Source organism: Paroedura picta, chromosome 4 (assembly GCF_049243985.1).
Source record: "Paroedura picta isolate Pp20150507F chromosome 4, Ppicta_v3.0, whole genome shotgun sequence".
Lineage (NCBI taxonomy): Eukaryota > Metazoa > Chordata > Lepidosauria > Squamata > Gekkonidae > Paroedura > Paroedura picta.
The window spans coordinates 56,410,796-56,554,974 of NC_135372.1; the positions used below are offsets into that span (position 1 = coordinate 56,410,796).

General features: G+C 42.3%; 1 long non-coding RNA gene across 1 annotated transcript; it reads left to right on the forward strand.

The window, feature by feature from the left end:
- Nucleotides 1-457: 457 nt before the first annotated feature.
- LOC143836791 (uncharacterized) lies at nucleotides 458-77,753 on the forward strand. The gene is made up of 3 exons (XR_013230737.1): nucleotides 458-581; nucleotides 5,386-5,487; nucleotides 77,511-77,753. It is a non-coding gene; the product is annotated as an uncharacterized LOC143836791 (long non-coding RNA).
- Nucleotides 77,754-144,179: the final 66,426 nt, after the last annotated feature.

The window sequence follows — 144,179 nt, forward strand, 5'->3', positions numbered from 1 at the left end:
AGAAGGCCCACAAAGACAGGGGAGGGAGCATTCTCCCCCCCCCTCATTTTCTTCTATTTTCTCTTTCTTTCCTGGTAGCCCTTAGATCTTCTCCCCATCCCCTTTTTCTTTCTCTTCTTCCCACCCTCCTCCTGTTATCTGCCCCCAACTTCAGCTATATATCTTTACTTAATTAATACTTTGCCTTTCTCTCCATTCCTTTTTTATCCTCATGACAGCCCTGTGATGTAGGCTAGGCTGATTTCATGCGACTAGCTCAAAGTCATGCAGTGCAATTCTAAGGCAGCATGGAGATTTGAATCTGGGACTCTAGTCTGAACCTTAACTACAGCACCACACTGGCTTTCATGTGGTGGATGCTATTGAATAATAGAAAACAGCTGGACTTTCCAGTGATTGTTACCAGGCCCAGCCAGCCTCATTAAGTCCTCCCTCAAAAGTCAGAAGAACTCTGGAAGGAAATCTGACCCTGATCCTTGCCTTTTACTGACAGAAACCTTGAAGTCTGGCAATTCTATTGTGGTTGCCTATCAGCTCCCAAAATGGCCACAGCAGGGGGCATTTGTTTCTTGAAAATATAGGTGCTGTTTTTATTATTTGAAAAGGCTTTAACTCCCAATGTTTTTTTCTGTTTTTATGGGGGTTTATGTTTTTAAATTTCAGATTTATCAGTGAACCTAGGGCTTGTCTCACATTTGTAGAAAGATCTCTCTTGTTTGTTCATTGCTCCAATCTTTGGATTTAAGTATCCATAGATGGAGCCATGTTGAGAATTAGATATATGATTGCTTTACAATTGTTAATAAAGGATGTGTGAGGGCTTACATTTAGCTATGGTGGACTACATATCCTTTGAAGGTTCCTTATTGGAAGGGATATGCTCAAAAAGATTGATGGGGTAGCAAGATATTGACATGCTGGTAAAAAAAATAAATGTTAAAGTAGATGCAGGATGTGCCATGTCAGGAGGATACCTGAGCTGATCATCTTAATTGACTTATTGCTTCTGTAAGAAAGAAAGAAAAAACATTTTAAAATTTCAAAACTAGTTAAGTTCAACACTTGTCAGCGATTGTATACTTGCAGATGCTGGGCAAATACAGAATTTTTTGAAGATAAAGGGAAGTTATACATACATACTTTTATAAATACTCCAATGGTGTTGTTATGTCGGAGAAGTTCCTCTGGTGAAATACCTTTCCCATTTGCAGAGGAGGAGAGGGAAATTCTGCCTCTACACTATTTCTTTGGACTACCACCCAAAATGATTGGGGGAGGAGGGAGGCTACTGTGGAATTGGGGAGGCAGGAAACTTGGCCTTCCTCTTCCTCTTACAGCTCCATTTTGTCTGACACATCTGTGAAGGAAAATCATACTGGGAGATCTTATGGGGAAGGATAGGCAGGCGGGGGCCAAGGCTTGGTGTGACTTCAATCATCAGAAAGGTCAAAGCTGAGAGTGAGCTAAGATTGGCCAGGGAAGCCCATTGTAACAAGAAAAGATTTTTCAGTTATGTGAGGAGCAAACGTAAAGTAAAGGAGGCAATAGGCCCACTGTTGGGTGCGGATGGACAAACTCTAACGAAAGATGCAGAGAAAGCAGAAAGGCTTAGTGCCTATTTTACATCTGTTTTTCCCCACAGGTCAAAGTGTTTAGGCACATCTAGAGATGGCCGTAGCCAAAGGATAGTGTCTTAGTGGCAGGTTAACATGGATAGAGAGGTTGTCGAGAGGCATTTAGCTGCACTGGATGAGTTCAAATCCCCTGGTCCGGATGAAATGCACCCGAGAGTACTCAAAGAACTTTCCAGAGAACTTGCACAGCCCTTGTCCATCATCTTCGGAACCTCTTTAAGGACTGGAGATGTCCCGGAGGACTGGAAAAGAGCAAACGTTATTCCGATCTTCAAAAAAGGGAGGAAGGATGACCCAGGAAACTACAGACCAGTGAGTCTGACCTCTGTTGTGGGGAAGATAATGGAGCAGATATTAAAGGGAGTGATCTGCAAACATCTGGAGGACAATTTGGTGATCCAAGGAAGTCAGCATGGATTTGTCTCCAACAGGTCCTGCCAGACCAACCTGGTTTCCTTTTTTGACCAAGTAACAGGTTTGCTGGATCGGGGAAATTCGGTTGATGTCATTTACTTGGATTTTAGTAAAGCTTTTGACAAGGTTCCCCATGATGTTCTGATGGATAAGTTGAAGGACTGCAATCTGGATTTTCAGATAGTTAGGTGGATAGGGAATTGGTTAGAGAACCACACTCAAAGAGTTGTTGTCAATGGTGTTTCATCAGACTGGAGAGAGGTGAGTAGCGGGGTACCTCAGGGCTCAGTGCTCGGCCTGGTATTTTTTAACATATTTATTAATGATCTAGATGAGGGGGTGGAGGGACTACTCATCAAGTTTGCAGATGACACCAAATTGGGAGGACTGGCAAATATTCCAGAAGATAGAGACAGAGTTCAACGAGATCTGAACACAATGGAAAAATGGGCAAATGAGAACAAGATGCAATTTAATAAAGATAAGTGTAAAGTTCTGCATCTGGGTCAGAAAAATGCAAAGCATGCCTACTGGATGGGGGATACGCTTCTAGGTAGCACTGTGTGTGAACGAGACCTTGGGGTACTTGTGGATTGTAAACTAAACATGAGCAGGCAGTGTGATGCAGCGGTAAAAAAGGCAAATGCCATTTTGGGCTGTATCAACAGAGGCATCACATCAAAATCACAAGATGTCATAGTCCCATTGTATACGGCACTGGTCAGACCACACCTGGAGTACTGTGTGCAGTTCTGGAGGCCTCACTTCAAGAAGGACGTCGATAAAATTGAAAGGGTACAGAGGAGAGTGACGAAGATGATCTGGGGCCAAGGGACCAAGCCCTATGAAGATAGGTTGAGGGACTTGGGAATGTTCAGCCTGGAGAAAAGGAGATTGAGAGGGGACATGATAGCCCTCTTTAAGTATTTGAAAGGTTGTCACTTGGAGGAGGGCAGGATGCTGTTTCTGTTGGCTGCAGAGGAGAGGACACGCAGTAATGGGTTTAAACTTCAAGTACAACGATATAGGCTAGATATCAGGAAAAAGTTTTTCACAGTCAGAGTAGTTCAGCAGTGGAATAGGCTGCCTAAGGAGGTGGTGAGCTCCCCCTCACTGGTAGTCTTCAAGCAAAGGTTGGATACACACTTTTCTTGGATGCTTTAGGATGCTTAGGGCTAATCCTGCGTTGAGCAGGGGGTTGGACTAGATGGCCTGTATGACCCCTTCCAACTCTATGATTCTATGATTCTATGATTCTATGACTTACACCACAAGTTTAAGACGGAAAGGAAGGAGTTGATGTGAAAGATTAGGAGTGGGTCCTGTCATAAATGATCAGAACTGGCAGCTGCACATACTGGATGGTGAGGGATCTCAGAGGGTTAACCCTAAGTGTAGCTTTTAGATGCCCAACAATGTCTAGCCTTCCCCATAAGTTCTCCCAGTATGATTTTCCTTCACGGATGTGTCTGACAAAATGGAGCTGTGACTCATAAAAGCTCATTTTGAAATATATGTCTTTACAGTGCCACAGAACTTTTATTATGTGAAACCATGTGAATGTGTGCTGTTGGTCATCTAAGCAGTTCAATGGTTAAGGAAGGCCATCCACTGCAGATTGCATTATAGTAGATTGTAACGAAACCTGCAAGATTTCTCATAGTTATTGCTGTTCACCAAGAACCTGATTTATTTTTGAATCTACAGCTTTTTATTTGTTCTGACTATTTTACTAGAAAGTGTACAGAGCCAGTCTTAAAATTGCAGGGTATATAATGTGAAAAACGGATCAATTGCCTTGGTATACTCAAAGGCTTTATTCTTTGGTCTCTATGTGCTATCCTTTTTCTTTTTTTAAAGATAGACTGCAGAATTATGAGAACTGAGGCTTGTTCTGATTCAGTTTTCTTCAGAACTGTGAGAAAATGCAAGGCACTGCTTCATGTTATTAGGTGGCCTATCTCTAGCCTGCTTTGTGATTATGGGTATTTTCCATTGCCTCATAACTTTCTGTCATAATGGAAATAATATGGAAGAGATGAAGGAAGCAACCAGCCACCCGAATATGATGAAATGGCATTAAAATACTGTAGGTCAGAGGAAAAAAAGTTCAAGCATCATGCCCTTCTTAGCAGAAATCTCCATTATTCGGCAACACATTGGAAAAGGAACAGAATGTGCAAGTGAGCTGTTAACCTTTTGCAGTCGCCTATGCACAGATTTGAAAGCTGATATGGTGAAGACAGTACTTTGTGTTAAAAGAAAATACTGAATTTATAAAGCTTTACTTGTGTGGTAAGGTGTAATTATGTTATTGGACAGTTTGTGTGAGGGAAAATCACAGCAGGCTTTGTGTTTTAATGTTTTGGCTGTTCAAAGATATTCTAGATGTTTTTTTTTCAGAAGATAAAAAGGAGGCTTGATAATTAATTAAGGCTTCATGTGCTCAGGGTAAACAATGCATGAAAATGTTGATGCTTCAAGGGCTGTGGAAATATGGCCCAACAATAATCTTGGGGTGACATAATTTTTAGATTACCTCAGAAACTAGATTTCTTTGTTTGTAATGCATTTTTGCACAATCGTCTTGTGTTTTCCATATTCACTAACGTTCAGACATATTATGATTCACCTGAAGGACTAGCAAATCAGAACCTCAGTGCAACTATAAGCAACTAAGCTTATAGTTAGGGTTTCCAGGTTCCCCCTGGCCCCTGGTGGGAGATGGGGAGTAGCGTTGCCAGATCCAGACTGGGAAACCCCAGGAGACTTGGGTATGAAGCCTGAGGAGGACAGGAACCTCATTGGGATACAATGCCATGGACTCCAACCTCCAAAGCATCCATTTTCCCCCAGGGAAACTAATCTTTATTGTCTAGAGATGAGCTGTAATTCCAGGGTATCCTAAAGTTCTGCCTGGAGGGTGGCATCACTTTTAGTGGCCATTCTTAGGACAAGGGATAATCTCATCTTCCATTTTTGTTTCTATTGGCAGGGTCCTCTTGGCTTTCTTTAGATCAAGAAAAGCAGGCTGCCTCATATCACAAAAACTGAAGGAGCACTATATTAATACATTAGTGTAATTTAATTCTTCTTTAAGAGCATCGTCACGCACATAGTAACAACTTACTTTGATCACTCCTAAATGCTTCTGTAATCATGATTAAAAAATAAAAATGTGGCTGTACCTTCTAATGATGAGTGAATAATACGGAAATACATTTAAATTAACCACATTGATTCAATTAATCAATTAAAAGGCAAACATTAATCAACTAAAACTATTTAACTGACATCCCACGAAGTATAACATATCTCTTCTTTTTATTTTTCATAGGGGATACTGTACCTATTATTATAGCACAAGAACCTGGCACGGTGGACAGATGACTGAAAGAACAGACTTCAAACAGGATGAAAAGGCATTGGAATGCTGAAGGTCAGAAATAAAAACGTTGATGCATCATGTTCTCCTTAAGATAGATTTCTCCACTATTCAGCGATATACACAATAAAGAGTAAAATAAGTGAGAGAGCTGTTAACCTTTTGCAGTAAATCAGCCCTGGACCAGTTGAATGTTTTGGTGCCATACAAAGGTATTACAACAATTAAGCACCATGCATGAAGTGATGGAGGTAATTTTAATGCCCATAGTAGATGCCAATTAAACAGTTTTAGTTGATGGCTGCTTATGGTGTTTTTATAGTACTTTATTGACAAATGCACAAGTTGGAGGCATATGTGATGCCTATAGGATAGAGATATCCTGCACGCTTTGGCCAACTTGCAGCACTGTCTATCTGCTTCTTTCTCTGTCTCTTCCAGCATCTAAAACTATTTTCTCACAGATACCCATCATTTTTCTCTTTTCATCTGGGCAGATGGCAACAGCCATCTTCTGACATGTAAAGTCCATTCCAAAACAGCCTACAATAATTAAGAAATACTATCATTCTTTTGCTGTGTAGCAGGACAGATCCACAGTAATCAGAATGCAAGGTCATAACAACAGAAACATCCTGGAATCAAAATATTCACAAAAGCCCCTCACTGGTTATTGAACTATAGAGCCAGTTGATTCATCTGTTGTTGAAATACATTAAATATGAAATCCTAAATAAATGTATTTGTGACATGTAAATTCATCTGAGTAAACATGCAGAGATCAGGCTACATGGAATGCTGCACTAAAGAACAGTGGCACAAGATATGTTCTTCTGTTTCTGAATACTGTGATCTAGAGTCATCATAAGGAAAACTTAGTTGAGTATTCATATGAATTTTAACTAAATAATGAATGAGAAGGGACGGGGATCCAGGAGGCAAGTAGTTGGCCTCAACAAAGTTAGCAACCTATCCACTTCGGTTTGTGTTGTGGATGGTTATTAATCGTGTTAGAACACCACTGATCAAAAAAAGGAATTTGGAGGAAAGTGGGGGATGCCGCATGGTTGGGGATGCAGAGGAAATGGTGGCTCACACTGCAGGAATTGTGAATTTGAGGGTGTTGGGAGACAATATGGCAATGGCTGACATTTTGAATTATGTCATTGTGTGATTGCATTGTTATATGTGCACAATTAATGTTTTTTAAAATGGGGGGGGGGACATAATGGGAGGCAGCAGTGCCTACCTTTTCAAAGAAAATGCAAAAGACATGCGGTGCTTTCAGTCCTGGATTAAAATGGAAGAAAGCCCCTGATGCAGTACATCAACTGCAAATTTGGATTGTCACATTGGAATTCAACATGGACGGGGAGGGGGGGAGAGGAAATTTTGTACCGCAGAAAAGGTCATAGAGTGGCCTTAGGTCAGTCACTTTTCCCAGATTAAACTACCTTGAGGGATTGTTGTGGGTGTTAAATGGAGGAGGGGAGAACTTTCCTGGAGGAAGGGTGGAATGAAAATGCAGTCAGTAGAATTAATTTTACAACAATCACTGTCATGGTATAGGACTTAAAATAAGATTTTTGATCACTTTTAAAATCAATTAACCATGAACTTTCCTCTAATTGTGAACTAGTGATCATGTTTGCTCTTATAGACCTTCATAAAAACTATGGAGCTGACTAAATTCTAGCAGTCTGGAGAAGACTTCGAAGAGCTATTTAGTCAATTACCAGCGATAACTCTTCCTACCAAGAACCTAGGGTATGGCAGTGAGGCTGCCAAATAACTGAAGAATCTTCCAAAGCTTTCTGGAAATCATATGAATCCATGAATATCTGTGACTGGACCAGCCTACCATGTCAACCATCACTGCAGAGATCAGTACACACTAAGGCAACCTTATCTAGGTAGATTTGAGTCCAGTTGCACCTTAGAGAAAAACAAGATATTCAAAGTACAAACTTCTGAGAGTCGAAGCTCGCTTTGTCAGAGATTTGGCTCTTGAAAGCTTATGCTTCCCAACATCTTGTTGGGCTCTAGGGTGCTCCTGGATTCAAATCTAGGGGCCATTCCACACAACTTAAATGTAGCAGAAGTCTTACCTTTGGTAAATGCTATTAATTCAACGTTCCGCATGACGTCGTACACAATCTGCAACACTCCCGCAAAAATCGCTTCGTTGTAGCACTTTTCGGGAAATCCAGAAAAGTAGATTCTCCCTAGAAAAACTGCTAGAATCATGAGAACAACCTGCAACACATCCGAAAAAGACATGTGCATTCTCAACGTAGCGGTAGAAAGAATGTCCCTCCCTCGCTCTCGCCCCCGAGCTTCCGGAGACGCGATTGCCATTTTTTCCCCCTTAGACCGGCTAAAGCTACGAACGAGCGAGGCTTCTCTGGCTAAAGTCCCTCCACAGAAGTGATTTACAGTAAAACAAAGCTCCCTACTAGTGCCTTTAAAGTTCCCAAGCACAATACAGCCCCCTGTTCGACACTGGCCGTAATTTTGGCCACAAATCGCGCCCATGGGGGGGATTTTTTTTAACTTGAAGAGCGTATAAACGATTAAGCGCCAGCGCCTATGCCAGCAAAAAATTTCTTTTTGAGACAATGAATGAACACATATTCGTTGCTACTGGTGTTTTCAGCTTTAAAAAAAAACAGTTTTTAAAGGGAAAGGGGCTTTTTGGGAGCACGAACACAACAGTTCATTGGCTGTTCTGTTGGATTGACGGCCAGGGGTGGGAAGATGCATGGAAAAATATTGCTTCCTTTGTTGCGATTCCAGTGAGAACGGAAACCTGTGGGGAATGAATACAACACTACTGGGACTTCAATATTCCACTAAAATTAAAGATATGCAAAATGACAAAATTCCACTATTTAATATAGCGTTTCTGCATACTGAAAACATTCAGCAAAATTGGTCCTTGTGCGGAAAGTCCCTAGCTGTTCATCTGCAAACCAACACAGCCACCCTCTGAAATCATTTTCCCTAGACAGTGATCTGGCCATAACAATGAGAACAATAATATTTTAATTTTTCTTGGAGCACACACCATTTGCCCAGAACAAAAGGACTGATTTAGAGGTACCATCTTCAACGTGGATGGGACCAAACAAACATTATGATAGGTCCACAGGTGCCAGGCAAGAATTCTTGAACGGCTGTATCTTAGACCTTCAGACCATCTGTACCCCTACAACGTAATGAGTGACTTTTAAGAAGTGCCAAGGAAAGCACTGTTTCTTCAGCCACGCTCAAAGTACTCCCCGAGCCACAGTGAATAACACAGAGGAAACATAGAAGTCAGTTTCCCCCCCATATTTTTCATTGCATAATGAAACAGGCAGAAGGGGCTCAGATGTGAAGCCCTGTTCTCTCCTTATATGCCTTTGACGTTGGCCACTTCTGCTCTGATGCCAGGAGTATAATGCCAGTATGCTGTAGTGTTGGCATATCCCTGTGTCGTGATTTTATGCCACCGTAGTGTGCAGTTGGTATCCAAAGACATTCAGAGATAGGGTTTAGGACTGTGCTGTATTAATCTTGTTTCAGAGTATTACAGTGGCAGCAGACAATATTTTGCTTCACTACTAAATGTTCCCTGTAATACACAGTTGTAGGAGCAAGGGCTGAGTGTGTTTTAGGGTGTGTTCAGTTGTCAGTAGAGTAATAACAGTGGGCACCCAAGAACGTGTCCCAGAATTTTCTCCAAAGTATGCATGAAAATGTTCCATGGCAAACAAGTCAATGCTGAATGTAGGTACACAAATACTGGAGTACAGCATGAAAGAGAGGCAAGAGGAGAAGAATTTCTTCAGAGGACAAAAGAAATGTTGAAGTATTTATATAAGGAAAGATTTGTGTAACAGGAAATAAATAACCCAAGATTTAGTGAGTCTTGGAATTTTCTGAGCAGGCATTACATCTTAAATTACTAAACAATGGCATGATTTCTAGGAGGCTGAGGATAATATCTGTCATTGTGGATTCTGTAAAAACTGGAATTATGTCTACATAGTTAAATTTCCATGGCAACGCCTGCAACACGGGTTTTGCCCTTTTAATCTGATTTCTTGTAGCGCCACAGATCTGAATAGGAATACACATTTAGGAACAAATATACTATTACTATGCAAATATCATTTCTGTAGATTTTAAAAATAAAATAAAATATGAGCATTGGTTTCCACAGAGTTTTTGATGGAATCTGTGTGCCTCTCAGCCAAGTTGCAACAGTCAGCCATCACTACAGGCTCCACTGGAGCTGCTGCCACCAATGTACTTGGGAGAGCAGGCTGTGTATGTTGGCATTTGCTGTGGGAAGCCCATGCCTATAGTGCACCCACATCTCTTAGTATTTTCATATAAACATGCTTCTCATGTTTGGCAGATTCGAGGTGCCAAGTGTTTACAGCAACAGTTCTTCTGCCATCCTTTGCAAATGTTCAGAAGCTTTAAAATGGCTCACCATGAACTATGGTTAAAATATTGCTCAAGGAAAATGCATGGCAAAGAAGTCAAAAATGCTTTAGGCAGCTGGACAGAAGTAATAACCAAGTCAAGAATCTTAAAAGAGTTAGAACAGTGCAGCGTTCAGTTTGAAAATCAGACAGATAAGTTGTTTGGAGGCTGACCATCAAAGAGACTCAAGAGTAGACAGGCAACATCACAAACCCATTTTGAGCAGTGACAGAAAAATGCCCTTCATTTATCATCTTTAAAATGTCCAGCTACAAAACACAAACTAATTCCAAAGAGACAGCAAAAGAGACAGCTGCCACATCAAAACTGAGTAACCACAGCATTTTATAAACTCCCTCCTCCATCAGTGGTGCCTTTGTTCCAATATCCTGCTTCTGCCTAAGGAAAGTGGTGGCTCTAGGGGACATAATTTAGGGGTGACAATCCTATAACACCTACTAAATGTTGAAAGGAAAGGGCTAGTTGAAAGTGTTGGCTGACTACACCTGCACAATCCACTTATACGAATGTTTACTTGTGAGGATGTCCCACAAAACTTAATGGTACTTGCCCACAAACCTGAAGTGCTCAGTTTGCTGACTCGAGTCTTATTTTCTTTAGGTGTGGCTTTCTTAAAGCAGCTTTAGTTTTTCATCTTGGCGCTTCAGGGCTTATTGAACTTTATCTGAGATCTTATTATTTGATAGCCTTGGGATCTGGAATCGTGAACAAAAATAAAGCCTATATAATAAAGAGTACTCTCTCATGCACCAAACCTGCCCCATCCCAATAAGTACATGAAAAAAGGAATCTTGATGACAGGCAAATAATGGAAGATCCTCCCCCCACCACACACACACACAAAGCTGCTTACCTCATGAGTGAGATCAACTGATATTTATCATTACTTAATTATTAAGCAAGTCTATAACATGGCTTTTGAATGCAATGATTTTAAAGATAGGGAACCATGTAATGCAATGCCAGTGGAGCTAATTCCAGGGGAAAAAAGATTAACTAAACAACATCGTATTCAGTAGAATCAATGGGAAGAAAAAGAATATTTGAAATGCAGAAGTCCTGTAGAAAGAAAAATGCCTTCAGAGCCCACTGAAAGGGTCTAAGATCCTGAATCTGTTGAATTTTAAATGAAAGTTGATTCTCTTAGTTATTTCAGCATTGGCCGTCAATTTAATATACTGGGAAGAGTGGCTTAAAAGGCTATCAGAGCTCAGTGTGAAAGAGCAGAATGGCTATCAAATAATATGGTTTCATAGAGGTTCTTTAAGAATAATTATTCACATTTTCGATATAATTTGAAAACATACAGGTAATTCTTGGAACTTGTAAAAACTGTAGTGCAATTTTCTCTAATATCAGAAATCAGTCTTGCAGCTGCGATCTAAACCAAATGAACTGAAGAAACTTCATGAGGCAGACCCATGTATTATATGTCACAGTAGTCCAAGAGAAAACCATAAGAGGAGTATAAAAGGTGGTAGACTCAAGGCATTTTACTCACATTGGATCAGAATTCAATACAACAGATACAGTGTTAAAACTCACCAGGGAAACCTGTACTGTACTGGGAAAATCTGCGAGGTTGAAGGGATATAAAGTGAGAGCTATAACGGAAAACGTTTTGAAATATGTATGAAAAGATCTCTGGATCATTAAAATACTAGCAATGGTTATACAGTATCCAGGCATTCCAGAGATCTCTTTAGGTATGCTAAAAGTTCTCTAAGAGTTAGTGCTGTTACATATTTTTACAATATTTTCTCTTCAACTTTATTATTAGGTGAACCAGAAAACAAAAATAAGCTGAAAAACCAAAGTCAAGAAGGGGAAAAAAGTTACATGGGAGGTGTGTAAACAATAATAAAATGAAGGTTTTTACAGTGATTCATCATCAAATTATACATACATTGGTATTGAAAACCAGAAGGTGTATGTCCTCAGTCTTCACTGACAAACCCCCATGTTAATCAAGACTACCCATTTCTACCTTTGCTGCCTTTCAGTGGTCAGTATTATCTGAGATTCCTCCAAATATAAGAAATATAGTCTACAAAAAATATGATTGTTTCATAATGCATCAGCAGTACTGCACTGCTACATGTTCATCTCCAGGTGCCAGATGATATGTGGACAGGAAATTAATAGACATCAATGTAGAATCCAAATCGCAGAATGTTCATAAAATTTTGTCTACTCCTGGACAAATGACAGACATGTGATTAATTTAGATAGAAAAGAGAAACCAGCTTTTTGAAAATACGGTGATATCCTTAGAAACCTGGAATTAAAAACAGGTTCATTTTTTAAAAAGTCATTCCGATTTTTTTTTCATATCAGAGATGAGCTGATTGTTTTTGAGGAGGTATGACCTTTATGGGGGAAAGCATGGCTAGTTACACCAGTGGTGCTGGAGATGGATTTGATGAAAATTAATTCTGTATCCCAGCAGGGATTGGAGGTTGCCTAGAAGGGCACAGAGATGTATTTGCTGGCTGGGAAAAGAAAAGAGTTTGGGGAATTCAAGATGCCTTGTGACATATGTCATTCCTAGAAAAATGAGCCATAGAAGGGAGGAGTTAATTTCCCCTAGTGTGGCCAAAAGCTCTCTGTTATTAGTAGCAATGATGGAAGGAGAATGCAACCAGCAAAAGCTTAAAAATATAAAAGCTGTCATCAGAAAAGCACTGGGATGACAGCTACATTTTTATCAGCCTGTAGGAACTGGACTAACTTAAAGAGAGTCTAATTACACAAGGAAAGCAGAATTCTAAGACTTGATCTATGAGAGTTGAAAATGAATAGTCAGCTGCTGAGTCTGGATCAATAGTAAAAAGTGAACTGTTTATGTTGTGAATTACTAATACTATTTCCCACTATAGTCTAGTGTTTAACATTTTGAAGTACTGGGTTTAAAGTATAGAAAAAATTATTCTTCACACTGTAGGCTTCCTTCTACCATCCTATCCTGCTCAAAAAATATCCATGAGTTCCTGGTGATTGAATTTCAGTGGGGGCTGCCTGATCCTTCCTCCTTTTGTGAGATCTGCCTAGAGCTACTGTTTTTTTTTTTTTTTGAAAGCTAGAGGCAGAATGGTAGGACTCAAAGGGTGGTAGAATGTGAATTTCATTAAGGGCCTCTCTCTCTCTACCCTTCCACTCATTATTTGAGATTGTTCCTCTCCCCACAGCAGAAGTCATCTGTGTTCAATGCCTAACCTTTGTAGTCATCTATTACTTTTCTATTTCCTCTCCTGTTCACCAACAGAAGGTTTTTGTTTGCTCATTGTAAAATAAATTGGTGTCCCTAAACCTTTGCCATAGTTTTCACAAACAGCAGTGTCTGAAGTAGTCAAACTGATTTGAGAGTACCACTTAAGATAGTAGGTGGAGATGCTCCTCCATATGAACAAAATAAAAAAAAAACCTCCCTACATATAAAAAGGCACACCAGAGGGAAGACTAGAGGATACTACTCATTGGGTTTTCCACTTGGAGAAAATTGTTTTGCGTGGAGAAGTATTCAATCATCTAAGTCCTCACTGGGGTTGCCAGGTTTCTGATGGTGGGATACCTTCCCCACTAGCTCTTCTTGCCACCACTCAGTTGGGTCTTGAGATAAATATGGGAGGGTGATCACTGGGCTCTTGATGCACATGCTCAATTCCAGCATAACAAAGTTTGAATCCAGGGTTACCCACCTAAATCCATTTCCAGCACATTGCTGGACACATGGTTGATGCTGTAATGTCATTTATGGCTAACCACCAGGAAGTAGCCACTTGCCCTATGATGCTATGGGAATTTTCCAAATATAAGGTAAATGTCATAGAGACTAAATCAGTTTCTGGAGCATTGTGTGTGTGGGAGGGTTGTGATATCACTGATCGCTGATCACCTGAAAATGATGTCAGCATCAGTAACATGGTTTCCCCTCCCAATTTGTTTAGCTGCTCACTGGATTGAAAGTACACAATGGATGATAGGGGAGTTTATCCACAACTGAGGGCCATCGGGCCACTCTAATAAAGGTCCTGCAGGGTCCCGATCTCTTTTAGCAGAGCTTTCCACCAAGCTGAGGGCCAAGGCCAAAAAGGCCCTGGCCGAGGCCAGTCTCACCTCTTTGGGGCTGGAGTTCCTAAGCAGGTTTTGGTCTAATGATTTCAACATTCTTTGGAAGCGTAGTGGAAAAGGCAGTCCTGCAAATATGCTGGTCCCAGACTGTTTAAGGCTGTGAAGGTTAATACCAAAACCTTGGACCTGATTTGGAGCCAATGCAGCTGGGAGACTACTGGTGTCATATGTACTCTCCACTGGGTCCCTGGAAGGACCTGAACTGCTGCATTCTGAATCAGTTGGAGTTTCCAGAGCAGTTTCAAGGGAAGCCCTGCATATTGTGCATTGCAGAAATCCGATCTAGAGGTGCCCATTGCATTGATCACTCTGGCTAGGTCTGATGGTGAGAGATATGGCATAAGTTTTGTGTTTGGTGAAGATGGAGAAATACCAGCCAGGTGATGTTCATGATCTGGGCCTCCATTGAAATGAAGGTGTCCAGAATCATGGCCAGGCTCCTGATAGAATCATAGAATAGAATCATAGAGTTGGAAGGGGCAATACAGGCCATCTAGTCCAACCCCCTGCTCAACACAGGATCAGCCCTAAGCATCCTAAAGCATCCAAGAAATGTGTGTATCCAACTTTTGCTTGAAGACTGCCAGTGAGGGGAAGTTCACCACCTCCTTAGGCAGCCTATTCCACTGCTGAACTACTCTGACTGTGAAATATTTTTCCTGATATCTAGCCTATATCGTACTTGAAGTTTAAACCCATTACCGTGTGTCCTTTCCTCTGCAGCCAACGGAAACAGCATCCTGCCCTCCTCCAAGTGACAACCTTTTAAATACTTAAAAAGGACTATCGCGTCCCCTCTCAACCTCCTTTTCTCCAGGCTGAACATTCCCAAGTCCCTCAACCTATCTTCATAGGGCTTGGTCCCTTGGCCCCAGATCATCTTTGTCGCTCTCCTCTGTACCCTTTCAATTTTATCTACGTCCTTCTTGAACGTCCTTCTGATGGAAGGTACTGGTGTCAGTTGGGTTCAATCAAGGGTTGGAAGCTGCATCAACTGTTTCTCTACATGCCGACTCAGTCAGCATGCCCATGTCAGAGGCAGAAGAAGCTAACAAACTAGTGATTCACACATGCAGAGTCACCTCTACCCTCCAGCTCTGTTTCAGCATCTGAAAGCCAGTAGCCTGTTTCCAGCCCTCCAGAGTGTAGTCTGCATGGGGCTTTTTACTCATGGCCAGCTCAAATAAATCCCTGCTGTCTACACTGAATTCCATTTCCACTTTGATTTTGGGCACTTAAATTTTCCCTCTGCAACATGCATCCGGAGTGACCCTGCCTTTCCTCTGCGATATCCAGAAGTGGATATAACCCTAGATATTTCAAAAATTGGCATCAGTAAATGTGCAGATCTCTGGGGGTTTTTACCAATTAACGTGCTGCATCATGCCTCCAATGCTGCAGCAAAGCAGTCTCCCCTTATTGGCCATGGAGTCAGTTCAAAGATTTCCTGGTTTGTGGCTGCAAGGCTTGTCTTAAAGTGACTGCGCTCCAGAAGCCCTCTGCAGAGATTTGCCTCTTGGATTTATTCCCCCTCCTTTGCTGTCTCAAATCCTCTCCCCCCATTAAAGAAAAGAAAGAGACTTGTTCTGCTCTTGACTCCCCTCCCCGCTCTGAGCTTTCCCAGTCAAGCACAGAACACTTTTTCTTTTAATGGGGGGGGGGAATAGAAGAAGATCCGAGTTCAAATCATTCTGAATTCAGTAGGATCCACAATGGGAAAAAAATTAAGTGCAGAATCAACCCTGGTTTACCTGCACCAATAGAGAGGCAAGGTGCCGGCTTAGAGAAGAGCTGCAGGATAAAAGCAGAAGTGCTTAGATGATGGCTCAATGTCAGTTACCTGCTGAAGATATTGATGAGTTGTTGCAGGATTAAGTCTGAGCATTTAACTATGAAGTCTCTTGAAGGACTTTGTGGGGTGTGGACACAATGTAAGCTATATGCTGACAACTTGCTTGAATCCTGAAAGCACTTGACTTCTTGCAGCTGGCTATCATGCTTGCCTGACCTCTGGAATCCTGAAGCTCCAACAAAAGCTCCAACTTACCACCTTTCAGCCCATTTATACTTACTCTCTGTTTCCTCTTAATTAACCAGTTTTTAAACCACAAGAGGACTTGTCCTCTTAGCCCATGTCTGCTGAGTTTACCTAGGAGCCTTTGCTGAGTATTAGTTAGGGTGTGGGACTAGGATATGAGACACTTGGGTTCGAATCCTTCTGCTATAAAGTTTGCTGCATGACCATCAGCCAGTCACTCTTTTTCAGGTTAACCTACTTTTCAGGGCTGCTGTGAGGCTAATACAAGGAGAGGAGAACCCTTTACACCACTCAGAGCGCTTTGGAAGAAAAGTAGCATAAAAGTGATATGTACATGAAAAACCTTTTGAAATGGTCAGTTTGAAAAGCATGTCCCCCTAAAGTGTAACAATATAGTTTCAATGTGTTGGTAGAGTCAATACATAAAAGGCAATTGAAAAGGCAGAAGGAACTTACAGAAAATTTATCAGGCCTGTATAAAGAATTCAAGTATATACAATATTATTGATGCTTCAGTGAAGCATGGCACAATCCAAGAAGTATACCAGTATTCCTTGTGGATGCATCACTTGAATGCTAGTGTATATGTATATGTATATGTATATGTATATGTGTATGTGTATGTGTATGTGTATGTGTATGTGTATGTGTATGTATATGTATATCAGAACTGAGCTGAATTTTTGATAATGGAATATAGCTCAAGAAGTGACTTTATATGATTCTGAAGCAGAATGAGTGCACAAGGAGTTATCATACACATTCTGACATTCTTTGTCTTGTATCGAAAATGTTTATCTAATGATTTACCAGCTAGACAAATAAATTTTTCCTAATAGTGTTTTGGGGAAATGTCTCCTTTTAGAGCCAGCTTCATGTGGTGGTTAAGAGTAGCAGCATCTAATCTGTGGTGCCAAGTTCGATTCCCTGCTTCCCCACATGCAGCCAGCTGGGTGACCTTGGGCTCCTTACAGCCCTGATGGTGCTGTCCTCACAGAGGAGTCTCTCTCAGCCTCACCTACTACACAAGATGCCTACTATGGGAAGATGAAGGGAAGGCGATTGTAAGCCACTTTGAGCCTCCTTCAGGTAGTGAAGAGCTGGAACTTTTTACTACCCGAAGAAGTCACGGCTTCAGGTAGTGAAAAGCAGGGTATAAAAACCAACCTTCTTTGATGAAGCACCAAACTGCACTAAATCTGCATGTACACAGACATGCACAGAGTAACAAAATAGTGATAACAATAACAGTCAACATGCCTGATACTTTTTTTTTAAAATCTTTGGTAGTTTAACATGGCTTTGCATGAAGCATATGGTTTGGGGTTCAGGTTTTGTAATGGAGCGCGGGTGCCTGATTTTGAATTGTGTTTCACCAAATGCTCAGCTGAAAGAAAATATATATGGGTGATTGAATCAATGCTATCACAATATAGTAGAAAAGTATTGTAAAGGCTGGATAGCAGTTGAGCTCTTCCCCAGGAGAACCAGTAGCATCTTGAAAATTTATAAGCTGGTTCAACTCCTATCAGATCAAAACTGAAACTAGAAGTTAAATTGCTTCATTTTTATTATCATCTCGATGCTCTATGGCTAAAGGCTGCAGAGATTCAGGAAGAGCCGTGTATACATCACTTTACAAAGAAACTTCCCTATAGAAATACCCGTGGACCCTACTATGATATTTTGGGCATTAATCTCTTTCTAATCAGTATTGCTTTTATTAAATACTCACAATTCTTGCCTAGGATCTTTTTAAAAAATCACATTTATTTTCCTCTGAATACAGAGGTAATCAGAATTCAGTCAAGTGGGCTGAGTCTCCGAGTCCTGACATCAAAGGGCAGTACAATTTGATTGATATCACTCAGATGGCAATATTGTTTGAAGAAATGTAGTCAGAAGACGGGCAATTTAAAGGCTGTAAAAAGTTACAGGAGTGCAGTGTTCCATACTGATTTTCAGTGTACAAGGCTATGTATTACAGGACTGGCAGTAACATGGCAATCTTGGCTCTTACGTGTGTTCATTCTTTGAAAGGACAGCAAGAAAGAAAATCAAGCTGCCTGTTTCCAAGGATGGGGCATTAAAAATACAATAGTAAATTATTCCTTTAGCATTATGTTCTGTGATACATAGAATTTGGTGGCATGACGTGCAACAAACACACACACACACACACACACAGAGTATACGAATTTTTGAACTTGTTTTAAAAACAATGATTTTTTTTCTGATTATCAAGAGTTTTTCTGATTATCAAGGGCATTGTGATTCTTCCTACTGAGTCAGGAGGCAGGATCTTTCTTTGACTTCCTGTTTTCACTGGTGAGCGTCACCTAGCTCCCCAGTTCATTTCTTGCCTAGGAAAGCAGCACAAACCTTCCCCCTCAAATCCTTCCTCCTACCACCATACATATTTTCCTTCATTTCCATTTCCTCTTTCATTCATCTTCATAAAAAAGAAAAATCCACAAAACTACTTAGTTCCTCCCGTTAATCATGGGCCTTTCACTTTAGCCAACACAATGGAATAGCATGCTGTCAGAATGGATATCACCCATGGATATTTGTCTCCTATGGAAGAAGAGTTGTCTCCCTAGGGCTGATTCTGCATTTACTTTGTTTATTCCATTGCCAATCCTGTTGAATTCAGATTGATTTGAACTCGGGTCTTCTCCCCTTCTCCCCTTCCCTATTGAAACAGAAACCCAAAATCAAAATGGAAATCGCATTCTGTGTAGACGGCAGGGACTGAATCGACCTGGGATTGGAATAAAAGCTCTGTGCAGTTTACACCTAGGATGGGGGAAGGGGGAGCTAATAGGTTCTCCCAGAGTCCAAGACAGGGAACACAGGCTGAGGGAGAAGAAACCTTTCTGCCTTAGAGATCAAGTTTCAGCATGGAGTCACAGGTGGAGAAGATTTTGGAAGGGAGATTTATCTCTGATCAAATAAAGGATTTCTGCCCCCCAGGACCAGACAGAACTTCTGTTCCCAGAAAGTGTCATAAGGACACAGGAGGAATCTAGGCAGCCTGCACTAGGTCTCCCAGAAGTCACAGTCCGGTTGAGGAGATTAGTAGCTTGGGAATTGATATTTTGCAAGCAGATAAACCATAACCAGCCACTGGAGAGCGTCCATTACTTAGAGCTCCCTCTCCTCCTCCCTTCTTCCCTTACAAGTGCAGGACTCGATAGGAATACTAGAAGAAATGTAGGTGACAACTGCACATTGGCCCAATTCCTACCTGCAGGCTGACATCATCATTGAATTTGGCATTGGTGTTCAAGATATGCACTCTTATGCCTAGTCTGTAAGTCCCACCTGGACTTTTTCCTGTGATGCTCCAAGGACTCTGGCAACCCTACAGAAGTGAGAACAGCTGGCTGGCCTTTGGCTGCTAGATTACAGCTGGAAGGCTGAGAGGGCTCTGAATCCACTCTCAGTTGCAAGTTGGAGAACAGCTGATTTTCCCCTGCCTTTTTGCCTCCATAGGGCTACCACAGTAGCTATCAAATTGAAATATACCACCCAAAATCTCATTGAAACCAACACAAAAAGGATAATTAATACAAATTGAAAACTGACTTGTACAAAAGATAAAAAGCAAGAGTTAAAATTGGGTTGTACCTAAATTGTTGCAGTTGATCCCAGCTAAGAGTAAGGGAAAGCACCTTTGGGACCGTTTGGGACCACTGGGAACTTTACTGCCCCAGTTCCTGTGCAGGAGCACAAATTGGGGGCGGATGAAGTGCACCAGGCCATATGCTCCCCCACGTGGGTACAGGAAGAGGTGGGGCAACCTGCCACAACTGAAACTCCAGCATGTAGCCCAGCATGAAACCTCCAGTGTGTAAACGGTCTACGCTATTCCAGAAAAAATTCTTCAGAAGCCAGCCTGAATGTATTAAGGTTTTCCTCTTCATTGATGTCTTTAGCTGCTGTGACCAGACATAATCTATGGTTAAATGCATGTGTTGTGGACATGCATTCCAAGGTGAACCTGGCTTTCTCATTGAGGGAAATTATTTGGAGATAATCTCAGTGGCATATTAGCTGAAACTAATGTAAAAAAGCTAAGCCCATCTCTAGTAAGAGGGAAATCCACCGCCGGAGGAGATATTATCTTCACTCCTTTTGCACACAACTTATTCTGCCTTGCTTCAGACCCAATGCCTGAAGGCAGACATGGCTCAACCATAACTGAAATACAGCATTAAAATTTATGTTTCTATCAGGGAAGCAGCGGACGCTTCAAGTTCCAACAACAGCAGCATAACCGCTAACCCCTAGGGTTAGAAGGGGGGGGGGAGGCTACAGGAGTTCCATAAAGTTGAAGTAAAGGACACCATAATGAATGTCTAATGGCAGAAAGCAAAGAGGAACTAAAGAGCCTCTTGATGCAGGTGAAGGAGGAGAGTGGAAAAGTTGGCTTGAAACTCAACATCAAGAAAACTAAGATCATGGCAACCGGCCCTCTCAATTCCTGGCAAATAGATGGGGAGGAAATGGAGGTAGTGACAGATTTTATTTTCCTGGGCTCCAAGATCATTGTAGATGGGGACTGCAGCAAAGAAATTAAAAGACGCTCCTGGGGAGGAAAGCTATGGCAAATCTAGACAGCATCCTAAAAAGCGGAGACATCACCCTGCCAACAAAAGTGCATCTAGTCAAGGCTATGGTCTTCCCAGTTGCAATGTATGGCTGTGAAAGTTGGACCATAAGAAAGGCCGAGCATCAAAGAATTGAGGCTTTTGAACTGTGATGCTGGAGAAGACTCTTGTGAGTCCCTTAGACTGCAAGGCGAACAAACCGGCCAGTCCTAGAGGTGATCAGCCTTGACTGCTCCTTAGAAGGTCAGATCCTGAAGATGAAACTCAAATACTTTGGCCACCTCATGAGAAGGAAGGACTCCCTGGAGAAGAGCCTAATGCTGGGAGCGATTGAGGAAAAAAGAACAAGGGGACGACACAGAATGAGGTGGCTGGATGGAGTCACTGAAGCAGTCGGTGAGAACTTATATGGACTCCGGGGAATGGTAGAGGACAGGAAGGCCTGGAAGATCATTGTTCATGGGTCACAATGGGCTGGACATGACTTTGCACCTAACAACAATGAATGGCTGCTGTATAAAATTCATCTAACCCCCCCCCCTTCATAATAAGTTTATGGGCTCCTTTTTCTTGATGGCTAGAGAAACATCTCAATTTGCTTAACCATCTTGTCAACAATTATGCAATGAAGCCAATACCATATTGGCCTTTTTCATTACGAGACAAAAAAAAATTCTCAACATCAAGCATAAACTGATGGGGTCTGGAGTTGTTGAGACTAAGGAGAATGATCTTGGGGTTGTAGTGGATGGCTCAATGAAAGTGTCAACCCAGTGAGCTACAACAGTGAGAAAGGCAAACTCTGTGTTAGGGTTTATTAGAAAAGGCATTGAACATAAAATGGCTGATCTTATAATGTCCTGTGCAGATCTATAGTGTGGCCTCATTTGGACTAGTCCTATACAGCTCTAGTCACCGTATCTCAAAAATGACATTGCAGAGCCGAAGAAAATACAGAAGAGGGTAACCGAAAATAGACCACCCGCCCTGTGTAGAAAGGGTGAAGAGTCTGGGACTTTTCAGGTTAGATAACAGATGACTAAGAGCGACCATGATAGAGGTTTATAAAATTATGCCTAGTTGGAAAGAGTTAACAAAGAGAAAGTTTTCTCCATCTCCACAAATACTAGAACTAAAGGGCATCCAATGAAGCTGATGGGCAGTAGATTCAGGACAGACAAAAGAAAACATGTCTTTACACAAGCAATGATTAATATATTGAATTTGCTGCCAGAAGATGTGATGATGGCCACAAGAATAGACAGCTTTAAAAGGGGATTAGATAGATTCATTTAGCATATGTTTATCTATGACTACCAGCCATGGCAACTTAGGCACTCCATGTTCAGAGAGAGTCAACCTCTGAATTCCAGAGCCAGGAGGTAACATCAGGGGAAGGTCTCAGTCTGTTTTGCTATTGTGTGAGATTGGATGCTGGACTAGATGGACCACTGGTCTGATCCAGCAGGGCTCTTCTTATGAAGATGAGCGGGTTCCTGAATAGATGAGGGGGGGTCCCACCTTGGAAATTTTTGGGAGGGTCTGCAAAGCCTTCCTGTTTCCCAGGGCTTCTGAGGTTGTGTGAATTGGCAGGGATATTTTAAGGGGGGGGGGAGACATTTGTTGTTTTGTTTTTGATTTTAAACAGGAAATGCTTTTAACTAGTATTGTTAGCTGCCTTGAACCAAAAGGAAAGGTTGGGGAGTTGGTAGATAATATTAGAACTGAAATTCTTGATCAGTTCCTAAAGTGTTGGCATTTACCAATAGAAATGCCAGTATTCAGAGCAGAGGCCTTGAAGTGTTTCAGTTATGTAGCCTTTATCAAACTAACCATGGTCTGTCTTCACATTTCAATCTTTCCTCCCCACAGGAAGTTTCTCTAACTTTCTTTTCTGGAGAACCATTTTCAGTTCAGAGCCTCTTTGACGATATCACTGTTCCAGGAACAACTGTAGAGAGACATACTTATTTCTGCAGTGAAGAAATGAGTCCTCTCTCTAACGCAATACCTTCAGTGTCTTGGAGAGATAACAGACTTAACTCAGAACAAGTTCTTCCTAAGAAAGAAAAAGATGCAAAAGATTAATCTTTCCCAAAAGGTTTACCTTACACCTTCCCCTCCACGCCTTGTTTCCCCCAAGGGAAAAAAAAATCCTGGCATAGTCTAGAGCTACACAGAACCCTGACAATTACATATGTAGAACAGCTGCCTTTAGGAAATCAGATTATCTGTTTGTATTATTCCATCCCCCAGTGATGGGAAAGAGAATCTACGTCTACCTTGAACAGATGGCTGAAACACTGCATATAATCCAGGTTTATCATAGCCAGAAATTACCTGTCCCTCAGGGGATAATTGCACATTCAATTTGCAGCATAGCAGATGTCAGTTGAAGACCTCAGCAAGGCAGTACATGGGCATCAACACTGACCTTCATTTGACCTTACAAGGTGGACTCTCCTGCCTCAGCAAAGCAGAGGGTGGTTAAAGAATACTGCAACCTATGATGGAAACTGCTTGACCATGACAGCTATGCCCACTCAACTAAGGAAATAACACTTTGGACAACCCACACTAACATGCCCTTCCCCACAGAGTGAGAAAAGACCATTGAGCTAAACTGTACAGTTCCTTCAATCTGAAATATGGAGGGCATTTTATCCCATCCATACCCAAGGTGGGACATTAAAGATGGTTGTCAGGAGTGCTTTTTTGGCTTCTATTCTACTACTGAGCTTACCTTATTGTGATTTCAAGGACTTTACTCCCTTTAAATTAGAAGTTTCTGTAGCCTCCTTCTACTTGTGATGCGCAATTATTAAGTAATTAATTAACTAAATTTATTGACCACCACTGCCGGGCCCAGCTGGCTTGTGGCAGTTTACAAGGTCTGATAAAACAACAATAACAGCAATAGACTCGGGCAGCCTAGTCCCATCTAATTCTCTCCCACTTACCAACCTGTGCCCAAAACACAATGCACACCATACTTGGAGAGGACATCTCCTGCCCCAGATGGTTGAGCATCTTGGGGGCCTCTGAGGAAGGGACCTGATCTTCCATGGCCTGGCCTCAACCAAATGCCTGGTGGAAGAGCTCTGTCTTGCAGGCCCTGCAGAACTGTGATAGCTCCGTCACGGCACTCAGCTCTTCTAGGAGCTCATTCCACCAGGCCATGGAATTAAGGGAATTTCTAAAGTGCTGGTAGATCCTGAACAGAGGAATCAATCACCCCCCATATTATTAATTAATTAATTAATCAATCAATTAATTTAATACTTATACTTATTGGATTTCTAACACGCCGCTTCCCTGAGGCTCGCGGCGGGTGACAACATGTAAAAACCCCATAAAACCCCTAATACATAAAAACACCTAAAAACAATCCCCCCCCCAACCCACTCCACTTGATGGCAGTGGAACTATCTGGGAAACCAGGGGTCACTGCTGATGTGGGGAGGGCGATCTAAAAAGGGGAGGCCTGGCCTCAACCATAAGCCTGGCGGAAGAGCTCCGTTTTGCAGGCCCTGCAGAAGGATGGCAAATCCTGCAGGGCCCGCAGCTCCTCCTTATGGGGACAGGAAGTTAAAGAAACATTCTGCCTCCTGGCCAGATGGGAGGCAACACCAATGATAAGATGCCCTCCCTACCTCACATTAGAAAAACCCGTACAATAAGTCCAATGTCTCTGTGCCACTGTGTGGTCTAGCTTCCCCTGCTCCAAAATCTCCAGAACCTCCTTGACCAAAGGCAATGATACAAGCACTGAGCAAATCAACTACATGCAACAATGGCTCCATTAGCACACCATTAGCTCTCTTAGAAAATGCCTGTGAGTCAGATGTGATGTGGCCCTCACTTTCAAGCTCAGGGCTGGCCCAGCCTGTTCTGCCACCCCAAGCAATCCAGTGGCAGCAGTTAAGAGTGCGGAAGAGCTCCCCCCCTGCTGGCCTAGTATAAAAGAGAGCGGATCTTGCTTTAATAGCTAAAGGAATGTATGTGAGAAGGACCCTGAACCCTTTTACTCCCATGTCTTTCTTCCTTGCAATTAGTTGCTCCCATCGTTTCTCCCATCTTCGGGACTGGAAGGGAGTGGCCAAAAGTGACTGGAGCAGCAGACAGAGCCAGTGAGGGAAGGTACAGGACAACCTTCTCCTGCATGATCCTTCTCCTGCGTTGTTGAGCTAAGTTTCCTTTCTTTTTATATATGGACGGAATGGACTACTTTGAGATATGTTTTCCGGCATCATCATACTTAATAATATATAATCCTGATACATAGGAATTTTAAAATTCATAATTTTCCCCAAAACATTATGAATTTTTATCCAAAATTTTCTAATGATCTTACAGTTCCACCACATATGATAAAAGGAGCCAACCTTGTCCTTACTGATACATTAACACTTTGATGCATTATGCTCACAAAACAGAGTCGCTGATGCTTCTGCTATTCAGTCAGGTTTTAAAAGCAACGCACAAACACCTAACAAAGTATTATAAAAAGAGGCAAAGGAGGACACAGGGAAAAGAGTTGGTAAGTGCATGAAACTCTGTGATGTTTATTACTGGTGAAAAGCACAAGTCATACAGGGACATAATGCCCCCCTCCCAAGATTAAGTTTTATTAATGGGACACAATCTCATAAAAGTTACCAGGTCAAAGCATTGCCATATAGCAGGTATGGAACACCAGGGAAAAGAGTAAATGATTATTAAAAAAAAATGTAGGGGTTGCTGCTACATGAAGAAGGAATGTAAATCTAAAATGCGGACTGCGAATGCTGACTTTAATAGTACAGATTCAGCAAGCAGCAGAACAGCAATTACGGAAGGAATTCACATTTCAAGGGGTTCTTGCTACTTAAATAATGAAGATAGCTAATAAAAGCATGGCACTGAGGTAGTTTAACAAAGAAAGAGACTTGGTTAATAAGCTTCCGTCTCGTTGGCCTCATCTCTCTCCCTGTAATTATATATATTTGATAACAGCATGTAACTGTCTATTTTACCAGTAGGGCTGCTAGGAAGTCTAATGGATTCTTAATCCCAAAAACCCTAGCCAGAAATATGTTTAGTTTTATTTTCTTTAATAATTGTATATGTGTATATTGCTACAGGAAATTTTTTCCCCCCAAGGGACCACTTTTTTCCTTGATGTACAGAGTTCCAAATCTTTCTCATTCAAGGTACAACCTGTATTTTTAAAAAAGTTGTATGGACTCTGCTCCCATGCAATTTTTTTTGTCATCCCAATGGAAATAGGGTTGCCAGGTTTGGAAACTGGTGACAGTATTGCATTGGAGTGAAGCTCTAGCACTCACTCCAAACCCATTACACAAGTGTATTTGAATATCGGACCAACCCAAGAGGGGTTGAAACACATTTGTTTTTTTGTAACAGGTCATTTATCCATATGTCAATATGCTCTGGATTTGTATAAGAATGTGAGACTAATGCTGATGTTTTTCAATTTTTAAATGTGCACATGAATGATAATGAAGAAGAAGCGTTGGTTCTTATATGCCGCTTTTCTCTGCCCAAAGGAGGCTCAAAGCGGCTTACAGTCGCCTTCCCTTTCCTCTCCCCACAACAGACACCCTGTGAGGTGGGTGAGGCTGAGAGAGCCCTGATATCACTGCCCGGTCAGAACAGTTTTATCAGTGCCGTGGCAAGCCCAAGGTCACCCAGCTGGCTGCATGTGGGGGAATGCAGAATCGAACCAACTCGCCAGATTAGAAGTCCGCACTCCTAACCACTACACCAGACTGGCTCTCAACACCAAGCTGGCTCTTATTTGTATTTTAATATTTAGCATAAATAAAATTTATTTTATTTATTCAATTTATAGACCACCCTCCTGGCTCAAGAAAGTGTAACACATATAGTCAATAACAAAAATATAATGAAAAAGTTCATAACATAATATAATAAAACCATTTAAAACATCATCTACTGCACAGACACAGAGAGTGATAGAGACAGTGGGATAGTTTATTTAACATATTTAGAAGCCCATTCCCCACTTTTGTGCCAGAGGCAGGTAACAATCTGTCACAAATCCAAATATGACAAAGAATTTCAAAATAAAATCCAACTGAGATCACTGACTATCAGAATAGCCACAGAGCGATCGTCTTGCAAAGTCAAAGGCTCTTAAAAGTACTGTTTTCTTAGTCCTCTGAAAGTGTAAGAGATACAGAGTTTCTGACTTCCTTAGGGAGGCTATTCAACCACAGCCCTGAAGTGGTCACAGCAAAAGCCTGCCAGTGACCGGAATCAGAACAGACCCACATGTGGGTTGAAATGACCACAAGGCATTGCTTTGCTGTGCTGAGAGATGCTTCTCTACAGGTTCATATCGACAGAGAAGGTTCTCAAGGCATGTCGGAGCCCAGTGGTGAAGGGTTTTAAGGGAAAACACCCACACCCTGACTTGGCCTCTGACAACAGAGAGCCTGGAGTCAAGTATACACACAGTGGATGGCTTGTTTGTGAAATTCAGTTCTTCTGGCTAATCACTGTTGTCGGTAGAATGCTTGGGCTTCTGGTCTTACCAAGCAGCTCCGTATTTGTTCTATTTCTGTTTTTGGCAAAATGACTGTCACCTCCGTACAGAGATTAATGAATGTGCACAAAACCTATTAGCGTGGAATCTGATTAGAGCTTTCATTCAGCGCCAATTAAATGCTGGTAAACTTGTTAACCTGAAGTATATGTATAGGTTTCTTTTTTGTTTGGTTTGGATTTGTTTGAATTGGATTTTGAGAAGTAGAGTTTGGAAACTCCTCCAAGTGAGTGTTTTATTGCCCACAAACTAGGAGAGAGGCTAACATACAGCTTGTTTCTAATAGCACACACACTGTTCCTTTATTTAGAGCTTTTCAAACCAGTATCAATTAAACCTCAGTTAAATCTGACACATCTTAACCTTGCGTTGGATCCAATTCACTGCTCCAGCAGAACCCATATGGCACAGAGACAGTTTCAGGCATCAATTCATGGCTTATGTAGAGTCGCTGGCTAAACGCCAAGCAGTAATCACTGCTTTTCTGTTAACAGACATGTTTGCTTTGCAGTCGTTTCTATACTCAGGGCTCTAGATTAATTAGAGCAAAATCTGTCATCCAGTTAAGGAATAACTTCAACTCTTTTTCTCTGCTTCAAAACTAAGGGAGGATTTTTTTTTTCAAAACAACAAGAAGTTGGCCATAATGGGGCTTTTTTTTCTTTCTGTCATAGCCTACATTCCCTTTGTTTGCAAACGTATGCCAAAGTTGCTTAGTTTTAATATGTGACTAATATAGATTAAAGGGCACTAAATGGGTGGAATCTCAGGTTTCTGACTTGAAGGGGCACAGCTTTCCGCATAGTCAATGAATCTGAATATGAGAGCAGCAAGGTATGGAAAACCTGTGTGATGTAGTGGTTAGAGTGTCAGACAAGGATCGGAGGGACCCCACTCTGCCAAGGAAGCCTTTTGGTTGACTTTGTGATAGTCTAACCTCAGCCTAACCTCCCTCACATGATTGAAATGAGAACAACATGAAGGAGAGGAGAACAATGTAAGTCACTCTAGGTCTTCATTAGGATGAATGGTGGTGTACAAATGAAGCAAATTAATGCTTGTCATGATGCAGTATGAGCATTGACAAAGGGACAGTCTGTTACAGATTTATTGGTTTGGGGTCTATGTGTGGATATGGTAGGCCATTTAGAGTTATCGGTGGTAAGAAGCTTTCACCTCCATTTTGGGGTTGCCAGGCAGAGCAGAATTCCAAGGAGGAGACAGGAGATGAGTAGGTTTGCCATTGTGATAGCATGACATCACAAGTCAAACATCAAACCTTTTAAACCTTTTTATCACCGGGGACCGCTCAACACCGGGGACCACTCATCGCCTTTTACTGAGGCCCGGTGGTTGGGGTAGTTTACTCCTCTACTCTCAACCACTGCCCTAACGCTCTCTGATCACTAAGGTAATGTTTAAACTTCCCTTCAAAATAAGATACAGAGACGCCACAACAATGAAGTGTGTTGTAAAGGGCTGGGAGGGATGAAGTAAAGGGCCAGGGGGGAGAAGGCGTCCTTCGGGGCCCACCTCCAATTAGTCGAAGGACCACATGTGGTCCGCAGCCCCCAGGTTGGGGATTGTTATTTTAAAGAATCTAATTCATTGTGTGGTAAAACTAGAGTTTCCAGTGATTCCTAGAGGGAAGTGACATCACTTCTGGAAAATCCAGAAGCTGTCACCCAGTTGGCAGGAGCTGCCATAGCAAGTGGTCTGGGAACCCTACGGTCAACTTACATAGGAGAAAATAGGTAGGGGGAATTGCTGTTAGTGCGAGTCTAGTTGCTTTTTGTGTTGAGACCAAAACAAATCCATACAATGATATTGCCTTCTGAGACTACAGTGCATAGGAGCAAGAAACTTCATTTTAATACACAAGCACACAACCTGGCTCCAGTACTTTGTGCTGCTTCAGAAGGAATTTTGGAAAGACTGAGAAACCTTCTGATGCATCAAAGGGAGCTGCTGATGGGAAAAGAGAATCAGCAGGTTCAGGTTTTGTAGACTAGCCCTTGTTCATGCCAGAAGCAGTACTTGGCTTTGTAACTGTTATGTAAAGCAACGGCTTCTTCTTTTGTTCATGGTAAAGTCTCCTAAAGGATGCTGAAAATAATCAGTAATGATCAATGAATCACCTCAAGGGTCCTTAAAATGGTGTTATCTTTCACTATCAGAAATGCATAGTGATAAGTGCATTTTCATAGAATCATAGTGTTGTTCTCTCAGTCACCATGGGTTGCGGTTGGAGGAACAAAATATAGAAAAAGAGGACCACCTTTCCCCCACTGCAAAAGGTTCCACTCCTAGCACAGTTTGAGAGAGTGCAGTATATGCTTTACGTTATATTCTTGAGATGCAGCTTTAATGAGACACAGGAACACTGAGAGAGGCTTAAAAGAAAATAAAGTTTACTTGCTCATATACATCAATAGAGCATGTTCTTTGATTTGGCCAGCCTAACCAAATCAAAAGAGCCTCTTGTGGTGCAGAGTGGTAAGGCAGCGACATGCTGTCTGAAGCTGTCTGCCCATGAGATTGGGAGTTCGATCCCAGCAGCCGGCTCAAGGTTGACTCAACCTTCCATCCTTCCGAGGTCGGTAAAATGAGTACCCAGCTTGCTGGGGGGTAAACGGTAATGACTGGGGAAGGGAATGGCAAACCATCCCGTATTGAGTCTGCCATGAAAATGCCAGAGGGCGTCACTCCAAGGGTCAGACATGACCCGGTGCTTGCACAGGGGATACCTTTACCTTTACCCAAATCAGGGTCCACAAGCTTATGTTATAGAGTAGTGGTCCCCAACCCCCAGGCTGCGGCCTGGTGCCGGGCCACAAAGGCCTTGGCGCTGGGCCGCGGCTCCCTCTTCCCGCCCCCCACGCAGTGAGAAGCTCGCCAGGCCGCGAGCAAATTGGCCGCCAAAGCAGCCAATTAGCTTGCGGCCTGGCAAGCTTCTTGCTTTGGGAGGTGAGGGAAGAGAAGCTTGCCGGGCTTCGGCAGCCGATTTCCTTGCGGCCTGGAGGGACAGGGAGAGGGAGCTGCGGCAAACGTGCATGCGTGTACTTGTCGCGCATGTGCGTTTGCGTCTGACGGGGGTGCAAACATGCACGCGTGGCAAGTGGGCACATTCGTGCATGCGCAGCGCTGCCGTGCATGCGCATTTGCGCCCCCGCTGGATGCAAACGCGCACACGTGGCAATTCCTGGAGTAGTAATTTAGTAAAAGTGCTGGAGTAGTAATTTTGGGTGACTGTTCCCTGGTAGCTTTGATTTTTGAAACTTGGATTGATGCATGGTGAGATATACGCTTGGGGCTATGTCTTTGTAATACTTGCTTACTTTGTATATACACATAAATATTCTGCATATATAGATTCAGATTTTTTTTGCAGTGTTTCCATGCCATGTAATAATTGCTCAGTTGTCAGGTAGGACAATAACAGAATTATGTTCCACACCAATATTTGCCATGTCCATGTGATTTTCCCCCTTTCCAGATACTATTAGAGCAGTATTGAACTGTACTGCAAGGAAGATGTTCCAAGAAATCTGTAGTGATATATGAATCAGGCCAAAGGAACCATTTCTGCAGCATTTTCTGCTTCAAGTAAACTTACCAAGAATTTCCTGAAATTCTAGTCTGGTGAACATCTAGCTTAACAGTTTCCCCATTATCCTGTTGAATCCTGGACATTTTAATTCTGTGGCAGGGCCTAAGGATCTCTTAACAAAGAATCCTTAGCAGTCTTAGTAAAATAAATGTCCCTAGATTTATTTATATTTATTTATTTTATTTTCAAATTTGTATACCGCCACTCTCCTTTTGAATTCGCAGCAGTTCACAATAAAAACAGTAAAAACCAGTAAACTCCTAAAACCATTTAAAAACCTTTTAAGGAGGAAACCATGAAAATTAAGCTGGTATAGAATTATGGTGGTCAGTGCTGGGTTGGGAAATTCCTGGGTATTTCGGGAGTGAAGCCTAAGGAAGGTGGAGTTTGTAGATAGCTGAGCAATCAAATCCAGAAAATAAGTAACTAAGCAACAACAACCACAAAGAATTCTCTCTTTCATTTCTTCCATGTAGTGTTGCTTCATCAGATGGCTTGTTTGGTGAAACTTTAAAAAGCCTACATGCCTGGTAACTACTAAGGATTACTAACTTGTAGCTACCTAGTCCTGGAAGTGAAACACCTTGTGGGTGGCTGGTTTTTTGCTGTCTAGTCACAGCTGACTTATGGAAATCTCACGGCAAGGTGATTTTGTCATTGCCTGCCTCTGCATCTTGATGCTGGTATTCCTTGGGGAGGGTCTCCCATCCAAATACTAGTCAGGGTTGACTTTACTTAGCTTCTGAGATCTGATGCGTTTGGGATAGACTGGGGAATCGAGATCAGGGTGGGATGGCCTAGCTTCAGCCATTTTCCCTCTCTTTTTTGATTCTGTGTAGACTGTATCTGTTTCTCCAGCTCAGAATTGTTTGTAGGACCTGAAAATTCTGACTGGGGCTATTTTAGTTTTCATGCAAACTTGACCAGAGCCAACATTTCCAATCAATTGCAAATGATGCTGGTGGAGAAATTTGATGAAGTGTGTAGATTGAGGCTGTCATGGCCTCGCTGCCATTGTCATCTGCCCAACTAAGCCACTGCAGAGGATCTTAGGTTTCCGTGAGTGTTTGCCATAAACATAATTAGCAACAGGAAAGGAAGGCGGCATTTAATACCCTTCCTTTTCATAATGTTGTGCGTCCTTGCTGCTGACATAGACAACCATGAGGAAAGTATTCAAAGGAGGTCAGAAGACGAGGAAATTAAACTGTGACAGTCTGCACTTTTTGTTGATGTGGAACACATCTGCTGGTGCAGTCCCTGTAATGAAAATGATAATGGATGTGATGTCTGTTGTCCTGCCTCAGGGAGCATGCCAGTAGAGGGCCCACAGTGGCGGTGGTGCCAGAATAGCAAGGCCCAGCCCCACTTGCTCCTCTGGCACCATGGCCATTGCCTCCAATCTTCCGAGGCTAGTCCTGCCCTCCAGAGACTTGGAAGAGAACAGCTGCAGCTGGCAGTGGCAGAGCAGCGAGGCCTAGCTCTGAGCCCCACTCGGTGTTCTGCCATAGTGCTGCTAGATCCCTGAAGGACCCCCGCAGATGCCAGCTGTGGGTGGAGGGCCACAGAACATGGCAGCCCTCCTGCTGCAAGAAGTAAGGACGGAGAAGGGAAGGGGGGGAAGGATTCTGTATCTCTGTGTGTACATGTGTGTGTGGGTGTGTTTGAGGGAGGGAGGGAGGGAAGAGGGAGCAGGAAGGAAAGGTAAGGGGGAGAGGCATGGGGGAGTAGGGGGAAGGAGTCTGTGTCTCTCTGTGTGTATCTGTGACAGAGGGAGGGGTCCAGAACCAGGGAGTCCCAGAGCAGATATGTGTTCCACTTACCCTGTGATAGTTGGAATCTCAGTATTTTTTTTACAAAAGTTTAGAAGAGCTGCACAAACTGCTGAAAGACTGTGAAGGGTTAAGTCTTTGCAGAAACAGAGAGCCTTGAATGACAGGCTGTTCCAAGCAATCAGATTGGTTAGCATCAGTCGAGCAGAAAAATACTAGAACTGGTTGTTGAGGAAGGAGTCAGTCAGATTTCTGCCTTGACTGACTAGTGGCAGTCTGATTTCAGCCCTAGCTGAGAAGAGACGAGTACTGATAGTTTCAGAATTCAGAGCAGATAGACAGGAGAACTGTAGGAGGTTAGCAAGAAACTTTAGGAAGTAGGCAAACACTCCCCTTTGAGCCAAAGAAAGGGGATAGATCTTTTAGAGAGTGTAGAAGATAATGAAAGCGCCTAAATAGGGCCCCAAAGATGACCGTAAAATAAGCTGGCCACAAGCCAGATAGAGCGTTGATGGTGTTTAGCAGCACCTTGAACTAGTCCCAAAAGCAAAGTGGCAGCCAGTGTAGGTTGAACAAGAATAGAATGATATTGTCCTTATGACTCCCTTCAGTTAGCATTATTGCTGCAGTATTTTGTATAGCAGTTGTAGATTCTGAGCACTATCCAAGGCAGTAAACTGATCTAGGTATTGCCAAGACATGTACTGCAGTGGCAAGTTCTGTTTGTTTGTTTGTTTGTTCATTCATTCATTTCTAGCCCACCACTTCTATGCAGTGGCTTGTGGCAGGTAACAATCCAGATAAAAACCCACAATAAAACCCCTTTCAATCCCTTAAAATAACCAATTCAGCCACCCATGGCAGTGAGAATAACCCTCCCCTCGCTCCACAGGCTATGGACTTGTGCCTGTGGAACTATGAAAGCTCTGTCAGGGCCCTCATTTTTCCTGGGAGCTCATTCCACCAGGTTGGGGCCAGGACCAAGAAGACCCTGGCCCTGTTTAAGGCCAGGCAAACCTACCTCCAGGACTGAAAAGGCCCTGGCCCTGTTTGAGGTCAGGCGAGCTTCCAACAGATTAGCACCCACAGAGCAAAGTGCCCTGCAGGGGACATAAGGAGATAGGCGGTCCCACAGATATGTAGGGCCCGGACTATAAATGGCCTTAAAGGTCAATACCAAAACCTTGAACCTTATCTGGACAGCAACCGGCAACCAATGCAACTGCCTCAGCATAGGCTGGATATGGGCAAGGAACCTCCTGGTATTTTTTCAAATGATCTTTTCCTGTGTCCACATTGGCTCAATTAGAGACTTCTTACTCCTTTGAGCACATTTCCTCCCTGATTGCCTCTTGATGAAGAACAGTTATTTAGTTAGACAGGACATTTTTTCTCTTCTCTTACTTAGAAAGTTATTTCTCTTCATACTAAAACTATTTTATTCTTTTAAGAAAGTTGGTGCTTCTTCCTTTTTCCATATTAAAACTCTGCTGACAAACCTTCCATAGTGAGCAGTGCTGTAATACTACAAGAGAGCACAGCTCAGCAGGAAGAAGGGGAAAACATGTTTTTAAGAGCCAAGGAGGGGATGGGGTAGGGATGGCACCAGCCAGTTCTGTTTTGAAGACAGCATTGAGCTCCTTTCCCTCCCTGTAGTAGCAATGCAAGGAGTGCTCATACAATCACTCTCCTGAAGCTCACTCCTCATATGCTCCTTTGAATGGGATTAAAAGAGGTTATTTTTGACCCAGTTTGAAGGGGAAAGCCCAGGGACATCCACAAGTTGTTCCCTTTTACCTATAGACTTCTTTCTTTCAGTATGGGGAAGAATCCCTGTGTGGAAGCAATTGGGTTACTGGGCACCCTGTGAGGACTGCTGAAGCTTGGCACTACGTTGGGCATGTACAGAAAAAGAAAAGGCATTTACACACACGTTTACTTGTTGCACTAGAGTGACCCTGTTGTGAACAAAAAAATATATTTTTAAGCCAATGAGAAGCTTTAATGATTGTTGATATTACATGTTAAATATTTTATTGAATGTGTATCACCTTGTGTTGCCTCTTACATTTCAGTGGGAGATAAGTCAATATATCACAAAACATTAAAACAATCTAGCCTTATTCGTGAAGTCTGACTGGCCAGTACTTTGTTTTTGTTTGATTTTTATCAAGTTTGACGATTGTGGCTTGACTATGCAGCTAATATAATTAAATCCTATTAACACATCAGGAATAAAATCCTTTAATAGGCACACATGGCTTTCAAAAGCAGCTCATTCCTGAGCAGATTTAATATCTTTAAATTAAGCAAGTGTGAATAAAGGAGGATGAATCTTATTAAAACCTTAAATCTGATTATATTCAAAAATTATTGGTTTCTTAATGTAATAAATTATCCAATAGAGACTAGAGCATATAATATATCTTAGCTTCACATAACTTCACTATATAACAAGTGACAAATCAAATTAAGCATCGCCGCAGGGCTAAAGGAATAGAAAAGGCGGATCTTAGAGTCTGCATAATGTAACACTTAAATAATTTTAACAAACATTTTTGGAACTAAATACAGTGTGCAGATTATACAGTTGCTGTGGGACATGGGATGGTTTTATGCTCTACAAAAAATAAAGAGAGAATCTGGGATAATATTTTTGAAAGAAAGAAAGAAAGAAAGAAAGAAAGAAAGAAAGAAAGAAAGAAAGAAAGAAAGAAAGAAAGAAAGAAATGCCATTCTGACCAATTCCTTGTAAACTTGAAAAAAAAAGATTACAGCTTATGTTGGTAGAAGCGGGTTCCTTTTCCAGGAGGCGAATGCAAATGTAAGCCATCTGCTGCACATTCTGCTGATAAAGCTGTAGCACCAAACAATGAACTAACAGTGCTAGAATACTAAAAAACACAACGTGGAACATTGAAAATATTGTCATTGAAGAGGACTTTCTTTTGGGAAAAAATTAAATGTAGGTTCTGTTATTCTTTCATGTCTACTGGTATCATTGGTAATGTCTCTATAATTGTGCATCTGCCCACCTCATCCTCTTGCGTACTTTGAGGACCTTGCAGGGAGGTTGGCTTGGCAGGCACATGTGGATCAAAATAACCCAACAGGAAGACTTCCAGGCAATAATCTCATTGGGAGAGAAAACCATAACAATGTTTACGTGTGTATGTAGGTTTGGGAAGGCCATCCTACCCATCTTCTTCCTTTTTTAAAAACCCCTAATTACATTACTTCCCCCAGCTGTGACCTTTTTAATTTGGAGCCAAAGCCCTACTATTTATAAATAGAAATCTAAGCCCAATCTTTGTCCCGTATCTCTGTATGGGAGGAAAGGATGCATTAAATATTGGGATTAGTGAAGTCCTACTTTTTTATCATGGCTTTGGCCAAGAGTTTAAAACGTGCATTCACCTTTATAATCGAGTTTCTCTACGGAATGCAAATAGCAAGATTAGATTCTATGGCACATACAATCTACAGTGAAATCAAAGCACATGGGTGGAGAAAGGTGTCTTAAAAATCTTTCTGAGTATTTGGGTTGCCATTCAGCAGCCAAAAATAATCTTCTGAATACCCCTGGAAGGAGAAGTGAATCACTCTTCAGAATATTGCTTTGTGATTTATTATAAAAGCAAGATAACCATTATGTAATAACAATCAGATGTTAGGCAGAATGTAAGGCATTCCTGTTCCACCCTCCCCCCAAGCAAACCATTTATTTTCTCATTTCAAAATTTAAGAAAAACCATCTGCTTTCATTCTTTCAACATCAATATCCACCTGGGATTTCTGGGACTTAAATTTAAGCCTCATGCCACTCTCTTCCTTTTCCAATACTCTACTGCGGAGACACAGTTCAGGTTCAAGGTATAAACTGACAGGCGCTCGCTCTTTCAGTGCTTTAGAAGTAAGTCCATTTACCATACAGAAGAATGGGAAGCAACCCATTTCCCAGCACAATGAAGGAAATCAGAGAGATCAGCAGGAAGTACACACCACCCTTAAGTGGGTTGATGGCTTTTTATTATCTTTTTCCTACACTGACATCTTGCTAAACAATGTACCTGTGTCTACCTCCAAACAATAGCTCATTTCCTTTTAGTTGAACAGCTATTACTTAAGTCCAAGAATGCAAGGCAAAGGACACCTCTACGTATTTCATCCTGGTCATTTGGTTTGTGTTAACCACCCGAGGAATCAGAACAACCACATCATGGTTACCCCCAAACTTCCCTCACTTCCTCTCCCTTCATTATATGCCTGACTCATTGGGGTGCCTCTCTACCTATTAGCTTCCCACATCATACAAAGAGTGGGGGAAGCAGAGGAAATAATGCCCACAGCTCCCTGCCATTACTGTGTTGATTGGTTGGAGTAGTAGTGAGGAACAAAACACCTTTGGCCATGCTGGCTTGGCTGTGCTCTTAACATATGTTTTTGACTATTTCATAGAAGAATATAGGAGGCTGACCCAGTAGTGCATTCAGCTAGGGATGCATATTTCCTGTTGTTGAATCAGAATTAAAGCATTCCCAGCTAGCCCATAGGTAGAGAGCATGTGCCAGCTGCAGGTATGCTTGGCATTAAAGCACCTGGGTTGAGAAGCAGGTGGTCTCACTTTCACTTGAGGAGAGACTCTGTCATCTGCTGGGAACCTCTTCTGGTCGGTCCAGTCCTTGGTCATGGGCTCCATTTGGGCATATGGACCCAGTTTGCTCATAGGATGTTTGTTTTATTATACCATTTATATCCTCACTTTCCATCCTTTAAAAACATCAGTAGAGTAGCTTACACCAATCAAGAAGCCCCAACAGAATAAAAACAGCCATGGCAGTCTGAGAAGCCAGGCAAGGTTAGCGATATGGTAGCCACAATTTGGCCCAAGATACTTTATGTTGGAAAGCTGACAGTGCAGAATCCAGTGGATGCTCCTTTGTAGGTGGCTCCAGAACTGGGATGCCACTATGGAAAAGGAACTGTATTGTAGCTAACCCCACCATATCTTGGTTGGTGAAGCAAGCAGGAAGGACCCCCTGAAGGTAGTGGTATGTAGAGGAGACACTGGGTCCTTAAGATAGAGATGGTAGTTGGTACTAACTGACCAGTGGAGCCATTCAGTTTTCTTTTTTCCCCGGCATGAGACTGGTTTACTTTTGCTGTGTGAAAACACTTCAGCTTCTGAGCAGGGAGAAGTCTACGGCCGAGGGGGTTGTATTGTACAGTACAAGGAAACAGAAAGTATATTGGAGAGAAAACTTTGTGTGTATGTGTGTTTGGCAGATGTATAAACCAGATTTCTGAGAAAAACTGCAAGACCCTTCAGGGCTAATGAACGGGGTTACCTTACATTTTTCTGTTATTGGACATACCTGGGGGCTTAATTCTTGGAGTTATGTGTGTCTAGGGGATCTGAATTCTCTTGAGTAGAAGGTATTTGGTCTGTACAGCAGTTTGTGTTTGGAGTAGTAGTCTTTGAATTATCTCGTGCAGATTTTGTTTGTGGGGAGGAACTGGATTTATCTGAAGTAGAGAATGTTCTGAGAAACAGTATGTGTCTCTTGTGTTTTGTTTTGTGTTCTTAGTTTAATAATTCAGAGGCTCAGAGCAGACAGAACTTGTGATGCAGCATCTTTATTGTCTGTAGTTTTGTAGGTCTCTTCAGGGCCTCAGTGCAAACTTGCTGGAAGAATTCAAGGTGGTTTGGGTTTCCCTTCTAAGGATGTTTCTGAAGGTCAGACTAGATGCAGAAGTGACACTTGTTTCAGGCAGTGGTTAATTCATGCACCTAGAAAGTGCTGGTGCTTCCATGTTTTTAATTTAACAGCAAAAGGTTCATGTCAGTGAGAAAAGCTGAACTCTCCCTTGCCTCACCATCTATCTTTGCTCCCTATAAGTTCACTTACATGCTCGTATTAATTTCAGATCCCCACTTCCGTTGCTTCATATGTAAACAAGGCAGATAGATGGGTAAACAAATGTGGCTTCGGTTGTTATGTTTTGTTTTATCTTAAACATCAAGCCCTGAGTGATCCTTAGACAGGAATAATCTATTTTAAAAAAAGCACCACACCACAGTTTATCAAATAGTACTTACAATATCATGCATATACAGAAAAAAATGGAATGTGTGAATTGAGATATCCACCTCACTTTCTATACCATTGTGTAGTCTCCATGTGGGTAGTATTGCCAGGAGATCCTACAATTGTCTGACACCATCTTATCAATTTAGCAGCAAAAATATGCACATGAAACAAAATTCCCCCAAAATCATGTGGTACAATTTGGGGTGCATCTCCTACAACCCCTTAAATGCTCAGCTTTGGGATTGGTGTATATTACTATGGAATATGGTGCTTCACTGTGGCCCAACAGTCCCCACATCCACAAACATGATGCCCAACTCAATACAACAATGAGAACCATCAGCCGATATATTAAACCTGCTACCTACATTCTGCTACATTGTTCCCCTACATCTCCAGCCCACATAAGTCATCATGCATTAGGAAGTGAATATAATTTCCATCTGTCTCAGGAATGTGAGCGTTGTGCTTCCCAGGGAGATGTGACAGAACTCTTTGTGCTCTTCCCAGCTGCAACTGAGTGGATTGAAAGCTTAGGCATTAGTATTGAAGAGGATTGCCCAGTCAGTCTACATAACCATTGTACCAACTTGGCTACCCATTTTATATCATTATATGCTTCATGTGTGAAACTCTGCCATACTATCAGTAATTATGTAGTCTAACATTTAGGCTTCATGGAGTTAAACTTTTGTCAATGCAATCTTAAGCATGAGTGGACGGAGAGATGTAACTCTGTTTATGAGTGTACTGTTAAGCACCTGCATGCTTGCATTAACAACATGGTCTGAAGGTGAAAGTGGAAGTCCTAACTTGCCCATTTCCATGATTTCTATTTTAGAATTTTCTTGTGGTTTTAAGAGGAAGATAACTCACATGAGTCTGAGGGGGTATAGGGCAAATAATGATGATTCCCCCCTCCTTTTCTCACAGAAGTCCACAGCACTCTCATAGAACATGCTAATAAGATTAAAAAACACTCCTATTCAAAACTCTGCATACAGTAGATTAATATTAAAATATTTTTAATTTTAAAATATATCTAATTCTCAATGTGGCTAGATCTTTGGATACTTAGATCTGGATGTTGAACAGATGCAATAGGGTTTCTATAAGCCTGAAAAATGCCTCTGTTTAAAGAAGAGTCTGGAATCTAAAATAAATAATAATTAAAAAAATTGGGAGGTTAGGTAAAGGTATCCCCTGTGCATGCACCGAGTCATGCCTGACCCATGGGGTGAGCTGGCTGCTGGGATTGAACTCCCAACCGGCTGCTGGGATTGAACTCCCAGCTTCAGACAGCATTTCTGCCGCTTACCACTCTGCGCCACAAGAGGCTCTTATTGGGAGGTTAAAGACCCCTTAATAAGAGAAGCAACACCAATATTTAAGAAACGCATGTCCTCAGTGGCTATTGCTTGGCAACCACAACAATATTACTAGCCTTCAAATGTTGGTTTCTGCACATAAGGGGCAGGGGGAGGGGGATAAACCTTATTCTTTCAACAATTTCATGCAAGAAAATCCAGCATCACTAAACAGAGCTGTCTCCTCTTTTGCTGTTAACTTTCTTACTTAATTTTGTCATTAAGCTTGCATTGACAGTTCCAGCTTTTTAGGTGAATTAAGGTAACTGCAATGCCAAAGGTCTGTCACATTCTGCTTCACGGATTGCAGGTAGCCGTGTGGCTTTAATTAATCCACCCAACTTTGTTGCTCTTTTATAACTGCTTTCTAGTCCACATGAGGTGCTGTAGCAGTATAATGTTTTGTGGAGAGGGAAATTTTGCTTTCTTGGTATATGAATCATTAAAAGTTTCCTCAGAAATGTCTTTGCTTAATTTTCTGTGTTGAGTCTATTAGGAGCCACTACAGCAAAAAGCCAATATCAGAATCTTCCGTGTTTCAAAACAAACCTCTTTTCCTCCTTTAAGCTTTCTGGTAATGGGTTATTTCGACTGTACTAATAATACTAGCAGTTAAGAAAGATAAGAATTTTATATCATTCTTGGTCTTTGCTTGCATGTTCTCCTATCTAAAGAATGACAAGGATTTCATTTTTTATAATGTACAACAGTATTAGAAAGAGATACAATGTCAGTAAATCAGTAGTGGCAGTTACTTGGAGCCCAGGCAACAATGTGCAAATGGTTTTATTGAAAATCAATATGCGTTGGTAAAGAATGGCTTGTTTTAAAGTTCTTTTTATGTACATTGTTAGTTGCAGGCTGCATTTTTAAAGTATTGTTTCTAGCTCCAGCTTATATAGGGCTGCCTCCCCAATTCCTTTCAGAAACTTATGAAAAGTTCTGGCTCTGCTTGATGCCACCTCATTCTGAGGCAGGCTAATTTTCTTTTCTAATCAGGAGAAGGACTTAAATCAACTCAATCTAATAAGTAACAGCTCTTATTATCTGTTTTATTATATCTGTTTTTCGTCTTCGAAGATAAGAGAGATTAGAGCCATGGAATCTCGCGAGAACTAAGCCTTAGAGACATTCCTTTAATTAAAAACACTGTTGCTTTCGTTAGGACTCTGTAGGACCTCTACTGGCTACTTGCAAAATTGCAAATATTAAGTCTAACAAAATTCCAAACCTGGAACATGTTTTCGTTTAAAAAATTTGCATATCTTCTAGACAAACAAACACAAGACTTGAAAGAATCTTTAAATGGTTCACTTAAAAATATGCTCATGGAGTTTAAAGGCATTAAGGAAGAAGTCTTTAACAGGAATGATGAACCAATAGTAGTGGCTGATGATAGCTCTAAACAAGATGGAAAATTACCAGCAGAAGAGGAATCTGAAATTATGGAGATAGAAAAGGGGATGTCAGAGTCTTGCAGCTCAGATAAGGACACCCTGCCTGAGAAGATATACAGCCACTCCAAAGCAACAATACTCAAGAAAGACATATGGATCTGCGGTGAAAGCAATCGATTGAAAGGAGCATCATGGAAAAACATCTGTACTGATATTGGAGTCCAGGAGGTACAACTGCTTCAAGATTTATCGATGTATACTCCGAGGGAAAGACTACAACTATACTTTCCCAGCCAAAGACCAATGGGACAGAACATCAGTCAACGGGAGTCACAAGACGTAATAAGCCTCGAAATGAGACCTCCCTAAGAAGCTTGGGGAATGGAAATGCAACACAGTGGTCGAAATTCCTTTCCTCCTTTACCTCCTTTATGTAGCCATATAGGCAATATAACTAGTTAAGAAGTTAATCTGGGGTCTAAGATCTTTTAAGTAAGCTGAATTTGTATTATTAAACCTAATTTCGCAGCGGCTACCAGCCCAAAATCAAAGCATAACTAAAAGGAGACACCTAATGGAATGGGCTTACATTATAGTGTGGGGTTTGAGATTTCCTATGATAGCTGAATTTGAATTATCTAGCATATCTATGTAGTGACTTCCAGCCTAAATTTAAAGCATAACTAAAAAAAGGTTTCTAGCTGAGGAGGTGTATATATAACTAACGAAAAATATTTTCTATTAATTAATGAAGACTCCATTTTATTATTTCTGGTATCAACAATGTATACTTATATATATTTGTTTCCCTTTTTTCCGTACAACTAAGTATTTTTTTTCTCTTTTTTCCCTTTTTCTAGTGAAAATGTGGAGGGCTCTAGGACTATGTTAAGTATAAACTGTTTATGATTGTTAAAACTATCAGAAACTATGCAAACAAATGTTGAAATGATGGTAACAAAGTAGACTTCTCTTTTTAAATGTGGTGCAAACGTGAAAAAGTCTATAAAAAGTCTATAAGCTTTGGGTAAAAGTCCATAATATTGTAGCCAGTCTATAATCTTAAATGGAGAGAAGAGGGTTTGTAAGATTGAAACAGGGAACCAAAATGTTTTTCCACAGCGCTTCCTAACCCACATACAGAGCTTCTTCTACTATGCGACGACGGCAACAAAACTAGAATTGGCCAAGAAATGGAAAACGTAAGAACTACCCTCGACAGAAGACTGGGTGAATAAACTAGCTGATCTTACCAAGATAGCCAAACTGACACTAAGAGGCCTTTCAAGAATAATGGGGCCCTTACCTGAACTATTTACAAAAGGGATTAAAAATGGGGAACCAAGTGTATCAAATGAAGAGTATAGCTCTCCTTTTCTGTACTAACAATGTAGATTGCATGTATCTCACTGTTTTCAACTCTGGAAAATAAAATAAAAACTTTCTATAAAAAAAAAAAAAAAGAAACTTATGAAAAGAAAAAAAGATAATTCAAAAAGAATAGGAAGGAATTCTATTAGGCACTGGGATAAACTGCCTTACAAATATCATCTACCCATGTAAGACAGCCAGTTAAGATCAGATGCTTATGCTGCTGACTGGAACAGACTATTAATGGTCGATATAAATAAAACATGATATGGAGCCTCAGGAGACCCACGAGGTCATACTTAATACTCTGAAACGTTGCAAGACAGGAAAAAATGGTGGATTGGACAGAATCTTGCTCTGGACATAATTAGATCACTGAATTTTCCCATATCCTGCCTACTATAATACTGAAAGGTAGATTGGAGTTTGGTTTGTTTTTTTCCTGTCATGGCCTCAGGAAAGGGGCAACAAGGAAACAGCATTCCATGCATCACCAGAGGGGGCACTGTTCTTGAGATTATACAGTGTCCATAGCCTGTACTGCAAACTGGATCAGGGTCTGCGAGTTCCACTAACAGACTGCAGCCAAATTCCTTTCCTTCTGTCTAGCTGTTACAGGTTGGCAAGGAATGGGATCGTAGTGATCTTGTACATTATGCTCTCTTGAGATCCTTTGGCTGCCTTGCCTGCTCTTCTACCTCCTATCTGTTCACTTATTCTTCCCTGTTGATCTCTGGCCAGCTGTTTGTCTCTCTGATTTATTGATGAAAATTGATTTGTGGCTCTTGAGATGGTTAGACCACTTTCATCTTGTAGTCTTTCGTCATTTGCTGTTGCCTGAATGTTAGTTACTCACATATCACTTTTCATTTACACCTTTCAAGCCTTTGTCTGTAATGTTGTACCTGTGTTTTCAAGGGCCTAGTCCTGCAGTTACTTACTAGGGGCATTCAGCCCTGTCACAGACAATCCATCTCTCAAACCAAGGCATTTTTCTGATCACTACAAATCCCTGTCACCATATACCATGGTGTGCTAAGTATTGGGTTATTTGGTTAATGTAGCAGATGCCGAAGAAAATAAATTAATCTTTCGAGATGTTTATTGCAAAACAGGTAAATTTACATTTGTGGAAGTAGATCCTGTTTGCATTCAAGCTGCAGCAAAATAAGAGAAAGAAACCTAGTACAAAGAGTACTTTCCCACTCACAAATGGCCAGCTTGTCTGTCTCCATGTGTGAGGGAGTGCAAGGCCCTGAATCTACAGGAGTGGCCTGTAGAGACACGTGGCTCCATGGAATGGCTTGCTGGGTAGAGAGAGAAAAAAGGGAGAGAAGAAGGAATTAGAGGACAGCTCCCAGGTTAAGAGCAAAAAGAAGCATCCCAGCCAATGAGACAGTACACTTAGAAAGATGTAATGCCCCCACCACCATATTCAGACATCCAGAGTCATTCACGCCAACACTTAGTTGGCCTGTAAGGACAGCAAGAGGGAGAGTTGAGCAGATCTCAGCACATTAGGTGAGAAGTTGTCTCTGAGTCAGGAATCTTCATCCAAAGCATTCAGTAATAAGGTCCATCCTATGGATACAGCAGGCAAGTATTTTAAATGCAAGTGTCTAAACAAATTTGGGGCAATTTACAAGTTATTTAGAGCATCTTGTTAGAATCCTGAAAATCCCTGCTATTGTTCTTTCATAGTCTTAAATGCAGGTTTCTAGTCCACATGATTGCAGTTGGAAACCTGCATGCCAGAGAAAACAAAAGGATTAAATATACGCTGCAAGTAATCCTGCCCCCCGCCCCTTCTCATTATCAAAGTCCACCTGAAAACATTTCAACACGTGAATTCATTTTTTTTCTGACATGGGGATTACAATTTCGGAAAAAGAATATGAGAGAACAAATGCAGTACATCCAACAGCTGTCATTTGGCATTTGATACACTGTTGCCCACCAGCCAGTCAGCTTGTCCTACTCCCTTTGGGGGGTGGGGGGCAAACTGCAATGCCTTATGTCTAATAGCTGTAGCTCCCCAAAGTCTAGGAAGAAGAAAATTTAGCAAATAAGGAACATAAAGAAGGGGAAACTTCAAAAATGTGGGGTAGCAACTAAGAAAAGCTTGACTTGGAAATCAACCTTCATAGAATATTCCAAGTTGGCATGTGTTGGGTCTAAATTACACAAAGTAATGCATCACCACACTGTCATCAGTCAATGTACCTTTGCCAGCTTGCTTGCTGGTTTTGCTTGCTCATTCATTCATTCATTCATTCATCCATCCATCCATCCATCCATCCATCCATCCATCCATCCATCCATCCATCCATCCATCCATCCATCCATCCATCCATCCATCCATCCATCCATCCATCCATCCATCCATTGTTTTCAAGCCCTTTCTATTAGCCTCTCCCACCATATTATGTTCCAGACATACCAATGGTGTTATTCAATGATATTTTCTCCCTCTAAACAGTTTATGTATATGAGTCTTTATGACTATGTTAGGACTTAGCTTTGATCATCTTCCCTGTGTCTGGTCAGCTGATTCGCATAGGGGAAAGGCAGCCTTACCATGAAGTAAGATAAAATGGCTGCTTTGACAGGTGAATTCTGAGAAAGACAGCAGAGTGACCCATTATGCACGAGGGTTTTAGCGCACATTCGGGGTGGAATGGCGGCGACTAAAATCACCGATAACGCACGGAGCCGGCTGCAACCGGCCGCAGCTTCGGTGCATGCCGCCGAAAAAGCCGCGTCAGTGAAACGCGGAAGAAAGCGCAGCTTCCGGGTGACCGGGGCACAACCAGAAGCGGCGCCCGGATCGGCGCATGCATAATCGGTTACTCTGGGTTTTGCTGCCGTCGCGCCCCGCCCCGTGTATAACCGGTATGCGTCGCGTCTTCCCCCTCCGCGTTTTCCATGTGACCCGAAATCGCCGTTTCGGCGGCCGTGCATAATGGGCCAGTGAGAGATGTTCAAAGGTGACTGGGAGTGGAAACTGCCTCTGATCAGTTTCAAGGGTGCTTATGCAGGAGAGCTTCTTAATAGATTGAATCCTATGTTAATTTACGCAGGGGTACAGGCGGAGATTTTCCACCATAAGCAATACAAAGTCTTCAGCTGGCTTTGTTTATCAGCAATTCTGGTTCCTGTGACTATCTCAGTATTTCTTTTAAAAGGGAATCAAAGCAGTAGCCTAAGACATGACCATGGTTCTCGGTTTCAAATGTTCTTCACTGGCAGGTCTAGTTCTTGTTCCTGTCATCGCTTTGTTTTGTAGTTTTGAAAGTGTAAAGGTTATGTACACCACCAAGGACTGTTTTCCTGCAACAAGAGTTGCTGCAATGTCAAATAGAGACAGAGTTGGAAAGAAAATTGGAAATGTTTGCTATAACCAAAACCTGACCTATATTTCCCATTGCCAAAGGAGCCTTCACTTTCTCAGCAGTTTGCCTGCTTTTATATAAATAGCCTCACGGCATACAAAGGTGCTATAGAAGGGGGGGGGGAGGGAAAGCCCTCCACTATAGAGTTTGAATCATAAAACACCTCCCCAAAGCTTGGGTAGCCTCTTTTAGTTATCTGAGAATACCTCATGACCTATATTTTATTGTAGGGGGCTTTCTTCCAGTTTAGTGAAATATATACTTGTAAGAAAGAACAGCTAAAAGTACTGTAAGGAAAGGAGCAGCAAAGCTGCCAGTTTAAAATTATATACCTGAGTATAACTCATGCTATTTATGAAAGAACTAGAATGAGACATTCACAAGGCGTTCATTAAACTCAGCTGCAGAATACAACCAGTCCCATTGGATGGCAAACAAGCAAAGTGCAGAGAAAGAGAGAGAGAGAGAAAGAGAGAATGTACAAGCTTAGGGGACATCGACAAGAAATGCTTTGTTAAAGTATATAGATCGAGTGCGGCCCCAAGAAAATAATAACTGCAAAGTAGCTGTCCTAACCCTCACAATATACTAGCAGATCGCTTCACTTTATATGGCCAATTCTAAATGGCAGCCATGCTGGTCTTAAGTTGAATCATTCTGGCTGCAATGGTGGCCCCTATCTCTGTTCTGCTTGCAGCCTTTAATCTTTCTCCTGCAGTAACTTGGTGTCTAATTAAATCTGATTGATAAAACCTTAACTGAAATTCCCTTGAGTGGCAGAAATTTGGATAAAAACAGAACTCATGTCAGAACTACCCATCTGCTTGGTTTTTATAAACCAGTAGCTGAGTGATTGTGTATTCCTAGATTCTGTTAAAATCTCTAATTTTAATTGGGGAAAGCATTAGGCTTGTTTGAACAGAGGAGGTGATTTCTTCTTCCTGCCCTAAAAACAAATGTCATAGCTCACAAAATGGATAGACCGTAGTTTGAAGACATACTAGTCAAAGACAACTCTGAAGGAGCTTTCAAAGAACAGGGTTTTTTAAATGGAAGCGTCTACACTTGTCACCAGTTTTTCATAAGGGTGGTGTTTTGGCATGGTTAAGCTACGTGGAAAAATTAGTTGCTGAACACTGAAGCAGAATTTTAGACGTTACAATATCTGCGCAACCTAAACAGCATTGTTCTTCTTGAACACAGTTTTATCCCAGCTTACTCCAGAGAGCTTAGAGTAAGCACATGAGGGTAAGTCCACGACTATTGCTACTAGGATTCCAATTCATAAATGCATGTGGTGCAAACTGAAGAGTGCTGCATGTATTCCAAATAAAATTTATTCCAAACAAAGCAGTTTTCTTGAAGCACACAGGATGATCAAGGGTGCTTATTACAAAGAAGTTTTAAGAAAATTAAACTGCTTGCTCTGGCAGTTTGTAGGACATCAACAGTTTGACTGAGGAACTCTGATCTTTTTTTTCCTTTTGCTTTCACTTCTTTCCTTTTGCTTTCACTGGGTTTGGGGGGAGGGGGCTTGGGGATTTACTGTTTCTTTCTCCTAGTGTTTCTTCTTTTATCTGAGGGGCAGCATTGTTTACCATTTCTTCTTGGGGTTGGGTTTCTTTTAAAAGTTGATTTTTACAATTCTTTCTTTCAGTGTTCAGTTTTACAGTTCTTTATTTCAGTGTTTGGTTATGGGGGGGCACTGCAGTTGTGGTTAGAGTTGTCCATTCTCCCAGTTTGGTAGTTGTTGTACTTGTTGTAGTAGGTTGCCAACTTTGGGTACCGTTCTGCTCTGGTTTGCTGGACTGGGGGGGGGTACTGCTTGGTTCTCCTGCCAGAGGTGTTTTCACAGTGCAGTTCTGTTAGAACTTTCTCAGGGTGTCTGGCATCAAGAGAGGTAGGAAAGGCAATTATAAGCCACTTTGAGACTCCTTTGGTTAGTGAAAAACAGGGTATGAAAAACCAGCAGCTGTGTGAGAGGGGAGATCGGGGAGAAGGCAGCACCTGGGGGAGAAAGCAGTGCCTGGCTCCAGCAGCTGTTTCCTGGTCCCAAGGTGAGGCAGATGGTGGCACCTGCCCCAGCCAAGCACCATGCAAGGTGACACAAGGCAGATGATGGCTACCATCCAGGCTGAGCCCCATGTGAGGCATGGCAGATGGCAATGACCATCTCAACCAAGCCTGGCATGAGGCAGATAGTGGTGTCTGGCTCGACTAAGCCCCATGTGAGGGGAGGCAGCTGGCGATGCCTGGATGATTCCTGCTTAAACCAAGGTGAGGGAGATGGTGGCACTCAGTCCAGCTGAGCTCCACATGGCACAGAGTGGCGCCAGGTCAATTTTTGTGCTAAGTGAAGTGAGGTTGCTGGTGGTGCCTAGATGTGTGAGGCACAGAGAGGCAGAGAACAGTGCCCAGCCTCATGCTACAATAGATGCGCTAGTTGTTAAGGAGCTACAAAACCCTCTCCTATGTAAGAATGCTAAGTAGTATTGGGATGGGGCCTCTGCATAAACCTGGCATTACTCTGCTCTGTGATTAAACTTTGTGCAACACAAGACCTTTGCACTTGTGTATGCATGAGTTATAATTCCTTCAGGGAGCTTAAAGAAGAACAAGTGAAGGAGGAATTGATTTGTTTTTTCCCCCTTCCCTAGCAGACAGAGCTGAGTTAAGGGAGAGACTGCAAGGCTTCTACTTGGCTGGAAGGTACTAATTTACTACTTCTGCTTGTCTGCTTTTCATTATTTTGTTCTAGGATTCCAAGTGGAATTTCTGTTAATGAGTGAACAGCTGATGGTCTAAGTTTGAGGCTGGGCAGGTTCACATCAGAGGAGGACCCCTTTCAAAGCAGGCCTCACTTTTTAAAAGTTGTTTATTGTAGAAGCAAATGTCTTACCAGTGTGGGGAAAAAAGTCACGGCTGTCAATAACTGCTGTATGGATGTGAGTTTTTTTTAACAGGACGTGACCTATTAAATGTCAGTGTGTGCAGGGAGTGCTTAAGGTGAATTGCTAGTTAATGTTCTTCAGCAGGTAGATATTCACTTAGACCTGTACTCCACCTGACCTGCACTTAACCAGGTGCACTGGATTCATGCTGGCATGCAATGTCATTACATGGGGGGGGGGGTGCTCTAGGATTCACCCAAACTCCATTGTTAAACCATATTTTGGAATATTTTAGGGCATCTCCCCCTGATGTCATGATATCACATCCATTTTTCTGCTGTGTTGTGGCGGTGCAGTGCTGATGGGCCCATTGTCTTTGTCCTCTCACTCTCTGCACATGGCCTTCCATGGAGACACTTGTCTCAACAGGTCTCTCCAGTGGATGCAATGCCCTGCTACTCACTTCTGCTAAAGTGGGGTGGGGGAAGTGAATGTCCATGGAGGGAAAGACAAGGCAAATGATGCACCGTGGCCAAGCAAAGGGAGAAGTGATGCTGGGTCCACCCTGATGAGCCTGGAAGGTTTCCCTAGCGGGGCCAATGCCCACCAGGCTGCTGTGTGCTGTGGCTCAGAAGGACTGCTCACAGGAGTATAGGTCCCAAGACTGGGTAGGCTGAAGCTCACACTACTCCTCCCTCCCACCAGCACAATGTGTGATTCCTACAGGCCATTCCTCCTCACCCCAGGCAACGAGCCATGGGGAAAGAAGGAAGAAGGCGCATCGGGGGAGGGGCTCGCACACTGATCTTTCCCCTGGTGAAGCCCAGCAAGTGGCACACAGCACACAGCAAGTGGCACCGAGCACACAGAAGGGGGTGGATAATTTCCCACAAGCCCTGATGCAGCATAGTCCGGTGAGTTTCTTGCCAGGCATCTTAACGCCAGCTAGTGGCAGCTCAGGTGAAAGAGGCCAGGCTTCCTGCACGTGGCACCCAGTAAGGCACCACTGGCCCATGCCTCCCTGCCCCAGGTGAGACGTATTGTCACTGCGCCTGCCATGTATGCCACCAGGGGCTTCTCCAGGTGCATCCCCCTTCCCACCTGGCTCCTTCACCATGTCAATGATGAGGTGCGGATGAGGTGCACCAGACCAAATGTTCCCCCGTGTGGGAGCAGGAAAAGGCGGGGCAACCTGCCCTGGCTCAAACTCCAGGCTGCAGCCCGGCATGAAGCCTCCAGTGCAGAAACTTGCAGGGTGTTTGTTGTGGTGAGAGGAAGGTTAGATTATAATAAGCCATTTTGAGTCTCCTTCAGGTAGGAATAAGCGGGGTACAAAATAACAATTTTTCACATCAGCTGACAGCAAGTATTAACAGTGTTAGAGAACTGGGATACCTACAGTGTATGGAAATATTGAGGTGTGATATTCTATTTTCTTAACTGGTCCAGAGTTCCCATACAAGTCCTGCTTACAGTACAATCTTATGCGGAATTCGTTTGGTCTGAACCCACTGAAATTCTTTACAGCAGAGATAGTCAACCTGTGGTCCTCCAGATGTCCATGGACTACAATTCCCTTGAGCCCCTGCCAGCGTTTGCTGGCAGGGGCTCATGGGAATTGTAGTCCATGGACATCTGGAGGACCACAGGACGACTACCCCTGCTTTACAGTGCGTTCCTCTTGCTCTCCCTCTTTCGCCAATGTGTTTAGTCACTACCTGGCAGTGATTCTTCCTGCCTGCTTTCTTTCTTATTTAGCACCACCTAAATTGATAACACTTTGCCACATTTACCATTTTCCAGGAAAACAAATTCTAATATTCACAATAAACTAATTATAATTTTATGTATTTTTAAAGTTGTCATTCATCTTCCCAGCAGCTTCCTTTCCTGCCTTCTATGGTTTTTCTGTATAGTGTTTTATTAAAACCAACAGTTCTACTGATTATAAACACAATGCACTAAATGGGTTCTTTTGCCCCAAGAACAATATTAACATAAAATGTACCAAGAGATGCAGGAAAAAATGGATTAAATTAAAGGTCTACCATCATGAAGTATACTTTCTCTCTTTATTTAGCTAACCATGGGGCAGAATAAAAAGCTCTCAATATGAAAAGGAAAACTACAGTTCAATGCTCTTTTCTTGCATTGCTTAATGTCTAACAAATTGCCTAGCAAGACACAGTGTGCAAGAACAGTGTTTTTTTCAAAAATATATTGGAACTCATTGTAGGAAGCTTATTGACTGCTGTTAGGGCTGTAGGGACCATATTGCCCTAACATCACATTTGGCTTAGCCTCACTGGCATAAATGGCAGCTATTGGCATATATGATAGACTAGCAATAAAGCTAATTTGTGCTAAAAAAAATACACTGGGCTCTAGAAAATCATTGCTCGGAAGGGCTGTCCCGAGCCCATTGGCCAGGGGGGGGGGAGACACCCATACCACTCAGCCTGCAGGCCACCTTTTGTCTCCACCATTGCTGCTCATCTCCAGACTATAATGATCAGCTCCCCAGGCAAAAATGGCTGCTTTGGAGGGTGGACTCTGAGGCATTGTACCATTTTTATGCAGTCAGAATGCATTTCTGTCTTAGCCACTGGTTATGACTCAAGACCTTAACTCAATACTATTACTAGGGGCAGCTGCGTTATAGCACTACTTATTTATTCACCGAGATGACAGCTTTGTAGCATACAGCAGCTGCTGAAGCCCAGACTGTTCAGCAAGGCCTAAATATGATTTGTAAACTCTCCATGGAGTTTTCTTACACAATATTACATTTTAATTTTGGTTCAGGAACATTTTTTATTCTGCTTTCTCATCCCAATCTGGTACTTCTGGTCTTGTAACGGCAACATTAAGGGGAGAAATGGAGTAAACATCAGCATGCAAGATTACATTAAAAATATACCCAAGTCGTGCATCATTTTTCAGTAGCATGCTAGAAAGAACAATTCAGTAAATGGTCTCTTTTTCAGAATAGATAAGTGTGAGTGCTATGGGTACGATCCAGCCAAAATAAGTCCTGTTGATTGTAACAGGAGGGAGGTGATCTCATGCTTAATTCTCCCACTGAAATCCAGTAACAATTAAAAGTCATTAACTTTGTATAGATTGTACTCTAAAGAATTGTTACATAAAAGAGTAAATTTGTCCCTCTCTTATTATGTTGTAAGAAGGACTTGATCATTCTCTTCCTTGAAATAGGCCTTGGTTACGAAATTCACAGTGTGTGTAAACCACAGATCAGCTGGGGAATTTCAAATACATTGGGACGAATTCTTAACATGGTTGTAAACGTTAACTTTATATCTTGCTTTTTCTATTCTGTATTTAACTAGAAAATCAAATAAAACTCTATTTTTAAAAAAATGAAATTCACAGTGTACATTTGCAAGACTAAGCACAGGCCAAGTTGGGTTTACTTTGGTGAATGCTGTCATGGGAGAGATAATGAATAAGCTATTGCTGTTCCTAATGGTGGGATGCACTTCAGGTGAGAGACAGATTGATTGGTTCTAATTCCATGTCACTCAAAGTCATTCTGTCATTACATACACAAGTAAAGCTTTTGATGAAAGACAGTGACAGTGACAGAAGAGGAGAGACAATGTTTTCTGGTTTCTAAAATATGGATAGTGTTTCATCACAGTTAGGATCAAAGGGTTTCCCTGGTTTTCTGCTCATATCGAAGTTTATGAGGTTTCTGGCCAGCTGGTAGGCTCAGTCCTGACCTCTGGATAGGTAGCCTCATTTCACATCTGCCAGGAAGCTAGAAAAGAGTCAGGGTTCTATAGAACCTGACTCTGCCTTACTGAATTGTTGGAAAATCCATTACATGTTATATGAAGGCATTAGGGTGCTGCTGACTGTAGTCTTTATAGTTCTTATATTTTACCATGTAAATAGGAGATGGCAAAAGCCTTTGCCAGTAGATATGTTTTACCATGTGTGTGGGGAGAATGTGCTATTCATAATCCTACCAATATGTAAATGCTATTTTGTCTGAAAGGGGCAATGTATGTACTTTGATCCTTGGAAGTTTGGTAACAGAATCCCTTTCAGACATAATGGCTGCTTAGCATGTGGGGCAGATCACTGGTAAAGTGTCCCCCTCCCATGCACAGTAAAATGCAACAAATGCAACAAACTTATACCTTATGCTTGAAGGTTCCCCCTGTCAGTACCGAAACCTACCTTCCTTAGAAATACCAGTTTCCCTGTAACTCTTGAGGCATCCACAGTAGTATCTTTCTACATCAGATCAGGGAAATCCTCTCCGTGAATTTCTCCTTTTAGCTGGGCAGGGATTTTTCTTTTCTCCCTGGAAGATTTCTTACCTTTACTTTGCTCTGATTGGGAATCTCAATCCATTACCCAATTCACTCTGCAAAACAATATTCCCAGTTCTCTTGTCTCTGTAAAACTGCTTTCAGCTTGGACTGAATCCAAATGATTTAGTCAAAGCTGTGTCTTCTGACTAAATTTTCCTCAGACTAGATGTTCTAACAGCTAGGGCTCAGACTGGTCTTCTCTCAACACAGGTCTCTGTCAGAAAAACTCAGTGTCCTCAGCATACAGCTTTTATATAACTTCTCTCACAACTGTTGCTGGCCAATCAAAGTGCTTAGAGCAACCTGTCACTCAAGCTCTCTGCTGAAGTGAAAAATTAACCATCTTCTTCCTGGGTGTAAACTGCACGGAGCTTTTATTCCAACCCCAGGTCAATTCAGTCCCTGCCCTCTACACAGAATGCGATTTCCGTTTGGATTTTGGGCGATTTAAATTTTCCTTCTGCAGCAAGAAGGATTGATCCAGAGTGACCCTACCTTTATTGTGCGATATCTTAGAGTGCTTTTAATCCTCAATATATTTTAAAATTGCGTTGCTTTGAATCTGGGCTCTCCTCCGTGGTAGAGAACCTGTGATTGGCTACAGGTAGTCATGTGACAAACTTGCCTTAAAGGAGAAGCCCCTAATTTCTCTCAACTTTTGTAGGTCTTGGATTTTTTCCTGCCTTCTTCGATCCTCCCCCCCCCCCTTCAAGAAAAGAAAGGATTTTTTCCTCCCTCCTCTAACCTCCTCTAACTTCCCTCTCCCCCCCTTCAAGAAAACAAAGAAAGAGTCTCCATTTGCCTCCCCCCAATCTGAGGCCTCCCTAACCACGTGCAGAACACTTTCCTGTTTCAATGGGGGGGGGGGAGAGGAAGACTGGAGTTTAAATCGATCTGAATTCAACAGGATTGACAATGGAATAAACAAAGTAAGTGCAGACTCTGTCCTGGTTTCGTGATATCCCAGCACTTTGAAGCTTGACTTACTGACCATCACAGTGTGTGTATATGTGTACAGAGATGCTCTCTCTCTTGGATATAGAGTTCTAGCCTGCCCCACAGGGTTGTTGTTGTTGTTTTGTGAACGGGAACACAGTGGAGGAAAGGAAAATGATGTAAGCTGTTTGGGTCTATATTGTACAGCTACATTACAGAAGTTACAGCTATCTAAGACAGTGTTATGTGCTCCTAAGTTCTTCAAGCAGCCAGAAGTTTCAGGGCAGCAGTTCTTTGACTGGTTCTCTTTGGAGCAAAAAACCCCTGCAGCATTTTTTGCAAGAATTGCTTTATTTACAAATGTACAAGTGGAACACAGTTTGAGGAAAAGAAGCATTCCTACAGGGCAGCATATCTTCTGCTTTATACTAGCATTCTCTTTCTCAAGAGAGATTTTGCATCCTTAAAGTGTTCATGAAATTCACAGCCGTTTGGGCCTGTTTCTCTACTCCATCTCCATCAGATGCCCAACCTGCCAATTCTTTTTGTGCACTCTGTCTGCCTACCCCTGTCACCTGGGAGGGGTCGCCTCCTCTAAGCTTCAGTAGGAAACCATCATGTAGGAACCTTCACTCGGCTAGGGATACCAGCCCTAGGTGGGACCGGGGGATCCCCCAGAATGGCTACTCATCTTCAGACTACAGTGATGAGCTCCCCTGGAGGAAATGCATACTTTGGAGGCTGAACACTATGACACTATACCCTGCTGTAGTCTCTATCCTCCCCATCTGGATAATGTGATAACGGAGAACCCTAATTTTTCTAGGAATCTCTTTATGCTGTTTGTACTATTCTCTGACGCCTTGTGGCCATTTCCAAACATTTTCCTAAACGTTATGATAGCAGCCGATGTGGCTTTCGCTGTAGTATTTTGAGAGCACTAAACAATGGAGCCCTCTACAGGGCTGACCAGTGCATGTTAAGTACCAGCGACAAAGGAGGAGGAAATTCTAAAATCCAAATCGGGGTTCAGGGAGAGCTAATAGTCACAACTCATACAGATAAAGCTACTAGTATGGATCCAGCCCCTTTGGAGAGCCAGTTTGGTGTAGTGGTTAGGAGTGCGGACTTGTAATCTGGCATGCCAGGTTCGATTCTGCGCTCCCCTACATGCAACCAGCTGGGTGACCTTGGGCTCGCCACGGCACTGATAAAACTGTTCTGACCGGGCAGTGATATCAGGGCTCTCTCAGCCTCACCCACCCCACAGGGTGTCTGTTGTGGGGGGAGGAATGGGAAGGCGACTGTAAGCCGCTTTGAGCCTCCTTCGGGTAGGGAAAAGCGGCATATAAGAACCAACTCTTCTTCTTCTTCTTCTTCTTCTTCTTTTCCTGCTCAATTCTACCTAATACACTCAATTACACCTAATCTGCTTCCTATCACATGTATCTCTTGTTCCTTCATACCCATCATAGTGTTCTTGGGTTTTTCGCTGGTCAAGGCTCCCCTTTCAATCACAGAAAAACAGCAAGAATCTGGCAGGGTGTGACTGGTCTGCTCTGCTTTGAGGGCCTGGGAAGGGAGAATCTCTCAAGGACCGTTTACACACTGCAGGTTTCATGCCGGGCTGCAGGCTGGAGTTTTAGTCATGGCAGGTTGCCCTACTCCTTCCTGCATCCACACGGGGGACCATTTGGCCTGGTGTGCCTCATCTGCCCCTGATTTTTGCTCCTGCATGGGAGCTGGGGCAGTGAAGTTCCCAGTGCATAAACGGTCAAGGAGCACTTCTGGGAGATCCAGCTGTCAACCTGTTACAGGGCAGAGGGGGCCGCTCTGCTGCCGCCACAAGCTGCTCTTGGCTTCGCGAGATGAGCAGCCCTGATGGGTGGAAGGGTATCTGACTGCCTGCAGAACTTCTGGGCTGGCTTGGCCAGAGGGAGGGCAGGCAGCAAGGAGCTTCCATCCACACCACTGGCTGCGCTGCAGCAGGGCAAGACAACAACAGGTAGCCAGGTACCCCAAGCCCTGGGCTTCCCTGGCCTCACCTCTTGCTCTTCCCACTGTGAGTTGTATTTCGCATTCCTGAGCCAGACATGAGTTATTACCTGTTGAGCCCCATGTGGCCTGCCTCTGTCTCTCCTTGGCACAGCTACAGCCCGGTCTCTCTCCAACGAGAAGGCACTGGGAGAGTCCTCCCCGCACTGTCCAGAGACACACATCCATGTGCATGGAGCACCACTGCCTGCCCCCTCATCCTTCCCCTCCCCCTGGGCCTGTTGCTGCCTCCTTGTCCTGCTGGGGAGATATGTCACCTTCCTTGGGGGCTGCAAAATGCCCAGTGGCGACCCTCTAATGTGGCACCCAGGGCGTGTGTCCTGCTTGCCGCACCCTAGGTATGCTACCACCAATCAGTGGCTTGACAGCTCTGACAACTTTGATTTGATGTAGTCAGGCAGCAGAGAGAAGGAAAGTGAATGAGCAACAGCAGAAGATGTCATTAACACAGTGGGAATGCAGCTAGAACAGTGTCTTCTGGTGTGCCACTGAAGTGTTTGGTTCTCTCAGTCACTTTCTCCGCTGTCTGTATGTTTTACTTGCATCCTAAAACCATCAGTCTACAGTACTGTGGAACACCTCCCCTTCCCTCAACATCTGTTTGGTGGACAGTTTAATATCTTTCTTCTTAATCATCTGCCAAACTTTCTGTGGCTTTCTGTTGCTTCTAATTGGGTTACTTTTGAAAATTGTATAGTTAAATTGTATTGCAGCTTTGGTTTATGGACCCCTCTCCCTCCCCTCCAGATCTAATTTGGTCCTAAAACCTGATGAGCTCTGTGTGTGTGTGTGTGTGTGTGTCAGTGTAATGAACCTTTGGGCTTGAATGGCCACCGTTTTTCTTGTAGCATTAAATTCTTCTAAAAGAGTGCTGTCATTCCTTTTTAATTTTTCCAATTCTAGGAATTTGTTACAGTGAGGTAAAAGCCTAGTTTTAATGCACATTTGTGATTGCTACATCTGGATTTCATGAGGAAGCTGGCCACTGTCCAAAGGCAAATGGCACTTAAGAGGAAACATCACACAACTGTGGCCCAGTTGTATACTCCCTGCTAATGACCAATAATCAATCATTTCTCCCATTTAAAGCAGTACTAACTTTATCTTCAGTTCTTCCAAATGAGCATCCATCTGAATTCTCCGTGGACCTAGGATGGAAATCACTCATAAAAGGACAGATAATAAAGCTCCTTCATCTGCTTCTATCCAGAGTAATTTGAAACCCCAAACAAACACTTCAAGGCATATTAACTATTAATCTGCAGCATTAGTCAAAAAGGGAGGCCTGGTATTTAGAATTCAGCTCATTGCAGGGTGTGTGTGTGTTTGTGTGTGTGTGTGTGAGAGAGAGACAGAGGGAGCAAGTTGATAGAAAAAACAGTTTAAAAAGACAACTGAAAACTGTTTAGAATGCAAGTGTGCACCATGCTGCTCTTTGGGACGAGGTTAATGATATGCGACTTTTCCATCAGAAAATATGAATATATTTCTCTTTGATGAATTTCTATATTGTGCCCAAATAACAAAACCTTGACTTTATGTTTCTATTTAAATAACCCCCCAGAAAACTTGCAGAGGCTGCATCTACATAATTAGGAGTGCCCATTTGCCTGTTGTTATTGCCACAACTGTAAGGCATTCACACTTTCAACTGGGGTTATGCGATCTGGTTGCCAAAGTGGTCGTTCCCACCTGTAGCAGCCCGCACCGCGCTGTGTGTGTGTGTGTGGGGGGGGGCGGGGCGGCGCGTCGGGCGATGCACACACGCAGGTGCAGAGCTCTGGGCCTGCATGTGTGCATTGCCCGGTGCGCCTGTGCCCGTGCTTCCCCCCTCCCCCCCGTGGTGCGGCACTAGCTGCTATGGGCGGGAACGTTTCAACCGAGTGTTTGCTCAAGAATTTTGTGTGCACTTCCCTCTAACAGCTACCACTAACCGCTCATTGTGTCACTCAAAGGGCTTTAAAAATAAATAATTGCTAAATAATTGCTAATAATAAAAATTAATAATTTGCTAATTGCAAATAACTTTATAATAACTTTGCCACAATCTCCTAGTTTATCGGAAAGATGCCCCTTTCCCTGTATATTGCCACAATAAAATATCTTGTGATATACTTTTTTTTAAAAGGTGGGAATTCAGAGGAATTAATAGAGCATAGCAACAGATTGTTATAACATTATTGTGCTGTAGTGAAATAACAATTTTCATTTTCTTTTTAAAATCACTTAAAAGAACTTTTTAGTGGCCCAGGAAAGAAAATAGTGCCAGTGAGAGGCCTCTGGGAGGAAAATGGTGTAGTCAGGGGCAGCACTTCTTAAATATGAAACTTACTCTCAAGACTGCTTGCTGATGCCTTAGGCGGCTTTCTTTCTAAAACGATTATATCATATTTGGTTTAAGAAAGAACATATCAAAGACCGCAAAAACCTAGAAAGTGAACAAGTCTTAGAACAGGGTCCCCAACCTTTTTGAGCCTGCAGAATTCTGTCATAGCATGGTGGGCACAGCCACAAAATAGCTGCCATAAAATGGCTGCTGCAGGAGGCGGAGCCAACTACAAAATGGTTGCCCCAGTTTACCTTCAGTCATATGGTGAAGATTCTTGTGGTGTGATGTCAGCTGCTGCTAAAGCAACGTTTTGAAATATCTGTACAGCTAATCAAATCTCCAGTGGCCAGTCAGAAACCTTGCTGGGCAAAAGCCCCACCTGGCCCCCTACTTTCTAAAAACACTTGGTGGGTGTCAGAAACAGTGTCATTGGGTGTATAGCACCAATGAGCATCACATTGGGGACCCCTACTTTACAGGATCAGGAAGTATGGATAATCCCAAAAACATTCTGCTACCATTTGTAAGTCAAGAGAGAGAGAGAGAGAGAGAGAAAAAAAAGGCTTTGCATGGATAAAACCAGAATATTAGCTGAAGAGGATTAAAGGATAGCTGTTCTTATCCTTGCTGGAGACCTAGTGCACTCACTTAATACTTCTCATTATTACAAAGGATGTGGTAATTCATTAAACATTGAATATTAAAAACAGAAACCAAATTGCACCAGTTGTATGTGCCATATAAACCCATGAATTTTATTTAGTTATTTATTTGTATTCATAGACCACCCCCGTTTGCAGCTCAGGGTGGTTTACAGAAAATGTTAGATGAGTTAGTGCAGAATAAGTTTGGTAACTGTGTTGGCAATCTTAACATCAACAATAATAATATAACTATATCAACAATCTTAACGTCATCCACAGTCAGGACATGACATAACATGTTCAGGTGACATTCTGTCCACAATCCCATAGTGTGGTTGTCTGGATAGAAGGCTGTGTGCGTGCCACCCAACGGATGGAATCATTGGCCTTGACCAAACGCCTGGCAGAAAAGCTCCATTCTGCAGGCCCTGTGGAACTGTGGTAGCTTAGGCAGGGCCCAGCCCTCCTCTGGGAGTTCGTTGCACCAGGTGGGGGCCAGGACAGAGAATGACATGGCCCTGGTCGAGGCCAAACGTGCTTGAGCCAGTAGGTATTGGCTGAGCGTAGTGCTCTTTGGGGAGTATAGGCAGTCTCTCAGGTATGCTGGTAAAGGTAATTACTAAACCTTAAGTAGGCTTGTGCACTCACCTTCTGGTCTGTACTGCCTCAGCTTCGTAGGAAGACACCTCGACCTCAGGCGGCTTCGGGAGATACTGCCTTGGTTGCCTCAGAGATCTCCAAAGCTTCAGGGATCTTTGAGGCAGAGCTTTGGAGGCCAGGGCTTCCATGCCGAGGAGAGCAAGGGTGGCGATGGCAGTGTCCTGGCCGGCAGCCGCATGCCGCATAAGAGCAAGAGCAGGAGCGACAGAGGTAGCGCATCAGCTGGCAGCCACACGCTGCAGCAAAGCGAGGGCAGGGGCAGTGGCAGTGATGCACCAGCCAGCGGCTGCACGCTGGAGCAGAGCCTGGCAAGGAGAGCAGGAGTGGCCGCGGTGCACCAGCTGGTGGCCAAATGCTGGAACAGAGCCCAGCTGCCGGATGAGCCTGCCATGCAGGGGACGCGGAAGTGGAGGGGCGGGCAGGTCGGTTCTTGTCCTCCTCCTCCTTTGGGGGGAGGGGGGAGGGGCATCCCTGGATCCAAGGCACCTCAGAGAGCCCTGAAATGCACCTTGGAACGGCCGCCTCGGATCTGTCTGGCTATGGGGTTTGGTGCCCTGGACTGCCTCGGGCCGATTTTTCTCCAAGGCAGCCATGCCTCAGAGGTTTCTTGGCTGAGCTGAGCTGAGGCGCACATCCCTAACCTTAAGCCTGATCCAGTATTCAAGTGGTAACTATTGCAGCTGTTGGAGCGTGGGCCGGATGTGGGCCCTCCAAGGTGTTCTCGTGAGAACGCTGGCCACTTTTTTGAACCAGTTGTAGTTTGCAGATCAGGGATAAAGGTAGGCTTACATAAAGCGAGTTGCAGAAATCCCATTTAGAAATAACCGTCGCACGGTTCAGTGTGGCTAGGTGTTCCGGGGCCAAGTAGGGTGCTATTAGTTTGGCTTGCTGCAGGTGGCCGAATGCCAGCCGCGCTACTCTTGTTACCTGCACTTCCATAAAGCGGGATCAAACTGACTAGATAGGATCAGGAGCAGCGGCAACAGTTTCTAGAGTACACTAAAAGGGAATTCATTTTAGATACACACACACACACACACACACAATTATACAGTATGTACTCATTCTTATATGTCATGTCCTCATGAGCTAAACTGAAAATAGTAATATAGCAATACCTTTTAAAAAGTTATTAAAACTTCCAGAATGGCTCCTTGAACTTCTGTTGTTCATTATGGATTCAGTCTTCAAGTAGTGAAAATATAAATCCATTTTTTCTCTCCGCCCTGCTGGCAGAAAACACACACACACACACACACACACACACACACACACACACAAACAACACCCCCCCCCATGAGAGGGATTTCCCCAGTACTGATTTACTCTGTTTTAGATTAACTATCCTACTTGCAAGTTTTTTTTCTTACAGAGCTATTCTTCCGAGTCATTTTGCCCCTCTGGATTATGGCTCATGGATGTTATGTTGCCCCAACTTGATTTTGGATTATTGGTGGTAAGAGGTGTACTGATGTTTTTATCTAATGAAATATTTCCATTCAGTCTCTCCCCTTTCCTGATTTCTCTGCTGTACTGCATTTTCTTTCCCTTACGACAGAAGCAAAGAGATCGGGAACATCTTGGCTCCTTTCTTGCTGCAAATGTTCTGTGCAATGTTATTCTTGGGTCTCCATCCTCTCTGTTTACTGATTTCTCCTGGTAACATTGAGCTCGTCTACTTTGCAAGCCAGGTGCCTCTTCCCTTCCCGCTCCCCCAGTCCCAGATCACTCTTGGCTCTTCCTGCGAAGGGTCTGACTTTGAAACCTGTTTTCCTGCTATGGTGAAAACATCTGCTACGCTTTGGGAATTAGCAGCACTAGACACAATGTTTTTTTTAATAGCTATTTATAAATGTGCCCAAACAGTACAATATAATCAGGCATAATAAGATTTAAATGCCTGTTCAATGCATAGCCCTGCGGTAAGGCCATTTTCACATCATCTTGCATTGGATTACATTACATTTATTGAATTTCATTTTAGCTTTTGTTGCTGGTGTCACACAGGGCCTTGGAATGGGGAATCTGCTATCAGTGGAAGCTCAAATGAATATGTTTTTAATGATTTTGTGAGTGCACAGGAGTTCAAACATAGTTGAATCTGCAGCTAATGTGAAGTTTGTTTTTTAAAGATGAAGTTAAAACAACAGCTTCCTGATTTCCAGAAAGGCTGGCTTCCAGTTCCCTATAAACCATGGTGACACCATAATGGGTTTATTCTCCCCACCCATTACTAGGTTAATATCTTTGGAATAAATGGCATGCTTGGGAGGTATAATTACACGCCTTACACAAATTTGGAAGGCACGTTTCCCGATACAGCTCCATGGGAGTTCACAAATGCACATTGTCCAGCGATTGAAATCACAGACACAGATGAAACATAAGTTTTATTTTGTCTCAGACACACGTTACAATGAAGTTAGTTTATCTGGGAACAGAGTGATGAGCACCCACAGAGAGAAGTACATTTTATGTATGGATGCGACCCTCTTTGAAGTGTCTGTCTCTGTTATATCTGTTGCAGAGCGCAGAGAAACAACATAAGAGTACTTGACACTCCCTCAAAAAGGCCCCATGACCGTATCCAGGGTTCCCCTAATGGAGGGCAGAACCAATCAACCCAGCATTTTGTTGGCCACAAAGTTTTAAAAAGTACTCTGGTGACCAAAATAAGGGTCTGGGAGGTCTGAGTTCTATTGTGTCCTGTATCTGATCAAGGGGATAAGGCTTCTTGAATCCAGCTGAACGTTTTCACAGATGGAAGGGTTTTCTCCCATGGAACAAAGATTTCATGTCATCCCCATCTTCTGCATCCCCAAATGCCCTTGGAAATGCTCTTCCAGGGGAAATATTTGGCTGGAGCCAAGCCATTACAGACTCATTGGCTTTGTGTATAAAGCCTATCGATACATCACACAGAATGTGGCTGAGATGATGGTAGGATTCTACCACCCAGATAGTAGAGTTCATGTGCCAGGGTTTTGAATAGGGGGGGAAATCCTGCTCACATACAGTAAAACTAGCATATGAGAGTGACTTGTTTCATATAGCCCTTCCTTACATGTGATGTTTTTAGACAGGGAATTATTCAAATATGATACCCACCTGGCTGTCCAGAGTGATGCCGACCAGAATTCTGCCACTATATTCTATGTAGTGAATGGCTGTAATATATGTACAAATTGTGTCTCTTGCTATTGACACTTCTGCAATTCTGTTGACATCACTGAAATTACAGGACATTTACTGTATGTTAACTACAACTAGCAATCCAGCTCCAACTAGCAATCTGGAGCACACCTTGAATTTGTTTTCTTACATATAATGTCTCCTTTGTTTTCTTTTCTCTTTCTCCTGGTTTGTCTTTCACCTTTCATCTGTTTATTTTTCTCCCATCCCCTTTCACATACAAACTGTTCCCGTGTGGCTGCTAACCTGCTGTTGCAACTCGTATATGGACTACAACTTGCAAACTGAAGAGCAGTGTACTAGCATGATTTATTTTTCCTATGGCATGTGTAATGTAGCCAGGAGACCTGTGGACCGTCTGGCAGCCAGGCAAGGGACATTCAGAGGTGGTTTGTGATTGCCTTCCAAGGTATGACAGGATCGGGCTTGCCTGGGCTACCCAGGCCCCTAGCACATTGTGGTTCATGACAATGTACCCTCCAAGCTTTCAGTGTGCCATAATTTCTAGCCCAACTGCTCCACGTGTTTAAAATGTAAGCTGTTTGTTTGCCCAGTTGCCCGTCGTTCTTTCCTTGCCCGTTGTTCTTTCCTTGCTCGTCTTCTTTCCTACAAACCTACATATTTCACAGGGGCCACCAGGAAAGAGGCAGACAGTGGCTCCTCACTTGCCTCAAAGTCGCTTGCTGGGGTCTCCAGAAGTCAGTTGCAACTTAACAGCAAATTCATACATACATTCATATATAATGCAGCATACAGGACCATTGGTCTACCAGGTCAGTATTGTATTCTTTAAGTAGCAGCAACTCTCAGGCTGAGGTGTTTCCCTGCATGTGCCACCTGGTTCTTTAACCCCAAAATGCTAGAAGCTGAACCTGCATGCAAAGCAGATGTTCTACAACAGGGCCGTAGCCCCTCTCCAAATATTTATGTGTTTATGTCACAGAAAGCCCACTTCCTCGCCAATGGGGACCATAACAGTTTACATTGTTCTTGTCTCCATTTTATTTTCACAAAAATGCAGTGAGGTAGGTTAGGCTGAGAGTGTGTGCCTGACCCAAGGTCATCCAGCAAGTTTCCATGGCAGAGTGGGGATTGGAACTGGTTCTTTCGGATCTGATTCCAACACACTAACATCATGGAACTGAGCATGTTAAAAGGACTGATGAAGAAGAGCCGGTTTATTGTACCCCCCTGTACACTGATGTGAGCATGTGCGATACAGAACAATATGCAATCTATCCCAAGTGAAAGGATTATCTTCCTTTTGTATCTTTACTTATCCTGCATCTCATCTGTAAGCAGGTAAAGTACTTTGAGCTGTCAGTCCAGCATGTTTTGGTAAAACTGAACTCTCATGAAAGGTCTAAAAAAATACCCTCTTTTTCTTAAAAAAAAGAAAAAGAAAGAAAGCATTTAACAGCTAAATTATAGTGCTCTAAGCATTAAAAATGTCTTTTGCTTAGCAGCATCTCAAGCATGGAAATTTTCATTATGTTTTGTCATATGTTTTTATTCCCATTTAAAGTTAGAGGAGGGGACAAGGAAACCTGGAGAGAACCCCGCCTGAATTGAGATGGCCATCGCTGAGAGGAACTGAAGACAGTATATTAATCTGACAGCTGGTGACAAGATGTTGTGTTAATCTATAGCATGAGGGAAGGCAGAGTGGAACGGTGGAATGAAAGAATGTTAGGAGAGTGCACACAACAGTGCACTAAAAAGGTACACCGAAATATATTTGTATTGATTGTAATTGCCCGCTATTTAGTGTGCCGTTATTTTCTTGTCTTCAGCTGATGCCCTTAATCATTTTTGTCATCACACACTCGAAGGCTTTTGAGTAAAGCCCATACCTTATTCCTCATATCATTTTCTGAAGGTTTTGTAGGGGGAGGGGTGGAGGGGCAAGCAATCTATATGAACAGGAATCAATCTTGTTTGTTATCTTCAAGAAGTATTGTAGACTAACCCTTGAAAAATGAATGCTGGCCATTGTTATGCAGGAAGGCATTCAGTGTTATCTTACAGCCGGTGATTGTCTGTGAAATGGACACAGGACTACCATGCTCAGTTCTTTTAAAATAAAGGTCTAGACTTTCATTAAATGCTGACAATAATCTCAGGCTACTGACCTGTCATAGAGCAAAGACATTAAGCCCAAAATAAAAGGCACATTAAATGGAATTCTCTACTAAGTTCTAAAACTGATCCCTGAACAGAAGAAATATCTTAATGGTGCCAAATCTGGTCACTCAGGTCATGTTCTTAACCTTTTAAAAACTTTCTTCCTCCATCTTACTGGCCACCTCCTTTCATATCATTTGTCTCTTAAATCCTCAAAATGTTTGCCCCTCTGTCCAAGGAACAGAGATCTGCTTCTTCCCCAAAAGTCTCTCCCATGGGAAATTTACCTCATAGTATGGGTGGAGGAAGATACCCAGAAAATTCTGTGGTGCCCACCCACTGTTAACTTGCTTTCTGACCATATCTATCCCGAATCCCCTTTGTCTACCTTAAAAATGGATCTTCAGCTAACCTCTACAGCTTGAAATTCAGAATGGATTGTGGGGAAAATTATCATTGGCTCTGAGCTGTAAGCAGAATAGGAAGCAATGCATTCTGGGTACGGTTGCCAACCTTCAGGTGGTGGCTGGAGAGCTTCGCTATTACAACTGATCTCCAGGCGACAGAGATCACTTCACCTCCTGAAAATGACTGCTTTGGAAGGTGGACTCTATGGCATTGAAGTCCCTGCCCTCCCCAACCCTGTCCTCCTTAGGCTCAACCCCAAAATCTCCAATTATTTCTCAAACTGGAGGTAGCAACCCTATTCCAGGGACAGAGGCAGAGAGTGAGGGGTGGGACTGTGGTTAGCACTATGCCATAGTTAGCATTAAAAGGGCTGACTACCTCACAAAAGACAAGAAGAAGAGTTGGTTCTTATATGCCACTTTTCTCTACCCGAAGCAGTCTCAAAGCGGCTTACAATCGCCTTCCCTTTCCTCTCCCCACAACAGACACCCTGTGAGGTAGGTAGGGCTGAGAGCCCTGATATTACTGCTTGGTCCCAGCAGCTTTATCAGTGTTGTGGTGAGCCCAAGGTCATCCAGTTGGCTGCATATGGAGGAGTGTGAAATCAAACCCGTCTCACCAGATTAGAAATTGGCACTCCTAACTGCTATACCAAGCTGGCTCTCAAGGCAGTTTTAGCTAGGAGCCTGGTACTGGAAGGAGTGGGATGAATATGGAATCCTCAGTAGGGGAGGACTCTAGGACTGTGCCTCACAGTCCTAGAGTGATGATGGCGCTCCCTGCTTCTTGAAATAGGATGCCTGGAATTTGCATGGAATCATAGAATAAAAGAGTTGGAAGGGACCTCCTGGGTCATCTAGTCCAACCCCCTGCACAACGCAGGACACTCACAGCCCTATTTCTCATCCACTGTAACCTGCCACCCCCTTGAACCTTCACAGAATCAGCTTCTTTGTCAGATGGCTATCCAGCCTCTGTTTAAAAATCTCCAAAGATGGAGAACCCACCACCTCCTGAGGAAGCCTGCTCCACTGAGAAACTACTCTGTCAGAAACTTCTTCCAGATGTTTAGACGGAATTTCTTTTGAATTAATTTCATCCCATTGGTTCTGGTCCATCCCTCCAGGGCAAGAAAGAACAACTCTGTTCAATCCTCTATATCACTGCCTTTTAAATACGTGAAGATGGTTATCAGTTCCCCTCTCAGTCATCTCCCCTCCAGGCTAAACAGACCAATTTCCCCAACCTTTCCTCATATGCCTTGGTTGCCCTCCTCTGGGCATGCTCCAATTTGTCTACATCCCTCTTTAACTGTGGTGCCCCAAACTGAACACAATACTCTAAGTGAGGCCAGACCAGAGCAGAGTAAAGTGGTACCATCACAATACTGGACAAGATTCTCAGTTTGATGCAGCCTCAAATCGTATTTGCCTTTTTAGCCACCGAGTCACACAGTTGACTCTTGTTCAATGTGTGGTCTACTAAGACACCTAGATGCTTTTCGTACATACTACTGCCAAGACAAGTCTCCCACATCCTATATTGGTGTCCTATAACGGTTTTTCCTACCTAAATGTAAAACTTTACATTTGTCCCTATTGAATTTCATTTTATTCAGTGTAGCCCACTTCTCGAGCCTTTCAAGATCATCCTGTATTCTGATTCTTTCTGTTGTGTTTGCTACCCCTCCCAGTTTAGTATCATCTGCAAATTTAATAAGTACCCCCTCTAATCCCTCATCGAAATCATTTATAAATATATTGAACAACACAGGCCTCAGGACAGATCCTTTGTGCACTCCACTTGTCACTCTTCTCTAAGAGGATGCTGAACCATCCTTTGGGTATGATCTGTCAACCAGTTATTAGTCCACCTGACAGAATTAGGATCCATACCACATTTTACCAACTTGTCAACAAGAATATCACGTGGAACCTTATCAAAATCTTTACTGAAATCCAGATAATCTATGTCCACAGCATTCCCCTGATCCAGCAAGGTAGTTACTTTCTTGAAAAAAGAGCTAAGGTTGGTCTGACTTGACTTTTTCTTGCGAAACCTGTGCTGAGTCTTCGAAATCATAGCTCTCTGTTCCAGCTGCTCAAGGACCATTTGATGATTTGTTCCAAAATTCTGCCAGCTACAGATGTCAAGCTGATGGGTCAGTTGTTACCTGGATCCTCCTTTTTTTCTTTCATGAAGATGGGGACAACATTCGCCTAACTTCAATCATCTGGCACCTCACCTGTTTTCCAAGAAGTGTCAAAAATAATGGACAGAGGTTCAGAGATTATGTACGCAAGTTCTTTCAGTACCCTTGGATGCAATTCATCTGAACCTGAATCTACCTGCAGGTAGTCCTGAAGAACCAGACATGTTGGCTTTTTAAAAATACATCTTATATTCTGTTTCCCCCCTCAAAACCTATGATGCTGAGTAGAAATTCACTAAGTATTCCGCAATAAGCCTTCATAATTGATTTTAAAAGCTGTTCAAGCTTCTTCAAGGACAAGAGAAGCTCAATAAAATTCTGTGCTAGCAGCCTTCTGTTTTGTTCCTGACTGGATGGCAAGTAGATGGAATCCAGGCCTTATATTTTGAAATGAGGAGAAAATCTCCAGCACAATAAAATGCACAAAAAAAATAAGAGGCTTCCCCCATTATGCTGCATAATTGGAATGGTGCTGAGTTTTCATGTTAGATAAGTGAATGTGCCACTCAAATTCACAGACAGATGTGGTACTTTTGTACTGCAGAATTAAAATTGGTTTGATACCCATTCCATCACTGTGTGTCTATTGCATTTTCCTCACCCTTCTTCCAAGGAGTTCTGAGAACTGAGATGTAGAATGGAACATCCTTAATTATTCAGACAAAAACTCTGATGTTGTTGTTTCAAAATACCTGCTTTTAAGTGTTATATATTTTCAAATGGGGATGTGGATCTTGTTTTAAACTGAGCAAGGACTGTACAGCTAGCAGCATTGATTCTGTGAAATGCTGTCTGCAAACTATGACACTAGTAAAGAGCTTTAAATTTTTCCTTTTGTCTGGTTCAAACAGACTCCTGCTATACATGCTGAAGACTCACCCTGCATCTGTTCTGAGATCATGCCCATTTTTAGGGTTTGAGATTAGACTGGCAGGAGGGCAATTTAGGCAACAAGAAGTAACTTTCATGGCTTAAAACATGGCCACAGCTTTTATTCAACTTTTGGGAAGTGTTGACATGGCATAAGGTCCAGAAGCCTGCATAAGTGGTCAGACTACCACACCCCTGATCTCAGTGGACCTCAAGGCATATCTGCCCTTTTCCCAGCCAGGAACATGGGCTCCCTTTTTGCTGAGATCCCTGACTAGGGAAGTGTACCATCTGAGGTACTGTGGGAGGTGTACACCTCCCTTGGTCCACCTCAGACCACTTGGCAGTGTGAGTCCAGCCTTCCCATCTGGGTCAGCCCCGCTCACACCCTGCCGTCTCTTACGGCGGCCCCTGAACATGTGGAGTCAGGTATGCAAATCGAATCTTCTCCCAAAACAGGCTCCACCTTGTGCCAACCTGCAAGCTATGACAACTTTATCCAATACAACAAACCATAACACGTTCACATAACTAAAACGCATAATGATGGTGATCTAGTTGCCTTCTTTGGTGGTGAGATGGCAGGGAGACTATCTCAGTAGCAGGGAAACCTCACACTCTCACCAGGCTCCACAAGTCTCCAAGAATTTCCCAACGCTAGCACTTCTCTCAGTTATGTTGATGGTAGGGGGGGGGGAAGATCTGTAGAGCCTTTTTGTGCTCCTGGGACTTCTGTGGCTTTCCTTTGCTTTAAAAAGAGATGTATAGGGTCTAGTATTACTTGTCAGTTTCTAAAAGATGTACCAATGGTGTAGAATTGAGTGAGTTAGGAAAGTAGACAAAAAGAATAACTCAGGGACATGGGCTGATAGTGTGGGAGGAAACAGCTACAGGAACTGACTCAGGGCCATTCCGCACAAGGACCAATGTTGCCAATTGTTTACAGAATGCAGAAACGCTATATTAAATAGTGGAATTTCGTCATTCCACATACCTTTATTTTTAGTGGAATATAGAAGTCCCAGTAGCGTTTCATTCATTCCCCACAGGTTTCTGGTCTCGCTGGAATTGCAACAAAGGAAGCAATCATTTTCTGCCTGGCCGTCAATCAAACGGAACATCCAATGGGCTGTTGTGTTCATGCTCCCGAAAAGCCCCTTTCCCTTTAAGAACTGTTTTTTTTTAACCAAACACACACGTTGCAACGAATCTGCGTTCAATCGTTGCATCGGAAAGACCTTTTTGCTGACATAGGAGCTGGCGATTAATCATTTACATGCTCCTCAAGTAGAACCCCTCCCCCCGGACGCGATTTGTGGCCAAAATTACTGGCAGTGCCGAACAGGGGGCTGTGTTGTGCTTGGGAACTTAGGGAGGTTTGTTTTACTTTAAATCACTTCTGTGGAGGGACTTTAGCCAGTGAAGCCTTGCTCGTTCGTTGCTTTTGCAGGTCTAAGGGGGAAAAAATGGTAATCGCTTCTCCGGAGGTTTGGGGGCGAGAGCGGGGGAGGGACTTTCTTTCTACCACTACGTTGAGAACGCACATGTCTTTCGCTGGTTTGTTGCAGCTTGTGTGCAGAAGTGTAGCGATTTTTTTCAGGGGAAATCCACTTTTCCCGAAGCGCTACAACGAAGCGCTTTTTGCGGGAGTGTTGCAGGAATATTGCAGATTGTGTGTGATGTCATGCGGAACGTTGAATTTGTAGCGTTTACCAAAGGTAAGACTTCTGCTACATTTAAGTCATAAGGAATGGCCCTCAGAAAAGGAGGCCCAAAGACAGAATTCAGGAGATACCAACAGCTTTCCTTATTTATTTATTTCTATTAATTATTAGATTTCTATACCGCTGCTCACTGTCGCCTCATGCCAGTTTACACATACAATTCTAAAACAATAAAACCCCAATAGAATCCCCATTATCCAGGGGGGAGTCCAGCTGTCCGGCCGTCCATTAGGAGGTAGAGCTGGGTGTCATCTGCATATTGGTGACATCCCAGCCCATAGCCCCGGACCAGCTGGACTAGAGGGCGCATATAGGTGTTAAAAAGCGTGGGGGAGATTATCGCCCCATGCGGAACCCTGCAAGAGAGCCCACAGGGGTCCGACAACTCATCTTTTCTTTATTACTCCTGCCTGACTCTCAGTTAATTACTACTTGAAAAAGATGTGGTTTCAGTAGTATTGTACACAATAAATCTCAACTTTTAGCATAAAACCATGAGAGTCAGCTTTGTCTGATAATGTATAGCTTTTACAGGACACAATTATCCCAAAATAGGACTTTTGAGACATGAAAGTGTTCAAAAAGATGTCTTGAGAACGGGCTCTCTGTGTGAAACCATGTTGGTGGAGCTTGTCTTTAGATCTATTAGTTTTGACAAACTCAGTTATTCCGGTGTTTCTCATCATCTGTGAAGTTAACAAGGGCTGATAAGAGATGATGAGGCCCCATACCAGTTTGTATTTCAGAACTCATAAATATTTCACAATGCCACTTTCTTACAATCAGATACATTAGTTTGCTGAGTGTCGATATTGCTGAATATTCACTCACTTGCTGGGCTTTCACAAAGGCACTGGTACGATAAACCATTTTAAAAATCAACAGATAGCAGCTGCAGGTTGTGTGGCACTGCTCCACAGATGCTTACTTTCAAGTTACGTTTATACATGGAATTGAATAGTTGATTTCCCCCCCGCTTAACTGGTCAGAATGGTTGTCATCTTCTAGGAAAACAGATTAACGCTATTCACAGAAATAGACTGTTTTTAATCATACATCATTTTATATTGGGAGGGATTTACAATTTTAACTCAAAACAAATTAAACTAATTTTGAACACTTTGGACCGATCAAGGTGATTCTTTACGGAACACGCATTTGCAATCTGCAGCATGTTCAACGTTTCACATTTAATGCTAAGATATTCTGTTTCCAAGAAACATAAATACAGTGTTTGTATTTTGAAGCAAAAATATCATGTTTAATCCGGTGGGGAAAAATTGGCCTCAAACTAACAGCAGTAAGGTTTTCTCTCCCCGCCCCTCTAGCTTTAATAAGATTGAGCGCACAAATACCATTTGATTAACAGCTGCAATATTAATTTCCCTTTTTTGGTTGCTTGACTCACAGTGAGAATCATGTCAAGGCAGTGGAGAACCAATTAAATTGATTTTAATCTTTGTCAGGGAAGATAACATGCCTTTTCCTCTTCTTGGTTAAATAATTAAAGTTTCAGTAGGTATTATTTCTGGCTTTAAAGAAATTGGTATCTTAATGTAATGGAATCCTTCTAATTACATACTTAATAGTTTTTAATAAGTTAATCATCGTTTCTCATTTAATGTGTATTTTGTTTTACATATTAAAATCTTATTTTCCTTTGTGAGACTTTTGATAAGAAAGGAAAGTTGGGAAGATTTTTAAAAAAGCAAATCATATCCCCACTTAATCTTTTTAGCTTGCCTTTGTTTTTATTTGAAGCAGTAATTCTCACATTTCAGATAAGGCTTTAAAAGAAAAAAAAGTTAACCAAAGAAATGTCATTAAAAGTATGTGGAAGTTTCCCCCTGTTATTACTTTTGTAAATATTTACAGTAATGGCATACATTACTGAATCAAAAGGCATATGCCTTTCTTGACTGTTTGGCAGGGTCTTTAACTGCTTTCCCCCAACCTGGACCAACCCCTGCTGCCCAAAGCAGGTGTCATTCACCCTACTGGCATGGGGGGGGGGAGTGGGTGCGAGGTCTGGCATCCTCTGATGTGCTGATGTCATTCAGATCCTGCACTTACTCCCAGCAGTCACTGCTTTAAGAGATGAATTGTCATCACCAGGGCTTGCATTTTATATATGTGGGATGGGTGGTAATAAATCCATGACGACTGATTGACGTTCATGTAGCACCTCAGTGCTAAAGATGGCTTAGGGTGGCAACTGGCATAAAAAAGGATAATCTAATGTAACATAAAACTATGCCAATATAGTACCGTTGGTTAAATGTGAAGCTCAGTATTGAGCTGATGACCTAGCACTAATATAGTAGGACTGGCCGAAGTATAAACCTTCCACTAAATACAATCCACTATGGCTGAATAGCCATAGTACAGTTTAGGATGCTGATGAAATCTGTGACCAATTGCAGCTTTCCTAATCTGAACATATAAATAAAACGGTAAGGGGGTGGTGGGAGGAGTTGGGACTCATTGCCTAACCGGCAATCAGGTAGGCTGTCCAAGCTGTGTCATCCCTGATTGGATGCCTGTCCAATGAATGGCCGATCAGGATGGATGTCCCACCCCTGGTTGCATCCTGGGTAATCCAGTGGCATCTGGGAGGGAGGGTGGAGGCCTGGGACTGCAGGCCTGGTTGGGGAAGGAAGGAGGGAGGGTGCCCCTATCAGTGCTCACCCTCTTCCTGAACAGCCATGGCTGCAGCCTTACCAGGCTTCAGTAGGCCTACCTAGGGGGGAGGCACAGGCAGGGGGGGAGAGAAACAGAGTCCCCATAGTGCTCCCCCCACCTTGAAAAGGCCCATCGTGGTCTCTCCAGGCCTCGTCTGGCCTGCCGTGGGTGGGGTGTGGGGGAGGCTAGTGCTCATTGTATTTTCCAGTACAATGGGCTTCTCGGCTAGTCCTTGTATAATCCCCAGCAAGGGCCGTAATGTGGCATCGAGCTACTATACCTTTCTGACTTCATGTGATGCACACTTAGAAACCATGGGTGTCAAGGATTCCTGTGGATCGATAGAGGAAGGGTATTTTGTACAATTTTGCACAAACGTCCAGGGATGAAAACAAAGATTGTTACAGTGTTAATATTGCTCTTCTCAAAACCTTCTTCAGGACACAAGCACGGACCAGATCTTATAACTTCTTCAACAGGGGGATGCAAAAGAAATGCACTTCACAAGGGTTAGCAAGGGAGAATGAAAATGTTCATGTGTGAATCAACTAACCTAAGGTTTCTGTTAACTCAGAGTTTCGCAATGCAGTTTTGTGACAATGTCAGAAAAGGCTTAATGAAATAATATTTTCCAACTACCTTTTGTGTCCTTCATGAGCTTTTAAGCAGGCATGATACTTTGAAAATACCCTAAGAATATGTAGAAGTGGTCAAAAAACATGGTGGAAAGGAAAGAAGTGGCAATAGTATATGGATGTAACTTTGAAATTTCAGTGTCTTTAATATAGCTGACATAAACTTTCTGTCATTTGAACTGCTATTTGATGAGGGATTTGTAGAAAAATAAGCTCAGTGCTGTCTATTATTCTTTTGCCAGTTTCAGGTGCCTGCTGTGATATTTTCATCTAAACATTTTTTTTAATTCACAAACTTCAGATGATGCCAAAATGACAAGTAAGAATTAAAGCTGGTTTAATTGGCTGGTACAAAATCAATCAATTGAGAAATGCCTGTGTCCTTCATGGCTGAAAATTAGGTTCAGTTGCCTAGAAAAACGACACAAAATGAGGCATGAGCAATTTGTGAGAAATATTATGAATAATGCGAGAGCCATTTCTGTGAGAACCAGCTAGTAAATATTTTATATATTCATTAGCTATGGCAACAGGAACGGTATTGGAACTCATGCAATTACTCTTTAAACAATTCATCAAGTAAAACCATCAAATTAACAGTTTATCCACAAGTGGAGGAGTTGCCTATTTTGTTTCAGACTGTTTGGCCTTATGCTGTCCCTGACTACTTCCCTCCCTCAGAGGTAAGATTTTCCCTCTGTTTTTCTTTCCTTTTTGTGACTGAACTTGTCTGGTGAACTGCAAATATCTTCATGTATCCAGTGAGTACTAGCCACATCAAAAACTACAAAGGACAACATATTTATTTTATTTATTTGTTAAGTTGTATACTGCCCCTCTCTGTGCATGGGTTTGGGGTGGTTCACAGCATAAAATAATCAGTAAAACAGCCATAAAATGGTACTGGCAATTGCCCCTCCCCCACCCCCTTAATCATCTTTGTCTACTGTCATGTTGTTCATTTATTGGTGGGTTCCCTTGGAGGGGAAAGAGAGGACAGTATGGAATTAAAAAGGGGGGAAAGTCAGAGGGGAAAGGGAAAAAGGGGAGACCCAATTGGATTATTGGCCACCATGGTCTCAACCATAGGCCTGGCAGAAGAGTGCTATTTTACAGGCCTTGTGGAACTTTAATAGCTCCATCAGGGCCTGGACCTCACCTGGCAACTCACTGCACCAGGTTGGGGCCAGGGTTCTGGTTAAGGCCAGATGGACTTCTCAAGGGCCAGGAATCACTAGCTTGTTGATATTTGCTAAGCATAGTGCCCTCTGGATAACATAATGGGAGAAGCAGTCCTTCAGATATGCAGGGCCCAGATTGCATATAGCTATGAACGTTAGTACCAAAACCTCAAAATCTGACCCAAAGCTCAACTGGTACAGCTGCTGGAGGTCAGGTTGAATATGGGCCCTCCATGAGGTCCATTTGAGGACCCGAGCAGTGGCATCCTGTACCAGCCATAATTTCTGGATCTGAGTTAAGGGTAGTCTTGTATATTTAAACTCTGCCAATAAAATGTTCTGTCCTAAACAGATTTTCACCCATCTAAGTCCCTTGAGGTCAGTGGACTTTGTAACTCTGTATTGGATGGTACTGTGGATTTTTTTTTTCATGTTGAGAATTACTCTTTCAGTAAAGTTTCCTAGTGAATGCAAATGTTGGAAGATTTCTGAATGTTTTGCCCTTTGGGGAAGGTCTATGAGAAATGCCGTTCCTAGAGATCCAGGAGCTTGGGGCATATGAACACAACTGCAATATTTATATTATATTTACAGAAGAAGAAGAAGAAGAAGAAGAAGAAGAAGAAGAAGAAGAAGAAGAAGAAGAAGAAGAAGAAGAAGAAGAAGAAGAAGAAGAAGAGAGTTGGTTCTTATATGCCACTCAAAGCAGCTTACAGTCTCAAAGCAGCTTACAGTCGCCTTCCCATTCCTCTCCCCACAACAAACACCCTGTGAGGGAGGTGAGGCTGAGAGAGCCCTGATATTACTCCTCAGTCAGAACAGCTTTATCAGTGCAGTGGCAAGCCCAAGGTCACCCAGTTGGCTGCATGTGGGGGAGCGTAGAATCAAACCCCGCTTGCCAGATTAGAAGTCGGTGCACTGTCATGGGGAACAGTTTCAAGATCTCCTTCCTCAGTGTCTTTCCTCAGGCTTTCATATAGTTCATAAGCCAGCAGGTTGGTCAATTAGCTCACTGTGATTTGAAAAAGTTTTGGATCTCTAGAGAGGGAGTAGATTGATAACTTAATTTTATTCATGTATCATCACCACGTTTGCAAACTTACCCCCAAATGTTCTAGTCTGTAGGATTACAGAACTCTGATGGTCCAGGCTAGTTCGATCTTGTCAGATGTAGGAAGCTGAACAGGATTAGGCCAGATTAGTACTTGGATGAGAGACCACCAAGCAAGTCCAGGGACATTACACAGAGGCGGGCAATGACAAATCACTTCTGAATGCCTCCTGCCTTGAAAACCTCATGGGTGTCTTGCAAGTTGGCTGACACTTTGGTGCCTGAAGGAGCCGGTCTCTCCCAGCGCAGCCAGCGCCGCACCGTGGGGGGGGGGTGAGGGGAGGTACGGGCATCAGTATGCCGGTGAACGCACACATGCAGGTGCGGAGTTTCGCACCTGCGTGTGTGCACCAACAGGCGCGCTGATGCCTGTGCCTCCCCTCCAAGCCGCGGTGCTGGCTGCGCCGGGAGAGACTGGGTGCTTCGGTCACCGAAGCGCCCAACCCTAAGCACTCACTGCCACCAGCTGGATCACAGAACAGTAGCAAAAAGTCTCTGTATCACTGGAACATTTATTGGTTAAATCCGAATATTTAAATTAAGAGCTAAAATACTTGAGCTCTTGCATTTGTTGGTAAAATAAAACTATTTTGTTAACATCATGTGTTAGCCATTTCCAGACTCTTAAATCTATTTTACAAATCTTCATTTGTGTAACTAAGGTAAAAGTTAATCTAAATTTCTCAGCTGATTTTCTAAGGTGGTTTCAGTGCGCTTGTATATTGAGTAATACATCAGGGTCAACACAAGACCTCTGGTGATTTCCTTGCCGCGGTATTAATCAGTCTTCCGTAGCAAAATGCGCCCCTAGTTCCATTTGCTTTTCTGTGAAAAAGTGCATCGTTAGCCTGTTAACATTGTAAAACTGTTTCCAAATGCTTGCATAAGAGAGCCGCTTTATTTTATCAAACATCTCCTGCACTATCTGTTCATTTAAAATAGCAAAAGTTAATTTTGTATTTTGAATTGGTGTTTATCACCTACCATCAACTTTAACTTGTAGATAATTTGGATTTATAGTGCGTCTCTGGCAATTATGTTTTTTTTTCTTAGCATGATGGTGGTGAAGTGATATTCTATTTATCAAGAACTTCTAATTTCATTATATACAGTACAATCCTAACACTGTTGTAAATCCATTCAAATTGATGGGCTTAGAAGGATGTAACTCTGTTTAGGATTGCTCTGTTCGAAACATAAGGAAATCTACTTCTTGTCCCCGCCAGTGTTGAAGTCACCAAATTAGAAGATGTCTTATTCCGGCCACAATTATGGAAGATCAGTAGGTGCTGCCCAAGAAAGGAACCGTGCCTCTAGCAACTCTCTGTGACAGACACCAAAGACCCAGAACGAGGGGAAGTACATCTGCCACCTCAGAATTCTGGTCATGCCATTGTAGAGATATGACCAAGGAATGGCCTGTTTCAGAACAATTCCCGTCTCCTTTTTCTTGTGTATATTGATGTTTTTTAAGTGCCATTAAAATATTTCATTGGTTTTGTTGGTGGTGTTGTTTCTCCATTCTGAAATCAGCTTTAATTTGTCCTGTACTCTCATTTGATCATGCTTTATTTTCTATGCAGCTGCTTTGACTGTAGAAATAATGAAACCATGTGACTAGGGTTGCCAGGCAACCACAGGAGAGGGGGAGAGGTGGGTACTTACAGCATGGGTGTGTGCACAATTGTCTCTGTGCAATGATGCCACTTCTGGGGCAATCCAAAAGTGCCAGCATTGTACCAGTGTGATGCTCTAGCATTCATCCCCAAACCCTATGGAAGCCGTAGAGATTTTGGCAGAGCACAATGCCAGCACTTGCTGGTCATACATCATGCAGGGATGACAATTGTGCCCCTCCCCCCTTGACCAGCCTGCTAACCACCTGAGCATCTGTGAACATGAGCCAAAATCGCTGGGAGTTGCCCACCTACATTAGTCTCAGTTCTACAGCAGATTTACCACTTAGTACAGCCTTGTCTTTATCTTAACTATATACAACTATGTAATAATGATATGACCTGTTAAAAGCAAATGAGCAATTCTCCTTGGGGTGCATACAGAAGTTATATGTAAAGGTGACCAAAAAGACAGCAAACTCTGAGTTGGGCTACTCCTACTGGATACTGGGTTTAATCCTGTTGGATTTTATAATTCTGCATGGAAGATCTGGGAGAGAAAGGTTTAAGAAAATTCTCACGTTCATTTAGATGCTGAGTATCTTTTGCTGTTGCATGCCATCTGCTTTATTTTATATAGGATAGTATCTCTCTTTCTTTCTTACCTGAGCTTGGAACTGTAGCAAGTTAACCTTTTGAAGGTAATCTGTTCAGAGTAAGTTAAATATACTGACATGAATATGCCATATAAGACGTGCTTCTATTTTTATAAGTAAAATTTATTTCTCTTCTTACCACTGGAGTCAGATCATCTTTGTAATTTGTTTGAACAGCATTTTCCTCTTAACTGGGAAATGTGGAAATGTGTGGATTCAGCAAAAATTCTATACTTCCAAGGCTCATGATTTTTTAAAAATTTAACCCAATAAATCCTGGGGGGAGGCCCGGTTTGAGGAGACGTCAGCAGGGTATAATGCCATACAGTCACTTCTACAGATGAGTCTGTTTCTCTGCACGTTAGCTATTATAGACCAAACCTTTTTTGATGAACTGCTTTCTGCTTTTGTACTGTTTGATTGCAGTTTTGGGGAAACTACAAAGAGTTACTAGATTGCTGAGTTCTCTGCCTCCGGTGTTCATCTCCTAACAGAAGACAGGCACAAACGGAAATTTACCATGGTCTAGACCAGTGGTCCCCAACCTGCGGGCCGCGGCCCGGTGCCGGGCCGCGAAGGCCATGGCGCCGGGCCGCGGCTCCCTCTCCCCGCCCCTCCCCCCCGCAGTAAAAAACTTCCCAGGCCGCAAGCTTGTGGCCGGGAAGCTTCTTACTGCGGGAGGGCGGGGAGAGGGAATCGGGGCCGGGCCGCGATGTGCGGGCGCGGCTCGCGGGCGCGGCCCGACGCAGGGGCGCGGCTCGCGGGCGCGGCCCGTTGTGCGGGCGCGGCTCGTGGGCGCGGCCCGATGCGGGGGCGCGGCCCGATGCGGGGGCGCGGCCCGATGCGGGGGCGCGGCCCGATGCGGGGGCGCGGCCCGCGGGTGCGGCCCGATGCGCGGGCGCAGCCCGTGGGCGCAGCCGATGCGTGGCCGTGGCCCGCACGGGCCGCGGGCCGCGCCCCAATGCCCTGCCGGTCCCCAACCTCAGAAAGGTTGGGGACCACTGGTTTAGACTAGTCCTAATGGCTAGTCTAATACCGCTCTAATGGCAGAAAGTGAAGAGAAAATAAAGAGCCTGTGGATGCGGGTGAAGGAGGAGAGTGCAAAAGTTGTCTTGAAACTCAACATCAAGAAAATGAAGATCATGGCATCCGGCCCTCTTAATTCCTGGCAAATAGATGGGGAAGAAATGGAGGTAGTGACAGATTTTATTTTCCTGGGCTCCAAGATCACTGCAGATGGGGACTGCAGCAAAGAAATTAAAAGATGCTTGCTCCTGGGGAGGAAAGCTATGGCAAATCTACACAGCATCCTAAAAAGCAGAGACATCACCCTGCCAACAAAAGTGCGTTTAGTCAAGGCTATGGTCTTCCCAGTTGCAATGTATGGCTGTGAAATTTGGACCATAAGGAAGGCCGAGCATCAAAGAATTGAGGCTTTTGAACTCTGGTGCTGGAGAAGACTCTTGCGAGTCCCTTGGACTGCAAGGTGAACAAACTGGTCATTCCTAGAGGAGATCAGCCCTGACTGCTCCTTAGAAGGCCAGATCCTGAAGATGAAACTCAAATACTTTGGCCACCTCATGAGAAGGAAGGACTCCCTGGAGAAGAGCCTAATGCTGGGAGCGATCGAGGGCAAAAGAAGAAGGGGACGACGGAGAATGAGGTGGCTGGATGGAGTCACTGAAGCAGTCAGTTCGAACTTAAATAGACTCTGGGGAATGGTAGAGGACAGGAAGGCCTGGAGGATCATTGTCCATGGGGTCGCGATGGGTCGGACACGACTTCGCACCAAACAACAGTAACAACAGACTAGTCCTAGAAAGAAACCCCCGTGATAACCAATCCATGAGGTTATCTTCATATAGATGATCTTGACCAAATGCTTATTTATATTTTATACCTAGCCATTTTATATTCCCTTTTACCTTGTACCTATATATACAGAGATATTCAAAATAAAATAGAACTCATACATCATGAAATTATATTTCTACAATGGGACTACAGTGGGAATCTGTAATCCAATTTACACATTCAGCCACATTTTTTTCTCTTAAGTTATCTACCTCTAAGCAATGCAAGTATGTCTTTTTTTGGGTACAAATATGAAACATTTATGAATAAAACATTGAAACAGGTGGTGGTTGAAGTCATTTTGTTAAACAGGAAAATATTGGGGGGGGGGAGAAGGATGCCTGGGTAAAGTGTCAAACAGAATGTGCTGTCCTCTCCAAATCTGTGCCTCATGCTATCCTGACAGAGTCCAAGAAATGGGTCATATTAAAAACAAACAAATCTGTGACAAATAGTTGCACCCAACTCGCTATTTTCTTGAAGCCGCTTTCTTTCTTGGAGTTAAATTCACAAAGGAATAAATCTTAAGATAGATGTAGAAGAGCTGAAACAATATCCATATTGCTTCAACTTCTTCCACTTAAAAAAAAAACTTTTAAAAATCTGTCACTTTCCCCCAAACTGTTCATTTTTCTTTGGATCCCTCCTGCTCATAATCTCATATTCCATTTTTAATTTCTTCACCCTCTTTATTTTTCACATAAATTGTTTTGGAAGGGACTGTCTGGCATAGAGCATGCATTTTTGTTTTTCTGTTTTTTTAAAAAACTTCTTCAATTGTAGGAACTTTAAAACGGTCTCACACACAAATGAAATACCTATGTTGTTAATGCAGAGTATGTTAATGAATCAGCAAAATCCACTGCCTTTTCCTGTCATCTCAACACGGTCTTGAGGAAGAACCCTGCTGGTTCAGTGTTAGTGATGTTTTGAATGGATGGCTTGCAGTAGGGAATGATGTGAGGTTCAGTGTGAGCCAGCAGAATTTTTAATTGACCAATAGTGCAACCTTAAGCAGAGTTACCCTCTTCAAAGTCTGGTGAAGTCACTGGGCTTAGAAGGATATGACTGTGGTCAGGATGGTGCTGTATGTCATGGCAGTGTTGCCACCCAGCTTTGTTCCAGTGGGAGAAAAAAGAGGGTGCATGAGGCAGAGCACTCCGATTCCCCACAAGGGTTCGCAGGAATATTAGCCGCCCTGCACTATCTTGCATGTGGCTTGGGCCTTCCTGCCAACACTATCATTATCTTCTTCAAGGTCAGCCTCAAGAATGTGGGCTGTTCATGAGAACTTGTGTTTTAGTTGTGTAACTGGATGGGTAGGGGGAAGCAGGAGTGAATGTTGTCATCCTCTGAAGGGTTCCATCAAGTGAGCTCCCTGATTGAGTTTGGGTGACCACCAGGTGCCAGATGCCCTAAGACTAAGCCAGAGGCAAGAGGTAAGCCATGCTAACTTTATGACTTGACCAGGCTGTTTCTATGACTATGTTATACTCCACCACAATGGAGATCTGAATGGAGAACGCTTAAACCTCTAGTTCGGACTCTTGTATTCTATGAAAGTGTGCCATCTAACACCAGGTACTGATTTATTAGATAGAAAATTAGCTTTGTTGTTTTCTTGCTATTCAGTTGCAGAGACTGTATTGTTTGATGATATTCTGTCTTTAAAAAATAATAAACCTTTATACATTTTTACAAAGGTCTGTTTACTTGTATGCACATAACCTTGAAGATCCATGGGCCTAGGCGCTATTCACTTGCAGAATGAGTGGTGACCCAGGGGGGACTCAGGCTTGGGTTCATGATGGGGTGAACAAAATTGTAGTGTCACTTCTGATTGTACCCAAAAGTGAGATACATCTAGATATACATCTAGAAATCCCTCAGTCTCTATAGTTTCCCCCCACATTTAGGTGATTTCTAGAGCATTGTGATGTCACATCCAGGTATAGCCAGATGTTGCAGCATCACACAGCATCACTTCCTGCCCCAGTTTTGCTCCCGCTGGGGTGAAGAATGGCGATGGAGTGGGAGTCAGAGGTGGGAGATTACTTCTATGGTAGTATATCTGATAAGCCTCCAACAAAGATAGTTCAGCAGGTGTAGATTGTGCCCTGCCAGGGGCTTGAAATATCATCTCAATGTTTGCAGTTTTAGAAAGATTGCAAAAACAAGATGTTTCCCTGGTCTGCATATATAACAGTTAGTCTTCATCAGACAAGGGAGAGGGCCCTCAATGTTTGGTTGGAGTCCTTCTTCCAAGAAGGATCTTAATAATTCACAGAGTTGGCATTAATTGGGTAGTTCTGCAAATATCAGAGTCTTAATAAAATAAAAGGGACCCCCCCACCCCACCAGGAATGTAATAGAAACAGGCAGTGGCTTTAGTTAGGGACTGTGCATCAATAATATTTGCATCTTCCTGTGCTTTCATTTCCCCCCATGAGAAAACAGAACTTGCTGAAGGTTGGCTACCTTTGTTCAAAAGCCAACTGAGACAGAACCAGCATTCAGTAATTACAGCCAGTCAGTTTTCCAGGCGATTTCTTCCTCCCCAGCTTTGTCATCTTGCGTCCCCATTTTTAACATTGTTCATTATATTCAACCTGGTGCTGTCGCGGCAGAGCTTTAAAAAGGTATTCAGTGGGCTATCGTGCTGCAGGACACGGATAATGAAATAGTTAGACGTGACTTGTGTTCTAATTGGTTCAGCTAACTTCACTGGGTTTGTACAAAAGCAAGAGCAATAGGCATTACATGTTTTTAATGATAGATTCAAGTGGGTAGCCGTGTTGGTCACGCCTCGAATAAATCTTTGTTGGTCTTAAAGGTGCTATTGGACTCAGTTTTTGTTATGTTTTTAATGAGTCTCCTATGATACTACCTCCTGCTTTTAATGTATAATTTTTCTCAGGAATTTTGGTTTTATTTTGGGGACATAAATGAATAAGTACTGTGAATTAAACCATTTGGTAAAACTATCATCGTATAATAAAGAGGCAGTATCAAGACCTTATCCTAATCAGGGTGTACAGGTAAAGGTATCCCCTGTGCAAGCACCGAGTCATGTCTGACCCTTGGGGTGATGCCCTCTAGCGTTTTCATGGCAGACTCAATACAGGGTGGCCTTGCCAGTGCCTTCCCCAGTCATTACCGTTTACCCCCCAGCAAGCTGGGTACTCGTTTTACTGACCTCGGAAGGATGGAAGGCTGAGTCAACCTTGAGCTGGGAACGAACTCCCAACCTCATGGGCACCACTTCAGACAGCATTTCTGCTGCTTACCACTCTGCGCCACAGAGAGGCACAGGATATTGTTATTATTGGGTCTCCAAAATTAAGCAAGGTTGGCCATGGTTAGTGCTTAGATGGGAGCCCAGCAATGAAATCCAAGGTCACTGAGCAGAGGCAGGCAATGGCACTTACCTTGAACACTCTACATGGCCATCCTCAGTTGTGATTACACAGCACTCTCCACCATCATTTTAGTAATTTTAAAAGTAATTACTTTGGTTTATATGAACACAGACCCACACACATACACACAGATACCCCCATTCAATACTTTAATGAAGTACCTCTCAGATCATTGCATAAATGATAGCATTTAAAAGTGGTTCAGTTTCATGAACTCACAAACTGTTGATTTTCATTATGGTATGCTTGTTATATCAGTAGAGACAAGGGCTATAACCTGCTTTTAAATCCATGAGAAAATAATAGAAGAAAACTGCTGGACAACTAGAATCTGAGGAAGAAGAAGAGTTGGTTCTTACATGCCGCTTTTCTCTACCCAAAGGAGTCTCAAAGTGGCTTACATTCACCTTCCCTTTCCTCTCCCCTGTGAGGGAGGTGAGGCTGAGAGAGTCCTGATATTACAGCTTGGTCAGAACAGCTTTATCAGTTCTGTGGCGAGCCCAAGGTCACCAAGCTGGCTGCATGTGGGGGAGCAGGGAATCAAACCCGGCTCACCATATTAGAAGCCCCCGCTCCTAACCACTACACCAAGCTGAGGAGGAGCTGTGGCTTCATGGCAGAATACATAATTCTGATCCAACAAGTTTCATGTTCAGTCTTGGCATCTCCAGTTAAAAGATCTGGTAGGTGGAGATGTGGAAGACCTCAGAGACCCTGGAGAGTTACTTCTAGTCAGAGTATATAGTACTAATTGGAACAGATCTACCATCTGAAAAAGACCAGATTTAACAGTCCTGTGCTATATAACTCTTGGCAAAACAACAACAACAACCAAAAAAAAAAAAACCAACAACCCCGAATTTACAAATGGCTAGTGACAAAACTGGAACTGGTGAAGCAGGGATGGATGGGGGTATCAGCAATAGCAAGGAATACCCTGGGCACATGTATTTCAAGTCATTAAATAAATTATTGAAATCTGAAAGGAAAAAGTCATTTTGGTTCAATAGTTAATTTATGACTAGCCATAAAATAAAATAATGGCATTTTAAGAGCAAATACATTATGTATTTTTAAACAGTTAATTTAAAAATAGTTCAATAGTATTTATATGATTAATCATTTTAGACTTAAATCTAATTTCTATTTGTTTTTCATTTTTATAAATGTCACAGCGTAATGTATTATGAGCAATGCAGGAAATGGCAGGACAGACTCCTCGTCTTGTAATGATTTCCTTGGTCATTTATAATTTACAAATGCTGTCGCAAACCTTCCCCGATTTTGTTAGATGTACATGAATTAATGGTCCAAACTGGAGAATGATGACTTAAGGCTAAGCAAATATTTTCCATGGAAATAGCAACACGGTGAGTTGTCTTTGTCTTGGGAAAAGTGGAAGTTAATGTGATCTATCATTCTTCCATCATTTCAACACAGGGTAGAAATACTGTTGATTGACTACAGACACTAAAATGTTGATATGGATTATCGCATTTTGAGGTTCCATATTGTAGGCAGCCATGAAAAGTTGATCTTATTTTATCTACTTATTTTAATTTGTTTTATCATTCTATTTGAGAGACTAACCTGCCTGTCCTATGCCGAGTCTGGCAAATAAAGGCTTGGAATGGAGTCTATTAACCATTGTGCTGATGCAAGGGTAATGCTCTTTGTCAGCATTACAGTTCTGTGGTGCTAATACTGCAGCCAGTCATGGCTGTGCATACAATTACTGTGGTCCACACACCATTAGAAATTAAACTTAGACTTGGCACATGGTCAATTGAACCTCTATTATTTTAACACCATTAAATATTGTCCAAAATTTCATCTGTAATCTTCAGACAGACTTGCTTTGAATAGCTGCTGTTAGTTTGCTTTCTTTCTGTTTTTAATTTTGCAGTTACAGGCTAACCCAAGTGTTCTAAGAGGAAAACAAATGGAAGAACTTAGAAACCTGGCTGAAAACTCAGTTATAGGTCTATTGTTTAAAGTTAATTGTATTGTTTTACCACAACAGCAAGCAAGTTTGATTTTGGAATTAATATTGAGTATGGAATCGATTAACAAAATACTTTTTAAAATTGTTATTTAATAATCTTTGGCCCATCAGTTACTTTTTGGACTGGTCAGTTGCCCAGCTCTGCTAAAGATGGATCAACTTGGTAGTCATGTCTTCAGTAATAAAAAAAAGCAGGAGTCCAGAAACATCTTAAAGCCTGACACCATTTCTAGCAGGGAGTCGCTGCTCACTTCTTCAGATAATATGAAAATTATCCAATTGACGAAGTGAGCAGTGAGTCATGACAATTCATACTCTGCCATAAATTTTGTTTGTCTTGAAGGTGCTTCTGTACCCCTGCTCTTTTCTACTGCTAAAGATGGTGATTCACTAGTGAAACCGGATTGCAATTCTTGTGATTCCTCAAGAATCAGCTACGCCTTCAGGCAATTGCCAGTTATTTATCCAACTAGCTCTCCAACCAGAGGTGGATGGGCAGTAGCTTCAGGATGAACAAAAAAAAATACTTCTTTACTCAGTGAGTGCTTGAAAATATAGAATTTGTTGCTAGTGGATATGGTGATGGCCAGTGATGTAAATGACTTTGAAAGAGGGAGAGATGGATTTCTGGATGACGAATCTTTTCGTGGCTACTAGCATTCACCAACCCTTACATTCAGAGCAAGTAAATCTCTGAATACCAGTGTCAGGACACAATTAGATGAAGGTCTCAGCCTATATTCCTTATTATCGTTCCTCCGGAGTGATGGATCGGCCACTGTGTAAGATGTTGCACTAGATGGACTGCTGGTCAGATCCAGCAGGGCTCTTCATGTGTTCTTAAGAAACGGGTATCTCTTTGAAACTTTCTTCCTTACATGTTACTCATCTGTGTGAGATGCTAGGTAGCTTCTGTCCTCAGTTAGTGAAGAGTTGTCTTATATTTATTTTCTTTTTTTAGACTTCTCTGAAAAGGTCTTGGGGCGACTTACAACAAAGATTTTACAAAAAAATTTGTCAGCCTTCTCACCCCTGTTTACAGCACTACACAATCCAAACTTGAGATGCCAAAGAACTGACACAGAAACTGTGTACAGGAGTAGTGTGGAGGTCAGACTGGCCATCAGTCCCTTTTACATTTCTCACAGGCAAACAGGTGAGGGGTCAACTTAGAACCATCTGCAGAAGAACACTCAGACAGCTTGTTTAGCATAAGAAAACTTTCATATGCCCAGATCCCAAAAGTGGTTCCTTGGGCTAAGTGTTGTTGCAACTCCTCATCTTGTGAGATTTCCCTCATTTCTAAACAGTGCTTATAAACACTGGCTGTTGGGAGAGGGAAAGTATAAAACCACTTGATTTATAGGAGAACCCCTGAGTGGAGGCATGTGTGCAATACGGAGTGTCTAGAATCTAGTACTGAATCTGGGGTCTGTAGAATCCAGTGGAATTGTCTGGAATGGAGTGTAATACTAGGGAGTGTGCATGTAGTAAGGATGGAAATGTTTGGATTAGGATCTGAGAACGAATTTTGAATCCCCACTCTGCCATGGAAGCTTGATGGGTGACCTTGGGCCAGTCACTTTCCCTCAGACAACTGGACGTTGCACAGTTAAATAAATAGGAACCAAATAGGAGACTTTGGTGGAAAGAAGGGATTAAAATGTCGCCGGCAGATAAATAAGTACAGCTGTTTTCAACTGCATAGTTCTCTAGCAGTGGAACCTCTATCTAGGTAGGTAGACATTTCACTCACTACTGGATATGCACAGTCATTCTCAAGCCTTGTTAGTAGATACCAGTATTGCAAGTGGCTTATGGCCTTAATCAGGCCTTTAGATCTCTGCTCTTATCTGTGATCACATATTTCAGAGGTCTGACACCTTTAAATGCTACACATTGCCATATTTCCTCTGCCCTGAGAATAGTTCTTCTCCCCCACTCCCCCTTCCATTTCTGTTTATTTTCTCTTTTAGGTCAGAAGAGAGTTGAGACATTTCTCTAAATGTCAGCACTTATGAAAGACCATTTTAAAAACCTTTATAAATTAACATCTTCCTTGGCACCAATGAAATGTCCCTGAATTGCACTGAATTTATTTACTCAGGAGGCCAATTTATTTCACTACCTCCGCACTAACTGATTCCATTGACATCGAGGTCTGCTTTGAGCAAGCAAGTGTGACAAATTGTTTATTGAACTGTAAATGGGTATTGTCTGATTTTGAACAATAGCATTATCTAATTATCAAACTGTGAGCATCACTTCGGATTCATTTAGCTGGCTATAGAAACCCGGCTGGCCAAAATTTGTGCCGTTCCCTTCTTTTTCTCTCTTCTCCCCCGCCCCCATTTCAAATGTTCCACCATATGTTGAAGAGAAGCCCTTGTTATCATGAGCTATAATTCTGTAGCTGGTCTATTGCACAGAAAGGGAATTTATATTGTACTAATCAAGATGTGTCAAGTCACTCTAAGCAGTTGAGAGGCAAGAAGGGATAATAAATGAAGAGGAAGACTTGGGAATAAGATGAAAAGAAGAAAGGTAATAGAGAGGACATTCCATATCAAGGTGTTATAACATAGTTGGCAGGCATGTTCAAACTGCAGGTGTGTTGCTTGAGGTGGGCTTTTCACATTATCAGGTGCTGTGAGTTATATGTACTATTTTTGTGCTTTCATGGCAACATGTGAAGGAGAGAGTTGCACATTTCCCTTGAGTGAGCTTTTCATGGAAGGATACATCTCAAATCTCATCCCATGGGAGACATTAACGAGTAACCAAGTAGTATTATTTATGTATACATCCTGTTGTTTTTTTTTTGCTATAGCCCAGTTACATATGTAGCCACCCTTCAGAGTAAATATTTTAAAGTTCATTCCTCTTTTCCGTTCCTCCCAAATTGCAAACATTGAGAAAAGATGTAAGGAAAATGTGGCTTCCTCTCCTCCTCCTTTGTACAAAACAGCAGACTTATTGTGGCTGTGGGCATAAAAGCTTGTCTACAATTGGCCATGGGGTGATTAAGAAGGGAGCAGAATTTGTACCCTTACCTGAATGGGCAGAGAAGCAGTGGTGGAGGAAGCATGTTGCAAGCATGCAGCTGCTGACTGGACAGGACAGTTGCCCTTGAGGATGAGAGCAGCCCCGTGCCTAGTGCTGGCTGAGCTGTCCCCTGTCTCCACTACCCCCTGGTGCTTGGGGTTGGAGATCCCCCCTGCATTATTAAATTGTTCCATCAGGTGCCAGTGGCAATAAATATATGAAATTGAAATACTATCATTTTTATCCTGCAACTTATACAGTGGAACCCCCCCCCCCAAAAAAAAATAAACTAAAATTGCCAAGCAACGGCCACTCAAAGTTGCAACTTAATTCTCTGCAAAAAAAAGAGAATCCTTAACCCTGCACCACATCTGCAAACAAACAAACAAAAAAACAGCTTTGTGTGTCACCCATTCAGAGGCACACAAAACAAAAGAACAAGACAAGGAGAAAGAAACCGAAGCATTAAAATGCATGTTGCATATAAATGGCCCCAAAACACTCATACAAATTGTATTGAACTAGACAGAGGGAAAGTTGAAACAGCCGATTAGTTAGGTCTAAAGTGTGTACATCGCAATTTTATATCATTTTCTGAACAAAATAGTTTTGTTAAAATAGTTTTAAAACATTTCTATGCTACCCAGGGTGAGGAACATTACAACATTAACATTAAAACATTTCAAGTACATACAGATATAATATCAAAAACAATTAAACAAAGCACATAAAGAGACAAACAGGGAGGAGGGCTATTAAGAATTAGTGGGGGACTGCCAAAAATAAAAGTCGTCATTCACTGGCTGAAGACAATGGTAGATGGAGACTAAAAAATATCCCTGGGGGGGGGTCTTCCAAAGTTTTTGTGCTGCAGCCTCAGATGGTGGGGAGACCAAAAGCAGAGCCTCCAAAGATTGACAAAAGAAGTCAAGTAGGTTCATATAGGATTGGGTGGTTCCCCTAGGTTGTTTAGGGCTTCCATTTGAACTTTTGGACTTGGTTTGGTTCTGAGTCCCTCCAGAAAAATCCAGCTGCAGAGTAACAGAGCATATTGAAGTCCTGGAAGTCACACCCATTATAATGCATCCCTGACCACGACTGCCACCTATTTATTAAACAGGAGGCCGGGGTTCAGCAGCACCCCCAAGCTATCAACCTGCTCAGTTAGGGGGAGTGCAGCTTCATCCAGAACAGGAGACATGCCAATAAATGGGTCAGGCCTCCTCCCAACCAGCAACACCTCTGTTTTCTTGAGATTAAGATTCAGTTTGTTAGCCTTTATCAATCCTAAATGGCCTTCAGTAGCCATGGTTTCATGGTTTCAGTAGTCTCCCTGGGATCTGCTGTGTTAAACAGGGCTGAGTGTCATTTGCATATTGGCGACAACTCAGGCCAAACCTTGGCTGACCTTGCCCAGCAGTTTCACGTGGATCTAAAAAAGCATGGGAGATGAAATCTTATGTGACTGTAGGCCAGAGGCCAAGGGATCGAGTGGCAGTTCTTAAGTACCACATTCTGAAATCAACCTTCCAAGTAAGACCAAAACCATTCCAAAACTTAATAGGGGTGCAAAGTATATGAACAACTCAGATTTTGGAATGGTGTGGAAGTATACAAATATTATAACTCTCCATCTGTCACAATAATCTGACATCTGTGGGACCTATAGATTCTCCTCTGTACCCCGCTTGATTCGTTTGCACTCTGCATTATAGCTGTGGTGTGCAAAGAGTCACATGATCCTATGGAAACTGGATAGTGAACAGCTCCTTGTTTGGCAGAAAGTCTGAGACCAAAACGAATTCCTTGCTTCTCAGGGACCCCTTGAAGATTGGGGCAGCAAGAAGTATATCACTCATTTGCCAAGCACAAATGTCTGTGATGGAAAGAGTATTCTGTCTCCATTTTAAAAAATGGGTGTATGTACATATGTATGTATAAAGGTAAAAGGTAAAGGCTGTGCAAGCATGTCTGACCCTTGGGGTGACGCCTTCTAGCGTTTTCATGGCAGACTCAATACGGGGTGGTTTGCCAGTGCCTTCCCCAATGTATGTATGTATGCATGTGCGCAAATAGAATAAAACTTTGTTACATTTTTTTTGGATAGATTATTTCCTTCATGTGCACACTGCACAGAAGTATTCCTGACTGAGAAAAGGAAAAACTAGGATCCTTTCCTTATTTCACACATGCCTACATTCAAGAGAAGAAACGCTGAATGGCCTAGAGCAGCTTCTAAGTGATGACAAATTAACTAAAAGGCTATTTTCAGGTCCAACAGAGTTACATCCTTCTAAATCCATAGGTTTCAATGGAAATCCATAGGTTTCAATGGAAAATCCATAGGTTTCAATGGAATTAGAAGGGCGTAAGTCTTCTTAGGATGCAGGAACTGGCTGCGTAAAATCTAGGGGCTTTTTGCACGCCTTCAAAATAGCACAATGGTTGCCAATTGAAAACGCTACTGATTTGCTGTTTTGCACAATCTGCCACACACCTGAAACCAATCTGCAAAAAGCGCTTCCTTGTAGCGCTTTCAGGGAAATCCCCAAAAGTGGATTCACCCTCCGGAAAGCGATACACTCCTGCAACCAATCTGCAACACTAGCGAAAAAGACCTGTGCGTTAACATTGTTGCGGTTTCTACAAAGTCCCTCCCCCTGGCTCTCCTCTCTGATCTTCCGGCGAAGCGATCGCCATTTTTTTTTCTCCGAGCGAGCGGGGATAAACGCACCAGCGAGCCTCTTTCTGTTTAGACGCTTCCCTGGCTTCAGTCCTTCCCCTTTAGTCACTAAGCACAAACCACAGAAAAGCCCGTTTGCTGATGTATTTTCCCATTAATTTTTACACATTCATTCAGCCGAAAATCGGGCCCGTGAGAGGGGGGGGGATTTTTTTTTTTCACTCGGAGGCAGCGTGGCAACGATCAAACGATCAAACGACAGCTCAAACACATTAGGCAGCTGGATGGGTCTCTCCGTTGCAACGAATCTACACAGATTCGTTACAATGGGTCTGTTTTTTTTTTAAAAAACCTTTCTTAAAGGGAAAGGGGCTGTTTGGGAGCATGCTAACGGCTGCCCATTGGCTGCTTGACGGCCAGGGGCGGGACGAGCTCGGCAATAGTGCTTCCTTTCTAGCGATTTCTGCCGAGACCGGAAGCCTGTGGGAAACGCTACAAAACGCAACTGGATTCCACTACAAAGGCAGGTATGCATAACGACGAATTCCACTATTTTAAATGGCGATTTTTCATTCAGTGACCAATTTGCTACAAAGATCCCGGTGCGTAAAGCCCCCCAGTGCTCACATGCCCAAGGGTATCGAGAAAGAAATGGGTAACCATAATATAAATAAGGGTTTTTCTTATGAATAACTGTTTGAAATAGATATGAATTTGTTAGTAAGGATGTATACATTCTCCTGAAAGATTTGCAGCACACGAACAAAATTCACTTAATCCTATCTTTTTATTAGTGGAAAGTTTTGACTTAATAGCTCTAATGGTCGAGACTCTATAGTGTGCTTTCCAAATGTTTGCTTGAGTTCATAGTTATGCTAAAAATGAAACTCTTTAAAAACATAATGCCTCTTTGAATGTTTATTTAATGCAATATCTTAGAGTAAACCATGAATATTTCATTACTGCAAAGATGCACAGATTTTATTTTCGTTCCAAGAAACATATTTCACGTATGCTTTGTTTAAGGACAAACTGACCTCTGCTACACTATTAAAGACTTAATTTTTTGTTAGCACAGTTAGCACCCAGGTTCAGTGGGTGAGAATGAATGCAAATGAAGTGTGGGATGCAAAGAAAGTTTACCTAATGTAATAGAGTTTATGGCTTCTCTTGTCACTGTTGAAAAGACGCTTAAAGAGAGAGCCCAGCACCACCTTACAGGTTAATACCTTTTCACACTAGGGTTTGACTCAGATCAAACCTGGCATGCTTAGGCACCTGAAGGCTGTCACTGACAAGGGGCTGGAAAGAGATGGACTGCCACTGATCTGGTCTAAATGAGCCAGTTGCACAGAGCTGATAAAAGCAGAGATTTACTGGAGTAGACAAGCCCAGGCTAAAACAGGCTACTCTCTCCATTGAAATACTGTCTGTCACTTTAATCAGTCATCTCTCCTGTCAAGAACAGTCAGCTAAAACAATGGGACTGGGGGGAGGGGGAGAAGGGCAGATGTCAGATAATGGATACTGATACTTGTTCTGCTATACCTGCAGTTCTCCCTCCCCGCTTTGCTTAGCTTTTGATAGGATGTCTGGTTGAGCACTAAATAAAGCCATAAAGACTTTAGGGACAAGGTAATGATAATGAATTATGGGGAGAAAAAGTGCTCTGTGCAATTCTGATTCAATCAGAGAAATGGGTGGGTAATAGCTAAAACAATATTGTTTTTTCCTGGTGGATTTTATGTCCCCATTTGTCTTTAATATTCTTTTCTATTATTTCTATCATGTTAGGCCAGAGTTTCTTGAGAGAATCTACTGCAAAAAGTGATGCGAACTAAACACATTTTAAGCAATTTGTTTGTCATTACAACATAACTACCAAACGACGTAATGAAATACCTTATTGGATTTTTTTTGTTCTTTTCTGAAAATATGTTTAAAAATGCAAACCCCCAACCCCAAAACCCTCTACTATGCTGTTCTAAAATAAGCACAGGGGAGGAAACATTATGATCTTGAAGAAATAACTCACATAAGTTTTAAGCCTTGTCTTCACTTTGAACTGTATGGCTCTTTCACTCTTTTCCTTCTTCCCTTTCCAGATCCTTAATGTTTTGAACAGTTAATTGGATTTATGCTTCCAAGATCTGGGTTTGAAACCTTCCTTTGTCAGGGACATCACTTTCTCTATTCTCCACCAACGGATCAAAACAATCCTGTAAGGGTAAATGAGAAAAGACAATTGGGTGGCTCACTGAACATTAAAACAGGTATTTGAAATGATGATAATTGTTTAAGGGAGTGTTCATATGGCACACAATGAAGGGAAGAACTTGAGAAGAGCACCTTTCCAGAGAGCTGCATACTATTATCAAGGGACATACATGTAAAGGAAAAGGCATGTTTTTATGCTTTCCTCTGTAAGTTTCAATATAATAGAAACATTCATTATTCAATAAAAGCTACATATCCAGTATAGCCAAGGGGCATTTATTAAAGACCAGTTACAAAGGCACATATCCTCAAACTGACACAACTGTATACAAACTTTATTGTCAAGAGACTCCAAAAGATCCCCCAAGAAAAGAAATAGGAGTCTAAAGTTCTTTACTGTGTACTTAATAGAAGGAAACAGAAGAGGAAAGGAGGTCATTGCTGAGTTTTCCAGGAGGGATTCTGGCAAATTTTCAGAGAAAAATCAAGCAGGAAGGTTTGAGTGAATCTGGTCCATGATGTGATACGAGAAGTGATGAATCCTGTAATGTTAGGATTGGGAGGGAAAGGAAGAAGTGGGAAAGAGCTGGTGAACTTTTAGTGCTGGAGCAGCTGAAAGACGCAATGATAAATGTGTATAGATGTCTAGAAAACATCAACGAACCGACAAAGTTATAGTACAAGGGATATACTCATCTAAACTCTGCTTTGCATGGCCAGTCTCTCCTAACAGCTGGTCAAAATCAGAAAACCAGTACTGCATATCAGAGTTTCATTTAGCTGTAGAAGCTGGCCTAGGTGTAAACTGCACAGAGCTTTTATTCCAATCCCAGGTCAATTTAGTCCCTGCCGTCTACACAGAATGCGATTTCCGTTTTGATTTGGGGTGATTTAAATTTTCCTTCTGTAGCAAGAAGGATTGATCCAGAGTGACCTTACCTTTATTGTGCGATAGAGTGCTTTTAATGCTCAATATTTTAAGAATCGAATTGAGAAAGCACACTTTTTTGAATCTGGGCTTTGCTCCGAGGTAGAGAACCCCTGATTAGCCAAAGCTGCTCATGTGACAAGCTTGTCTTAAAGGAGAAGCCCCTAATTTCTCTCAACTTCTGGCAGTCTTGGCTTTTTTTCTCCCTCCTCTGCCTTCTTTAATCCTCTCTCACTGCCCTCCAAGAAAAGAAAGAGGCTCCCTGCTTAGCTCCTCTCCCCCCTTCAAGAAAACAAAGAAAGAGGCTTGGCTCCCCCCCCCTTCTGAACTACCCTAACCACATGCAGAACATTTTTCTGTTTCAATGGGGGGGGGGGAGAGGAAGACCCGAGTTCAAATCGATCTGAATTCAACAGGATTGACAATGGAATAAACAAAGTAAGTGCAGACTCTGCACTAGTCAGATACTGAGATTTCATTCATTCCACGCTGCTAGTATCTCTCTTTTTTTTAATGACCAATTTATTGGAGTTTTAAAAATTATTTGGGTTTATTATTCTAGGGTACTCATCCTTCAATCGTACTTCTCAGTTCTGGCTTTCTACTTTGATCCTGTAGATCACAAAAGGGGGGGGGGAGCATTTCCCCAAGATCTATTTTTCAGCTCTCTCTAACAATAATCTGTTTTCTGGAAATGTCCAAATTACCATGGGATTCTGATCCAATTTATTTTAAACTTTTATTTACTGGAATGTTACTAAACAAAATAATAGTAATAAAGTTGTAGTAATAACAGGTTAAAATGAAGGGTTTGATGATAGGATTTAGAGAATAGGAATAATATCATTGTGCATATAAAATATTACATCTTGGGTTAACTAATAACATGAAGGAGAATCAGAATGCCAACCAAAAGGGCTGTAGTAATGTGAGAACATGTCTATAATGGTGCAGAGGTGGTGGAATGCAGGGACAGTCGAAATAAAAATCCTAAACACTGTAAAACAAATCTGCCCATGCTTTCCATTAGCATGAAATTTCTAACGCCATTGTTCATGAAGATGTGATCTCTGAATCTAGTTGATGTAGTTGTAGACTTTCATTGAAATGCCATTAATGCTCTGCCCAATACCAAAAGGTTTAAGTTAAGTCCTTTATGGCATAAATCTTCTTGATCCCTTAGAAATATATGATGCTAGGGTTGGAGTTCACAGGACTAAACGATTAAAGCTTAACCAGATCTCTTGAAATAACCTGTCCCATGCATTTGAGTGTTTAAAAGTCCTTCTGTAGTTAGTGAATGGGGCTGCTAGGAGGCCAGCAACATTGCAAGAATGGTGTGAAGATGCTGATTCTATAAACCAGTGCCACTGTAGTGCAATTGAGTCAACCTCTGTCATTTCTATGATTCTGACTGCTTAGAAAGGGGATTCTGCAAGTGGCAGAGGCTTAGGGAACAGCGGCTTTTGGAAGTAATGGTTCATGAAAGTTTGGAGCTCTTCTTCTTCTTCTTCTTCTTCTTCTTCTTCTTCTTCTTCTTCTTATTATTATTATTATTATTATTATCCTTTAATTTATATTCCACCTCCCCCCAGAGGCTCAAGGCGGGTCACATTAAATCAATCCCCTAAAAACAGTAACAAGAACAATAAAACACAGTACACCAATCACAACAAGGCAAGACAAGAATGGCGGCCAGGTTTATGCAACTAACCCAATTTCCATAACCCCACTAAAAGGAAGAGAAAAAAAAGGGGGCGGGGGCTGATGGCACATGCAACCACCACATTTCAATTACCTTGTGAGCCCAGATGAGCATAACAAAGTTTTTCGGCTATTTGGTTAATATAGCAGAGCTTTGTCCAGTCACAGAAGGGTGATATGAGTGCAGTAAATAAATTTCCCCAGAAGTATATTGGAAAAAAGAAAAGGAAAAGAAAACTTACATTTATTCGGTTCACATTCAGGATGCAGTCAAAACGAGAGTATTTAAAGAGTATTTTCCCTTTTACAAATGATCATCTTGTCCGGCATCATGGGTGTAGGGATATGAGAATATTTTAGCTACAGGAGCAACCTGCAGAGACCTGTGTCTCCATGGAAGGCCAGGTGAATTACGTTAGAGGGCAAAGATAAAGAGGGAGGTGGTGTCAGAGGGCAGCTCCTGGGCAGGGCCAGATTTTCCTATAGGCTAACTAGACTTCAGCCTATTTATTTATTTATTTATTTATTTATTTATTTATTTATTTATTTATTTATTTATTTATTTATTTATTTATTTGGATTTATATACCGCCCTCCCCGAAGGCTCAGGGCCTCAAGATCAAGAGGGGCCTATTTTCCAAATTTTTCATTCAGGTTAGTACCAATCACAACATGTTTCATTTAACATATTGATATATATCACAGTAATGATGTATTTTATTATCTCTCATGTAATTTACAAACTTAAAAATGGGAGGTGAAAGGGCCACGTAAGTGGAATAGCCTAGGGCCTCTTTTCATGTAAATCCGGCCCTGCTCCTGGGGTAAGAAAAGGACAGGCATCACATTCAAGGATATAATACGTATTTACACTTAGAGTGTTGGAGTGCCTTCCAATGTCCAGGCATTGTGACCTGTCAACTGGTACCCCAGGCAAATCTGTGGTACAGTTTGTTAATATTTCCCAGCTGGGGGAAGAAGCAACAAGTTGTGACCAGATTGAGAATGACATAAATAATGAGCTTGAACCTATCTTCAGTTTCCTATAACACTAATCTGGCAATTCAGCTGTGCGTATATTCAGGCCACAAATCTCCCTTTTTGGGCATTGTGTCTGAAATCAACCCAAGTGAACTTTGAAGACAGGATGTTTGGACTCAAAAAGTGATGAAACAATGGAAGTAGCTCACAACTAAGTTAACAGTAGCATTAATTAAGTTGCTTTTCAAATGAAAATCCATGCTTTTTCTTGGCAAGAAGCCTATCAAGTAGAAGGGGTGAAAAATATCTGTCATACAGTCTTTATAGAACATAGTAATTAAGGTCTGAAATACTTACCAGTTGAAAGATAAGATTAATTCAGACGGAATTAACTGTTCAAACAGTGTCCCTTTGCTAACTATATTTTAAAGTGACACTTTTTACTAGTACCAGTTGTTTATGAAATCTGACAATTGTCAACATGGAAGAATTTGCTCTTATTTACCTTAGGATCCAGTTGCTCAGAGAACAGGGAACAGCACAATAGAACTCTTGTTGATGAAAAAATTAAGAGTTTTGTACTCTTGCACAATATGCAACACAATTGCACTCTTGTACATGATACAACACAATTACACAACCTTTCCCCTATGTGTCCTAATTCAATGTACTTTCTCAAGCACGTAAACAATCATGGAAGAGTTACTGTGGCTTTCTTCCCAGCTGGGATCCCGTCATCTAATAGCACAAGAACTATCAAAATGCATTTAAAAGGTGATTGAAACAACACGCTTAAAACATCATAGTTGGTTGCTAGGGGCCGGATAGGAAAACCAGTGGAAATGGTATCCAGCCCAGCTCACACATAGTGTCTAATGTAATTGAAGTTTGGTGCAGTGGGCAAGACAGAAGTAGACAGGTAAAGTAAATCGGGAGAGCTGAGGATTGCGGCCAGAGAACAAAGGCTGCTAAGAAACCCAGTGTGGTGCAGTGGTTGAGTGATGGACTCTAATCTAGAGAATTGGGTTTGATTTCCCACTCCTCCATATGCAGCCATCTGGATGACCTTGGGCTAGTCACAGTTTTCTTAGAACTGTTCTCATAGAGCAAATCTCTTAGAGCTTTCTCAGTCTCACCTACCTCACACGGTGCTTCTTGAGGGGAGGGGAAGGGAAATGTGTCTGTAAGCTGCTTTGGATAGTGCTGCTTTGGGACTCCTTTGGGTAGTGAAAGGTGGGGCATAAAATACCAGATCTTCTTCTCCTGAATGTTTACCTTAGAGTCTCCAGGAAAACTGTGACAGTTGTGATTTGCAATGACATTAGGATATGCTAGACCCAAGGGTTACAGAATGTGTAATAAGTGGACAATATAAATTTTGCATATGGGTTTGATCTAACCAGATTGCTGAGTAGGACACCATCTGAGAGAGAGGGAGAGAGAGAAAGAAAAAAAATCTCATTGCATTATTTATACATTAAATTTAGCCATACAGTATTTCACAGTACTTTAATGTTCTAATATACTTATGTCAGTTGCTAGGAATTTATTTTCAGAATGACTTCTTTAAAGACAAGTATTATAATTTGCACTGTTTAAGAGTGCACAGTAGTAATGATGTGGGATTGCCCTGAGCCAGAGTAATCAGGCAAATAATGGAAAACTAATACATCATTTTTAATAATGGTGAAGTTCTTGAATAGTTAAGCTGTTTTAATGTTTAAGGGAGCATTTGTAAATTTCTATGGAAAAGGGGGGGGGGCTCCAAAAATACCAGACCAATGGGATTTGTAAATTGCTGCTGAAGTTTTAAAGAAACCATCTCTCTATAGTACAGTGCAGTTTTTATACATGGAAAAGAGATGTTGGGAGGTCCCAGTATGGTCTACTTTACATAAAAAGCAAAGTTGCAGAATTGCTCTGTGAAACAATTTGAGACCTGAGGAAATTACACAGATTCTGCTTGAGTACTGGGTAATAGGAACCAATCAAGGGGCTGCCACAGACTCTTTTAAACATGTGAAGCTTTCCCAACCATTTGGTGTGAGAAGCCCTCTTCGGATAACATTCAAATAAAGGGGATAAAGTCCATATAGGCCGGAAAGTAGAAATGAGTCCACTGGCCCTGCCTCCTCCCTATGTAATTATTAGAATGTGTGTCACATCTATGAATATACTAGGCCTACATTTGTAGACTCTGTTTCCATTATTGGGACTGCTGACTTTAAAAATTCTGGATTTCAGGACTGGAGAGTGTAAGTTATATTACACAGTGGCCATGCATAGGGGGTGTGGGGTCATCCTTCTCATTCAATGCTCATGCACATTTATTGTAATACTGGTATCATCTGAAGAGGACTACAAACTAACAGCATTTTATTCTTGCACAAGCTTCTTGGGATTGGACCCCACTTCTTTATTTCAACTATCAGTTCCACATAATATATTTTTGGTAAGGCCTTGGAGGAGGAACGTGTCTCATGGCTTAAGTGCCACTCAGTGCTTAACACCCACTCAGGGCGGCTGTCCTGCCCCTGAGTGCCTCCTACTCCAACCAGCTTGCCTGTCTGTCCAGCAGCCAGCCAATTACCTTCCGTCCCCCACCCCTTACCTACCCATCTCCTCCTTCCACTTCCCTCTGAGGCTGCAGATCCCTGCTGCGTGAGAGCTGCTCCTGCCGGTGAGTTCCCTTCCCAGAGGCCTCCAGCTTGCAGCTTTTCTGGGTCCTTGGGGGAGGGAGAGGCCATCCACAGAGTTCTTCCACCCCACCCCACTATCTAGCTCCTGTTGTATTCCTGAATGCAATGGGCTTGGCCCCTCGTTATTTTTATAATTCTTTAAAGAAGCATTGGCAGGGGATGGTTGGGTGATTGCATTTCTTCATGTGCGCAGATGAGGCTTATCTCCGCTGGACAGGTATGAGCTGTCTGCATGCAAACCAAATAGTCTGGCGAACATTTAGCTCCCCTGGTGATCATGCAATCGTTATACGTGCTGTTCTCCTTGCCTGTCTGTCTGGAACCATCCTTGGTGGTTAAAAAGAATACTAATAATGTGCTGCTGTTCAACATGGTGCTGCTGGATAGCATCTAAAGTCCCCTCCTTCCCTCACAATGTCCCAATGACCCCGGAGCATTTAGGGTGCCCCGTGCTAGAAAGTGCGATCTCTGGGTTTAAGGCAATCAGAATAAAGTAAGTATACTGGGTTAATGAGATATTTTATATTTTTGTCACTATATGAGGAGTTGTTACTGGGTTGTAGATGTGGACCAGATTTGTCCACGATAACTATTTTAGTGTGGAGATTCAGGGAAGTGCCTATGACTGAACAATTACGATAATCAAAAGGTCATAAACTGTGACCTACCAAATGGCCAGTGGGAATATTCGTATTCTCTATTTCCACAACAAAAGTCATCAACAGTGAGCCATCACACACTAAAAGGAAAGCCTAAGATATGCTACTGGAATGACATGATTTCACTACAGCTGCCAAAAGTGTAGCCACATGCAAGGTTTCCTATTTATTTTCACATCTTAATATCCAAGAAGGCTTTGCTTCTAAAGCAGTCTTCCTCAATTATTTACTATTGAGAAACCCCTGAAACATTCTTCAGGCTTTCAGAAACCCCAGAAGTGGCATGATCATGCAGACTGTGGTTGGGAAGCATAACTGTGTACATGCCTACTCAGGGCCCCTCCCCACCACTTCCAGGCCCATCACTGGCCACTTTGGGAGGGGTTGACATGACAATTTATGCTCATATATTTATCCATGCTTCCTCTATATATTTGTGAAACAGCCTGGGGGGTGGAACGTGTCCGGCTGTCCAAGTTGGAATAGGGCCAATCCTGCAGCTCCTACCCTCTGGCACTGGACTCTAGTCTCTTTGACCTCAGATGCACCTCAGTGTCTGGAGCCAGCAGCAGGTAAGGGGACAGGGCCCTGGGCAAATGGTCGTGATGGAGAGCCTGCTAATGAGGGCCTCTTGGTCTGCTAGGCTGGGCCTGCTAACGAGGGCCTACTGACTGCCTCCTAAAGAGTTGTGTCCTGGGCCTGCTAATGAGCTGGCCAGCCCCCGCCCGCCCCACTTGATCCAGCTGCGAGCTGCGGCCCAAAGCCACCTTAAGCTGCCTGGCTGAAGGCCAGGGGAGGGGACTCTTTCAAGGCTCGTTCTTAGGAACGGGCTTTGAAGCTAGTCACTTGATAAATATATAACAATATTTTAAAATATATATAAAATTTTATTAACTCCCACCCATTCAGCAAATTTTTCCGGGGGACTCAAGAAACCCCAGGGCTTCACAAAACCCTGATTGAGAAAGCCTGTTCTAAAGAGGCAGAGCCCTGCTTAAGTGCCACAGTATATTGCATTAGGAGCCATGCATACTTCTCTTAGGAAGTCTGAATCTTCTAATAAGCGTTCATCACATTCTTAATGTTTGCAAGATTTCTGTGGATGATGCTTTTTTCCACAATACAAATCCCCCCTTTCACTACTGGAAACTAAACAGATGTTGCACAAATAGCACCACCCTACGTTGAGATATTCTATTGTATTCTGAGTCACCCCTTTCTAATACCAATGACTTAGAAAAGAGGAACTTGTTCAGGATTACACTGAAAAATTTCCAGTGATGTACAGTTGTGTAAGTGTCTATAGTCTTCTCTTGTTTTGCTGTGGGTGTAAAGAAAAGTAAGATCTTTAGAGAGGGGTGACGTAAACACGCTTAGTGTGATACACACACTCACAGACACACACTCACACAGAGCCCTCTTCAAACTCTTATAGTATGGCTGTGCAAGAGGTGAAGAAAATTCGCTTTTCTTGCACCACAGGTTTTGATTAGTGGAACTGTTCTGGATGATTTACAATGTGAATAATGGTGCCTGTTTGCATCTGCTGGCAGAGTCAAGTGTTTCTCGCTGTGAAGAAATTTCAAATTACTTTTCAAATAAGATCACTCAAATCTAGGCTGACATGCTTGTCCCAGTATTAGCAAATTCATGACTTCTTATTGTTTTGTTAAGGCTTTGGCACAGTAGTAGTCGCATGACAGGGGTATATGCACATACATATATTTTAAAAACCTCAGTGCATTTTTTATCTTTTCTTTACCTTATAATAAAACGTGATTTGTTGCAACTGGATGTGTATGGTTTGGAAGGTTTTGGGTATCTTGGCAGAAAATGAGAAATATAGCAAGTGCCTCCATGATTGGCAGTTCTAGTGTGCACATGGAACTTTCAACATCCATATATATGTAATACAGGCTTTCTCAACCAGGGTTTCATGATGCCCTGGGATTCCTCGATGGCCCTAAAAGGGTTTCCTGAATGGGTGAGTGTTAATTATTTTTAAATATATAAGTACCCTCTTCAGGATACTCTTTGCTCCTTGGTGGCCGGCCCAGGTGTTGTCACGTGCCAAGCCCAGTACCCGAGCATGATAGGCCTTACCCACTCGGTTGGCAATCTCCCAGAATCACACCCCCTGGGATTTTATCACCTGTGGTACCCTCTGCACCTGCCCTGCCTCAAAAAGGCCATTGATGGGCCTGGAGGGGGTGGGAAGGAGAGGGGCCCGGGGGGGGTTAGGTACACAGCTCTGCTTCCCAACCACAATTGGCATGATGACCCCACTTCTGGGGGGTTTTCAAAGCCTAAATATATATATATATATATAGGAGATGTCATGGTTTTCTGGAGGATGGGGATTATTTTGTGCATGTAATTCATAGTGTGTCACAAGAAATATTTGAGGACATGGAGGGCCTTTGCTAATACTATAGATGTGGAGCCCTGTGGAGCTTTGCACTTACTGACTGAATTGTTTTTGTTAGCCAGAGGATATTCAATATTCTAACTATAAGAGACCTTTAATGAAACCGAGCAGAATAGAAGCTAACTCTAATGTTTCTAGAAAAAGCAAAGTTCATTGCAAATGTAGAGGTTTTCAATCACATTAGATAGCAGCCTGGCAGGGGTTTCAGATTATTGAAAGAACCTGGAATCCAAGGTGTCTTGTGTTTTGCTTGCTGTAAACCCATTAAACGTCACCCTCCTTGTAATATAACATATATTACTGGTTACCCTTTAGGATAGAGGACACTGCAGGGGTATGAGCCCTGCTAAGAACTTCTTTCAACAAGTGCTTTTATTGTACATGATAATTGGGGGGGGGGTTATTAAAAATGTTAATACTGCATAATGGAGTTCAGATTTGGAACAGTGGGATGCAGAGCATTTGTGGGGCAATTCTCCAATGTGCTCCAAAATACCTGCTTGGCAGTCAGGCTCAACCCTAGTATAATTATATTGCGTTTCAACACAACTTCATAGACAGCAACATCTTCAGAATACAAAATCACTGCTGCAATGTCAATGCCAGTGAGATAGAGCCATGAGTTTGTTTTGATGACCATTGTTATGCACAATTGTGATATTGGGTTTTGTGTGTCTGTGCCTTCTCTATATGTAGTTAAGATGTGTGGGGCTTCTCCTGCCCCACTTGGGCTGCTAGGACTCCCCATAGAGCCTTCCCCATGACTTGAAGTTGGACAGGAGACCTGGAGGGCTTGGACAATATGGTAAGAGCAATACAAATCTGGATATCTGGACTCAAAGGAAAGTAATTCTGGAGACTGTACACTTGGAGACAAGTGGGAACATTTCTAGTTCTAGTTTTTGAGAAGATGTGGTCTTATCTTGTAGCCATCATTATGATCTTTGCTTCTGTCAAAAACAGGTGGTAGAGCTAAGTGAGCTTGTGTCTAATAGAGCCACAATGTATGGCACAAAACCACATCGTTTTTAAAAAGAGAAAAAGGGTCAAGTCCAACAATTTTTCCAGTTTGCACCTAGTACAATGGTTTGGATGGGAAGAAACATTCTAATTTTGACACTAGGCATGTTGTTTGACACAGGACTACTTGTTCATTTTTTTTAATTCAGAAGTATATTCTGAAAAAGCATGTGGAGAAATGAGACAATTTTCAGAAAGACCATTTTCAGCAGGCAGGATGACAAAGAGTTTAAAGCATGTACTAGCTAGAGGCAGAGGAGGACAGAATTTATCTTCACTCCACTCCACATTTGCATATGAAAGTCAGTTGAGGCACATGTCTCAAATGACTGACAAGTAATGGACTTAATTGATAGATGGAGATTTTATCCATGGTAAGACCAGATTTCTAGGGTGCGAAGCCTTTTTTCTTGGAGTTATAGAATCAGATGTATGCTACTGTTTAAAGATAAAGGTCTTCTGATTCTGATTTATGGCTTAATTCACAGAAAGCAAATAGAAGTTGTAGGGTCCCCTCCCTGAACTGGCAACTAGGGCTACCCCTAGTGCCTGACCCAGTTGCTGCAGGCCGCTTCCCCCTTGCAGAGGGGCTGTCCCTGTCAGAGTCCCTTGCTTCTTTTGCCTCCTCTGGCATCAATATGGGTCCAGGCTCCAGTGCGGGATCCTCGGGTCAGGCTGCTGAGGTCTTCCCTTTCCCCCCTCCTTGTAGCTTTAACTCTCCTCTTCTCCTCTGAGCTATTTTCCTTGGTCTCTTCTTTGGTGTAGTGGTTAGGAGTGCAGACTTCTAATCTGGCATGCCAGGTTCGATTCTGCGCTCCCCCACATGCAACCAGCTGGGTGACCTTGGGATCGTCACGGCATTGATAAAACTGTTCTGACTGAGCAGTGATATCAGCGCTCTCTCAGCCTCACCCACCCCACAGGGTTGAGGGAGAGGAATGGGAAGGTGACTGTAAGCCACTTTGAGCCTCCTTTGGGTAGGGAAAAGCGGCATATAAGAACCAACTCTTCTTCTTCTTCTTCTTCTTTAGCTGTCTCTTCTCATTTTCAGTCTTCCGTTCTCCTTTCTATCTCTCCTCCGAGTATGCAACCCTCTCTTCCTTGCCTGCAGCTCTTTTATACTTCCCCACCTCCCGGCCTCCCTTGCCCCAACCCCACATCCTTAGGGCTCAAAAACCCCACCCTGGGGGGTAAGTGTCAGCTGCAATGCCACCTGCAATGCCCCTAATTTCCCAGGGCTGTGGCAGCATGGACACACCCAGCCTGGCTGTGCAGACTGGGCCAGCTGGGCCTGTCGGGGTAGAAGGCTAGATGGGGTCCCTGCCACCCATTTGGGCATCATCTGCCCTGAGAGCAGGAGGATGCCATGAATTGTCAAGGTGGGGCCTTCAACATCCATGTGGCATGGCTGCCGACCCCCACTCAACTGGTGGTGGCTGTCAATGAGGTGAACTGGTGAGGTGTTGGTGTTAGGGTAGGCTGCCCCCGCAAGGTGCACTATCAGTTAGTCTCTGATCCTTCCTGCAGTTGTGGTGAGTCTTCTGTGGGCAGTGAGAGGGGGTGGGTGCCTGGTGAGTCCATCCTCCCACATGGGAGGTGGAGCTGGGCCAATCATACCCCCACCAGGCATTTTGGGCTTGGAGCTCTCCTTGAACCACCAGGACAGGCAATCTGCATCGGTGTGTTTGGATCTGGGGTGGTGGTGTATAGTGAACCTGAAAGGTAACAAAGAGATGTACCAGCAAAGAACCCAGGCATTATGGTCTTTCATGCAAAGCATCCATTGCAAAGGGGTGTACTCTATGACCAACTTGAACCGGTTGTTCGCTAGATAATATTTGAGTGCCCCCACCATCCACCTTACGGGTAGAGCCTCCTTTTCTGCTGTGACATATTTGGTTTCTGTGGGATGGAGCTTACAATTCAGAAACTATATGGGGTGGTCCCCATGTGCATATATTTGGGACAAGACAGCCCATAGTCTGGCCCCTGATGCATTGATTTGAAGCACGAATGGATGTGTGAAATCTGGATTTCAGAACACCATTTCTTAGGTTAGACTCGTCCGTAGCTGCTGGAAGGTGTGTTTGGTCATAGGCATCCATCATAGTAATGTCAGATGGTCTTTCTGCAGGCCTTTCTGTTAGGGGGCTAGCCAGGGAGGTACATAGGTTCCTGATGGTACCCCTGGTTTAATGTGAAGCACCTGGCAGACCCTGCAGAAAATTTGTGCTATGAACGGGGAGCCACTGCCAGTCAGGATTTCTCTGGGGAGGCCCACAGAGACAAAAAAGTGCACTAAAGCAGTGTTTTTCATGTTGGGGAGAAGTATCACTTCTGGTTACTGGGTGGTGTAGCCCATTACAACCAAGATGTAATGGGGCCCCCTTTGGGTGCGGGGCAGTGGTCCCATGAAATCCATCACTATCCAATCAATGGGCACCTGCCTGACTGGAAGGGGAACCAGAGGGACCCTAGGGCTCTAGTGATTACTGTTCCACTGACAGACTGACAGTTTGGCATCCCACTTGACCATGGGCCAAAAGAAATGTGCAAGTACCCTCTTCAGGATACTCTTTGCCCCTTGGTGGCCGGCCCAGGTGTTGTCACGTGCCAAGCCCAGTACCTGAGCATGATAGGCCTTACCTCACCCACTCGGTTGGCAATCTCCCTGAATCACACCCCCTGGGATTTTATCACCTGTGGTACCCTCTGTACCTGCCTGGCATCCACCGTTTGCCCCTCACTTACTATGCCTATTGATTGAACGCTATCCAAGGTTGCATCCTGTTGCTGATTGGTGGGGAACTCAGGGTCGGCTCCCTACTGGGTCTGTTCAATAGATAGTTCCAGTCTCAGTTCTTTGGCTCTGTTTTTTATCAGCCCTTTGTGTTCCTCTGGTGGCTGGGATTGATGAATCCTTCTTTTGGATCCTTTTCCTGATTATCCCCACTGTGGGGCTCAAAAAGGCCTTCCTAGGGTTGGAATCTGCTGCGATGCCATCTGCCACATCCCTAATGTCCCAGGGCCATGGCAACATGGGCATACTCTGCCTGGCTGTGCATACCTGGCTAGCTGGGCCTGTCAGGGCAGAAGGCTGCATGGGGTCCCTGCCACCTGTTCAGACATTGTCTGCCCCGAGAGAGGCAGGCCTGGCGAGCAGCAGGGGGCTGCCGTCAGTTGTCAGGACAGGGCCTTCAATATCCCTGCAGCACACCTGCTGGCCCCCACCTGACTGGTGGAGGCCTTCAATAAGGTGAGCTGGTGAGGTGTTGGCATCAAGGTAGGCTGCCCCTGCAAGGTGTGCTGTTGGTCAGGCAGGTAGTCATCCTGTGTCTCTGGACCTTCCTGCAGTGGTGATGAGTCTTCTGTGAGCATTGAGAGGGGGTGAATGCCTTGTCCCTCCGGCCTCCCACCTCAGAAATGGGGCAGGGCCAGACAGAAGTTCAAAGAAGTCAAAGCTGTTGAGATTATTGAAAAATCTTATTTCTTAAGAAGAGATGATTTTGTTGTGCTCTGCATGAACTTTTCTAAAAATGCACCTTAAAAGTTTCTGGATTTATGAATGTGCTATTTGGTAATAGCTGTTGGATAATGAAAACAGACTGAACTGCTGAGAAAGTTTCCTGTTTACATTCCTATAATGGGAATTGCTTAGCAACATAGTTACCTAACAACAGAAGAGTATTTCATAATAGAACTATTGTACTGTAGAAGAAGAGTTGGTTTTTATACCCCACTTTTCAGTACCAGGAGTCTCAAAGTGGCTTCCCTTCCTTTCCCCATAACAGACACCCTGTTAGGTAGGTGGGGTAGGTGAGGGAGCGTTGATAGGACTGCTCTATGAGAATAGCACTATCAGGACTGTGACTACCTCAAGGTCACCCAGATGGCTGCATGTGGAGGAGTGGGGAATCATCAAACCTGGCTTTCCAGATTCGAAACTGCTACTCGTATCCACTATACAAAGCTGTGGACCTTTTTTGAAATAAATCTTTATGGCATCTTGTACTGTATTGTGACATTTTCTTTTCTTCTGGTGGATTTTATATAATACCAATATTAGAATTACAATTACAAATTTTGATAGCTTATTAAAATACAAAACAGGGCAGCTAGACATTTCTAACATGGAACATAAATGGCATAAATGCTCCCCAAAAGAGAAGAAAAAATTCCAAATGAGTTAAAAAAAGATATTATTTATTTACAAAGGACACACATTAGAAAAGAGGTTAGTGAGACAAACTCTTTGGTGAGGAATTTATTGCAGCTGATAATAAAAAGAAAATGTCATATATATAAATCCACAATTAAAGCCACAGTTGGTACTGGTAGATCACAAAGGTGGAGGTTGAAATTGGCTTGTTGTGGGTTAAAATGTTGGTATTGGTGTTGGGAATGTATGCTCCAAATTAAGGCAAGGGTCTTTATTAACAATTTAGGGTAGAGTGATTGTGCTTCCATATAGAAGAGAGAAGAAAAGAGAAGAGCTGTTTTTTGTATCCTGTTTTTTACTACCTGAAGAAGTTTCAAAACAACTGATAATCGCCTACTCTTCCTCTCCTCACAACAGACACCCTGTGATGTAGGTGAAGTTGAGAGAGCTGTGAGAGGAACTGTGACTGGCCCAAGGTCACCCAACTGGTTGCATGTGGAGGAGTGGGAAATCAAACCCGGTTCTCCAGATTAGAGGTCTTAACCATTACATCAAGCTGGTGAAGTAGTTGGTGTTTGATGGGTGATTGGAATGTTGTAACCATTTCCAAATGGATGGATGATCAGGTTAAAAAATTAAAATTACACAAGACAAACTATCAGGAACATTGTTTTTTACCTGATTGATAACTCATGTTCGGGAGATACATGGAGAGAGAAAGAAATAGATTTTTCCAAGAATTGATAAGTTTTGAGTGATTATCCCCACTGTTGCAAAGGTTGCATAAGCAACCTGACTTTTCACATCAGAATCCTGTAACTTTGGTTTATAAAAGAAAACCCTATGCTTTTAGATGGAATGAAGTACTGGTGCAAGAAGGAGATATTGTGGAGGACTGGAAGAATAAGACAAGGGAATTGTTTTGATTGATGTACCTTAATAAAGGTACAAGAGCCCCCTGTGGTGCCGAGTGGTAAGGCAGTAGAAATGCTGTCTGAAGCTGTCTGTCCATGAGGTTGGGAGTTCGATCCCAGCAGCCAGCTCAAGGTTGACTCAGCCTTCCATCCTTCCGAGGTCGGTAAAATAAATGCCCAGCTTGCTGGGGGATAAACAGTAATGACTGGGGAAGGCACTGGCAAACCACCCCGTATTGAGTCTGCCATGAAAACGCTAGAGGGCGTCACCCCAAGGGTCAGACATGACTCGGTGCTTGCACAGGGGATACCTTTACCTTTAATAAAGGTACAGATATTAGAATGGTCTGGGATGCAAATAAAAGCTTTTATTACAGGATATCTAATTAAACTTAACTGTAAACTTTTAAGGAAGAGACAAGAAAAATGCAAAATATTCTAGATGAGATTAAGAAAAAGAAAACCTACAGAAATCCCCAGTGAATGCAAATATCTCTAAACAAATTAGAATTCTGCAACAGTAGTTATCTATGCTTATAGTAAGATAAATAGAAAGAAAATTAAACTATGTTAAAATAAAATAAACCAGAATAATGGTTGACATATAAATTAAGGAAAGAAAAAGAAAAGAATTTGTAAAGTGAAAAAAGATGGAAATTAAATAACGAATAATGTGTGTATTTAAAAAATAGACAGTCTTGGAAAGGGGCTAATATAACATTAACACCTAAAGAAGATCTATATCTCGCACAGGTAAATATTGGCACAGATATCTGGCACAGGTACCAATTTCATTGTTAAATAATGACTCTAAGTTGTTCACCACAATTTTTGCAGAAAGTTTGAAAAAGATCTTGCAAGACTTTATTATTGAAGACCAGTTCGGGTTTTTGCCAAAGAGGCAGGAAGAACAATGTTAGAAATACATTGAATATTTTGGAATATTTATAAAATTATGATGAAAAGCAGGTGGCTCTGGTTTCCTTAGATGCAGAGAAAGCTTCTGACAACCCGAACTGTGCTTTTCTTTTTTAGGGTTCTGGAAGCTAGGAATTTTGGAAATAATTTTTTTTAATGGGTGAAATCAATTTATACTTCACAGTCTGCACAAATAATTGTGAATGGAGACTTAACCAAACAATGTAAAATTCATAAAGGAACAAGACAGAGATGTCCATTTTCAGCCTTTCTAATTTATACTGTTGTTAGAAATTCTGAATAGAGATAGATATATAAGACAGGATGAAAGGGTTGGGGGTTAGGGGATCAAAATTTAAACGAAACACACTATTAGAGAGCCTTTACATGTGATTTGTTGTTAACTTTGGAAGACCCCTTAAAAGTTGTTGAAATATTTATTAAACTGAAAGACTTTAGGTACATTAGCAGGATTTAAAATTAATAAAGAAAAACAAATATATACATTTACAAGATTAGATGGTATTGATGTTTAAGACAAGTTTTAAGGTTGAAAAGAAAGTTAAATATTTTGGTATTCAGATATGAATGTTATTTCAGAATAATTATGTAAAAGTTTGGAATAATGTGAAAAAAGGTATGTTGAAAATGGAAAAAGTGCTATTGTTGCTGATGGGTAGAATCTCGGTGATTAAGATGCATGTATTCCCAGAATACTATTTTTATTTCAGACAATACCTGTTTTGACTTTTGATGTACTCTTTAAACAATGGCAGAAATATATTTAAATTCATCTTGCAAGGGAGAAAAACAAGCTGCTTTGAGATTCCTTTGGGCAGTGAAAAGTGTTGTATAAAAATAGCTTTTCTTCATAGTAGAATTGGCTAAACTCACTCTGAGGAGGCCATTGTCTTATTTTAACCATGTATAGTGCAGTTTAGGAAATGTTACACATCTCTACTCAATGTATTTTGTGGCATCTTACAGCTCCTAACATAAATAATTTTGTACCTGCCTACATAGTGTTGCATTCTGCTTTTGTATTTGTTAATTAGAGAAAAGACAACTACAGTATTTGTCGATATTTGTAAACCTTTAATTTGCGATGCAAACAAGAATAAAATGATGATATATGGCTCTGAGGACAAAGGGGAAAAACATGATTGTACAAGAAAAAGACAGGTTTTAAATGTCTTTATATACTATTACAGTGTAACACATTTTTCAACCTTTTGGCAGTGGAGGAGCACCTGAAATACATTTTCAGGTTTTGAGGATCCCCAGAAGTGATGTCAGCTGGTCACCCCCCCCAGAAGGGACTTCACCATCCATATGTTTCACCCTCCATTTGCTCCCTCCTCTCACCTTTACTAGTACTATGATGGGTCTGTCTCATGCTGGAAAGAAGGGCAGGAGCTGAGAAGGTAGCCTGGACCCCCCACCGACCCATACCATACTACAACCAACTCTCCCCTTCCTTTGATTTTTATACCCATGACCTACCCACCAAGCCTTCTGGGCAGAAATGGCCAATACCCTAGCTTGTGACCAAGTCCATTAAGGCAAGAGGGGAAAGGCTGCATCGGAGAATTGAATAACACCACCATGTTTTTGTTCTGTTTTGGTTTTATTGTATGACTTTTTAGGTCCCTATATGGTTTTAATGGATTTTCTTTTGGGGGGGGGGTTGTAGGGATAAGTTGTAACCCATCAAGAGCCATCATGGCTGGAACTAAATTGAAATAATAATAATAATAATAATAATAATAATAATAATAATAATAATAATAATAATAATAATAATAATAATAATAATAATAATAATAATAATAATAATAATAATAATTCCTGTTTATGTTTTCTGGCAGTGGCGTATAAATGGATGAAAAAGGGGGACGTGTGAAGCAGCAGCTCTCTCTCTATTAGCTTGGTGTCCGCGCTTTTTGTTTTAAATCTTTATCATTAACGCACAATCATCGGGGTCCAGTTACCATGGCCAGCCTATCACAAATCTACCCAAACATAAAGCGATACATTATACAAAAAATCCAGAAAATGCGGGTGACGTCTCCCATCAGTAAGCATGCAAATGCACGGTTTCCTATTGCATGTTTGCAAGCAGGAGGTGGTGTGTGTTTTATGCCTCTGTGCGGAATCGGTCTAACTATTTTTGTTCTTTGCTGCTGCTAGGTTGTGACTAAAAAATGTGATGTCTAGATGTTAGATATTTTTGAACAAACCATATATAAAATATAGTTAAATTATTACAATGGAACTTGTTTATTAAAATAATGTAGTGATTTTATTTCTCCATTCTTGGTATCTTAGTACCTGATATTATACCAGTACAGTTTCCATGGAAACAGCACACACTGTTCCTTTTGTTTGACCTTAAGTTCAAGCCCTGCTGTTGCTGTCGAAATGCCAAGAAACACCTACACTTTTATTAAAAACAAAACTATATATATAGTTTAAAAAAACACAAAACTATATATGCAAAAAAAAAAACTTTAAAAAGTGACAATCCATAATTTGTATCCTTACAAAGGAGAGAAAAAGAATATTTGTGACAAAACCCAGGAAATAGCTGTTTCGACTATTTTAGCAGCATGCCACATTTGATTTGTCAAAGCACATTTGTATGGAATCATTATGTATTAATATTTGCACATTACGTGTTTAGTTTCTCAGAAATTTGATTAGACTGATAAAAGCTTACTGTTTTAACAAATGTATTCTAGAAAATGCAAAGTTGATCTATTCCTATAACTTGGGTAGATTTGTGGGGGGGGGGCAATTGGGACAAATACATGTATTCTTAAGCATTCAAAATTTAAGTCTTTCACACTGTAATCCTAAGGGGGAGCTATCGGCATAGGAAGCTGACTGAACCCACACTTCCATGACTAAGATAGATGAAAGTGGGTAGCCATGTTGGTCTGAAGCAGCAGTCTGAGGAAGAGGGCTTGCACTCGAAAGCTCGCACCTTTAATAAATCTTTGTTGGTCTTAAAGGTTCCACTGGACTCAAATTTTGTTCCATAATTAAGAGTTATGCTGGCATAAGGTCTGTTTATGCCAAAGCAGGACACAAACACCACTGCGCCACACAGTTCTGCACAGTTCGACTGGCGCAGCTGTGCACGGGCAAAGTGATAGCATGAAGCCTTGCACTGGTATCAGTGTGGGTTTTCCAGGGATGGCTCCCTAAGCATTTTCAGTGTGGGAATCCCCCCCTCTCCCCACAACAGATACCTTGTGAGGTGAGTGAGGCTGAGAGAGCCCTGATATTACTGCTCGGTCAGAACAGCTTTATTAGTGCTGTGGTGATCCCAAGGTCACCCAGCTGGTTGCATGTGGGGGAGTGCGGAATTAAACTCGGCATGCCAGATTAGAAATCCACACTCCTAACCACTATACAAAGGTAGCTCTCTTTGAGCCCATCTGGGAGCTCCCATGGGCTAACTGCTCTGTTCTCCCCCATGTGTCTAGTTCTTTATTCTTTGACATTCAGTGACAATGTGGTGGACCATGCATGTCAATGGCAGCCTCCATGGTCTTGTGGTCACTTGGCATTATGATGTCCTTGGACCCAAAGGCTGGAGGAGAGGCGACTGACAGGACAGGCTCAATGTCTTTGGATGCCAGCAGCCCTGCCCTGACAGACCAGGGGGAAGGCAGGTGTGGCAAAGGCAAGGGAGTTCTCCTTTAGCCAGGTGTCATGGTTACTGGTGCCCTAGAGGAGAATGAGATACTGGCTCCTTGCCAGGTCCCTGGGCATGGGGCCTCATCTGGCACAGGCCATTGCACCCATCCTTTCCACCATGAAGACAGAAGTTGAGTGTAAGTGACCGGAGAGCTGTCATGAGTGCTAACAAATCATCTCCGCAGGGCCGCAATGGATGGACAGGCAGTGTTTGTGATGAGAGCTACGGGGTACCTGCAGGGACTTCTTACTATCACAAAGGACAGGGGGACAAAAAGTAGCTGCTGGAGGAGGATCTCTCAGAGGCTCTCTGGCCTCTCCATCACCATTCTCCTTCTCATCTTCCCATGGGGTTTACCATGGGGGATGTCCCTGACAGCATGGGTACCCTTGATGGATGGCACAGCAGCCAGTGAACAGAGGACATCTGCATTTTCACATTCTCGTCCCTTAGGGTGGCTTTTGTGTGTGTGTGTGTGTGTGTGTGTTGTTAATGCCCCCCTCTGCACTGACAGGTGGCCAGGAATTCTGATGGAAGCTGGTCTGCTTAAGAGAGGGAGGTGTTGCCCGTCAATGCCCCTGCCAGTGATGGACACTTTACTTGGCCCCCTCTACTCCTGGCTGTTTCCTGCCTACACGTTCTATCATGTTACTCCTGTCTAGCAACAAAGTTGCAATGGAAATGCCATAGAGGCCACCATGGCAACACCTGCCAATACTGATGAAGCATCTTTCCCCCACAATTGGATGCTGCATAACTTTCCCTTGGGTTGTCTACTAGCAGCACCACTGTTGTGTTATGGTTGGCTGCTGCAGCACGGTCACAACAGATTGCTCTGCCTATTCCCCAGATTTGAGGAAAATATCTTGAGTTTACTTATTATTCAGGAAATTGAACACTGAAGCCGAGCAAACTAACAGTTGTCTAATATTCAGTCTAGTGGCAAAGGAAAACATTATGGCAGACTATTGTTGCAATATTAAGCAGAGTTATATTTTTCTAATTCCATTGACTTCAGTGGGTTTAGATGAGTATAACTGTGTTTGGGATTGCATTGTTTATAACTTGAATGGAACCTAGTTTGAAGAAAATAGAGAAAATGTTGCAATCTGTTATTGTTTCTCTTCTGCTTGTGAGTGTGCAAATACTGGGATTAATTCTCAGGTTTGCAGATATTTTTTTAAAAGGAGGCTCATTTTGTTGTATCCAGCGGAACTTTGATCTTCTGTTCCTTAAACAAGGTATTTCTGAAATGGAAGTAAATTTGTAAAAGTGATTGTGACGCAGTCTGCCATTCAAAGAGAAACCACTACTGTGTGCGCATAAACCCTTGGGCTCGCCTAAAGAAGCTCTTTGGATCCCAGCCATGATATCCAATTAAAAACAGATTAACAGCCTGATCCTATGAGCTGTTGTGAAGACACATATTTACTTGGGAAGCAGAGGAAGACTGTGGCAACTCAGCACATAGCAAATAAAGTGAAATTGACATAGTGTTAACCAGAACTCCAGCTGAAATCGGGGTGTAAGGTCTGTAAGGCCGATTCTGCACAGAGGGCAAAGTGTCAGGCTGCTCCCTGGTGTTTCTGCTTCCAAAGTGCATTGCTAGAAGTGGTCCGGAGTTTCATACCAACACATGTAGTACCGTGTCCTGCCAACGTTTCCCCCATGTGGCCTGGAGCACTGCAGCCACACAAGGGTGCTGGGCAGTGGTACATTGGAAGGGCCCATCATGGTGGAACCCAGATTGTTTGCCAACACACAGCCATGAATTGGCAGAGGCCCCATTAGTGCCCTGGCTGACTATCGGAATGCTGGAGATATCCATGTTTCCTTGCTCTACAGCTTCTGAGTGCCTGTGACAGGCCAGTGGTGGGGTGGCCCCGTGTGTCATCAGCCTTATAGTAACAATCTAGGCATAACAGTATCCTGGTTCCTCAAGGCCATACTAAAAGCAAAATGACACATTTGATAAGACTGGAATATTTAGCACAAATCATTAGATTATAGATATAGATAGATAGATAGATAGATAGATAGATAGATAGATAGATAGATAGATAGATAGATAGATAGATAGATAGATAGATAGATAGATAGATAGATAGATAGATAGATAGATAGATAGATAGATAGATATGCACACACACAAACAACCAAGTATGCTTGGAAAATGGTAAATGTGTATAGCAGCATGATAAAAGAAACAAGCAAGAAAACAGAAATATGAGGGAAAATGAAAGTGGTGGGGCTAGAAGATGCAAAGGAACATGTAAGAATAATTTTACAAGTTTTACAAGTTTCAGGTTCCGGTTTCTATTTTTTTAATGAAAAAAGTAAGCCTCTATCGTTTTCCACCTATAGATAAGCCTTAAATCTCTGGAGTCAAGAGGGATAGAGACTAACTTTATAAAAATTAAAGTTGTATCTTATATGTATTGCTACAACGGGAGGTGCTTTGGGGAAGCAGGGGTTAAAAAACCTCACTTCCCAACAGAATTAAACCCAGAGACCGACAACGTGTGTGAAAACAGCCCAATTAGAAGAGGAAATGTGTAAAAGCTGCTGTTTCAGTTATAACTAAAAATAAAATTACTAATGCTTTCCAAATGCAATGAAAATAAATTAAAAAGAAAGCATCTATCAGTATTAAGCTGATCACTCGAGAACAGTCAAGGTACCAGACTAACAAATGGACACTACTAAAAGAACAACCATGACTTGTAGAATTGTAGATTTATTCCTGAAAATGCACCAACTCCCAAAAGGTAGCCATGATTGGATTTAGAGGACCCCCCCTCCCCCCAAAAAAAACAACCCTGAAAGCAGCATGGGCATTGTTACCCCTGGCATAGACCAGAGGTGGCCACACTGTAACTCTGCAGTTGTCCATGGACTACAATTAGCAGAAGCTCATAGTAATTGTAGTTCATGGATATCTGGAGAGCCACAGTTTGGCTACCCTTGATATAAACCAGGCTTGCTCAGCCAGAGTTTCATGAAACTCTAGGGTTTCTTGATGGCCCTGGAAGGGTTTCCTGAGTGGATGGCAGTTAATTTTAAATTTATTTTTAAAATTTGTTAAATGTTTATCAGGTGATATGAACATATATGGTCATGTTTACCTGCTCCCCTCCCCAAATGGCCAATGATAGCCCTGGAAGGGGTGGGAAGGGAAGGGGCCCCAGAATATGCTTCTCAAGCATATTCTGCACGATTGCACAACTTCTGGGGGGTTCTTGAAACCTGGAGAATGTTTCAGGGGCTTCCCAATGTTAAAAAAGTTGAGAAAGGCTGGTATAGACACTGTCTTCTCTAGGCAAATGGGCTTTCTGATATTTTTTTTTTGGTAGTAATTCAAAAAGTTGTTGGGTTGAAGGTAATAATGGGACAAATTAAAAGAATGTATAGACCATTGTCAACAATACCTCTCATGCTATTTTCATCGATTGGAAAAATGGAAAACCTATTTTGTCTCCTGCCCATATTGGCGTATAGTGACATGAAGTTTCACATGGAGAATCTTATTTGCATCTTATAATGTGACTCTTTCCTACTAAAATGGAAGGTAGCATGAAGGTATTTGGCACATTCGAGGGAGAGATGCCAATGCACTTTGGAAGCAATTGACGAGAAGACTTTCTTGTGCTGCTATGTCAGTCACAAGATTTCCAAATACAACATATTACATAATACTTTTATCACACAGCAATAGACTTAAAGTGGCAGTGGTAAATTCATAATTGGGCAAATGTCATCTTTAATGACCTCATCAAGGGGTGACTAGCTTTCCAAGAGATTATTTTTAACTGTGTTTGAGCAAGGAATGTAACCACATTTTATATGAAATGCAGTAAAGCAGAGTATTAACATTTTATCCTTCATTCTATTCCAAGGCTTTCCTTCCATATTTAGTTTTTTTGTCTTTGTAAGATGGGTTTGCAGGGAACTGAAAATGTTAAGTGGAAGTATTGTCTTCCTTTAGTAAGTGTGATACGAATTTCTTGCCCTTTTCTGAAGATTTGGATTATAATTTAATGACCTCTTCTGAGCCCAAGGAAAAGATATTATCTGTGGCCAGAGGACAGAAGGCAACTAACTGTTAGAAAAGGTTAATCTATTTAATAATGGATTCTTGCCTTTTTGTTTAATCTCATTGATTCATCTGAGCTAGACCTGGAACCTGTATTTGATGTCTGCGCAGTCTGGAAGTCCTAATTTATTTATTTAAGCCTTTATATTGTGCTTTCCCCTCAGACATCTGGGAACTCAAAGCACTTATGTAAGTATTAAAGAGTTGTTTTAAACACGTACAGAGGGATTATTTACACGTGATGTCACCACTAAACTCAGCCTGCCCTTCAAACCTGATAAGATGGCCGGTGATTAGTTTCCAGTCAAGGCTACGGTAAGTATCATGTTTTGCTCTTTAGAAATGAAGAATAGCTCCATCCAGAATAACTGTACTCAGGTTGTGAGTCTGAGCCTCATCAGGAGCCATGCACTGCTACTGCTTCTGAATGTATTCATAGTCAGTTTAAATGTCAGATTTGTTTGAGTCTTATAGCAGAATCCAAAACTGCCTTCAGCCAACCAGTATATTTTGTGTAGTTTAATAGACTGCACAGCTGCATAATCCGAGTATGCTTGCGGGTTAATGGGGCAACATAGTGTGTCCAGTCAAGCAAAACTTGGTAGTGATTAAATTCTATGGAAAGCAATGGAAAGGGACTTAGTTGTGACTAAGTCCCACAGGTTTCAGTGGGACTTGTCGCCAATGATTGTCACTGTATTGAGGCCATTATTTGTGAGCTTCATTTGCCTAGAGCAGCAATTTTAACTGCACAGCCTCAGTAAAGTGATGACAGTTTAAATCCATGGAAACCTGTGAGTTTAGATTGGATTAACTCTGCAACTGAATTGACCTAAATCTAAAGATATGCCTTATGTAGAAGTAGGTTGTTTCAGGTTGGATTCATTTCTTAATTTGGAATTTTTCACTGGAATGTGAAAATCATACATTTTACTATGTAGCCGGGAGATCACTGTGATGGTTTTGTTTTTCTTTAGGGAGAGTTTTTCACAAGCTGTTCCTACAATTAAAATAATACTGAAATTAAAACAATAAACCCATAAGGGCTTACAGACAAATTACATAGGGATAGGCCAAATTCCCCTATTTATTGATATATATTATTGATATATCTTTGACAAAGTCCAGTTCATACTGTCAAAAGTTGTTTTTAAAAAAACAAATTCTTCCTTACATCGAGGACAGGAGAAAATACAATACTTTTTTTTGTCCACACTTTTCTCTCCAAGTCCACAGTTCAATAAAAATGATGTGTGTCCACATGTGTAAAACATAATGCAAACAGTTTCTGCAAAGTGAGATCAGGCATTTTGCATCATTAGAAGAGCGTCTGTTCCTGTAGAAGGTTAAATTATTCATGGAATCAATCTCTAAATTTATATTTCATTTCTTGACTTCTTCTTACAAAATTGCAATACATTGCTGCCTTTAACTACACACTTTGAGCAGGAACCTTGGTTCATGGCGATGCCTAGATCTTTCTTATTCCAGAGAGGTCATTGTTAATTTGGAACCCTTCAGGTGTGAGAAAGACTTCAAATGCTACTTTTAAATATGCATTCCTTCACACTTGTACATACTGAATCACATCTGCTGTCATCTAACCCAATTTAGTTTGGAGGTGGGCCTATATTCCAAAGAAGTTCAGAACGTGTGTTTTCTTATGCCCCCTGGAATTACTCACTGTCCTTCAGAGGTAATTCTGTGCCAACTTGTTTTAAGTTATCTTCCCCATTAAACTTCTTCTCCTGCTCATAAATAAAAATGTTCAGCAAACCCCAGCTGTGCAGGGGAATGCTGCATTGCTAGTGCCTTTACATCTTCAAACTGGCTATATATTCCAAAACCTTACCTTGCTTCCTCTAATGCATTTTTAATTTGTGTCGGTGCTACACATTGTACAACAATCTGTTTTTAACAAACTTCTTTGAAACTTGTTATCAATTCTTGTTTTAAATCCAACAACTTTATGTATCCTCTCCTTCTCCAGCCCAGCATGTGTTCTACACTGAGCGCTGGGTCACTCTGTTCATTTCAATGGAAGTATCAGATGTGGATGTGCAAAGAAAATGTGTACATGGATCTACTGACTCCATATATATCCACAAGGCAGCATTTACACAGGGAAAGCTTTTGTGTGCTCATCTGAGCTATTGAGCCTATGATAAGTTTTGGATGAGGAATTGTAATGTTCAGATATTTAATATGGGCACTAGCCAGTTGGTTCCTGCAACACTGAGTGCATCTAAATGCATTCGCTCATGTACTGCTAGGGTCAGTGAGTGCATCTGGAATCAGTGAAGAAACCTGAACAACAACAACAAAACCCCAAACCTGAACATGTGTGTCATATGAAAAAAGAGCTTTATTACTCCTTGGCAAATGGGAGAAAATGCTCTCTGTAGACAGTGCTTGTATCTGCTGGCAAGGACTAGCTGCAAACAAGATTGGGGAAAGTGAGTTAGTAAAACAACAACAACAACAAGAGCAGGAGGAGGAGGAGGAGGCCCAAGGGGCATACACCTAAGAAGAGGGTATTCTGCCAAAGTGCTGCAATTTTTTAATGTAATCAGACAAAGAATTGAATTGTTCAGAAAAAGTGCTAGAGAGTGGCAATGAATCAAGGAGATGTAGTTTGGAGCCATGGAGATGCCCATCATATATATGCTCAGACCAGCGGAACAGAAGTATAACAGATCTATGTGCTAATCTGGGTATATTCACAGGTGACTCTGTGTGTGTGGCACAGGCAAAGGGGTTTCCACTCTTATGAAGTTCCTGCTTAAGTCCTGAGGTTTGTGCTGATGGGTCTTATATTGACCCTTGACCTTCTGCTGGGATTAGCAGTGCCAAAGAGCAAGCTCTTGTGGGCAGTCTCAGAAAAATTGGATGGGCTGATTGGGAAAATAAGGCTTCCCCAAGACTGTTCCATTACTTGTCTCAGTGGAAACCTATTTTAGAACATGTAGGAGGTGATGAAATACATGGAATAAAGCAGTAGAAGTCCAACCTAATGTGGTGATTTCTCCTTTAATTGTATATCTCACACTGGTTTGTATCTTAGCTGACTGTAAATCAGCTTCTCCAATTCATTGCTCCAGATTCAGATGTTGCCTCAGGCTTCCCTCACACAGAATGATCCACTGTAGCTTTGTTCTTTTTAGACTTTCTTTTTGTCTGTCTGTCTGTCTGTCTGTCTGTCTGTCTGTCTGTCTGTCTATCTATCTATCTATCTATCTATCTATCTATCTATCTATCTATCTATCTATCTATCTATCTATCTATCTATCTATCTATCTATCTATCTATCTATCTAGTCTTGAAAAGCAGACACATGTTAAAAAGAGCCTGTGTGATTATATAGTTGATCTTGCTACCCAGGCCTTGCAAAAGGACCTTGGAATCAGAGACATCTCTGGGCCTCCTGCCTTTGTCCTAACTAATGGCAATCAAGAGGGCTGATTGGTGGACACCTGGTGTCACCGTGTGCCTGGTGGTTACAAATGCTGCCATATGTTTCCTGCGAATTATTGCCATCATCTCTAGCAACAGGAATCACTGATAGGAAATGAAATATGATTTCTTCTCTGCATCCAGCTCTGTTTTTCAACATTTGCAAGGATCCTGTGGCTTGATTTAATATTCTCTCTGCTGGGGAAAGAAGCTCGATGCTCTAGAGCCACTCTAGTTCCAACCACACAAGCCCTCAGAAATTTGGTGATCTGGACTGAGTGCAGTAACAGGACCACTTGTCATGGAAATCCCTTGCAAAGATTTGGTCAGGCTTTGGAACACAGAAAGGGCTTTCAGGAAATTGCTGTGCGTGCTGCTAGTGGAAGACAACTAAAATAGAAGTACTATAACGTAACAATTAAATATGCTGTTTGCATACCAGGTGATTCAATCCGGAAAAAAAACTCTGTTTAGGATTGCGCTGTTAGAATCCCATTTTTAGCTCTGGATGGAAGGGTGCTCCAACAACCTCTTTGGTTTTTTCACCCCCGAATTGGTAATCAACACTCATTTTCTGCAGAGAAGAACTGTTTGCGGGAAAGTTCATGTAGAATTAATTGTTGAGGTTACATGCACTGATTAAAATCCTTCTCTTTTCCTGCACTTTTTCTAATACTATAATCTATATCATTGGAATTTTTGTTGAACGTCTCTAGAAAAATACTCTACACAGATTTGACTTTTCCCTATCATCACCTTCTAAGGCTGTCAGATTTTATGTATTACTTATTTCTTATTTCAATTTATATCCCACCACTCACATAAAACAGAATAAAACCCCTAATAAAACTAATCACTCCCCCCCGAATGACATAAAACACAAGAAGTGGCATAATCCCATTCCTCCCCTATCCACAGCCAATCATCATCACAGGAAGGGAGTGTGCAAGATGGCATAGCCTTTGGCCAGAGGAGGGGCCTCAGTTGTTCCTCGTCCCGGCCTCAACCAAATGCCTAGAGGAAGAGTTCCCTTTTGCAGGCCCTGTGGAACTGAGATAGCTCCATCGGGACCCTCAGCTCTTCTGGGAGTTCATTCCACCAGGTCGGGGCCAGGACCAAAAAGGCCCTGTCCTAGGTCAAGGCCAGGTGTGCTTATCTGGGGCCAAGGACCACAAGGAGATTAGCACCCGCAGAGCACCTCCCCTTCATTGCACAGAAATAAGCAAGTGGAACTCTTTGGATGCAATGATAAAACATAGCATATGAAGGATAGACAGCTTTGGGGGTTTTATGGGGGGAGGGTAGAAATCTATTCTCCAGACAGAGGTTCAGGAACTGAAAGCTTATTTTACCACAAACCAATACCCTTTTAAGTAATCAGGAGCCATGAATATGTTAGTACCTCCTTGTCATAAGATGGTTGCAGACAGTTACAGGACTGCATCTAGACATGTGCATTACATGTTACATGCATGTTACAAACAAAAGCACAAAGACAGGTGGGAGATTCAAGTCTTGGATTTAAACATGAAACCTTTTTTAAAAAAGGAAGTTGCCAGAATAATTACCATCCAATGATTAAACCGTGTCAGGAGTTCCAGGGATCTTATAAAGTTGCTTCAGAAGCCAGATCAGTTCTGTAAACCACCAGTTGGCTGGCCTTGAGGTACACTTCAATAGAGGAGTAGAAAAAGAAGAGTTGGTTTTTGTACCCTGCTTTTCACTACCCAAAGGAGTTTCAAAGTGGCTTACAATTGTCTTCTCTTCCACTCCCTACAACAAACATCCTGTGAGGTAGGTGGGGCTGAGAGAGCTCTGAGACCTTTTCCTCACAGGGAATTAGGCCTGGGCCAGCGGTCATGCGGTTGTGGGGTTCCACTTCCAGAAGATATCAGTGCTAGCCTGGGGCCAGTCCAGGGCTGGCCTGACTCAAGCTCTTGGTTTCCTCCCAGCAAGGGGATGTGGATTCTTCCTTCATTCCCTTCCTTGCTGCAGGTGCCATTCGGGCCTATGTTGGGCCTGGCCTGTCTGACAGGGAAGAGTAGGGCCATCCAGGCATCCCAGAAGTGACAAAAATGCCTCAGTCAGTTCTGTAACTCAGAGGCAGAAGTTCTGAGTGTGCTGGTCAAAACAGTCTCCCATAAGGATGCGGGAAGCGGTGGGGCAAACTGCCCTATCACAAACACTTGCTGGTATGGAAAAAGTATGAGAGGAACTGCTTTGTGAGAGCAGCTCTATCAGGACTGTGACTAGGCCAAGGACACCCAGCTGGCTGCATGTGGAGTAGCGGGGAATCAAACACAGCTCGCTAAATTAGAAGCCACTGCTCTTAACTACTATACCAAGCAGGAAAGGCACTAGACCAAGGCTTGAGTCTTCTTGACTAAGGCGTGTTCTTAAATACTGTGAATTAAACAAATAAGAGACATGAGGTGATCTTCATCTAGTCATATGTTTCAGAGGCAGGATTCACATATTGTTGGCTGTTGAGCTATTATATTCATTCACCCACAGATAATTATGATAGCGCAATATCTCATGAAGTGTATGGGAAGTAATTTGGATAAGAATTCATCCTCCTTCACCTGCATGCCTGTTTAGATTGAGGGGGGGACCAGATCCTCAACTTTTGAATGGGATGGAGAGATAAATTAACAAACATGTCTACCCCGATTATGTTTAGTTTGTCCCTCAGCCAACAGTTGAGAACATTTGAGCACAAAAGAAAAAATGGTACGTAAGTACTGAGCATTGCTGTTAATAACCAAGAAGCAGTCTGTTTTCAAAACATGCAATTTTATTTTAACTACATTGGGAGAAAATCATTAATTAGTTTCTAACTCTTCCTTCTGCAGGCTTGAGGTTATAGGAGACATTTCCACTCTAACCAGTTATATAGCATTTATTTTACAATCCTAAATGGAACTACAGATTTCATGGCTTCCTTCAATGTTTCTTGAGTTGAGTACTGCTAAAACAGCCTTCTCCCCCCACCCCCTGCCTTATAGGAACAGCACAAGCTGTTAAACTGTATGCAGGTGATTGATCTCTTTAATAAAAACACAGTTCCTTAGCAAAGAAAGTGATAAACAAATGGACTTGTTTGTCCAGTGCTTTAGAGATTATGGTAACTCTGGGGCATCAATACCGTCTTAACTGATCAGTTAGATGAAACACATCAATTCCAATGCCGTTTGGGCACATTCAGAACTGAAAGTGCTTTACATGAATTTGGTGGCTTTTTGTCCATTTTTGGAACTATGTTAATAGAAAAACATGGCTGAGACTCACCTTAAAATGGCTGCATTGCAGGCGTGGGCTGGGGAGGTCAACAGGAGGCCTTTTCCTTCTGTAAGTAGCAGTGTGGAAAGGTGAGAGCCTCAGGGGGCTGTGCTGGCCAGACCCACATCATCTAGGGCAGTGGTTCTCAACCTTCCTAATATAGTTCCTCATGTTGTGGTGACCCCCAACTATAAAATTATGTAAGGGTACTTTCACAGAAATTAAACCAAAACTGACCAATGGCTTGAAGATCCATTGTTTATGATTTGATATAAATTGGATTTTTTCCCCCAGGGTTTCTCAGTTAAGTTCTGCCTCTTGTCCCATCATGCCGATCTCGCTATTTTCTGCTGTTCCAGACAGACTATCTCGATCTACCCCACAAAGCTGTTGTGTGGATGAAATGGTAGATGAATGATGCTGGCCACTTTGGGGACCCCCTGGTGAGAAGGGCTGCTCGCCCTACCATGACCCGTGTGAAAGGTTCATTCGACCCTCAAAGGGGTCCTGACACCCAGGTTGAGATCCACTGATCTAGGGGCTGGCCCATTCAAGTGTGGGAAGTTTTATGGGCGAGGACTCTGCATAATGAAGATGCAGAGCCTGCTTTTGGCTGTTAAACCATGTGGGCCAGTGGTTCTCAACCTTCCTAATGCCGCAACCCTCTAATACAGTTCCTCATGTTATGGTGACCCCCAACCATAAACGTATGTAAGTGTTCTTTCACAGAATTTAAACCCAAACTGCCCAATGGCGTGACAATCCATTGTTCATGATTGTATATAAATTGTTTTTTTTTCCCCCAGGGGTTTCTCAGTTTAGTTCTGCCTCTTATCCCACCATGCCGATCTTGCTCTTTTCTGCTGCTCCAGGCAGACAAAAGCTCTATCTCAATCTACCCCGCAAGGCTGTTGTGTGGATGAAATGGAAAAGGAGCGATGTCGGCCACTTTGGGATCCCCGTGGAGAGAAGGGCGAAGTATGAACCAAGTAACGAAAACCAATGATTTGGAAGAACAAAAATTGAGTCCAGGGGCACCTTTAAGACCAACAACGATTTATTCAAGGTGTGAGCTTTCGTGTGCAGGCACCCTCCCTCAGACAAAATTGATTTGGAGACATCAGTAAAGGGATGTAGGTTGGCGGTAAAGGGATGTAGGTTGTGACAGATAAACAGCCCTAAAGATTAGGGTATAGGAAGCCTGTACTGTGGGGTTCTGGAGTTCCACAGTTTAGGAGCACCAGCTGAAAAGGGTTTTGACCAGGTCCTTGCATAGCACAGCCCCTTCAGACACTATGGGTAGAGGACTCAAGCCAATTAAGAGTTTGGGTTCACTTCCTGCATAGCTTTGATAGACAATCTGACACTCTAACACAAACAAAAATACAAGGTTCATGGAAGAGCACATTTTGCTTCATTTTAAAACAAAACAGATACAAACCTAGCTGTAACAACAGCATCATCTTTCTTTTTGATTGCTGCTTTTTCTTCGCTGCAATGATGTATCCAGGAGAAACTGTACCAATGTCACTGATCTCCAAATAAATGGCAGGATCATAAAATACATGTTTCTCAGGTTGATTGCTAACAAGCATCTTCCTCCTATGGCAACAACTGTTTCCATGGTAGATGCTGCATTGTCCTTCAAAACTGCATTATTAAGACACACACGTACACATACCCCATATTGTGTGTGAACACGGTCACATTTTTAGCACTCCAAAGGAGAACTACAGTAAATTGTCATTACAGTTCTTCTGTAATGCTTTCCCCCCATTATATGATGTGTTGAAATATTATGGCTGGTTCTGTTTGGCAGTGTCATGGGAATGTCGAAAAACATGATCCACTCTGCTATTACATGGTTTTGTGCCACTCTTGTTACTGCCACACTATAAACATCCTTTCTGTTTTCTTGCAGGCTTTAAACTGGCATCGGCATTAACAAGGCCAGGTATGTTTTGAAAATATACTTCTCATACTTTAAGGTTAATGAGAGGGGAGGCAGGCAATCTCTGTACTAGGTCTCTTTCAAAGTAAGTTGCCTATTGCTGAGAATGGTTGCAGAATTTCAAGCCTCTGCCTCCAATGCACATTTTTTCATGGGCAAAAATGTGTACCTCCTAGTCTTATGACCTGTAGTGATAACTGACCTTGACAGTCTCATGGATTCCCAAAGGCATGTACAAGCTAAATACAGAAAAGTACTAAAAGTTATTAAATTACCAAGTTTGGTGATACCATGGGAACTTGACGTAGTTTGGGACCTCAGCATATCTTAATATGGACCTTGTCACAAGACATCAAAGTCACATGACAGGAAGAAAAGGAACTAGAGTGGCAGCTTCAGTGTTGGCAAGGGGAGCTCTGAACTAGATGTATGTATAGAGCTTTGGTAATCTGACCAGTGTGGTGTAAGAATGGCCAACCTACGTCAGGTCAGGAGAAGAGAGAGTAGATAAGAATATTGATAGTCAATAGAAGTTGGGTATGATTTCTAGTTCAATGTACCATTGTGATTCTCTCTGAAAACAGCTATGGTGTCATTCTGAATGTTGTGACAAAAGTGTTTGCAGTGTGCCACTTTGTGTAAAGATGAAAGAGTCAAGATGGGGTGGAATTCAGGCTCAGTCCCAAGTCTGGCTTTTTTCTAATTGGAGCATGGATTTTTTTAAAGGCCAAACTGTTTTTGAGTCATTGTTTGGCATCACTTTTTTTTTCTTTTTGCAAGTTATTTCACTTTAAACACAGTCTTTCAGGCTACTGCTACACTAGTCCTTAGGTATTTACTGTAGTTTCATATAAAGCAATTAATTAGCATGGCAAATATTATCTCAGTAGCTCATTATAACATGTAAAAAGGAAAGCTCAAATAGTGTCTTCTTTAAGGGAAAAAAGCATGTGGTCTCATCAAAAGGATCTTTGCAGAGGCTCATTTTGCATTCTGCAATGACAAATCCATGGCTACTATCGGAGCCTACACACTATTCATAACTGCAAAGGGAATTTCTTATGGAGGATGCTGCTTTGGCTGCTTCAATGACATTTCGGTTTTCAGTAGAAACTCATTCAATTCCACATAGTAATAGTGCTTTAATAACAGCTGAAAAATATGTTTTATGGTGGATGTTGATAACTAAATGCTTATTCCATATATAGAAGTTCAAATAATTGGAATTTCTCACCGCTTTGGATGCAGTTGAGACCACTGGAGAATACCTTGATATAAAAGTTTAAAATCAGTAGACTGTTTGGGTTAGCTTTCAGAGGGCTGTTATGTGTTCTTAATATACTATATTTGTATCATGGGTTCTGGTTGCTGTAAATCTGAGGTCTCCCTCTCTTGAATGAATGAAGAGATAAGCAATTGAATTTGAAAGACACTTTATGTAACAGAAAAGCAATTTTGTTCCTGGTTATCAAAGGGCAGGAAACAAACTAGCAATTGAATACTAAATATTTATAACCCTTGGGCTCATGGTATGCCCTGGACCCATAACTGACTATATTTCTGATAAAGCAAGGCTTCTGGAAAGCCGTGGCATTTGGCTAAACAACTTTGCGAGCATCTTTTCTTGTTTTATGCACTTTCTCTGAAAATTACTCAGTGGGATTTCAATCTGTTGTTTTCCGCTAAATGATTCTAAAGGGGGGAAAATAGTGTTACCATGGATGCTAACTTAATATTAACATCCCAAAGGATAAATGAGATTGGGATGGGGGGGGGGCAGACCCGGGACAGAGTCATATCTACCGATTCAGCTGAAAACAAGAACAAAGGTGATTTGAAATTGACAGGCATATTCTGTAGTTAGGCAATGATACCCAGCCGCGATCTTTTATTCTAACTGTAGTGTGGTGTGTAGCATTAATACCATTAATCCCTCTTCTCTCAGCAGTGTAAAGGGCTTTTTCATGGCAACCTCAGAGTTTGCTTCCTTTGGAGAAGAACTGAAGTCATATTCTCACGGATCTATTTATTACCACCTGACTTGCTGGAATAAAGACAAAAAGCATAATTATTTACTTGTGTGCTGCCCTGAGACCCCAGAGGAAAGGTGGGTGATGGGCAGATAAACAAAGTGGTGGGGAGAAAATGAGCATTTTAATTCCCTCATCCTCTATGCGAGATGTCATGGAAAATGAATGCTAGTATTTGGCTCTCATTTGTGCAGAAGTCATACCCTTCCAAGTATTTGGATGTAGAAGGGATCACACTATTATCATCTTCAGGGTCAAAAAAGAGGGAGAGATGTTGTTTACCCAAACATTTGCAGGGGAAGAGTGCATGTTATACTTGCCAGGAGACTGTCCCTTGCAACAGTATCCTTGTGGCACTCTGCCTCATATGGATTGTCTTATTGAGTGGACACTATTACATGGAGAATGTTCATGCTGTTACCTGTGACCACCAAGGACAATTAGCAGAGGAGGGCAGAATTTCTCCATATGATGGTGATGTTCTACACATATTGTATATGTTACAGTTCAGGGTGGGATGGAGATGCCAGTTTGGGTAGCATCTGAATATAATATGTGCTTAGTCTTTGACCATTTACGCACTGGAGTTTTCATGCCTGGCTGCAGGCTAGAGTTTTAGTCGGGGCAGGTTGGTCTACCTCTTCCTGCACCCACACAGGGGAGCATTTGACCGGGTGCACCTCATCCACCCCTGATTTGTGCTCCTGCACGGGGGCTGGGACAGTGAAGTTCCCAGTGGATAAACAGTCTTTGAGAATAAAGTCTAGCTACACACAACTGATTCAACAATCTTGAACAACTGTTCTACAGTAGTAAAATATTATTAGTCAGCTTCTTGGAGAAACATATGGCAACCTAGCAAGATACCCCATTCTATTTCTTTTTTTTGGGGGGGGGGATTATATTTACTGAAAGATTAGTGGAAGAAACTCCAGGTATGTCAGCCACAGATGTTGTGCAACTTTGAACTCAAGTCACATGCTAGTTTGTGACTCAAAGAAAAGTAAATAAGTGGGATTTCACTTATTAGTTGGACCAGCTATGGCAAGGAGCTAGTTAATAGCATCTCTGTTCCCAGTCTTACGGCCAAGGTTTTAGTGTGTGTTTTTCTTTTTAAAAAATTGAATGCACTTTGCTTATCCTTTATAAATGGAACTTACAAACAGAACTGCAATTTTATTTAATAGCTATAAACCATTACTCTAATGGTTCAACAAATACCTTTGAGGATAGACTATGTATTCCCCCACCTCCCCTCCCCACTCTGCAAAAAGGCTTAATAAACGTTGCCTCCCATTGGGCACCACTGTAATCCCCTGCTCATTTCGGAAGGCAAAGCTAAGAACTGAAGTGTTTTACAATAAATGTTCAGGAACAGATGCAAGAAAAATCTGTCACCAGATTATCACTTTATGGTGGAAACGGCAGATCTTTTACAAAAAATCTTTCCATTATCACTTTGAACACGTCATGGTAAAATGCAGAATTTAAGTGGAGAGTGAGGTACACAAGTGGCTTATATCTGATGTCTTCTCGTAAGTTGCAGAGAATTATCTGATTCCTGCCCCCCTCCAAGATATAGCTTCATCCTTTAAAAACTTTTGGTAGTATGTTTAGATTGACAGTTGGAAGAAGCAAATAGAATTCACAATTGCTCCATTAAGGAAATAACTTGAGCTTTCAGGTTATTTTCCATACCTGCTTTGAAAGTCAAAAGTCTCAGATAAAGACTCTTAAGTCATGACACCTCTTTAAGCTATTGAAAGCTGATATACCAAAAACTTGTCCTCAGCTATCTGTGTATTAGCACGCCAAATTTCACTGCAGCTTTAGCAAAAAGTAAGAACATGGCACGTAAATTGAGAACAGCCAGTGCAGCTCTTATCCATAGGTTGTGCTGAATTGATGGGTCTGTAGGAATATACCAGTATCACAAGGTTAGCATATCTCCACTGATCAGTGTACTGTACCAGCTGACAATGAACAATTGGGTAGGTTGTACCAAAGCCAGCTGTGGCATTGTTCAGAAATAGTCTTGGCTCTATGATAGAACAGAGGTTCAAAAGGTATTGCTTTGCTAGACAATACCTTTTATTAGAATCAACCAAAACAAGACAAAACTGTTGGAAGCTTTTGAATGCTCCAGAATTCTTTGTCAGAACGGAAGTTAAAAGGCTGGGTGGTTTGGGGTCTGAAACTTAAGGCCTCTTGTTCCAGGCATATTTGAATACACAAAGTGGGGCTGGGTAGAATTGTGATAAAATTCTACTTCCTACCTTGGAAGGAGACGGGTGACTGACAGTTTCCAGCTTTTTTGGTGCGTAGCTATTTTGAAAAGGTTGTTACAAGAAAGTTCCTCTACCCTAGGGACTACGTCTTTGTAATAGTGGACAGGTAGAAATAAGGGAGCATTACTCTAGACGAGTATTATTAGATGTGGTGGAAATTGGGGGTGAGATAGTGGCTTCCTTCAGGCCACCAATATCACACCCCTTAAATGAGATGTGATCCCGGGGCTCTCTGATTCATAGATCATTCTGCTTTTCATTAAACTACAACCATTCTTGAATGTGCAAACAGTGTCTGTGTTGAAATATGCAAGACCTGTTGTGTGCATGATTCAAAAAGCATATGAAGGATATCTACAGGGGGGCATCAGAGGAGATGTTATTTAGCATAGTTAGAATAAGAACTTACTGACAGTCTCCTCCTGTGTCCTGATTGGCTCAGTTGGAGATTCTCTGCTCCTTTGAGCATACTTCCTTCCTGCTTGCTTCCAGAACACAGCAGAATGAATGAGCAGAACAACAGTTAGACCGTAGTTAGGACTCTCTTCTTTCTTTACAAAGTTTGTTTATCTTCCTAATGAAACTATTTTATTCTTTCATGCAGCCTAGTGCTTTACTCCCTTTTCATTTTTGAACTCTGCCAACAGTCCGAAGGTGGAAGTTCCTATGCACATGTTTTTGCTCTGCGTCTTTCTTAACAGTGGAAAAGGCCAAGACGGAGAGTACCATGCACATACACTCCTGAATTATATGTGAAGAGCTTCAGCTAATATGTAAAGTAAGCTGATTTATCTGTTTTGTTCATTATACAGATTCAATTTTTAAAATGTTTTCCTTTGGGTTAGGAACCATTCATTTAGCTTGCCAAAGCTGAGTTAATAATGAAATGAAACAACACAACATAATCTCCTACTGAATTGGAAATCACTACTGATAAAAGTGTCTATTTAGTTCCTAATACTCTTCTCTGCTGCTACTTTTTCTTTTCATGTCTCTGCACCTGTATTTGTGCCCATAAACTGCTGCAATAATGTGTTCTTTTTTTTCTTCAATGAGAAAATGACAGCAGCATAGAGCATAACATTCGGATGAAAAAATAGCATTCGAAGGGTTCTTCCCAATTGCATAAAATCTTTTCCAAAATGACACAAAAAGCCCTCTTTAAAGCTTTCTAAAAATGCCTCAGTAGGCACAAACACACATAATGAGCTGATAACATACCAATTAGCCTCTTTCTTAGCCTGAGAGGAGCGGGAAAGGTACCAAAGGCTGCAGAGTCCCTTTCTCTTTCTCACTCTCCCCCCCCCTTCCTTCAAGACACCCAGGATCAAGCAGCTAGCTAGCTTGTTTTGCAGATGGATCAACAGCCTTCCCAGCATGTGTCTAATGCTCAGGTGTCTCTCCAGGGTTTATCCCCCACCCCCTTCTGGAGCCAGCTAGAAGCTTCTTGTTTTGTACAAGACAGGGAAACAAATAATGAGTCATCAGCAGATGCATGAGAGGCAAAGTACTAACTAGAGGAAGTTATCTTTCCATTGTTGCAGCACTAGAGAAAGTGTTGGGAGGTGAAGGCTATGTGGGCATGCACAGTGCAATCCAATTATCCTTTGCCAGAGATTTTATTCTGTCACTTGGTTATTTGTTCTCATTGTGTATCAATATCATTCGGCTTTCGGGGGGGGGGGGAACTATAAGGTAGGGTTGCCAGCACTTGGTTGGGAAATACCTGGTGTTTTGGGGGGTGGAGACTTGGGAGGGTGGGGTTTTTGAGGGGAAGGCACCTCAGCAAGGTAAAATGATAGAGTCCACCCTCCAAAGCAGCAATTTTCTCCAGGAGATCTCCAGCCACCGTCTGGAGGCTGGCAACCCTAACATAAGGTAGGGATGGGCCATTGGTGGCTAGCAGTACCATCTGTTTCCCTGATGTCTTTTCTAGACATTTATCAAGGTATGACAGTCAGTTTGCTGGCAGTTTTACCCATAAGAAAAACAACTAGATTTCCAGAAAGGTAGATTCAGGTGGGTAGTAGGATTGGTCTGAAGTAGCAGGACAAAGTTTGAGTCCAGTGGCACTTTTTAGACCAACAAAGACCTTTAAGACCACTGGACTCAAGCTTATACTGTGAATAAAACTTTGTTGGTCTTAAAGGTGCCACTGGATTCAAACACTGTTCAACTAGATTTCCAATTTGTAAGGATTGGGGATATTTCATAGCCCTTTGATTCCCTTCTGGGAATATTATCCTACATCCCTCCTTTATGGGGTTTGCAACTAAGAGTGCAGTCCTAAACAAGGTTACAGGCTTCAAAGTTCACTGAAGAGAGTAGTTTAACTCTGTTTGGGATGTTTTGCTCTGTAGGATTGCTCTGTAATTGTTTGTCAGTTTTGACTATCATTGTTCTCCAGTCTTTGGTCTGGCAATGATGAAAATGCCAATCAAACAGTGTGTGCACAATTGGATGTAATTGTGCATTAATGACTGTGATGTGGAGGAGGAAAGCCATGAGTGTTTATTCAGCTCAAAACCAGTTGAGATTTGTTGCAGATATGCCAGATTCATTTGTTTGGCTAACACACAAGAGACCAAAACTTATTTGGGAGATTTATTGCTATTGTTCTAAGTTTGGCATGGTATGCCTATCTGCTTTAATTGGAAATGTTTACTGTCTGTGTATGCTCACACTATACACCTACCTTGCAAGCACGATGGTTGCTATTCCCATATAGCGTATAAAGCACTGAAAGTGAAAAGTAGGGCTCTTTCAAAAGCCTACATAATGGCTGGGGCATAGACAATGAGGCTGGTGCATCTTTACCTTGGGTAAGAGATTAGCAGCAGTCTGTGGGGTTGCCTGCTCCCCATTTGTAGCCTCTCCCCCTCCTCCTAACAAATCCCCTGGCCCTGTACTATCTGCATGTCGACTACATGTTACTCTTTTGAAAGAACTGGGTCTGGGTTCTTTGTACCCAACTTGTGTTCCCTGTAGCAACACAGCAGGTGAAGGGAACACCTTTTTAAAAAGGCAGAGTGAAAGAGAGAGCGAACGAGCGAGCTAACCAGCCAAAACAGCCTTGCAGGGGTGTTTCAAAAACTGTGCTAGGACGAATAATTTCCTACATCTTGCAGTTCCACGTGCACAAATACTCCATGTGGAGCAGCAGCAGCAGCAGCAAAATATCTCCCACCAGCACTGTTTTCACACAGGAAAATGTCTTGGGAGACGCAAGACCTCTCCTCCCCCTAAAGAACCATTCTGAGGCTATTCCTGCTCTACTTTTGGCGGGAGGGATTAGTTGTTCTGCACATCTGATATGTGTCTGCAGAAAACATGAATTGTGTCTGGGGACCTCAAGGACCCCAGACCCAACTCTTAAAAATGGTAATGTGTAGTTTGGCCCTTCAACATCTGTCAGCACTGAGGTGTAGGTGTATGTTGTGAGGTGTAGGCTTATTATGTTTTGCACTTAACCAGAATTTTAAAGAACTTCTTGAAGCTGGTTAAGAATCCTTATTAAAGAGTCTTGAGGGCAGTCGTGGTTAATCCCAACATAGGTTTTAACCAAGTTTAGAAGGGGGAAAGGAGTAGTCCCCTAAGTATTAAAACAGTGATGTTCATTCAGTGGCTCAGGAGGCATGTGTAGCTCTTCTGGATGCTTTGTTCCAATCTGTGACTTGCTCCATGTTCTAGGAAAGTGGGGAAAGCCATTGTCTGGCAGGGGTTGAGACAGGAATGTGGTAGTCACCTTGGAATGCTGGGAGGACTGGAAGCCTAGAAAACTGCAAGCCTTCCCTACTGTTGCCAGTTGGAAGACCCATTGTCTCCAACATCCTCCCTTGTCTGCAGTTTCTGCTCTCATCCAGCCATCCCAGCAGCTGTTGGGAAGAGGCCTAGCTGGCTACAGAGAAGAGGGAGTAAAGCCATCACCATGGCAACCAACTAGGAAAAGAGTCATCTGGCCACAGTGGGAGGGTGGTTTTTACTCCCTTTTCTCTTCAAATTGCTCTCCTAAAGGTGTCTTGAGCATGTCACTTTTTTTTAATGGGCTGTTGGGCCTCATGCTGAGGGGAGTAAGAGAAGGACACCCCCTCCCCAGCTATGCAAAGGATGGCTAAAGTTCAACTGTGGTGGGAAGTGAAATCAGAGGTACTCTGGTAATTAATCATAGAATCATAGCGTTGGAAGGGACCTCCTGGGTCATCTATTCCAACCCCCTGCACTGTGTAGGACACTCACAATCCTATCACTCATCCACTGTAACCTGACATCCCCTTGAACCTTCACAGAATCAGCCTCTCTGTCATATGGCTATCTAGCCTCTGTTTAAAAATTTCCAAAGATGGAGAACCCACCACCTCCTGAGGAAGCCTGCTCCACTGAGAAACCGCTCTAACTGTCAGGAACTTAAAGGTGCCATTGGACTCAAATTTTGTTGAGCTCTTAGCAATAGCTGGCATAGTAACTCAGGGCACTGAAGTAGCTGAAGGCAGGCAGTCAAGTCATTCTTCCAGAAGATTCTCTCCTACGTGACTTGATCTGGCTCACTGCTTTGAGGTTCAGCTTGATCTACATAAAGCAGCAGTCGCAGCCCACATAAAGCGCCAGTCTTCCTATTTCCCACCTTGTAGCTGAATGATTCATAGTTTATCTGATTCTAATCATTGCTGCTCCACGCACAGCTACTTATCGTGCACCACATATTTTAAGCTCATGCTGGCAAAAACATCACTGCTGCTTAAATGATGGTGCTTAATTGCCCCACAGCACTGCTGCCTTGTAGGGCGGCACCTGTGGAATCTTCTGGAATGCTGAAACGATAACAGCCTCGATATTCGTGTCTAACAGCACTTGCCAGACACGTAACTTCACATATTGAAGGGCTGTTGTTTTGTATTCTCCAGCTGTTCTCCTATGGAATATTCTACACCACATTACATTGGATAGATTGTATAGGCCATGCAGGAAATTGGTTCTGGGATAGCCTAAGTTGGTTCGTTCAGTCAGTCATTTTGACATGGTGGAGTGAAGCAAACTGGAACATTCCTAGCACAAACTTCTTGCTTGCACATTCCATTACATGTTTATAATTAAACCTACTTTGGGATGTTGAAGAGGAGACAAACAAGTGGGGAAATACAGAAGATCAGTCCTTCAAAACCTCAAATCAGTTTAGGTGAAATAATGTAGTACTGCTGGGCTTTGATCATCCAAAGCCTTTTGAATTTTCAGTAGAATTTCTACTGTATAGTGAAATAATCATGTACATTCTTGTTGAATAGTGGGACATCAAGAATTAAAAAAAATGTTTTTTATGTCATGGAGAACAGCAAGAGTCTAGTCACATCTTAAAGACTAATGAAATTTGTGACATGGTCTGAGATTTCGTGAGCCACAACGCTTCAGAGCCTTCCCTTGATGCAAAGAAGTCTATTTGCATCAGAGAGAAGTTTAGCCACTATTGGAATGAATCCACAGGATGTAGCCCATTGGGCTGCAGTTCATGACTTCTCCATACATTGCCAAAGACTTTCCCATCTGAATACAGGAGCATTATGCTTAATACGGGTATGTGTGTGTTAGAGATGGAGACAAACCTGGAAAATGGAAGTTAGTTTTGTGGGTGGTTGAATGTCAGGAAGAAGTCACCATCCTGAAACTTACACCTGCCCCCATGTTCATGAACCTTTGGGTTCACTTGAGTTCGTTAACTATTAAGCAGTTTCCTGGGGTGTTATATATGTGAAATTTACTGTGAAGCCCCCTGAGAACACCCCCATTACATGGACCTCACTGGGAATTGCTGGCAGTATGAGCCGAGAACTCTTCAGGCTGCCACCAGTGGGCAGTGAGGGAAAGGTAGCCAGAAGTCAGCTGTAAAATGAATGTTACATCCTTTGGCTTTGGATAGCTCAGCTTTTACCATATTTACCATGGACTGGTACATGGAGAGGACTACCTGGCGATTTATAGTCCTATGGAATGGTATGGAATACCACTGTGCAAGATGATTCAGCAGTCTTCGAAATCCTCTGTCTTCCACCAAAGAGAGGTGCTGCCCCTCCACAGTCACCATCTCTCCAATGAGCCTAGTTATAGCAGCCTGTGCGCTGTCTCTTGCTTGGTGTGATCACAGTTCCCATAGTGAAAATCTGCCTGGCAGTCCTAGGGCTGTTGTGACCAGACTGTTGTATACATCCTGTTGTGACCAGAATTCCCCATTGAGAGGAACAACTCACCATTTGGGGAATCCCCAATAAGGCCTAGCCATCGACACTCAAGCACTGAGCAGTGTGAGCTTCCTTGGGGGGGGGGGTAGCTCTGCACATTGTCTGTGAGGAAAGGTGGTCAGTCATTTGCTCCCAGCAGGGATTGGCCTGTGTCACACAGGGAGGTGAGTGGGGTGGATATGCTACAGATGTCAGTGGAGAGTGGAGGAGAAAAGGTGGCTTGGGTCTGTCCCATGACACATGTGGGCCTTGCAAATCCTGCACTCTACAATACAGGGGTCACTGGAAATCATTGGCTGAAGATCTGGCTGAAACCTGGAACCCAATCTGGGATTGTGAGCTGGTTAAGAGGCTGTGAATGATGTCTACCACTAGTCCTTGAGAATGGGCCTAAGGGTGTGTTTGAGGCAGATGTAAATATTGTGGCTTTTGACATGGAGGGGCTCTCCCATAGATCAAACTCCTTTCCCATTTCCTCCAACAAGTTGAGTGGTAGAGGTTGGCCTCAAGTGAGGGGTTGGCCTCAAGTGAGGGGTAGGGTGCGGACAAGGAGTGCACATCTTGAGTTGGGGAGGCCCACCCCATCTCTTACAACACAGGGAACCTTCCCAGTGGAGGTTCACCCAGTGCCAAAAAAGGAAACTAAGGCAAGGAGAGATTGGATGACTATGAACAAATTCAATTACACGGATTACAGTGGTAGAGTTGAGGGTTAGGTGAAAGGCTTCATGGAAGAGGTAGGCGATGGTTATACCCAGAGCATTCGCATGACTTGGTACCAAGGGAGAATGTTTCGTTTTGGGCATAAAGACAGAAGGACCGAGTTGTTTAAGAGGGATGGAAACTCTTTGATGGCTGAAAATAACAAAGGTAGAGGAGCCAAAGTTACAGGCAAGGAAAACTAATAAATAAAGGAAGAAAGATGTGATAGAATGTTATAAGCTATGGAGTATGTCAAAGGTAAGAATTCATCCTGAATGTGGGGACAGGATGGATATTCTGAGCAAGTTTGCAATGTGCTTTCTGAGCCTTATTATGTTTTATTATTTATATAAAATTACCTATCCTCAACTGTTGTGGGGCAAGATCCAGCCAAGTGTCAGTGCTTCTAAGTCCCATTGATTTCAAAAGGAGTGTGAGCCATATGATTAAAACTTTATCCCATTGAAATCAGCAGGTTTTAAAAGTGCTTAACATTCACTGGATTGTCCTCGTGGGATTTTGCAAAGTAACATCAGGAGCCTTGTGAGACTGCTGTGTTTTGCATTAGCATCACGAATGCTGCACTGACATTTAGGAATGGTGATTTATCCTGGTTAGGTTGATTCCCTCTGTCATACAGTAAAAGTCTTGAAGAAATGCTATCAGTTATAATTTGAGAATTACTTTTCTCTTTCTGTATTAATTTCTTTTTTTCTTTCACCTATCATTTTGGTACTTGCTTGTATCTGTCTGCTTATGGCTCTGTTTTATAACCATTTTCCTCCTGGGGCACTGAAGATGGTACATAGCCATAAAGCAATGATCATGGTTCAGTCACAGTTAGGATATTTTAGTTTCAACATGAAAAGATGACACATGCTGTTAATGTTCTGATTGAAATGAACGGAACTTGCAAATACCTAATTTTGGCAGGGTCATGCCCAGTATGAGAATGGAATTGCAATAAAATGATACATACAATGCATATAACACTTTCAAAAGGTGAAACTGGAAGGTATGTGCAGGAAGAAACATTATTATATGTATATGTAAAATTGCATTGTCATTTCCCCCCTATATTATGAATGTAGATCCGGTAGATTCCTAATTTGGAACTTGTTTGGCGTAGTGGTTAGCAGTACAGACTTCTAAACTGTCATGCCGGGTTCGATTCTGCACTCCCCCACGTGCAGCCAGCTGGGTGACCTTGGGCTCACCACAGCACTGATAAAGCTGTTCTGACCGAGCAGTAACATCAGGGCTCTCTCAGCCTCACTCACCTCACTGTGTGTCTGTTGTGGGGAGAGGGAAGTGAGGGCGACTGTAAGCCGCTTTGAGACACCTTCGGGTAGAGAAAAGCAGCATATAAGAACCAACGCTTCTTCTTCTTCTTCTTCTTCTTCTTCTTCTTCTTCTTCTTCTTTCTCCCTTGCCTTTCACTTCCCTTCTCTCCTTAGCTATTTGTAAAGCTTCCCCAGACAGCCATTTTGCTTTCTTGCATTTCTTTTTCTTTGGGATGGTTTTAGTTGCTACCTCTTGTACAATGTTGCGAACCTCCGTCCATAGTTCTTCAGGTACTCTGTCTATCAGATCTAATTTCTTAAATCTATTTGTCACCTCTACTGTATATTCGTCGGGGATATTATTTAGTTCATACCTGAGTGGCTTAGTGCTTTTCCCTACTTTCTTCAATTTAAGTATTTTATGGATTTGGATTTTAGAACAGGCATAAATACTCCTATTGATGATAACTGGGACTTCTCACTCCTGGTTTGGATTTCAGGTTGGGATTTTCTGGAATTCCAGAATTGTTTGGGATGCATTATCACTTATGGTGGACTTGGGAGGGTGGTATTGCTGCTTTTCAAAGAAATGACACCAAAATTACAGGGGACCCAGTCTGCTGTGCACTGAAAACCTTCCCAAATTGCAAGATAATTGGATTGAAGGGCCCAGTCCTACACACCTCTGGAAAAGATGCCCACAGCCATTCTACTTGCAGGGCGGAGGTCTGGGAGAAAAAACTGCCCTAGAAAAGGGCCTGCTTTCACAAAGGAAGGTGGGAAGGAGGAAGGAAGAAGGAGTCAGTCATAACTGCAGCTCTGCTGGACCCTGCACCTGACATGCACCAGGCAAGAGATGCTGTTCTCAGTCCAGGTACGTTCATATGAAGCGGGAGCTGCGTTCCCCAGGCAAGTAAAGATGCCTCCCTCCCCTTCCTTTCCATTGAGGGCTTAATTATCCATTAGGCACAGGACTCACAGTGCCTAGAGCTCACAGGATGTTTAAGGATCCACAAAAATATTTTTTGAAATAAAAACATGCATTTTGACAGTTGAAGAGAACATTTAAAGTTTTTTCTCACATCAGAAAAAAAAATGAAGTTTTAGGGCCCACAAAAATCAATTCGATTTTGTGCAAAAGAAGAATTAAGTAACATGTTGAAGTATTCACAAGGTATATCATAGGCAAATGTGCCTTGGGTGCACACAAGTCCTAACGCAGCCATGCTCCTGTTACCTGGGAAGCCTGTGGAGGAAAGCAAAAGGAACAAGACTGGGATACTTAAAATGGCAGCCCTAGATATTCCAGGATTTCCCCTGAGAGCATATCTGGGAGGGAATTCCCTGGGTGTCAAGTGACATCAACCAAACCCTTAGTACAAGCATGGGGGTGTGGGGTGGGTGATTTGAAGCCTGGCACCTGTCAGCATACTTCAAGTGCAGGCCAGAAATTTGGAACCAGTATGAAAGTACACAAGGACTGCCTAGTGCATGCTTCCCTTAAACATGATGTAGATAAACCATTAAGTATATAAGTTTAAACCATGTATATATTGTATCTTGACAATATTGTCTTTACAGTTTAGTTTCTGAGAACAATAAATAATCAGAATCTATACTTATCTTATATAGGTGCTTTTAAAGAGCATTCAAAGCACATTTCAAATATATTGAAATCCCATTTGTGACTTTATAAAACAAGGGGCCACTAGTGACCCATATTGCATAAAGAGGGGAGGGGCTATGGCTCACTGACAGAGCATCTGTTTAGCATGTTGAAGGTCCTTGATTCAATCCCCAGAATCTCCAGTGAAAAACATGAGGTAGGAGATGGTGTAAAGCAGGGGTAGTCAACCTATGGTCCTCCAGATGTCCATGGACTACAATTCCCATGAGGAATTGTAGTCCATGGACATCTGGAGGACCACAGGTTGACTACCCCTGGTGTAAAGGACCGCAGGCTGAGATCCCAGAGAGCTGCTGTTGATCTGTGTAGACAATACTGACTTTGATGGGCCAGTATATGGCAGCTTCATGTGTTCAAGGTCTAAGACATTCTTGAGGTCCTCTAGTGAATTCAGGACTTAGTCAAAATTCAAACCAGGGGCTCAAAATACAATCCTGTGCACCATTACTATAATGGGCTATGCCTATTGACTTCAATAGGTGTAGAAGGTTATAACTCTCTTTAGGACTGCACTGTAATTCTCTTTGTCACCACTCTACACTAGCTCTCATTAGCAGTTTAGATACTTAAATAGCACAAATCAACCTTGACATTAACATTAATCAGAACAGTTTCCTCTCCTTCAGTGTCAAGGAATGCTTTACATAATCAATGGGAAATCTTCAGTATTTATGTGCATATGTTCCCTGAGTCACAGAAGAAAATGGGTATAGCCTCCACATACACATTAGCTCCCAGACTTGCAAAAAACAAAAAACCTTTCTTAAATAGGGGAGTCACTAGATTGCAGTAATCCAATAGATTTTTAAAGAAACAGGAACAGCAAGCAATCCTTGCTTCATTTCAAGACGGGGTCTCATGACTGCAACAGACTAACAAGTTTAGCTAGTTCAGCCTCACAGTTCAAGTGGGCTGCAGGTGATTCATACTGTCCTATTAGTTACTTGATCTGTCCCTATCCCTATCATCAGTAATAATAATGATTCAGATTCCATGAGCTCTGAGACTATGATGCTTACGGTTAAACAGAGTTGACTTCTTTTTAAAAACTATATATATAAAAAAAAGTTTGTTCATCAACATGCCCTCACTGACAAGTATGGGATTTGGGAGAGGGGTAATAGTCTCTCTGCTCAGAACTTGGAATGAAAAGCAACTTGTCATTTAGACTAAAAGACAAATTTGATGGCTCCCGGTCCATCTCCCTATGCAGACACATTTTGACACAGTGTATTTGAGTGCTAATAATGACATTAGAAGATGTTGGAAAGAGATCTAATTCAGCATGCAGAAGTGACTTTGCTGTCATCCCCTATTTTCTGCACAATTGACAGCAGATACTTGGGGCTGAATTTTTATTTCAGGTCAACATTCCAACGCATGCGACTGTCTGTTAGAAACAGATAAGACCAAATCCAATACCAAAGCTCTTGTTGGAAGTGTCAACAATGCTGAGAATTTGAAAAGGATGCTTCGTTTTTTCTATTTAGGACATAACAGGACAACATATGTTTTAAGAGTAAAAAAAAAAAAAAAAAATCCAGCCCAACAACCCCCTGACAATTTCTCAAGTTTCTGACTGGGGAAGACTTTGTAAGAGGATTCTTTCTTGGGGTGTTTGTGCGTGCACGGGTAGGGAACAGAGCAGAGATAAGATAAGGCTTTCTTTTCAAGTAAGGTAGACTCTTTGTTGCTTTCCCCATGATTCCCTGAAGGAAACAAAGGATATGTAACACATCATGCCCCCAAATTCTAAAAGCACAATTCTTAGGGCATGAGTGCTCAAGAGCTTCCCCTGCTTCTTGTTTGGAAGATGTGAAAAAGGCAGCGAAAGACGGGGGAGGGTGGAGGGTGGAATGGTACTCTGTGGTGTTATACATCCTGTAGGGCTGTGCTGCTTGCGCCAATCTTGTGAGTTTTTGAGTCCAGCAATAGATACAGATGTGTTTATTAGTCCATTTTTCTTTTAACTCTTGATATTTTAAATCACATCTTTTCATTTATATTTCAAGACACATATAAACTTCAAAAATATCTAACAATAAAGATACTTGTAATAGAACCAATCTGTCCAGTGAGAGATTAAATAACAGAAGATAATGCAAAGTTATAACAGCACTGCCCAAAACTGAGTGTAAAAGGTAGGCCTATGGTGGGTTGCTTAGGAGCTTGACAAAGGGTGAGTAGAAGTACATGTTGGTGGCTGGGGCTTGGGACCAGGTCTACAAGTGAGGTGAAATTTATTCTCATACCCCATTTTTACATTTGATTGGGAATTGTGGTAAAATTTGGGCAAGTTACTATCTGTATTTAGTGCATAAGTTGTTTTCAGCAGGACCTATTTGAATAGGCATGTGTACAGAGAAGCCCCGATTCACCTTAGAGTTGGTAAATGAGTGTGCCCATGTCTGAGGTTCATTCCTTTCTTTGATTGCATCTGCGGCCTATGTGCTGAAGCCATGTTGCGACTTGGCCCTTGATCTTAGCATGCTGCTGAACATTACATACACTGAGAAATAAAAGTGAGCCTGTGGTATTTTCACAGCAGCTAGCCATCCCTATCCAGTCAGTTGGCCTGACTTGGATGTCCCAGGCTAGCCCAGTCTCCATTGATTTTTGATGCTAAGGAGAGTTGGCTCTGGTGAGTACGTTGATGGGAGATTACTAATGTTGCCAGGTCTCTCCTAGGCACTGACAGAAGATGGAGAGTAGGTTGGGAAACCCCTGGGGACTAGGGGATGGGGCCTGGGGAAGACAGAGACCTGAGTGGGGTACAATGCCAGAGTCCACCCTCCAAAGCCCCATTTTCTCCAGAACTGATCACTAAACTCTGGAGATGAGTTGTAATCCGAGGTCCCTCATGGAGGCTGGCATTCCAAGAGATTATCAAGGATCATTACATTGCAGCGGGCAATTGCAAGCCACCTCTGAATGTTTCTAGCCTTGGAAAACTTACTGGGTTGTCATAAAATGGCTATGACTTGACAATGCTTTCTACCATAGCTATTCTGTCATATGGACTACTACTGGGAAATCAGTGCACATTCTCCACAAGTGTTGTGTGCTTGTGGAAATTAGAGTGTGTTGAAAAGGGGTATCCAAGACTCAGAAGCCTTCCCACCCCCATGTTGACAGGCTTTAGGCTTTTCACATTCAAGCTTGTGTCCAGAATGAAAATCTTGTTTGTTTACTGACGATCCTCCCTGCCCTCAGCTCTAGTGTTTAATGGATGCAAAACTGAAGGAGGTAGGCAATATACATGTGTAAAACAGGTCACCCCACCCAAAA